At 35.8% G+C, this 144,179-nt stretch overlaps 4 protein-coding genes and 1 long non-coding RNA gene across 16 annotated transcripts; 2 read left to right on the top strand and 3 right to left on the bottom strand.

The window, feature by feature from the left end:
• Nucleotides 1-8,388: 8,388 nt before the first annotated feature.
• On the bottom strand, nt 8,389-17,153 carry LOC125652148 (uncharacterized). Of its 2 annotated transcripts, none has more exons than XM_048881140.2 (5): nt 17,010-17,153; nt 11,501-11,559; nt 9,423-9,642; nt 9,138-9,236; nt 8,389-8,558 (listed from the first exon to the last, which is right to left on the bottom strand). In XM_048881140.2, exons 1-5 carry the CDS (start codon nt 17,065-17,067, stop codon nt 8,458-8,460), a joined length of 537 nt encoding a protein of 178 aa, XP_048737097.1. In that variant the 5' UTR covers nt 17,068-17,153; the 3' UTR covers nt 8,389-8,457. The 2 variants fall into 2 exon arrangements, with proteins under 2 accessions (XP_048737097.1, XP_048737098.1); XM_048881141.2 differs by having other exon boundaries at nt 9,162-9,236.
• Nucleotides 17,154-28,655: 11,502 nt separating this feature from the next.
• Nucleotides 28,656-34,370, bottom strand: LOC125652149 (stress response protein NhaX-like). Of its 2 annotated transcripts, none has more exons than XM_048881143.2 (4): nt 34,159-34,370; nt 32,744-32,827; nt 29,781-29,893; nt 28,656-29,071 (listed from the first exon to the last, which is right to left on the bottom strand). In XM_048881143.2, exons 1-4 carry the CDS (start codon nt 34,232-34,234, stop codon nt 28,880-28,882), a joined length of 465 nt encoding a protein of 154 aa, XP_048737100.1. In that variant the 5' UTR covers nt 34,235-34,370; the 3' UTR covers nt 28,656-28,879. The 2 variants fall into 2 exon arrangements, with proteins under 2 accessions (XP_048737100.1, XP_048737099.1); XM_048881142.2 differs by having other exon boundaries at nt 29,781-29,911; nt 34,159-34,366.
• Nucleotides 34,371-34,673: 303 nt separating this feature from the next.
• LOC125652144 (uncharacterized) lies at nt 34,674-49,353 on the bottom strand. 2 transcript variants are annotated; one of them, XR_007361494.2, is made up of 9 exons: nt 49,164-49,321; nt 48,144-48,208; nt 47,787-48,015; nt 46,981-47,073; nt 45,550-45,617; nt 44,551-44,779; nt 44,036-44,146; nt 35,222-35,323; nt 34,979-35,129 (listed from the first exon to the last, which is right to left on the bottom strand). XR_007361494.2 is itself a non-coding variant. In XM_048881130.2 (8 exons), exons 1-8 carry the CDS (start codon nt 49,240-49,242, stop codon nt 35,026-35,028), a joined length of 978 nt encoding a protein of 325 aa, XP_048737087.2. In that variant the 5' UTR covers nt 49,243-49,353; the 3' UTR covers nt 34,674-35,025. The 2 variants fall into 2 exon arrangements, 1 of the variants encoding a protein (XP_048737087.2); XM_048881130.2 differs by lacking the exon at nt 35,222-35,323 and having other exon boundaries at nt 34,674-35,129; nt 49,164-49,353.
• A 7,048-nt stretch (nt 49,354-56,401) lies between these two features.
• On the top strand, nt 56,402-58,517 carry LOC125652151 (uncharacterized). The gene is made up of 3 exons (XR_007361495.2): nt 56,402-57,015; nt 57,967-58,051; nt 58,186-58,517. It is a non-coding gene; the product is annotated as an uncharacterized LOC125652151 (long non-coding RNA).
• Nucleotides 58,518-65,102: 6,585 nt separating this feature from the next.
• LOC125652147 (hemicentin-1-like) lies at nt 65,103-124,165 on the top strand. 9 transcript variants are annotated; one of them, XM_048881132.2, is made up of 9 exons: nt 65,103-65,374; nt 90,372-90,576; nt 105,448-105,575; nt 110,621-110,840; nt 113,288-113,311; nt 116,076-116,396; nt 117,554-117,586; nt 117,772-117,786; nt 123,276-124,165. In XM_048881132.2, exons 2-9 carry the CDS (start codon nt 90,510-90,512, stop codon nt 123,380-123,382), a joined length of 915 nt encoding a protein of 304 aa, XP_048737089.2. In that variant the 5' UTR covers nt 65,103-65,374; nt 90,372-90,509; the 3' UTR covers nt 123,383-124,165. The 9 variants fall into 9 exon arrangements, with proteins under 9 accessions (XP_048737089.2, XP_055995171.1, XP_048737096.2 ...); XM_056139196.1 differs by having other exon boundaries at nt 65,113-65,374; nt 116,076-116,397; nt 117,546-117,586; XM_056139197.1 differs by lacking the exon at nt 65,103-65,374 and adding an exon at nt 66,872-67,301 and having other exon boundaries at nt 116,076-116,397; nt 117,546-117,586.
• The last annotated feature ends 20,014 nt before the right edge of the window (nt 124,166-144,179 follow it).

Here is a 144,179-nt window from a genome sequence, read left to right as displayed (position 1 = left end):
TCCGAATAAAGTGAAATTTTCTGTGCTTTATGTGTGTGTGTGTGTGTGTGTGTGTGTGATTTAAATATAAATCATTTTAAAACGTTTTGTTAATGTTTTAACAGTTGGAATTTATTGGAAATTATAATTGATGAAAGGTGAAGATAACGAACAGTGATCAATCTCATAACTCCTATTTATAAGCAATACAAAATAGATGGTTAGGCAAACACGGACCCCTGAACACACCAGAGGTTGGATCAGGTGCCTGGGGGGGGGGGGGGGGGTAAGCATCTCCTGTCGACCGGTCACACACCCCGTGAGCCCTATATCCTGATCAGGTAAACGGAGTTGTCCGTAGTCAAAATCAGTGTGCCAAAAACCGCCTAACAATCTGTATGAAATACATCAGACAGCATTTGACCCAATGATAGGTTGTATTGACGAACCAAATCGTTATAACGACCATAGAATTTGCGAAATGCTGACTTCAACCGAGACTGTTGAAACCCCTGTACCATCAACTTGTTTGTCAGTAGCTTGCCTCGATTTAAAAACTGACCATACGCAGAACAAGCTCTTGCATATCGAATCAGTTAAAGATATAAACACCATATGCAGGTGATAATGGAATATTGCTACATAAATATGTGAAGTTGACGATGGAGAAGCTGAAATCATCCCGTTTGTCATAGAGTTGTTGAGGAATGAAAGTTAATACAGTCGTAAACTGTCGGCATGATTTGGAAGGAACATCATCTATGACCCGTGCTGGTTTAAAGAGACTCAACTGGGTTTTAAAGAAATCATAAAGATATTACAACAATAAATCAGGGTGGGAATCTATCATGATGGTTTAAAAATAGGCACGGCTGTAGGCAAGGGGTTTCTATCTCTTCCTATTTGTTTCTATTATACGCAGAGATAATTTATAGCAATAAAATTAAGGGTATAAGAATTGGAAAATCCAATGCATCTTATTTCACAATTTGCAGATAATACTTTTTTTTTTTTTTTTTTTTAGATGATACTAAAGACTCACATGAAACCACTTTAATTAAAATGAACTAAAAGACGTTAAAGAAATATCAGGACTATAGGTAAATTACCCTGAAAGTCAAGTAATATGAATTGGAGGTAGAAGTAATTCAGTATAAAAATTAGTGGATGATACAGAGGTAGTATGGGATGAAACAAAATTTAAAGTTTTAGGAATTGAGATTTACATTGATCTAAGCCAAATGGTGAAGACAAATTACAACAAAAAATTCCATCTATCAAGAATTTTTTAATAATTGATTGATAGTATATTGTTTAACGTCCAATTCAAGAAATTCGAGACATCGATCACCAATGCCGGTGAAGGGCTGCAATATTTAGGCTCATGGTTTTTTGAGCAGAGCTGGATCTTTATCGTGCCACACCTGCTGTGACACGGGCCTCGGTTTTGGCGGTCTCATCCAAAGGATCGCCCCATTTAATCTTGTATATCGTTAATTTTAAAGACAGACAATAGGAACTCCTCAGTTTTGGGAGATAAAATATTGCGCCATGAATTATGGAATTTACATACCTAAACGGTAAGTAATGCAGCATTAATAGTGATACAGAGTTGCTTTAATAGTATGATAACTTATTTGAAGCGAGCGGCAATGTCACCTAGGTGCATATTTAAAATAGCTAGAACCGACCGAAACTGATTGTAAATTTCCAGACATGAAAGGACTGATTGATACGCGCATTAATTGAATTATTGTTTTCCTCAAGTGAATTAAAAATGTCTTCAAATATTTGAGTGTATATCAATTTGGTGCCTCATAGTCATCCCCCTTAATTAGAGGGGTGACTATATCCCCTAACACCAGTTGTGAAACTTCCCCTACAATACACATTCGTGGTTAGTTGAAATTTTATCAATATCTTTAATAATATTAATTGAACATGTAACTTCCTTTATCAGTCATTCAACTACTTTTGATGAGCTTATCAAGGATATTTTTTTTAATATGCTGTATCTTCAAAGGAATTTAAACCGATATAATATGTTATCAAAAATAAAGATTATTCCTTTCCACGATTAATCTGATTAAAATCAGCTCCTCGATCCGCTTCTCCTTTTTAAAATGTCGCTACACAGACTGAGGGGCTGCTGTTAATCAGATTGTATAATTCAACAGCTATCATTGCTTGCCATATTTTAACCGTTGTCGTCATTAACTCAATAATTGTACATTTTACACGTAATTGAATGCATGCTATCTTTAAATCAATTACTGATATCTTAATGTATCAAATCAAGTAACCAAATTATGTTTTTATCTCAAGTTTTCTTTCTGCCTTCTCAAGTAATCATATTTTCAATATTTATTACCATGAAATATATTCTGTTGTCCAGATTTTCCGGTGTATTGGTGTTAATTTGCCTATAAAATGGGAAACATTCAACCATATTTCCTTGGGAGTAGTGCTGCAAGTTGGTCAGGCTACCGGGGGCTGCTTTATAGTCAGGTTTTCGGAGGACTAATGGCCAGGTTTTCCAGTGTGGTGTCCGGATAGGGTCATTTGCAAAAGCGTGACTGCGCGTTAGTCACAACACGCCGTCACGCCAACAAGCAACGCGCCTTCGCGATTTCACGCCAACAAGCAACGTGTCTTCGCGCCGACAAGCAACGCACCTTCGTGCCGTCACGCCAACAAGCAACGTGCTTTCGCGCCGACAAGCAACGCGCCTTCACACTAACACAACTTTACACAAATCGTCTTCGTGCAAGTTGTGTAAAGTTGTGTTAGCGTGACTGTGCGTTGCTTGTCGGCGCGAAGGCGAGTTGTGTAAAGTTGAGTTAGCGTGACGGCGCGTTACTTGTCGGCGCGAAGGCGAGTTGCTTATTGGCGTGACGGCGTGTTGTGACTAACGCGCTGTCAAACAAGTTAGAGTGTCGGTTTTTCGCCGTGAACCTTTAACATGCTGGAGTAATGGCTAGGGAGTAGGGCTGAAACGATACGCCCCTTTACGATACATTACATATTGCAATACTTATGCCACGATTCAATACTTTCAATAGGATACAATTTACAGAAGAAGAATTCAATTACCAAGATTCACAATCATAATTTTAAAAATAAAATGTTTCCAAACTGCCAAACAGTAAGATGTCTGTTGTAGTTTAAACTGAAAAAGTTCATTTTCGTCAGACTCGGGGCAAACAAATGTCTGAACGTTATTCGACGTTATAAATATTAAGTCCCTCATGCAGGTAAAATAAGTAGAGGCTGAGCCTGATATATGTTACTGAACCCGTTTGTAATAATCGTATCGAACCTAAAATCGAGGAAATGAGTCAAACCTTGAATCGAGCGTTTATATTGAACAGTATAGATATTTCAGTGAATCGTTTCAGCCCTACTAGGGAGATGGCCACTCTTGTAGTCTGTACAAGGACACAATGTATGGGCAGATGAGTACGTGTATTCTATTTTTAAGAATTTTCCCATATACATGTATCAGCACCCTTATTGTTGCCCTAACCTACCCCTGGAGACCGTGATTTTAACAAACTTTAATCTACTCTATGTCAGAAAGCTTTCATGTAAAATTCCGCTTTTCTAGCTTAACTTATTAAAAGAAAGTTTTATAAATGAAATACACATGTACAAGTGAGATGGCTTAGTTTTCCTACTCTTGAGTATATACGTTTAAAGGTACATGTATAGTGCATACTAACACTCAAGGGAAAATAGGAAGGAGGAGTCTTTTCTTGCTTTTACACTGAACATAAAAAACTTGTATAATTTAAAGGGACTTTCATACGGTGATAGATGAATAATGAAATGGTAAATAGAGAACAACTTTTGAATTTCAACATAGGACGTAAATAACCCTCTGGGTCCTAAATTATCTTGAATCATCCTAAAGTAATACTAAATGACCAGGCATAATGTAGATTTTTCGGAGGAGGAACCTACTGAAGGAGGTCCACTATGTAACACCAGGGACTTCATCTCCAGCCCCTACCAGGGTTTAGTCATGGACACACTGGATACATAACGGCGGAGTCTTCAGACATATTGCCACGCCCTCTCGTCTCCCACCACCTTGTATCATTCCTGATTGAGTAAAGTGATTTGGTAGTGGCAAAAATCTTTTGTTCGAGGTGTGAAACATGCATTAATAATGAGCTCATTGATATGAGAGTCTATGATACATCTGCAGAGCAAGTACCACCCTTATAATGGCTTACCTAAGGAATAATATTTCCCAATAATTATGTGATTAATTTTCCCACCTGGCTACATGCATAGAAAAGAGGCATAATATGCATATATTTATGCCTATAATCATAAAAAAAACCCACTTTGTTTAGCTGGTCATCAAAAGGCTAAATAAGGTAGCTCATTACACCAAAATCTTACTTAATAGCTCGTTAAAACACCTCTTATGAAGTATGATTTCACCATCGAAAGAGCGATAAAAGCTCCCAATTATTTTATAGGAATAGTTAGTGATTTTTCCCGGAATGATAAAAAAAAAAAATGTTTGCCAATAGGAGATTCTACAGTCCAAATTTCGCTATGATTTGGTGCATGATATGAATATCTAACAAAACATATCTAAAAAACTCAGATAAGTTCTAATTTTCTAGAAAAAAGTATTTATGAAGATTGAAAACGTTATTTGTTCATATTTTTTTTAAAATCTATGTATAAAATCTTCAAAAAACATGTCAGTTAGAAAAGCGATACATCAAAGAAACATATTTTGAAAGGGAATTGAAACGAAATGACAAAATTTCAGATATATATACATGTATATAGTATATCAAAACGAGAGAAAAAAGTACCGATCCCGATCAAAATTGAGACATTGCTATAATAATCATATCGTTGCTAATTGTACGCACTTTTCATCAAGAAATTCGTTTCCTTTATAAATTCATTTGATTTGTAAAACCATTTTACATCAAGGGAATGTAGTTTTCTGATTACAATGTTCTCTATGACTACTTTTTTTATAATTCCGATCGGGTTTTATTGAAATTTGAAAAATCGTAATGTTTCTGAATTTTGAATATTTCATTTCAATTTCTGTTTAGAATATATTTCACTGACATATTTTTTATCTAATTGACATGATTTTTAAAGATTTTATCCGTAGATCTAAAAAATATTAACTAATAACGTTTTGAATTTTCATAATTTTTTTTTTATAATTTTTTTTTTATAAACGACCCCTGGCGCAAACACCCGTGCATACAAAGGACCCCATTGGAAATAAGCTTTCGAGCTTTCACGGGTTATCCTTTGTATTTATGTATATACCGAATACATTTATATATTTATTATTTTTATTTGAAAAATTAGAACGTTTATCTGAGTTGTTCAGGCATGTTTCCTTAAATATTCATATTATTCATCAAATCACAGCGAAATTTGGACTTGAGAGTATGTTATTTGCAAACAAAGCACCTTTTTTTATATATCAAAGATGCAGTGATAATATGTAATAGCAGAGAGATGAAATGGTGTCTGAGTCAGCAAGGAGAAGAAAATATTTGCAGAAATAAATCACAAAAAATTCATGTAAAATACTTGAGAGCTTGTATCACTCTTTCGATAGTGAAATCATACTTTATAAGAGGTGTTTTAACGAGGCATTAAATAAAATTTTAGTCTAATGGGCTACCTTTAAGACAAGTATTAATGGGGGAATCTGGGAGGAGTGTTTTCTTCCTATTTGCAGAAAATTTGATTGATTAAATATTGTTTTACGTCACTCTCAAGAATATTTCACTCATATGGAGACGTCACCATTGCCGGTGAAGGGCTGCAAAATTTAGGATATGAAATTATTTTAGATAGGCGTCCCCCACGAATCCGAATGATTTTGAATTCTGACAAATAAGATGTTTATGATACAGTGTTTGGGGCTTATGTTTTTACATAGACTCTGCAATACATCAGGAGCCTTGCGTGGGTATCGCTGCATGGCTGTATTTATGATAAAAACGGAGATAAATATTTCCTTGCTTGTACTGTATCCATTTTTTCCCCATTCATTAAATAGTTTAATTTTTTAACATAAAGTAATGATGTAAGATGTAAGTTTTCTGACATTGTTGACATACAGAGACATCACGTGACCAAATGGCAATAGTCATGATATGCAAGATACATTTCTCGTGATTACGAGATCTTCTCTCGTGATTTCGAGATGATATCTCTATTACTAGATATTTTCTTGAATTACGAGGTAGTGTAATATTTATTTTGTACGTAGTGATACTAATAGGCTTTTGTACTAGTACGAAGGACTAGACTAGTGACTGAGTGGTTCGTAAGTGTTATTGAAAGTAGAGTAAGCAGTTTTCTCATACAAGGAGGAATCCAGAAGGTGGTAAATGGTGACGATCGACTGCCTGAGAGCAAAATTAACTTCGTACGTGACATCATCTTGCGGTTTTCCCTCTTCCTTTTCTTGATATGTTGTTAACAGTTGGAGTTTTTTGTTGTTGCTTAGATTGGTTATAGTAAGTACAAGTATGGAATTTCTATAAAGAAATTAAGGTTGCTCACTACATTAAAGCTTATACCCTTTATGACACTACATCACAAGATGTCGATTAAAATGTTTTATGAAATTATTTGTTTCGATCGATTTGTTTGTAATCGTAGCTCAGTGGTTAAAGCAGCGGTTCGTACATCCCTTCAAAGTATTCTCCGCGGTTTGTATCTCTGAATCCATCTCTGAAATGCGTCACGGTACGCTGATTTAGGTAGACCTCTGAGGCACTGACTGATGGCTGAGCCAAGGGTTTGTCGGTACTTGTAACGGCGACCAGATAAGAACTTTTCAAATTTTGGAAAAAGGAAAAATTCGCATGGGGCTAGATCTGAAGAGTATGGTGGGTGTGGCAAGACGGTAACCTTCTCCTACTTAAAAAATGGCTTTACATGCTCAGATGTATATGATGGAGCATTATCATAAAGTAGACGAACATGCCTAAATCCTGACACAGGGCGTTGTTTATAATGATATTTCTTGAGCTTTTTTGGTATAACATCTCGGTAATACCGACCTGTAACACTTTTGTCCTTCGGCACCGGAATTTGTACGGCTATACCATCACATGAGAAGAATATATGCAATAAAGAACCTTCTTTGTGCTTATGGTTCTTTTGGCAACTAAAGGCCTTCTACCGTGTTTTGTTGTCCATATTTTGTTTCCAGGTTTTCTCACTGGTTCGAAATAGTGAACTCATGTTTCTTCACCAGTAACAATGTTTGCAAATTGTCTTTGATCGAATTTGGGAAACATTTTGAGCAATTGCTTAGCGGTTTGTACTCGTACCCGTTTTTGGTCATCTGTCAAAATACATGTATGCGGGATCCATTTGGCAAAAATCTTACGTACTTTCAATATACGCTTCAAAATGAAATGCACCCGCGATAGCGATATGCCAACAGCTTTGGCAATATTACGAATCGTGTATCTGTCATCACTTTCAATTATTTTCCTTTTGAGACATTTGCCTTGCCTGTTACAGTCACAGGTCAGTCAGATTTTGCTGCATCTTTGATGGACTCTGTGCCAGTCACAAATTTCTTTCTCCATCTACGAACTGTCTCATAAGATACCTTATAAGACCCATAAACTTTCCCCAATTCAGTAAAAATCTACATTACCGAATGACCGAGTTTTGTGCAAACTTTTATATAAGCTCTAATTTCTTCAATATTTTCAACCCGTTTCCCAACCATTTTTACAACAGTGTTCACGACTGGCTCTATTGAAATGACTATAAGTTTAAAACTATGTGGAGATGAAGGCTCGTGTTTATACCGTTGGAAAAGTATTGAATAGAGCTATTCAAGAGTATCATCATTCACGAAATCGTGCAAAGCGTTATCGCGCTGTGGTACAATACACATTACATATCGAACAGCCCTCGTAGCTAACGAGAGAAGTTTGGAAAACAGTGTCTAAACTGCGATAAGATAGACTTCACTCATAGTGAGCTGTAAAGAGCACCATATACAGAAATCTGGCAACATCTGATTGATTTGTGGTCCCACCTTCCAGTCCATGACTTTTGCCCACAGGAACTTGTTTCTGTAAATAAGTTATGACCTCTGTATACTAATAATAACACATTATGTGAATGGCATTCCACCTCATTCTCCCAGTTAGTATTTCGCGCATGTATAAATTGAGTTAATTGATGGTATTTATGTTTTATCCAATGGTTTTAATTCGCTTTGAGTATGTAAACTATGTAAAGATTTAGAGCAGTACTGTATTTCATCACTGAGTCATACATGCACCTGTACTCAGCTTCATCTTATATTTCTTTTATGTTACTTTACTATAATTTTGAGCATTGTCTTGCACATTAATGAGCTCAAAGAGCATAGAGTTTGGTGATTTTTTTTTTTATTTTTAACTCGATGTGTACCATATCAAAGTCATGATATTTGTCAAATTATACATATAAAAATATAGAAACACAAAACATGTCAAATAAAAAAAGAAACACAAAGTTGACGTAGCTGCACCGCTGTTTGGTTTCTCCATTTATTGGCGCTATAACATAAAAGAGAAAAGATATAAAAACAACTTTACATAAAGAATCAGTATATATATATGTCGAATTGAAGGTCACAGCAAGATATTTTTCTTCTCACGTAGAAGTTTTTGAATAAATTCTGTTTCATATGAATATAGAATCAGGTCAGCTGACAAAGGAGCACAATTCGTGCCCATGGGAATTCCAACAGACTGTTGGAAGACCTGATCACCAAAGACAACGGAAATATTGTCAATGAGGAACTCTACCATGTTTTTTATTTCAACTTCAAAGTACTTATGCATGGAATCAGAGTGGTGTTTAACAAAGTAATTTTTGGATGACTGATTAAATTCTTGTGACCAGAATCCACTTGAAATGGACAGAACTTTATTTCATGGAAAACCCCCAGGCGGCTGATACACTATGAGGTGCCACTTTGAACTGCTGGATGCCTGATAGAAACGTAGTAAGAGCTAAGTAACCTCAAGTAAATGTTCCCTGACATGCTGACTGAGGAGAGTAAATCTTACGATGATTTCATTATAAAACAAACAAACAAAACTGTATAGAAATTGGTGTAAACAAGACATTACCATCCTTTGTAAACAAGACATTACCATCCTTTGTCGTTTTCATATTTGTGGGAGTATAATCCGTTTTTATGTCCGCGCTAGACATAGTACTCGTTAATTCTGAAAACCAAAAATACAACTGGTCACATAAACCTATGTTGCTTGCCGTAGAAAAACATTGAATCATATCAAGATTGACAGCCATTCAAAGTATGTTATGAAGGATTGTTAGCATTATTAGATATTGTAAGCACAATTTAATTCATTTTAATCGTCAAGCTTCAAATAAACGTAATGAAATCTTACCAACAACATTGACGATGTATACCGTTTCGCTTGGTTGTCTACCATTAAAGTAAACAGTGCAGGTATAGTTCCCAGTGTCATGGTTGCTGATTCCTCGGATGACCAATTCTCGGAAATTGCTGTCCGTCTGAGAGGTCGACACATGAGCTCTGGGGTCGTTTATGTTTAGTTTATTACTTCTGCACTCCGCTATAACTGATCCTGGCTTGGTCCAAGCAAACTGCAATTGTGTTTGGAAATTTAAGAAGAAAAATATGCACAGTGCTGATTATTATTCTCAAGAAAATCAGGGAAATCTGTATCACGGTGACGAATCGCGTGACTTTGGCATGATATATTACCCGGGGGGGGGGGGGGGGGGGGGGGAGAGAAGGGCGACGAAAGTCAACACAAGGGAAAATTCAAGAAAATTCAAACGAGTAAGTAACACCTTTAACAATAACAAATTGTCATACATGTATAACTTATATCAACATTTGAAGGATTTTCTCAGGAACAAATCTAAACTAAAATGATAGTTCTACGTGCGACAGAAGCAGAGAACATTGACACAGATTTTTGGCGATCGGGAAGTTTTTGACTAAAAACAGCCTCCTGTTCAATCTTTCTCCAGATGTATCCCATTTTTGTTGGTGTCAGCATCGAGGTCTCAGCGCCACGTGTTTCTTGACCGGCCTCTGTTTCTCCTGCCTTTGGGATTCCAGGTCAGCGTTTGTCTTGTGATGTTTGACGCTAGCTTACGGAGTGTGTGACCAATTCACCTCCAGCGTCGTCTAAGAAGTTGTTTTTTTCGCTGCCAAATAGTCTTTGTTGCTGATGGTTTTCGGCCCGTATAACTGGAATATCCTTTGCAGACAAGAATTTATAAAGGTCTGGACGTTCTTGACTGTTGCCACTGTTGTCCTCCATGTTTCAGCCCCGTAGAGAAGAACTGACTTGACGTTTGAGTTGAACAGCCTGATCTTGGTCTGCAGAGTCAGCTCTATGGAATTCCATGTTCTTCAGTTGTAGAAATGCTGCTCTGGCTTTTCCTATTCTAGCTCTCACATCAGCATCAGTTTCGCCCAGTTTGTCGATGACACTTCCCAAGTATGTGAAAGACTTCACCTCTTCTAGTATCTCATCTTCCAGCTTGATTGGTTCGCTGCTGACGGTTTTAACCTTGAAGATCATGGTCTTCCCCTTGTTGATGTTTAGGCCTACTTGCGCTGAAGTGGATTCTATGTTGTTGGTCTTCTCCTGCGTTTGTTGTTGGGTATGGGACCTTAGTGCCACGTCATCTGCGAAGTCGAAATTGTCAAGTTGCTTGAAAGTTATCCACTGGATTCCTGTTGCTGTTTTGACCGTCAACATATGCATTATCCAGTCAATAGCGAGCAGGAAGAGAAAAGGGGAGAGCGAGCACCCTTGACGAACTCCGTTTTGGTGATGAATAACTGTTGAAATATTATTGAAATGAATTTTTTTTATATATATAAAGCATATGTTCTGAGTGACCTTGACCGTTGCAAAATGACCTTGCGTAACCTTTGTCCAAAAATCATTTGCCTATTACTTGTGTGATATATGATCCAAATATGTTCAAAATCTGTTGAAATAAGGAACTTTTATACCAAAACTGTTGAAATAAGGACCTTTTATATGTTCTGAGAGACCTTGAACTTTCCAAAATGAACTATGAGAGACTTGGTCCAAAATTACGTTACCCAAGGAAAATTTGTGATCACTTATGAAAGGTTTAGGAGATATGAGCTCAGACGGACGGACAAACAGACACGATAGCGACTATATGCTCTCCCGAAAATGTTTGGGGCGCATACACCCCTCCCCCCAAAAGAAAGGAAAGCCCCCCCCTTAAATGAAACCCAGGTAAACATCAAACTAAAGCCTTTCAATACATCCGTCTGCAGTCAGGGGTTTACTTGTGATATTACAGTGAACTTTTATTTTACTGCCCATCACTGTGGAACATGGAAAGAATTAGACTAAGCTTGGTTATAGAAAGAGCGAGGCAATTTAATTTCTTATTGATGTTATTTTACAAGTCAAGACAGATACAAAGTATTCAAATATTTTACCCGAGTAAATGAAGCTGTGACATTGCATGGAAGCTCTAAATCACCTCCAATTTGAAATTCTGAAAATACAAAAGAAAGATTTAAAAAAAAAGTTTTATCTTTATCTATAACGGCGGATGTGACCGGTCGACAGGGGATGCTTACTCCTCCTAGGCACCTGATCCCACCTCTGGTATATCCAGGGGTCCGTGTTTGTCCAACTCTATATTTTGTATTCCTTATAGGAATTGTGAGATTGATCACTATTCGTTATCTTCTATTTCATCTTTATGGTTCAATGTCCCAAGACTACCACGTATTAATGTTTGGGAGTGATAGAGCATTGTGCATTTGATTACTTCCAATAATGGCTAACAAGGGATCATATATTCTTGGGCATATTAAGGTTGCTCTATCCTCATGTGACTTATAAATATTAATGGTTGAAAAACTCAATTTAGCTTATTTTAATTAATAAGCAAAGAAAATATGTATCTTGCCACCTTTTTAAAGATGGCAGACATACAAAAACAGAAGTATAGGTCAACATCAGAAAATCACACTTTCGTAAAACAGAATAACAAAAAATAGATAAAAACTTGTTTAAATTACAAATTTTTAATGTCAATAGTTTAGAAAAACTGCTAATATATAAATATGTATAAATTAATTGTAGATGTTAAGGATATCATGTATAATAGACGTACAGTAGAGGAAATATCAGCATAGGAGTTATTGCCCTGACAACATTTGTTCCATTATAAATAATTGATTATCTATAGAAAATATAAAAAAAAATTCACTTTCAATATTATAATTTACCTTCTTTATTTTTATTTTATCCAGTGAATGAGATTCCTCTGAAAAATTTATTTCTATCATGCGCAAAGTTTAATTTCATTTAAAAAAATTGCAAGAACATATGACATCACACGAGGATCGATCTATCCTTTCTGGTTCTCAGCTACTCGGTGATGATTCAACCGAAGAAGAAAAGCAAACCTCTAGATTCTAAACCCGGGAAGATGAAAATAAGGATCCAAGTGAAAGCAACAAGTAAGATGAATGACTACCCCCGACAAAAATTATTTTCTCTGCAAGTTGGAGGTCCGATTGTATAAAAAAGGTGAAAATGACAAAAGTGATCAATGTAAAACTTATACAGTACCAATTTTGATGCACCAGATGCGCATTTCGACAAATAATGTCTCTTCAGTGATGCTCAACCGAAATGTTTGAAATCCGAAATAACAATGAAGTTTTGGAGCTATTACAGGGAAAAACAGTGTGCCCCAAAAAGTGGAGTCAAATTCGTCTAAGGATAAGAGCTATGCGTGAGGTAGATAATCCTTAATTTTGAAATGAATTTCTAAATTTTATAACAGCAATTAGATATACATTCGTATTTTCAAGCTAGTAACGAAGTACTTAGCTACTGTGCTGTAGAGACCCTCGGGGACTAACAGTCCACCAGCAGAGGCCTCGACCCAGGGGTCATAAAGTAAAACTTATTCGGAACCAATTTTGATGCACCAGATGCACATTTCGACAAATAGTGTATCTTCAGTGATGCTCAACCGAAATATTTGAAATGCGAAATAACAATGAAGTTTTAGAGCTATTACAGGGAAAAACAGTGTGCCAAAAAAGTGGAGTCAAATTCGTCTAAGGATAAGAGCTCAATCTCATAAATCCTAACCCCCTCCCCTCCCTAAAAAAATACAAATTAAGAGCAAGGCAATCATGGACCCTGAAAACACCAGAGATGAGATCAGGTTCCTAGGAGGAATAAGCATCCCCTGTTGACCGGTGACACCCCCGTGAGCTCTCGTAAGTGGAGTAATCTGTAGTCAAGATATAACATTTGGTATGAAACACTTCTGACATCCAACCTGATGACCGGTCGTATTTGCAAATTTGATCATTACTTCCGTAGAATTTGCGAAATTCTGTCTTTAATCGATACTGTTGAACCCAATTTGATATCAACTTATTTATCAGTAGTCTGACTTACTCACCGTGGCCAAACTTCATTTGGATACAACCATTCCTGCGCAGGATACAATCGTGTTTTTAACGCAGAGTACAACCAACCCTTACGGCAATTTATTATAGAGATTGTAGATGTCCGTGAGAAGGGATTACAAAGTGGCTCATAGTTTTCTTTATACAGATAATTTTGAGAATTATATAGCCTATCAGGTGACACAATGAATTCTGGTCGGAATTAAGTCTAGCATTCGGTCAGATTTCCTACCACTTGCCCAAACACTTCAACACAGGAAATTTCGTTTAAATTCTTCTCTGTCGTTCGTTTTCTTCATGTTTAAAAAACAGAAAAACCCACCTAAAATTCAATTACATCCGTGAAAAGACAACATCATTACAAATATAAACCATAAACGTCAGAAAGAAAACTTAACGATTAATTAAGACGTTTATTAATGATAATTAAAATATAACGCTGGATACAACCATTCTATGAAAATATAACGTAGGATACAACCATTCATAATACATTGACAATTTGCAAGGATGCATGCTTTTTAAAATGTCTTTTGTGATGTTATCCGGCGTTTTCGTTATGTTTTTAATATTTGAATATTGAACTTCATTATTTATTACAAGATACTGTAAACGTATTATATTTGGCGTGTACGATATTTGGCGGAAATCGCTTTTTCAACAAGTTGGCGTAGATTTGATTTAGCGCATTCCTGAATTACTTTAAACATCTAGATTTACGGATGGCATTTAGCGATGTACTTGATTTAGCGGAAGCTGCGTTCCGCCAAAGGCGCTAAATAGAATACACAGCCAAATGAATACATTTACAGTATACGACGTAAATTATAACTGTTCCAAAGGGGAGAACATTTTCAAGAGGGTTTAGGACTGCATTCCACGTCACCATTTTCAATAGCATGTAAATCACAGGAAATAAACTCATTGTGTTACCACAAATATGAAGATCATCGGTGGTCTATCTGTGTAAACTTTAATTGTTACTGTACAGCGCCGGACCCTAAGTTTCAAAGAAATAAAATTATCAAATTTCGTTGTTTTACGCTCTTTCAAACATAAATTTAGATAGTTGCGGATGGATTCTATACTAGTATACCATGTTGGAACCCCCCCCCCCCCCCCCCCCCCCCCCCCCCCCCCCCCCATGTGCGTGGGTCTATTTAAAAAGACCTAACAGACTTAACGAGCGGCATGCGTACCCGCTATATTTACTTTTTAGACAATCTTCTCGCTCTTTTCTTTTACATGCAAATGTTTTCAAGCATGAAATTAAGAGTAAGTTAATAACTCTTTAAACATCGGACCATATAGCTTTAGGGGTACCTGCAAAATGCGAAACGAAATCAACCCTAACCAAATGAAAGAAAATTTACCAAAAACGAAATAAACCGAAAGGAAATCAAATCGAAACGGTTGATAGCTAGATCCTCAGTTCGAACATTGATGAACCACCGTCTAAGTGTTGATAACTCTGTTGCCCTTCAGAAAAATTCAAACATGAATAATAGAGGTTAACTTTGCCTACCACAGACCACAAACTGCCATTGCATTCTCTGCTCCAACGTCACAAATCCCCCCCCCCCCCCCCCCCCCATCTCTCTAATTATTGGGGCGATGGCCTTCACCCTCTCGCTCGTGCTCTAACGCCCTTGAACTCTCTTTCTTCTTGCATTCTTGCCCTCGGCAGCACATTACATTGCGTTCGAAAACTCATACAATATACACTGTAGCTGTTCTTGTATCGTCTGCACCGGAAGTATCAAGGGCTATCAACACTTCTAAATCACGTGACTACAGTGTGCAAATTTAGAATAAAACGGTGTTCCGGAGGTAACTCGGAAACTCTCCTGAAGATGTTTTACTTTAGCACAACATAATGACACACGAAGTGAAGACGGGAGACTGGAATCAACAGTGAGCTTGTCTCACTTTCCATGGCCTAATCTGACACTCTGCGTCAAATCAAAAACTCAACTTTGCAACACAAGTAAGTTTATCATGTGGAAGGATGTTTGTCTTGTGTAAAACCAGATGTTCTGTAAAACTGACTCATTACTGAACAAATAAGATTATTTCAAAAGAATGCGGAGTCTCAATTAAGATATCCAATGTAAAATTATCAAATCTAATGTGTGATTTTTGTGAACCCAACTTTGCAACACATCTTTATCTTGTTTGGGAAATGTTGATTTATGTAAAACCAGATATTCGGTAAATCTGACATATTACTGAGAAATAAGATTTCATAAGAATGCGGAGTCTCAATTAATGTATTCAATGTAAAATCATCATATCTAGTAAAATAAATGGATGGTGTGATTTTTGTAGTCATGGTATCATTTTGAAGGGTTTATCAAATAAAAATAATCCAAAATTTGATTACTTTTTGATTTATTTCACATTGAAATTACATTGAAGTCTATCAGATTGATTGAAGATTGTTTTACGTCGTGCTCGTGAATTTTTCACTCATGTGGAGACGTCACCACTGCCGGTGAAGGGCTGCAAAATTTAGGCCTATGCTCGGCCCTTACGGCTTTTGAGCAGGGAGGGATCTTTATTGTGCCTCACCTGCTGTGACACGGGGCCTCTTCCGAAGGATCGCCCCATTTAGTCTCCTCTTACGACAAGCAAGGGACACTGAAGACCTATTCTAATCCGGATCCACACGGGATAAGTCTATAAGAAGTCGATCTATATATAAGGAGGATTGAAATATTTTGAAACAAAAATTCTTTTATTTTCATGCAAGCCTCTTGATAAAATACTACATAAACTTTCTCTTTATAAAAATATGAAATAAAATTAATAATCTACCGCAGATATTTTTCTAAAATTAGATTTTATTTTCATCAAGGGTGGATAACTCTTCCAAAAAGTTTTAAGTGCAAAGACATTTACCAGTCATGTGAATTTGATCTATTTCAATTTCATCATTAGGTATCAATAAACATTTATCTTGATTTTAATCATTCAAAATTGTTAAATTTCCTTTCGTTATACGTTGAATACCCAAGTTCGGGTTTAAATAATGTAATAGGAACGAAAGTTCTTTTTTCTTTTCATTATCTAACAACTACACGTATCAGCGAATTATGAAAATATTTCTACGTCGCTCACAAGTCGTCTGTGGCGTTAAATTTTGGATAAGTATAGAATGGATGTTAGATTCATTTTTGATCGAAAATTGAATTGTTTGGCAAATCGACGAAGTAAAACTTTAACTAGATACTTTAGAACACTCTACAGATAATTATGAAGCATGGCTTCGGCAAATACTGGCACGTTGTACATGTGGCGCCCCCCCCCCCCCCTGCACTTATCACAATGACACTAATGAAATGTCAAATATATATCAAAGAATGAGTAATACAGTTTTCAACACGTATCAACCCCCCCCCCCCCCCCCCCCCTTGCACTTATCACAATGACACTAATGAAATGTCAAATATATATCAAAGAATGAGTAATACAGTTTTCAACACGTATCAAAACAAAACTATACCTTTAGCCTGAACGGTCACCAGAGTCCACACACCGATGAAAACAATCACGAAAGCCATGATCCTTCGCGTAGCTGGAAACTCCGACAAAAACTCTTATGCAATTGCAACTGATTGATGCGTGTTCAGATTTTTTTATAGGTCACGTGTTTCCCAGATAGCAAGGAAGGAAGTATTCTGGCAGTGACTTAGAATTGAAGTGGGGCACTATATCAATGCTACTGTTTTGTATTGTATATAGGCCTATATCGGACTTATCATTGAGACCAGGCTTCACGATCATCTTAAGTAAAAAATTCACATTGATGTACTAGTAATCCTTAATCTATAATTTATATTTTCAACTCGAGAAAATTCATGCTGAGATTAAATTTCAATATGATTCAAAATGTGAGTGTTTTAACAAGCCAAGTGTATATACGAAATTACATTTCTCATGTCGGTATCAATAAGACCGGGGGAAAATGACTGTCTACAAATAAACAGAGTGAGAATTTCAATCCTGTTTCTATACCACGTTTAGATAATTCAAAATATATACCAGGATATACGTGTTCTATTAAAATGTGCAACTTCCAGTTGAATTCAACAGGCTCAATAGTCTACATTAATTATGTAATCTGTATTATGTTATTTATATTGATTATGTAATCTATATTGATTATGTAATTTGTATTATGTTATTTATATTGATTGTGTGATGTATATTGATTATGTGATTTATATCAATTATGTAATCTATATTAATTATGTAATCTGTATTATGTGATTTATATTGATTATGTATTTTGTATTATGTGATTTATATTGATTATGTAATCTGTATTATGTGATTTATATTGATTATGTAATCTATATTGATTACGTAAATTGAAAAACTGCATTTAATGTTTTGTAAAAGATTGCTGAGTGTTAAAAAATCCACTTGTAACTTTTTAGTATATTGTGAATTGGGAAGATTCCCGCTGAGAATTTATAGGTTATTAAGAATTTTTAAATATTGGTTGAAAATCAGAAGAAGGGATAATTGTATTTTTAAGTCATGTTACAAATATATGTTGTCACATAATGATGAATGGGTTGTAAATATCAATTAAGTAGTTTGGGATTAAATCATATGTTTGAAAGTGGTATGCCTGATAAAATTATATATTCTATTATTGAATAAAGACTATTTGATACTACAAAACAACAGATATTTAATGATATTTGTAAAATGTCTTAAGGTTTCTTATATCAACACCTCATTGACAATTTCTATATTATTACCTGTGCAAACCTATCGATAGCAAATATTAGACATATTTAACTAAATTTAGAACTTCATCTCATAATCTAAATATTGAAAAAGGAAGACATTATGGCATTGCAAAAAAACAATAGGTATTGTGAAACATGTAGCTTGTATGTTGTAGAAGACGAATTCCATTTCATTCTTCAATGTCCATTCTATAATGAACTGAGATCAAAATATATAAAAAGATATTATTTTAAAAGGTCAAGTACCTTCAAACTGGTTCAATTAATAATTGTTCAAAATGTCAAAGAATTGATTAATTTAGGTAAATACTTGTATTTAGCATGTTTAAAAAGAGATGTTTAATTTAGCTCTTGTTCTATTTATGTATACTCTCCTGTGTGATGTCTGTATATACCATATTTATGTTATTCTGTTTCTAGTGAGCCGTTTGGCTCAAGGATGATAAAGAACTTGAACTTGTAATGTGATTTATATTGATTATGTGATTTATATTGATTGTGTGATGTATATTGATTATGTGATGTATATTGATTATGTGATTTATATTGATTGTGTGATTTATATTGATTATGTGATGTATATTGATTATGTGATATTATTAGTTACCTAGTCATTTAGTGACCTGGTACGGGATGACACCAGGTCACTAAGTTTTATACCGGGCGAGGCGTAGCCGAGCCCGGTATAAAATTTAGTGACCTGGTGTCATCCCGTACCAGGTCACTAAATGACTAGGTAACGAATTTACCCCACCGATGACCTATTTTGATAATATGCATGAGGCTATTGCATACCACAACTACAGACAACACCATACCATAAATATTCCTTATTCAAAGACGACTGTATTTAAACGAGCTTTTGTGGTCAGACAAAATCATACCATAATTTTTTCCCTGCATTGCACATGTTGCATAGAGAGCTGGGTTTAATTCCAGGCTATTGAGAGGAAATACAATCCTATAACCTAGCCAATTCATTTATGTGCTTCATGTCGCACCCTTTTTGAAGGAAGAATACAAAATTCAAATATAACAATTTAATAAGAACACTAACAGATATAAATATAACATCATTAAACAGATATCACAGTCTATTCAAATTGATATGAACGTGATGAACACAGAACTGGCAAAACATGACACAAATCACTACAATTTTCACAGTTATTATTTTGATATGTTAATGCTGAAGTTGATTGTCCCTATTGTGCATCCGTGGAAAGCTGGCATAATTTGCCTGGTCTGAACACTCGAAAACCTGGTTTCTGTTTGAGATTGTAGAGTATGATCACAGTTAAAGTCACCAAAGAGATCCGAAATGTTGATTCCCTGCAATTCGGCAACCGCTTCATGATCACCATGTTCCTGAGGTAATGTCACCAGGCTAGTGTCTCCAACAGGTTCGGGTGGAGGTAGAGCAAGTGTTGCAATGCTCGGTAAAGCAGCGACAGTTTTAAAACTCTGCGGTGCAAGACTCTGCCCCATTGCCTGTCCCATGGCGATTTTTTCCTCGGTATCGGTTCGATCGTTGGTAGACTGTTAGAGACTGTACTGATTTATGTCCACTCACGGCCATTATTTGTGATGGACTAAACAAACATTTGGTTAAAATTGTAGCACCAGTGGCCCTTATTGAATGGTTGGTATAGATTTGTGACAGATTTGTGTCCTGGCTTAGTTTTGACATGAATGATGCTAGTTTTTTCTCACCCAATCGCACGTTACAGTACCAAGTTTCATCATCATCGTCAAACGAATCCCTTGGTCTTTGTCATAAACTTGAGCAACTGGGATGGAGTTTGCCAATATACTTTTCAAAAGATCTTACCGGACAGAATGGAGATCCCGGGGATTCTGGTATCACACCGGAGGTGGTTTCCCTGTCGTTACCTCTATGGTTTTTAATTAATTCGTCTGTACATTTCGCCACATATTTCAGTCCTGATTTTGGTTCCTGCATGACCTCAAACGTTGATTTTGGCATAATATGCATGTTCTCTACAGATCTCCGGCAAAAGTATAGCCTTACATCAAATTGAACTTTATTCAAAAGTCCGTACGGGGTTTGGGGATTCATTTGCTTCGACTCGTACAGTTTTTGACGGTCACTCTCGTTAATAACAGGATGATGTTGTACACTCCCTTTCCCTATCCGTTTTAGCTCAGCCAGGGCAGCCTTGAATGACACATTTGCATCGCGAAATTCGTCATCTTTTAGAATATCAAATTTTCTATTATATGGGGGGTCCCGCAAGTACCTGTTGATCGCATGTCTCATGTTTTCAAACGTTGTGGCCTTGTAAAATTCACCATCCTGTTTTCGTGCATTCATGTAGAAATGGCAAAGCACTTCGTTCAAGCGAACGGCATCGAATTCTTCGAAATTTTGATTTTGATTGAGTTCTCCTAAGTAGGCCTTTAACAAACGAGCTGCCTTCTGATTGCTTCGAATAGTTTCTTTGGAGTTAATCAGTAATTTCTTTTTTTCGATCTCGTCTGCTGCCAAACTTGCAAACCGTTTGGCCGCCATTGTTGTTGACAAATGCAACAAGAAAAATAACTCGCAAGGACGCCTGGTATAAATTTTGACGGTGACCTGGGATAGAATATCCCACGTCTTCACGTGACCGTAATGAGCCAATCACTATTCAGGATCCCCGCACTAACTCGTCAGAGGTGGGGTAAATATTGATTATGTGATGTATATTGATTGTGTGATGTATATTGATTATGTGATGTATATTAATTATGTGATGTATATTGATTATGTGATGTATATTGATTATGTAATTTATATTGATTATGTGATGTATATTGATTATGTGATTTATATTGATTATGTGATTTATATTGATTGTGTGATGTATATTGATTATGTGATGTATATTGATTATGTGATGTATATTGATTATGTAATTTATATTGATTATGTGATGTAACTTGATTATGTGATGTATATTGATTGTGTGATGTATATTGATTATGTGATTTATATTGATTATGTGATGTATATTGATTATGTGATTTATATTGATTATGTGATTTATATTGATTGTGTGATGTATATTGATTATGTGATGTATATTGATTATGTGATGTATATTGATTATGTAATTTATATTGATTATGTGATGTAAATTGATTATGTGATGTATATTGATTATGTGATGTATATTGATTATGTGATTTATATTGATTATGTATTTTATATTGATTGTGTGATGTATATTGATTGTGTGATTTATATTGATTATGTGATGTATATTGATTATGTGATGTATATTGATTATGTGATTTATATTGATTTTGTGATATATATTGATTATGTGATTTATATTGATTATGTGATTTTTATTGATTGTGTGATATATAATGATTATGTGATATATATTGATTATGTGATTTATATTCGTCCCTGTAAGAATCTTTACTCTAGTGAAATGTCATAAAGATTTTAACTGGGTTGAGTAAAAGAGTCCTTCATCCGAAAAGACCCGTACGTTTGACTTCTAATGCAGAGTGCTTGGGGCGAAGAATATGGTTTTAAAAAACCCCACATGTAATCATTTTTACTGCACATCTCTAGACAGTAAAATAAATCCTTAAAAAATCAGTTTATAGAATTGATAAAAATAACTCGGAAATGTTGTTACATGTATCCAGTGTCAGGAGGAGGGGGGTGGTTTTAATCAGACTGTTATTGGTACAGACTTGAAAACCCAAATGAATTTAAACAACGTAAGTGTGTTAATTGTGTGTTAAATCTGTGTGATAAATCTTTGTAGTTCAATAACAAATTGTTTGTCATGGTACACACTAGTAGAAAAGGTTTTAGAATATGCTAAAATTGGATACCATTTCAGAAATTATAGTCAATATAATTTCATGAAAATTATAAAGAAACTACTCAGTGATAAATACACTGAAATCTGGTACAATAATCGATATAACTTGATGAATAGGAAACTATGCACATATTTTACTTTGGTTTTGAAAATTATCTTAATAAAGTAAAACTAAAATGATATTAAAAGATCTATCTGTAAATATTACGGATATTTGCTCATAAATTATTGACTAAAGTTAGTAGATATTCGGGTATTACTAGGAATGAACGAATCTGTAACAAATGCAACTCCGGTTCATTAGGAGAGGAAATTCATTTGTTGATTAAATGTGAAAAGTTTGTTGATGAAAGAAAATCTATTTGTGATGTTATAGACAAAATGTACAGAGTTTTATGATGAACAAAAATTCATAAACATATCATATTCTGAAAAGCAATCTATTCTAAATTTAATCGGGAAATTTATTTTCAACAATACATGCAATTAACAATATTGACATTGTGTTCAAACTAGGTGTTATGTAATCACTTCTTTTTCTTTGCCGATATATGTATACATTTGTATGTATTTTCATGCTGCCCCTCGAGGGTCCTTGATTGGAAATAAAAATATGTTTTATATAAACAGCCCAAATGCACCTTAAGAATTAGTCCCAGCCAAAGGGGCTAAGCCTGTTTTGACCCGAAACTCATTGTAACCATAAATATATTTATGGTTACAATGAGTTTCGGGTCAAAACGGGCTTAGCCCCTGTGGTCTCAGCTACCATCCCAAACACACTGTGGACCATCGTGACTTAGGTGAAAAGTAACATACGGCTACAGATTCAAAAGAGGATGGAACATACGGGGTGAAAATATTATCATTAAGTACCAAAGTATAAGCCTGTAAGCCTTACACATAGCTACCCCCACGAAATAAAGGCATTGTTTCGGAGAAATGAATTTAATTGCGGAGATTTAGAATACCATCCTTTGAGTAAGTAATGATAATACTGAATTCCATGGTATGTGAGACCTTGTAGCGAGAGGGGGGGGGGGGGGCTAAAGTTCTGGTCATAAATGGAATCTAAACATAGTCTCATTGCTCAAAATGACCCTTTATTTGTTAAATTCCGAAGAGAAAGTCCCGGATCCACCCGGCTTCATGCGATATTTCTCAAGAGGGTGGGGAAGACCTCCAATACGGCATAAAGGCAACACTCAATGGACAACACCATTCAAAAGTGCATAAAAGACGACACTTAAAACAATGGAGACAAATGACCACACGGAGCCGAGTATGGACGGCCGCCTACAAAGTAGACAGTTTAGTTATCCGGATTACAAATGCACTGAACATCCTACAGAATATTACCGTATTCTTATCAGAGAAATGGACAAGCATAGTCTACATCGACTTCTCTTCGCAAATCTTCATGTTTTGATTCTGGAAAACCGTGTAAATGCCGCAACCTGTTACGGTTTACGCTTCGACTCAAATATGCCTGGATTTAAGGGCAGACGATACAAACATTTTTTTTCTTTCGAAGATACTTTATATGATGTCATTCTTTTATAAAAGTGGATAATTCCTTGAATTCTTTTCCCCTTTGACTTGGAGAGTGAAATATTTTCCGTATTTCCAAAAAAGTACAAAACAATAGTTATCATGGTAAATTAGTTTATTCTTCATTTGTTTACCTTTTTTATTCGCTCAAAAATTATTGTCAAGGAGAACAGAGTGTACTGATATTAGATTTACAACATAACATGTAAAATATTAATTCATTACAAATTTTACACTAGGAAAATATTAGTTGTTGCTTCAATAAAATTACATATATGGACATTACACCCTCCGTAAAGCTTTACAAATTAAAATAAACTTCATAATATGTTGACTTAATGTTTAAAGTGTAATATAAACTTAAAAAACATATACCATACGGGGCGAATTTTCTCAGTAGAAGCAAAATTGTAAAAATCACATTCGCTGATTTTCTCAAGACAAAGAAGAGTTATCTCCCATAATATAAGCGTAAAATTTTACAACTTCTGAAAATAATTTACAATGGCATTTATGATTTTACTGTTTTTTTGGGGTTTTTTTTTGTTTTTTTTTTGTTTTTTTTTTGTGTCACTCTTGGTTTTCCTTTGCTATTCATCTCTGAAAATAATAAAGAAATGCCTAATACAGGATCTCTTTGATGTGCCATTGTACGTTAGTTTCTGCAATACGACGTTTCCCAGTAGAAACAGGTGAAAGATGACTGAATGCTTCCTGCTGACATCTTATCTATAGCAATGATCCAAGTCCATAGCGTTTTTCGTCCTCGCAATGTCTTAAATCTAGTGGTCTACCACACGCAGCACAACCTTTTCCCAAATTGTCCACTACAATTCCAAGTTCCACAACTCGTCTCCCACTTCTCCAACAAATCATCTCCTTATGCTCTTCTTCCAATTCCTCACTCTCTGATGCATCAGATGGATATGTGTCTTCATTTCCTAGGCATTCTTGTGAATTATCACCAGACGAACAATTTTTTCTTGATTCATCCAGCTTCTCCTTGATAACCACGTTGTTATTGGCATTAACATTCACTATCTTACGTCCAAGGGATAATGCATAACCTCTCTTAGCATTCTGTAACCTTTGATGACGTTTTTTACTAATAAATCTTCCTGATTTTTTCTTCCTGAATGATTCTGGCGCCATAATTGTTTACAGACCCCTTTTCCTGCTCTTAAAACACAGAAGAGTTCCAAACAAATATAAATGAGAAAACCAAAACAAATCAAAATATTTTTTTTAGCATGGGAACTCTTCAGTGCTAAAGATAGAAAAATTGGTCCGTTACGGGTTCCGGCATTTACATATTTTCCAGAATCACAAAAAAGATTTGCGAAGAGAAGTGGATGTTGTTTATGCCTGTCTACTTCTCTAAAGAAAATAAATAAGCTTATTACCGAAAACCTGGAGGTCTCCAATAACACACAAGGGTGTAGACAACAAACCTTACTGTCAGATGACGACACAAACAAAACGAAGTCACCATGGTACAGGCACAGACTTGTGGAATCAGTAGATATTGTTCATTTTCAAATGTAAACTAACACCCCGCTTTGGTAAGAATTAAGAATTTGAAGTATCGTAGTAAAGGACGAACCCCCCTCCCCTAACGATTTAAGATAAAATGGAGTTTGCGGGGGCGTCCATCGATCCAGGTCACCTTAAGAATATGGGGCCAGGAATCTTATGAATAATATTCAAGTCTGATCATTCGACAGGCCAACTTAGATTTAAGATTCCTGGCCCCATATTCTTATGGTGACCTGGATCGATGGACGGTTACATTGTCGTCTTTGGAGCAAAATGTTTCGCCAAAACTGGCCACAGGTTTTCCTATAAGATACATGTATCCTGGTACTTAGCAGCGTTAATATTTCCTTCCACTGGCGTTATAATTCCCACACCCTCCCAACAAATGCATCCCCATATCATAACTTCGTACTTGGCATGAGGTGTTCACTGTTGAACGAGATCGGACCTCCATCTTTAGTCCTTTTCCCTCCAAATCCTAATTTTTTCGTCATGACCTAATATGATTTTGCTTTCACCCGAGAATATCACAAGTTTCCAGTTGTCTACACCGCTGGTTCCACCACCGCAAACTCCATTTTTCTTTAATCGTTGGGGAGGGGGTATCTTATGTCTAAGTTGGCCTGTCGAATCATCATATTTAAATATCATTGAAAATGTATTGCTGAATATTAAAAGGAAACTTCAAATCCACACAGGTACAATAAAATTTAATCGAGGAAATTTGACGTATATGGATAACTTAACATCACGCCTGCCTACATTCAGAGCTTGTATGACTCCGTCCAAAAATGCATTTACCTAGTTATTAGCCTAAAAGGACACCTCATAAAGTATTCATGTTCGGTTTTATTGAAATATCAGCCAGCGATGCTAACCGAACGGTATGGCAAACCCTTTTAGTATTCATTCGTAAAATAAGATATCTCTTTACACTAGAAAGATGTCTCTGTAAGTTAGAGAGATATCTTTTTACGTCAGGGAGATAGCTCTTTAACCAAAATAGATATCTCTTTAAACAAGAGATATCTCTTTACCTAAAAAGATATCTTTAAACAAAATTGGTATCTCTTTACGCTTAGGAGATATCTCTTTCTCTTTGAGAGATATTTTTTAAAGCTAGAGAGATACCCCTCAAAGAGAAAGAGAGATATATATATCACAAAGAGATATCTCTCTATCAATGTAAAAAGAGATATCTCTTAAAGTTAAAGAGATATCTCTTTAAATTTTCAAAAAGAGATATCTTCAAATTTTAACAACAAACAAAGATAATAAATTGATAAAATATGTGAGCTAGATTTGATCAGCCTCTCGGCAACTTGATGATGTTATCCCAATCACCTCTTCAACATTTCCCGCCATTTTTACACTAGAAGAATTTTGATTGGTTAAAAAATAGGGTTACATCATATTGATGGCAATGCAACAAGGAGAAGTCATTATGATTACCCAAGGAAAATCTGTTTAATTTAAAGATATCTCTTTAAGTTAAAATTTTGAAAATTTAAAGAGATATCTTTCTAACTTAAAGAGATATCTCTTTTTACATTGATACGGAGATATCTCTACCCTAGATATATTTCTTGGGATATTTTTCTCTTTAAGAGATATCTCCCAAGCGTAAATAGATATCACTTTAGTTAAAAGAGATATCTTTTTAGTTTCAGAGATATATCTTTTGTTTAAAGATATAATGATGATTGGTTTTTATATAGGGCCTTTCCAGCGTATGCTGCTCAAAGCGCTTTACAATACATTATTACCCTGGCAGACCTTATATCAATCTAGAACTTTCTCAGCTTCCTGGGAAGCAGACAGTGCAAGCTGCCGTTACAGGCGCTAGAGCACTAACATTCTAACAATATCTTTCACTGTCTATAGCCAGGTACCCCTTTTACACTTGGATGGAGTGAGGAAATTCGTGTAAAGTGCTTTCCCAAGGACACAACGCGACGTCGGCCCTGCCGCAGCCAGGACCCAACCCACGACCTTTCGGTCGAGAGTCTGACAGCCTAACCACTAGGCCACCAACGCCACTCTCTTTTGTTTAAAAATATCTCAATAGCGTAAAACGATATCTCTCTAACTTACAGAGATATCCCTACAGCCAATAGAGATATCTTTCTAATGTAAAGAGATATATATCTTATTTAAAGATATATCTTATTTTACGAATAAATAGTGAAAGAGTTTGCCATAGATACAGCCATTTACATGTAACGTAAATTTAAGGAGATCATACAAGATACACACTGCATTTGAAATATTTTCTAAAGTATAGAGATAGCAGTGAACTTTTAAATGATATTCATGTCCTAAGTGAAAAAATATCTAATATAAAGCACAGAAAAATTCACTAGGATACCTCTCCCTAGGGTCGAACTCAAGATTTCTCCTCTCTCTCTCTAACTCTTAAACGATCCACAAAAAACACAAAAGGAAAAATACATGTTCTTGACTTTACAGTATCTAAAACTTTAAATCAACAGTACCTATGAGCAGATGTTTTTGTTTTTTTTTTTCAAAAAGCATTTCATTCAGCCTCGATTGAAGTCAGCAGTTCGCAAATTCTATGGTCGTGATAACGATCTAGTTCGTCAATACAACCTCGCATTGGGTCAAATACTGTCTGACGTGTTTCATACCGATTGTTAAGCCGTTCTTGGCACACTGATTTTGACTGAGGATAACTCCGTTTACCTGATCAAGATATAGGGCTCACGGCGGGTGTGACCGGTCAACAGGGGATGCTTACTCCTCCTAGGCACCTGATCCCACCTCTGGTGTGTCCAGGGGTCCGTGTTTGCCCAACTATCTATTTTGTATTGCTTATAGGAGTTATGAGATTGATCACTGTTCGTTATCTTCACCTTGCAACTGAAGATCAAGTTGGTCACAGGAAGAATGGACATTTAAACAGGCCCAGTGGTTGTGAATGAAAGTACAAGTAATACTATTTCTGAAGTAATGGGGTTTATCCAATGTGGATAAACCTGGTTATTTTGTGCATTTCATATTCAAAGATGCACAATTCTTACTAATGTAATTTAATTTAGATCGGGTTCAGTATACTAACTTTGACTTCCTTTTGCGCATGTCAGCTAGATATATGTATGACAAGCACGCCAAAACACAATTTTGCTTATTCATTTGTTATGAACTTGTATCTTTGTTTAAGGGTATTTTTGATCAATGTCTTCTGTCGTGGTTTATATTGAAACTGTCACAAAATAATTGAAGATTATCTTTAAAGTTCATCCGCTACGATGAATAGGTTCTAATATTTGGGTGCTGGTAATTAAAGTGGAAGCAGTTCACTCAGATGAGACGATATGTGTTATATATGACACAGTTTCTGTTTTTGAGGTAAAAATATGAAAAGTTGTTTCATGTTTTGTGAAATGTGAAGAAGTCTGGTCTTACATGCACTCCCAAAACAGAGAAATGCAATTCCTGGGTAAAATACTTTAATACAAGTTAAACCAGTACCGGAGTAAAATGTAAACTTTTCTAGACTTACATCAGTGCATTCTCAGTAAAAGATTACATGATTCATAAGAACATTTGTTTCTCATTTCTCGAGTCCTTATATATAGCCCCTCTATAGTCAACTAGCTATCTCTGATCTACAATTCAGACCACGATATCACGCAGGATTGCCGGTAGATGTCGCTTTAGTGACGGCAGACGAACACTGGTACATCGGAATGATGGATGATGTAGTCACTCACACTTCCCATGATAGTCCTGCGGATCGTTCCCAGTCCTCGGCAGCCGGTCACGATTAATTCCGCCCCGGACTCCTTGGCTTTATGCACTATACACTCTCCAGGATCACCTGACATTTTCACAAATTCGGTCTCCATCTGCAAATAAACATTCTGAAAGTACTAGTACATACAAAAGCAATACATGTCCTCTTGTAGTGCCCCCTTTAAAGTAATAGTATTGTTAAAGTAATTGTTTTATTAACATTAAACGATATGACTAATTTGGGCCCAACCTAGAGTCCAAACCCCGCAGTTGCAAAATTCACCATTTTTTCTACATCCTTTTCTGCAATTCCTAAATATGCATTTAGATTTTATACGGTATCAGGGAACTTAAAGAAGTCCTTCAAATCATTGTGATAATTTTGGCACCACCCTGAAACCAAACCCTTAGCCCCTAGGATCATGCATTTTACGATTTGGTAAAGGACTTCATTTTCCTTCTAAATATCCATTTAGTTTCAATTTAGTATCAATAGCATTATTAAAGCAGATATAATTTATATATTTTGCACATATACACTAAACATACCACGTTTGGCCCACCCTGGAGTCAGAACCTCTACCCCGGAGATCCTAAAAGTTACAATTCTGGTAGAGGCCTGCCTGCTCTATATCACTATGCATTTAGTTTTTCTTAAAGGAATACAGGTGTAGAGAAGATTTTTGAAAAGTAGTCAATTTATGATTGCCTAAATAGATTCCTTTTACAAATGCAATATCCTTTTATATATATAATTCCATTTACAACCCTGGCTACGAAGCATTTACAAACAAAGCAACAGATGACTTGTAAAATACTCACCCCTAATCCTTGTGTCAGTGTCTTCACCTTGTCAATGATTTCATTCGCTTTCTTGTCCTCTGCGGCAAAGGCGTGTGTGATCGAGTCTGGATTTCCAGGAGTCATCGTCACAGCTTTTGGTGAAACGTGTACTGTTTTAACATTTCATTTCTACATAAAACACAGCTGCAGATCTATCTGTAGCTCTCTGGGGAAATATTGAGGCAGACTAGAGAGCTACAGATCCAACCCCCAATTTACGGCGCAATATAATCTGCGCACGGTTGATACTTTATATCGCTGTATTCTTGCTTCAAAAGTACCCAACTATCCTTGTGTCCAAATATATTCTTAAACATCTATTAAAACCCCATACGAACCGAAAACTCACAACTTTATGAACGTTTTATGACATAGCCATATTACATATACATGTAGGTATCCAGTCAATTCGAACCCCATTGATTTTTATATCTATTCATAATGCCCAATACGAGGTATGTATTCGATCTTAATTCATCATAAACACGAGTAATTAATATAAAATGAAAAAGTGCGTAATTCCTCAAGACGCAAGAAAAGTAATCGTGAAATGTCAATAGTGAAGTGCAATCTAATTAAAATTAGATGTTAGGTCCGCTCACATATTCGCAACACAAACGAGTATGTGAGTGGATCTAACATCTAATTTTAATTAGATTGCAGTGAGGTGTAAAAATAAATTGTTGAGGATGGGGACCAGACTAATGAAAGCCACGAATTCAGTTAAATATTCAAACAATTATTTTTTAACCGAACTGGTATGGTTTCATCCCAAACATTCAATTAAAAAATATTTGTCGGGATATTATTTCACACTGACAATATTATTCCAAAGAGAGTATAAGTATGGAAATGAACCGTAGTCGAATTCACTGGCTACGTACCATGGCTACGTCAACAAACGAAATTGTTTTTAAAAAGCTGTGGGTTTTCGATTCGCATGAGGCTGTAATGGATGTTTGAAGGTATGTTTAGATACAAGTACATGTATAGTGGGAAAAATACATTAGGTACAGCTAGCGATATAAGACCTCAACTGTGCGCAGATTCCGGACAGTAAATCCAAAGTTTTTATGAGGGGTGGATCTGCAGCTCTCTGGTTTGTTCCAGCATTTTCAAAAAACTACATATCTGCAGCTACATAAAACACAGCAGCGAGCTAAATTGATCAAACAAGTGCAGAACTATAATCTTATTTTTACATGTACCAAGCATAATGTCAGGTCTTCTTGAATACAATGTTATTACATGTTTAAGTTATTACATAATTCGCTATTTCTAGGTGAACCTATTTCATTTCAAGTACAGTAACCTGTGCCAGTAAATAGACATACGATTGAATCTGGTATTAAAGTATGTTATATGCATAATTATATCTACATTCACTGTGTGTTTATTGTTTAATTTCTATTGACGTTCATTCCTTGTCGTTTGCAACAATGAAGCCACATCTTGTTTCAGTCTAGTTAGATCGGTTTTTAGTGTTATCCATCTTCGCAAGCCAAGTGTCCGATTTGCTTATTCTCATCTCCTCCTAGGAGGATTTAGTTGCGACTGAACTGCCATCTAACGGATCGAGCGAGTTATCAGTCTTGATGAAAACAAAATTTAACCAATCAGATAACGCACAATAATTTCTGTTGCATGTGTATGCTTACAAAATGTAGTTGACAGATGAAAACAATAAAATTGGGTTTTTTGTTTTTTAAAAAAAAATTATTTATGTGTGCATACTAGCTGTGCGCCTATATCACCTTAGTGTTTAAGGCGTAAATCATGTATTAAAGCACCCCCCCCCCCCCCCCAGATTTAACGTTTCTACTTCTGTTTTAATATCGTACTCAATTTTGCTGAGTTTGTTCAGTTTATTTCAGCACATACCATCCTTTATCGTCATTTGGGTGATGTACATAATCGATTATCTCTTGAATTTTACCGAAAACCCAAAACTTTCGATGAAAATCGTCCGTCTTTGTTTTTGTTTTTTTTTATAGATAAAATGTCATGGCAAAGGCGACAACTAAGGCGAGACACGGGGGCCGCCATCACTCAAACCAAACCGTATGAATCGCTCGATTTGATTGGATGCTTTGGAAAGTCAAAGAGCGATATTTTGAAAGCTTAGAAATGCGACTAAATCCGCCAAGGGGGAGATGAGAGTAAGCGAATCGAACACTTGGCTTGCGAGGATGAGTGTCATTTGTCATCGTATGAATATATACATTCCACGAACTATCACGGGCTATGCATTTTTCTGCAATGTTAGCAACCTTCATCCTCCGTATAACAAACTAAAGAAAACATTTTATTTAAGAAATAAATTTCATTTTTGAAAATACATGAGAGTATGAACTGTGATGCTTTACGCCAATATACCAACGCGATTCATGAAAGTATGCTGGCGTGAAGCGTTGCTGTTCATACCCTCAAGTGTTTTGATTTTTATTTATTTTTTTGCACTTTACTTTCATTTCTGTCGAAATATTCCCAGCCGTTTAAATAGTTGTACTGTACTATATCTATCAAGATTCATACCACATTGTTCACATTCATGAGGAAATAGCTATAATTTAAATTGGTAAAGATATCGAAGTTAAAAACATTGGAAATGTAAATATCATAAATTAATTTTAGTAACACGTTACATGTTACAATCAATCGATTGTTGTATTACAATGCAAAAAAGTAAATGTTGTTATTGGTAACTAGATATATTTAGATAAGCGTTGCTCTTGGAAACCAGAAATACGGGCACTATCTATGACATCTTGAGCCAGAGTTGTACATATAGTACCACGACTGGAGCTCGATAAAATGTCGCGCATTTAAACTGAAATCAGTGTTACGCATGATGTTCGCTTGAGTTCGGTAACAAGAACGATTTCTCTCTTTTTTTATTACCCAGAAAATATGATATGACTATTCATGTACATGTAACTTACACCCATACTGCATGTGTTTGCGGTGGTCGACCGCCGTCACAAGCAACACATGGTCCCCAGGCTTGTGGACATTATTCTTGTACCCTGTAAATAAAAGTGATTTTTTTTTTCTAAACTAAAACATCTTCGATGCGGTTGAGATCACAGGGACTAGGCCCGTTTTGGGCCCGAACTCTGTGGTATCACAGAGTTCGGGCCCAAAACGGGTTTAGCCCCTGTGATCGAGATATTTTTGTTTACACATGAATAATAACACACATAAAAAAAATGCATCGATATGTGATATGCGTCATGAACAAGAATTTAAAAGTTATAATGCAAAAGTGTCATTCACCGAGAAATATTTTGTCACAAGTTTTGTGTTTTGACTGATCATCAGTATGACAGGAAATCATAAAGAGGTTTGAACATTACCGAGTACGGCTATTATCTTACAGCTTACTGTTCACTATGAATCATACAGCCTTTCTCAACACAAACACTTCGTGACTCTTCAAAAATCTAATTTTACTCATGAAACGAGGACAAGATTGTTCAAATATATAAGGAACCATTGATGCAATAAAATTCACTCCATTTCATATACCTCACGAGGTCGCAGCAAGCGGTATTGTAAGCATACATAATTCATACTATGCAGTTACTTACAGATAAATGTAACACACACCGTCAACAGATCACCTTTCAAGGTTAAAATGCATTTGAACAGGTTTATCTCTTACTCCTTCAATAAACAATGCTTAGTAGGTGATACAGATAAGAAATGGCCCAGACGGTCAGATAAAACCGATACAGCGCAAAAACTCTAACCTAACCCCCTCCCGAAAGTGAACACAACACTACCTACAGAATCAGCCAACCTCACTCTGTAATCACCGGATCTCACTGGAATATACAGAACCGCCCCCACCCTGTAGTCACCCCACCGCTGCATAAAGAGCCACCCTACCCCTAAATTCACCACACCGCTGCATAAAGAGCCAGCCCCCCCCCTCCCCTAAATTCACCACACCGCTCCACAAAGAGCCAGCCTCCCCCTAAATTCACCACACCGCTGCATAAAGAGCCAGCCCCCCCCCCCCCTCTAAATTCCCCATACCGCTCCATAAAGAGCCAGCCTCCCCCTAAATTCACTAAACCGCTGCACCCTCCATCGCCCTAAAATTACCGGACCACACCGAAACATACAGAACGAGCCAGCCCCCCACCCCCCACCCTAAAGTCACCACACCGCTACACACACACACACACACACACACACACACTCTCTCTCTCTCTCTCTCTCTCTCTCCACCTTATGATGGAGACAGAACTACCCTCCCAAACCCTAAGGTAATCACACTTCTACATACTGAGAAATTAACTACCGAGTCTCACAGTACCACCCCCTTAGGTGACCATACCGATTTACTTACACGTCACAGCCTCTGTTGCGTACTTGCTCCCATCTATGGCAATCAAACAGGTTCTCTTGCTGGATGTCTCTGCCATTTTTCAATGAACGTTAATAACTATATCATATAACCCGTCACTTCGTTCAAGGCTACGGGTCTCCACTTCATATACGGGTCAGTATATTAGACGCATCAATGTACGGTAAGTATGGCTGCTCATAAGGACAATAACTCGATCATTTCATTTCATGTATTTTTGTTTTCGGTGTGTGTTTTTTGTTGTTGTTTATTTTACGTTCCTTCAAGAATTTTTCACTCATATTGAGACGACATCAACTGTAGGTGAAGTATCACAAATCTAGACTTGTGCATGACACTCAAAGTCATAGCAGACCAGTGATGGTTCGTCTCCTGCGACACGTGACATCGGTCTAAAAGTTTGGCGAAGGAGCAGTCCCTATGTTTCATACTGTTCTTACAAGAAACAGTTCACCGAAACTTGATTTTGTTTAAATTGACAAATACAACAGAACAGCTTGAGAATGAAATAGGTTATTTATGAAATGTAACAAATGATAAAAATTAGGCTTCACAATCATTAACACTGGTGGAAATCAGCAAATATAAGACATGTTGTCATATCTTTACACAAGATATCCACATACACAGTGCATCTGTCCTTATCCCTCGATCATAGATAATTATCACAAATAACACAAACTCTGAAATATTGTTCAAAAGTGTACAAAACCAAAAAGATAGCAAACAATAAGGTCGAAGATGTAATTGTCTGATCATATCCAGGGTGATATAGAGGAGTCAAAGTAAAGGTTTTGTTGAATTTTTCGTATATGCATCATGATAAGTTATAGTCGGAGTGTCGCCTACTCACAAATTACAAATAATGATGGCGATGACAAGAAGTCCAAATAATTTAGATTTACTAATGACGACTTTAACTGACAGGTTTGTTGTGTTATTCAGCACCATTTCTACAAAAAACAACAACAAAAAATATTAAAAGATGGGGGTTGAAAATGGTAAATCTTATAAAGCTTTCATGACATTATTTTGGGTAAGATACCTCATTTTCTCAAGTAGAGGGATGGGACTGTTTATTCCCAATTTTCAGTTGAACAAATTTATTAACTGTGGGATTGAATACATCACCGCTTTCTTGAAAACACTAAAAATAAATTTTGGATAGATGTATTCAAGTCCTACATTGTATCACATAAGCTCATTGATGAGTCTACTGTTGTTGCTGATTCACCTCTGTTTTACAATCTACAGATTCATGTTGGTGCAAACCCTTTTTTGATAATGTTTGACCGCAACATCAGACTGATCAATGCTATCATTAATAAAGATGGATCAGATTTTAGCTTTGAACATTTTTGTGATATTTATACAAATACTAAGATAAACATTTTAGAATAGAACAGCATGATTATCCATGAAGTAAAAACGTGGATAAAAAAATCTGACTCTGGTAAACAAATCATAAAGCTTACAATTCCATTGATTATGTCAAATACTTACACAATTTTGAAATGTTTTAAATCAAATTTTTTCTATGAAATTCTTAATCAAAATACATGTAACTCAGTCTCAACTGGCAAAACAAAATTGAGTGAGCATATGGATGTAGACGACAGAGAATGGAAAATAATCCACAAAATACCCTTCAGAGTGACAAATGACTATAAACTCCACCGGTGTCAGTACAGAATTATAAACTTAGCTACAAGCTCATTCTTATTCAAAATAAAAAGAATAGAATCTAAATGTTTCAACTTTTCCCACTCTGAATAGGAAACAATTTATGGGAATTTGATTGTTTACCACTATAGCTGCAATAATGTAGCCCTCTACAATTTGGGGGGGGGGGGAGGTTCATGGGTCACTTCCCTCACCTGAACCATATTGGCCCTGCCGTTGTTCAAGGTTAACACTAAAGTATAACAAGAAAATGTCATAAAGAATTTATATTCAAAATATGAAAGACCTACCTTAAATAGTTCAGAAGATATTGAATAGGTCAGGTTTTTCTTAAAGTAGGTCAAACTTTCAGGTCAAGGTCACAAGATCACACAACATTGGATCATATGAAAAGGTCTTGCCGTAAGGAACGTATATACAAAATATGAAAGCCCTAGCTTAAATAGTTCAAGAGATATTTTGAAAGATATGTCCTACATATATCAGCATATAAAACTTTGATCCCCTATTGTGGCCCCAACCTATACATGGGGCCATGATTTTTTCAACTTGAATTTGCACTATGTCAGGAAGCTTTCATATGAATTTCAGCTTTTCTGACCTAGTGGTTCTTGAGAAGAATATTTTTCAAGATTTCCCCTATATATATGTATTCACATGTAAAACTTTGATCCCCTGTTGTGGCCTCATCCTACCCCCGGAGGTCATGATTTGAAAAAATGAATTTACACTATATCAGAAAGCCTTCATACAGATTTCAACTTTTCTGGTCCAGTAGTTCTTGAGAAATTATTTTTTAAATAACCCCACCCTATTTTTGCATTTTCGTGATTATCTCCCCTTTGAAGGGAGCATGGCCCTTCATTTGAAAAAAAAAACTTGAATCCCATTCACTTGGGGCTGCTTTGTCCACAATTTGGTTGAAATTGACCCGTTGGTTCTGGAGTAAAAAGATTTTTAAAATTTCTTAGTGTAGATTTGCTATCTCGCTCTTATCTCCCCTTGGAGAAAGTAATTGCCCTTCGTTTGAACAAACTTAAATCCCCTTTCCCCAAGAATGCTTTTTGAAGTTTGGTTGAAATTTGTCCTGTGGTTCTCGAGAAAAAGTCGAAAATGTAAAAAGTTTACAGACGGACAACCGGTGATCAGAAACGCTCACTTGAGCTTTCAACTCAGGTGAGCTAAAAATGAACAGCAGAGTGTAAAAAATTTTCTGCCAACATATGATTTTCCGTTCTTTGTCGAACTACATTTTCGTGCTGATAGTCAATGTTTAGGTTTTTCAGTAGATCTACCCACGAGATCTCGAGATAACAAGCATGGCGGAGAAGACGAAGAATATTGCTTGTTGTACTTGATATTTAAAGGGGCATGGACACAATTTGGGCTGAAAATTTTCAAATTTTATTTTTCCATTTTTAATGTTTAGAAAGCTTAACTAAAGTATTTCTAATGGTCAACAAAAATTTAAATGTCCGTTGGCAAAGTACATGGTAGGTACTGAGCTCGCATTTCTTTGTTATGTAAACAAGGCTTGTGTCCTGTTTTTGTTTACGTAGGTTAAATACACTAGTAAAAGTTCGTTTAAAGATTTTTCAATTAACGAGTTAATTCTGAATATGATTAAATATATTCCAGTGTTTAGCACGTCTCATTTTGTTTTAAACATGCTATTTTTATTAAGTAATATATATGCAGACAAAGACATGGCACAAACCTTGTTTACATAACAAGGACTTGTGAGTGCTGTATCTCACAAGTCCTCACTTCTGCTTTATACTTAGATATTTTATTGAAAGTAGACATTAACGGCAAACTAACAACTCAACTGTATGACAAACGGGATGATTTCAGCTTCTCCATCGTCAACTTCCCACATTTATGTAGCAATATTCCATTATCACCTGCATATGGTGTTTATATATCTCAACTGATTCGATATGCAAGAGCTTGTTCTGGGTATAGTCAGTTTGTAAATCGAGGTAAGCTACTGACAAACAAGTTGATGGTACAGGGATTTCAACAGTCTCGATTGAAGTCAGCATTTCGCAAATTCTATGGTCGTTATAACGATCTAGTTCGTCAATACAACCTCGCATTGGGTCAAATGCTGTCTGACGTGTTTCATACCGATTGTTAAGCCGTTCTTGGCACACTGATTTTGACTGCGGATAACTCCGTTTACCTGATCAGGATATGGGGCTCACGGCGGGTGTGACCGGTCAACAGGGGATGCTTACTCCTCCTAGGCACCTGATCCCACCTCTGGTGTGTCCAGGGGTCCGTGTTTGCCCAACTATCTATTTTGTATTGCTTGTAGGAGTTATGAGATTGATCACTGTTCGTTATCTTCACCTTGCATGTAACAACTGATACGGTATTAAAATTTTGGTTGGCCTTTAGAAATACTTTAGTTAAACAATGTAAACAATAAAAATGGAAAAATAGAATTTGAAAAAATTCAGCTCAAATCGTGTCCATGCCCCTTTAAAGCAATACAATCTGTAACTGACGGTATTTTTTCCAACTATCCAATTATGCACTAGATAACACCTATCGGTATAACTAATATAATCCCCAAGGTCTGAAGATAAATTCAGCAAAATAAACCAGGGAATGTTGTTTGAGAGCATACCTACAATGAACGTTTTGTATTTACCGCCAATGCGTCGTATACATGGTCATGGGAACGATGATTGGCGAGCATAATCGGTTTGCTGAGGCCAAAGTCTTATACAGAGACGTAAACTGACGTGAGTAACTACATGTGTCGTTTGTTTTAAAATATTACATCTTTTCATGAATGACAAGTATAAGAAAGTAATGATTACGCAAATGTGCAACTCAAGTGAAATTTTGGTAGAGAATTTTCTATATAATTGGTATGTTAAATTATTTACAAATCTGACACGTGCTCAGTGCCTCTCTTTCGCTTTTTTCCGAACTGGTGACCTCCGAGGTCAATGCACATCAGAGATTACGAGCAGGAATCCTGACAATGTTTCATGAATCGACATTTTCTGCTGATTTGACGGGTTTATTGCTTCAGATTCACTCTGATTCTATGAAGTTTTATACATGTATATTCAATTACAAATATGTTAAATATTTGTTCTTTTATTTTTCAATTTATTTGCCCTCAGTTACAGCTTGTGTTTCATTAATGAAAAACATCTTTGTTAGACAAGTCCAAGCACAAAGTCGGAACTCTTTTTGGTGTAAACAACATTGGAGACAAACATACCGAGTTTATTACAGGTTATTCATAAACATATTTTGCACCATTACGAAGATCGTATGGAATTGTAGCCCTATCCTGAAAACGTCGGAATAACAAAAAATCGGAGAGGGCTACATTAGTGCAGCTAACAAGTACCTACCATCTTGCCCTGTTTTCATTAATCCTTACATGAACCTTGACCCCGATATCTAGGCGATGTAATAAGGATGTTTGTTTTCAATCAATATCCAACAATAGAATGTATTTGAAAGCAATATTTCCGACTGGAGACAATCAGTAAGGCGCTTTGTACTTTACAATTAAGAGCATAACAAACACCAGTGCGTTGTATGCAGCCATTGAATGACCACAACATTCTAGGATCGAAAAGCGGATACATGTTTCTGATGCAATATGATTCACCATGAACAAAAGCTGTGAATGTCGGTTGATAAGTCATTTGATTTTTGAAATATGAAGAGGAAGAACTGAGTACATGTACTTGCCGTTACACTATGATATGTTCTATTGTATGAAAGGTGAAGATAACCAACAGTGATCAATCTCATAACTCCTATAAAGGTGAAGATAACGAACAGTGATCAATCTCATAACTCCTATAAAGGTAAAGATAACGAACAGTGATCGATCTCATAACTCCTATAAAGGTGAAGATAAGGAACAGTGATCGATCTCATAACTCCTATAAAGGTGAAGATAACGAACAGTGATCAATCTCATAATTCCTATAAAGGTGAAGATAACGAACAGTGATCAATCTCATAGCTCCTATAAGCAATACAAAATAGATAGTTGGGCAAACACGGACCCCTGGATATATCAGAGGTGGGATCAGGTGTCTTGGAGGAGTAAGTATTCCCTGTCTACCTGTCACACCTGCCGTGAGCCCTATATCCTGATCAGGTAAACGTAGTTATCCGTAGTCAAAATTAGTGTGCCAAGAACGGCCTCACAATCGGTATGGAACAAGTCAGATAACATTTGACCCAATAATAGGTTGTATTGGCAAACTAGATTGTTATAACGATCATACAATTTGCGAAATGTTGACTTTAAAGGGGCATGGACACGAATGAGCTGAAAATTTTATTTTTCCATTTCTATTGTTTACAATGCTTAGCTAAAGTATTTATAATGGTCAACCAAAGTTTCAATATCAATTTTTGAGTTACAAGTGAGATACAGCACTCACAATTCTTTGTGATGTAAACAAGGCTCGTGCCATATCATATTTTTGTTTACATATAGATTGCTTAATAGAAAATAGCATGTGTAAAAAAAATCATTTGTGTTAAACACTAGAAACTGTTTAATTGTGTTCAGAATGAACTTGTAAAATGGAAAATCTGCTTTAAACGAACTTTTACCAGTATATCTAACATATGTAAATAAACACATGGCACGACCCTTGTTTACATAAGGAAGAATTGTGAGCTCTGTATCTCTGATATACCTCGACAACTGACATTCAAATATTTGCTGACCATTAGAAATGCCTTAGTTAAGCATTCTAAGCATTAAAAATGGAAAAATAGAATTTGAAATTTGTCAGTTCAAATCATGTACATGCCCGTTTAAACGAGATTGTTGAAACCCCTGAACCATCAACTTCTTAAAGTTTGTCAGTCCTGCCTCGATGTAAAAACTGATCATACGCAGAACAAGCTCTTATATATAGGCATTTATAAATATGACTTCTTATGTGCTCAAAATATCACAGGATTGATTGATTGTCCGTTTCGTAGTTCGTAAAGTAGATGTAAACGTGAAACTCAGAAAGTAGCACGTACATGCACGGTTGTTTCACTAAATAGTTACAACTACAAAAGTACATGTATTTACCTGACTGAGTTTGTTGACAGTGTGGAAGAAGAAAACAATCATTACTTGCAGTCTGATTAATGTGGAGTCCTAGCCCGAATTTGAAATAAATTAGAGTTATCCTTCTTTGCTACGCAAGCAGTCGACAAAATAAATACAGGCATTGAATTTAGTAAAATTATCGCTTCAATCACTCTTACATTTCCACTTTCATTCATTATTACATGTACTTTTAAAAAGAGGAAGGCGAAGGGGTCAATAAATCAAACTTTGTATGTAATAACGAAAAAAGTTTTGTTATATGTATGTGCCTGTGTCAGCAATAGTGATCATAAACTAGACGTTTTAGACACTGCCTATGTTGTTTAAGTCGTTTATTTTTTTATATCCTATTGTTACCTCTACACAAAAGAGTTCCTTTTTGCGATAGCAATTCAAGATTTTAGACTTAGACTTAAGTTAAGACAATCTTAGTTAAGATTTGCTTAAGTTCGTTTTGTGATCCATTTAAGTCAGCAATCTTAGCTAAGTTCAAATCTTAATTTAAAGTCAAAATTTTGACTTAACTTTAAGACAGTTTCATGATCCTTTAGGTTTTATCTATTAAAAGGACTGATTTTCATTCATATATCGATTCAATATATCCCAGTGAGCATGAAATAAAAAAACATCACAGAGTCTTCCATATCTGCTTCATATTTGGATATTTCATTGAACACAGACAAACTACAATATAACTTTACAACAAACGAGACGAATTCAGCTTCTCCATCGTCAACTTTCCATATTTGTGTAGCAATATTGTATTATCACCTGCATATGGAGTTTATGTTTCCCGACTGATTCGATACTTGAGATCATGTTCTGTATTCGATAAAGTTTTTAATCGAGACAGGCTACTCAGAAATAAGCTTATGTTCCTGGATTTTCAACAGTCTCCTTTAAAGTCAATATTTCGAAAATTTTATGGTCGTTGTATTGATCTAATTTGCAAACACAAACTATCACTGGGTAGAATGCTGTCTGACGTGTTCCAGACTAATTGTTAGATAGTACTAAACATATCGATTGTGACTGCGGATTACTCCGTTTACCTGATCAAGATACAGGGCTCATGGCGGGTGTGACTGGTCGACAGGGGACGCTTACTCCCCTAGGCACCTGATCCCACCTTGTGTGCCCAGGGGACCGTGTCTGCCATTCTCTTGGTTTGTATTCTTTATAGGATTTATGAGACTGGTCACTGTTATCTTCACTTGTTCATTTATATAACACATTGTAGATCTTATACATTTGTAATGAAGCTCCTAATGAAGCCTATAATGATATTGGACATGTTGAATCAACAGTGATTACATAAAGCACAACCAAACCAAAATAAAAACAACAAATAAACGGGTTACGCTGGGAGATTGTGCAAGAACACTTATGATTTTTAACAGTAGATACCTAAAGGAACAGGCGTATTGATAAAAAAAGAAAAAGAGAAAAGAAGCTTAATTTGTGAGGAAATTGCGAACAAGTGAAAATCAGGAAACCGACTTTTTAGTTTCAATCAAATTATGAAGACGCGTAGTAGCATTGTGAAATTGGATTTTAAAATGAGCTGATCACCAGAAAATCTTTTAATTCTCTAGTATGCTTTCTAACTGATATGTTTTAAAGCAATTATTTTAAGTATCATATTATATTGCCCAATGTATCGTCCATCACATTCTGTAAGAAAAGATTGGAAAGTTATTGAGAGATACACATAACTTTATGGATTTTTTTAAATGCTACAAACAGAGAAGATTACGTAACAATAATTCTTTAAATCCAACGAAAGGAAAACATCGACGTTGTAATCATTTCAACCTCTACCAATTCCAAAAATAGCTTATTTTGTGTTTAGATATATACATTTAGATATGTTCATTTCCCAGTGGTATGAAATATATCTGACCATCCCTCTCCCATAATGCCAATATAGACCTAAAAGCAGCGAATATCGCTTATGTTAGTTCTCCAATGTCTCTCACCATTTCTCCTTGTCGCTGACTATATCTTATCAGAATCAAACAAGTTCAATTCTTTAAGTTCTTCAGGTTAAACATTCTTCTTTTTTTTTTGGTAACTTTTTCACGCATGTTTGCTTTTATCTTGTAATATCTGTATTACTATCCTTTTCAATGCTTTACTTTGTATAGCAAGAAAATAAAACATTGACTGGTTGATTGAACAAATGTTTATCAAATAGTTAACTGTCTACATCTGAAGTCAAAATGATTTTTCTCCTCTGTAAAAAACATGAAAGAATGGCTTGCGTGCGGTTTGATTTTCGGGACGACCTGTTTCAACCAATGAATTAAATTAGAATTTTCACATCATACATTTTCTACCATTCACAAAGGAGAGGAAGTGTATTGTCCGTAGACTGCAAAACACTTCAACTATATGATACCGTCTTCCAATAAACAAGTTCTACCAGGTTCAAATCCCAACAAGGTTTTGTGCTCGCAGATTTGAAATGAACCATGTATATCAATCTCTGAGCTGAGAATGACGAAGAGAAAAGACAGACCCAGTTACGTACATAGTTTAAGTTATAGACAGTCAATTCCAATAATGTGTTACTGTAGATTTGTAGACACATCAGTAAAACCTGTGTTGAATGTAGGCTCTAGGAGTTCATTTCATGTGTAATTTTAAGCATTGAATGACACCTTAGAAATGTTCTACCGCCGTCTTTTTCGTATAAAAAACGATTGATCAATGACCCTGTTTCGTGCTCATTCATACTTTTCCCCATTGCGAATAATTGCATCCGATTTTATGGTAGATTCATGGTGTCCGCGTTACGATCCTACATGGTGGCATACTGGACAAACTAAATTCCAATGGTGTGTACCGTCAGACGCCATACATTGGTTAGTAGTGATTTTGCTCAACAATATTGAAAACGTCGAACGAAATTGAATACTAATTTTTGTAGTCTATACAGACAATTAATCCCTAGACCAATATTCAATCGTTTTACTATAAAGGTAAATAGTTCAGTACAGTATTAATTCGCTCTCTTTATTGGGTGGCTTGTATACTTTTAGTAGTTTTAGTCATTACATAGGTAATTACCTGTTGGAGAGGATACTGCTGATGATGAAGTTGTCGATGTTGTTTGCTTAGCACTAAACTCCGTTTCACCTTCTTGCGAAGTTGATAATGTTGCCAAATCGGAAGTTGTCGCTAAGAATAAATAAAACGCATTACATGTATTCATGAAGTTTGTTAATCACAACCATTTTGTTAAAAGTAATATCACACAAGTTCTCGTAATAAGGGGGATACAACCCTAGCATAAATAGACAGACATGAAAACAAATGAATAAAATTAACGAAGAAATATTCTAGAATTCCTTAATTTATTCAGAATCCCTGCACTATCCATGCCCAGTTGGATGTAAAAAAAAAAAAAAAAATAAATAAATAAATAAATAAAAAAAATTAAAAAATTCTTAAGTTCGAGGAATATGCGTTCTATGAACCAAACTGCGACTCCAAGCAGTTGAACCAAAATTACACTCATTGACAACTGGAGAACTACAAGAACTAGTGGTATGAAGAAATGCTGAAACATTCAGAGTGCGTACCAGAATTCTCCTTCGTAACCACTCGGACGTCTGTAGACATTTTGAATGGACTGCCGATCCCTTGTTCCACCACACATAGGTATATTCCACTATCCCCGACAACAGCGTGTTTTATTACTAGTTGTCGCCAACCATAGGTGGCAGCACTGATCGAAATCCTCTCTTCATTAATAAGTACCGTGTCTGGTGGACCATACGCTAGAAGGATTCCGTTCTTTTGCCACCCGAACTAAATCATATACAACAAATATATTCTCTCTGATAAACACCATAATGTCCATCTGTTAAAACCCCTTTCACACATTTACGGAACCTGTCGACGCTGGATGCGAAATTTTAGTCATCCGGATTAATCCGGCGTCTTTGAGTTCTGTGACATCGTAAGGAATGTGTCAACACGGTCTTATCACGATCCAGACACGTTAACACCGGTTTCTCTATGGATAAGCACGATAGCTACCCGTACGTCCCCAGAAAAAGTCTCGGTCGGTGCGATCATGGAGCGTACGGAAGATCACGGTTTCTGCCGGATCTTTCACGGAGACACGCGGGTATCCACGGATTAGCACGGTCTTTCTCCCCTGCGGTTATCGTGACTGTTCGTGTAGTTACCGTGAACAACCCGTTTGCTATCCGTAGACATCCGTGTTCTTTAGCAGAAAAGTTTCGTACATTGATGACCCTGGACTTTACACGAATACTTCGGTGGCTAAACAATAAAAGAGGTATACGGATCAATACGGAGGGTTTTTTTTACGGGGGAAAATTAAACATGATTAAATCCCCCGGATTGGTTTGAACAAGCCGGATGGTCCCGGACGCCGGGTGCATATACGATTTGTAAACGGTGATGACGGATTTTCATGGACCATCACGGATTGACGATCTGGGATGATCCGGCGTCTTATCTGTGAATGTGTGAAAGGGCTTAACTCTTCACTGTACAATAGATGCGTTTCGGTTCTTGTACAATTATACAGAAATAACATGTTATCTTACCTTTACAGAACTACTGTAAACTGGACACGATAGAACTACAGTCTCCCCAACGAAAGCCACTTTTTGGGCTACAAAATCAATGTCTAAAATATTCTAGATATAAACACTATTAGTTTATATTTATATTAACAATAATGATTTTCATTCATATGTCGATTCGATATATCCTTGTGATCTCGAAATAAAAGACACCACAAAGTCGTCCATTTCTGCTTCAAAGTTAGGTATTTTATTGGAAATAGATATTTGAATTAACCCAGTGTACTCAAATTAAAAGACATCCATCGAGTCTTTCACATTTCCTATATGCTTGAATGTTTTACTGAAGACAAACGTTAATGGCAAACTATCAACTCAACTTTTTGACAAACGGGATGATTTTAGCTTCTCCATAGTCAACTTTCCATATTTATGTAGCAATATTCCATTATCACCTGCATATGGTATTTTCATGTACATTTATTTATCTCAACTGATTCGATACGCAAGAGCTTGTTCTGCTTATGGTCAGTTTTTAAATCGAAGCAGGCTACTGACAAACAAGATGATGGCGCAGGGGTTTCAACAGTCTCGTTTAACGTCTGCATTTTGCAAAGTATATGGTCGTTATAACGATCTAATTTGTCAATACATCCTATCATTGGGTAAAATGCTGTCTGGCGTGTTTCATGGAGAATGATGACAATCCAGTGCTAAAAGATCTTCCAAAGTCACTTGAACCCAAAGAGTGGAGTATTTTGGTTTTAGATAGGTAGTAAAAGATTAGAGAACTTGTGAAGTTTGTTTTGATTATTCCTAATGATCTGCTGCAACCTTGGAATGAGTGTTATTGAGTGGTTAAACAACATTGGAATCAAACTAGCATATTATGCTTTCAAGACTTGTACATGTGATATCAAATATCTAAATAGTTGAAGTTTTTCTTTAAGTCTAAGTTATTCAAATAGTTAAAGAAATTTATATTAATCTAATCTAGTCAAAGATGTTTAAAATTTGTACTTTAAGAAAATTAATTGTTGAAATTTCAGTAAAATGTTGCATTCATATTATTTGTAGTGTTAGTGCGTGATTGTGATTGAAAGTAAATGTTGAATAATCAAGTTAATATTCAAATAATCGAAAATAACCGAATCGAATGGCTAAAATCAAAATCGAGTGGAATCGAAAAGTTTGTGAATCTTTGCAGCTCTAATAAACGGCTTTTATTCAAATTATAATGCGATTAAATCGACTTCATATCAAACATAAAAAAACTAGACAAATTACTCCAAGCAAAAGAATTATGATTTAAGCCCTGGATATATTTTCGCCACAAACTATAAATCTTAAATCATTTGGGTGAGGGGTTGGGGGGGGGGTGTTGGGTTAATACTAGTAGTTTTTCTTTAACTTGTATATTGATACTCCTTCACAAATTAATAAGTATCTCACCTATATTTCCCTTTGGTTTTGAAGTAGTGATATCTTCGTCCTGTATCGACGCTTCTGTGGTTTGTTGGTTTATATATGTGTTTCGTGTTGTCTCTTTCGGTGAAAATTAAACAAAATGATAAAACAGACAAAACAGTTTTCTGAAAAGATAATGTTCATTAGAAGTTTCACATTATAAGTCATAAAATTGTATTTTTCAACCAAAAGAAAAGATTTTGAACTACTCCCTTCAGACGTTATGCTGAAATAAAATAGCGTGACACCCCTTTCTTCTGTTTATTTGGTAGTAGCTATCTTACCCAAACTTTGATAGGAATTACTCTCTTTCACTAAACACATAAAAACTAGGACCCAGTTGCACAAAAGTTAGTTAAGTTTGACTATATAAATGTAAGAGTTAATGACAAGGTTTTACAAACATTTGTAACGTCTAGTTTTCACTGAGTTAATGACAAAGTTTTACTAACATTTGTGCAACTGGGTCCACGTATCGTGTTCGGATAAAAAAAACAAACAACAACATTAAACGTTGCATAACCTTATTTGCGCAAATTTAAGTACACGATGCCATATAAAATGATTAATTCCCAGATTGAAAAATGACTTTTCCTCGACATCTATCTATCAAAAACACATAAGTCATATCTTACTTTCATAGAGCTGGGTATCATAATAAAGCTGACCCGCAATTATGAAATGCCCGGATTCAAAAGGGAAAGGGGTTATTTTTGCCGCGGTCTGCACGTCTAGTTACAGACTTTACTGGTGTTTAACCTGTACATAGTGGCGGTGTTTAATTAGTGTACCTATGGTCAGCAGGCTCTTCACTTGCACTGTGGTCAAAAAAGACAGTCTGGTTCCGTTGGTAAGTGTTACAATACATAAGTAGTTTCCCGCATCGTAAGTTCTGACGTCATTTATGGTGAGTTCGCGAATTCCTGCTCTGGGTCTGCTGAGGGATAGCCTGTTCCGTTCCGCCTTCACTTCATCCGGTGGACCAGACGCCATAGTTGTTTGTTCTTTGATCCAGACGAACTAAAAGCGACGGGTAACCGTTTACTGACGTTATATTTCATACATAGAATTAAAGTGATGGCACTACGCAATTTTGCTGAAACACGCAATCCTTTCTTATTTGGTCTTAACGTTATAGCGATTCCTACCTGAATGTGAGAAGTCGTCACGTCACATCTCAAGTATAACGTTCTTCCAACATTTGTGAACAGTTCTGTAATAAGACGGGTATTTCTTATTCTATAACATAACCAAAAACTCTCTTGATGGCTTCACAACTGTAATAGCCATCGTACAAGAATAATATAGATACCGATAGATAGAAATGTATCCCGAGTCAGAAACCTTTCTGTTTTACTTGGAATTCCCATGGACACAAATTATTCAAAATCAAATATGATTTTCTTTCTGTTGCCCTCAACTCGAAATTTAGATACATCGACGACGTTTTATCTATGAAACAATATTCATTTTCATTCATACACATGTATGTGGATTTGAATTAACCCAGTGTACTCAAATTAGAAGACATCCATCGAGTCTTTCACATTTCCTTTATGTTTGAATGTTTTACTAAACACAAACGTTAATGGCAAACTATCAACTCGACTTTATGATAAACGGGATGATTTCAGCTTCTCCATCGTCAACTTCCCCCATATATGTAACAATATTCCATTAATACCTGCATATGGTGTCTATGCACCCCCCAACTGATTCGACACGCGAGTACAAGTTCTGTGTATGATCATTTTTTTAAACCGAGGCCGGCTAAAGACAAATAAGTTGATGTTATCGGGGTTTCAATAGTCTTCTTTATATCAGCATTTCGCAAATTATATGATCGTTATAATGATTTTATTTGCAAATACAATGTCATTAGGTGGAACAATGTCTGGCGTGTGGCCGTTCCTTTCATACTGATTTTGATTACGCATTACTCCTTTTACTCGATTAAGTTAGAGGGTTCATGACGGGTATGAACTGGTCAACAGGAGATGATTACTCCTCTTAGATATCTTATGCCACCTGTTATTTTCAGGGGTCCGTCATTTTCCTGTTCTCAATTTTGTATTTTTATAGGATTTATGATATTAATAATTTTTTGTTATCTTCACAATTTTTTCACTTTTTATACTAAGTGGTTTTAAAAAATATAGCTAACTTACGGACTCCATCACAGAGCAGCTTTCCTGGGTCCAGAATAACCACTAAAAGTGCTATTTTTGTCAAACCATACAAAATCATCCCAGTGGCCGTGTTAGTAAATGACAGATTACATCAGGGTCAGAGATATGTTATTTACAGTGTAGCTTTGTACAAGATCACGATTTTAAGAGAGTTCCGATCTCACTTAAGATTCCAAAAGCCACTTAGGGATACCAGTACACGCGGTACTGTCCTTTCTGTCAAATTGTGTCTGTCGCTAACAACATTATCTTCATATTAGACTAACGCGGTATCATTTTCTACCGAACAGAAAAATTTCTATATCAGATTCACCATCTAACGATTAAAACTAAATCGTCGAAACTTCACACATATACTACTTGCGAATAGAATTTTACTTCAATGTTATGATGTACAACTCAAGCCCAGAAGTCATTTACAAATTATCCTTTTCTTCCTTAAGAACATCTGAGTGCAGTTGAAATGAAATAAGAATTGCATTAATGAATACAGTTTTAAATTCACCTCCTGGTTATTTTCTTGGTTTCTTGTCAAAATTTGTCTTTTATATGCATTGGTTCATGGTTGTATTCTATATAAATGTTGTGACTACGTATAGGTTTTATTTCCCGACTACAGTGCACAAAAAATATCACATGCAAAATAATGATTTAAGAGATGAATCATACACTTTACGATGAATGTAGACACATAATTTAATGTATGTAAACATGTATCATGTTCTAAACTTTGGAATGAATTCAAGTTGGTAACAGGGCGGCTGAATATAAACAAGCACAGCTTATAAAGTCAGTTCACTCCTGTCCTATAAAAACTCAGCGTGGAATCTATGATCTGCCCTCTTTAACGAATTTGTTTTATTTACATACTCTACATATGACATACGCAGAAGTTTTCAAAATTTAGATGATCGCTTTTTCTCTGAAACTGTGCATAAATCTTATTTTCGTTAGGAATTGCAGGCATATGATAACTTTGTTATTCGCAAAACACAGATATTTTAGATATAGTACACTAAACACGCATAACCAATCATATTCAGTTTTTTGTGCTCGTGCTTTCCAAACTGAAAATGCTTCCTTCAGGAGTGATTATGAAAAAGGTGGCAGGCACACCCGCCGTGAGTCCATTATCTCGATCAGGTAAATGGGGCAATCAGCAGTCAAAAACAGTATTAAAAAGGCCAAATAATTTGTATGAAACATTCGACCTCATGACAATTAGCATATTTGATTCCAAAGATCCGGCCTTCCCGGGTTAACCGGCTATGACCGGCGACACACTTGATTGTGAGCCGGAATTACGCACGCATCCCGCCGGGTAAGCCGATTGAGCCGGAAATTTTTGATAGGCGACGGTGGCGTCAAGCTGGCGTCCTTGGAGACGGCTTATTCTAAGACATAATGTTTTAAATTTTTACACTGGTGAAATAAACGTGATTTGTAAATATGTTGTTCATTTCTATGTCGAATAATGTTTATACAATAGAAGGTCAATATTTTCATTACTGTAGCCGGGTCACTTGATTCTTGGCGCGTCACCGGGTATATCCGACTTAGTTCGATTCGGCCGAATTTTATTAGAATCAAGTATGTTATATGTATTGTAAATAAAATTGTTATAACGAAGTTATAATTTGTGAAATGCTGACTTAAAACAAGGCTGTTGAATCCCTGGTAACAATAACTTATTTGCCGGTAGCTTGGCTCGGGATTACAATTTTATCATACGCAGAACATGTTCTCGCATATTCAATCAAGTGAGAGACATAAACACCATATGTAGGTGATAATGGAATATTGCTACATAAATATGGGATGTTGGCGAACAAGCTGTAGTCATCCTGTTTGTCATAAAGTTGAGTTGATAGTACGCCATTAATGCTTGTCTTCAGTAAAATATCCATATATGAAACAGGTGTGGAAGAGTATGATGTCTTTTATTTTGAGTTCACTTGGATATATTGAATCAACAAATGAAATAAATGAACATTGTTAATAGTTAAAACGTCGTCGATGTATTTCGATATCGAGTTTTGAAGGTCACATCAACAGATTTCTTCTCCTCATGTAGAAGCTATTGAATGAATTCTGTATCACGAGAATATAGAAAAGATCAATTAATAAAGAAGCACAATTTATGCCCAGTAAATTCGCTTTTATGGGAAAGTCCAATACCGATTTTGTTTTAAATTCCTGTCAATCATTACAAGACATGATATCAAAGGGCAGTGTTAAGAACAGTTTATTTGCAATTTTATATAGAATATGATTGAGACTGGGTGGGGTTATTTTCGTTAAAAAGTTAAACGTCACTGGTAAAAATTCATTACCGACTCTCGAGTAAAAATAAATTCCAGCGTCAAACGACCCCTCAGAGTGTATTGCTAACTAGGAAATCATAGAATATTGAATTCCCCAGATCATCACATTCTTAGTTTTTCGACTTAATTAAGGCCTAATTCAATATGCACGGGTCAACTTACCCCCAGCGCAACTGAATCTAAGGATGTCTACAGCACAACCGGATGTCGATCATGCGATTTTTCTTTCACAACCTTCGGTTGTGCAGTAAATCGATTGGTGCCCGTGAAAGAGGGTAGGCTGCAACAGAAATGAAATCAAACGTATATCTCTGCTACAAACCTTAAAATTGTTAGAGATTTAAACTAACCCGTGACAAAATGTTAGTACGTACATCATTTTAGATGATGCGCTTCTTCATTTGGAATAAGACTTTAGTGATTTCTCATGTAAAGTTCTTGTGTAAACGTTTTTTGCTGAATAATGTAATTACACTATTTGAAAGAAGTGGAAACTTTTAAATAGTGCGTTTGATTTCAAGATGATCAAGCTTTCCCTTTTTCACAGAATTAATTTTTTATTTCATTTTTTTTTTATTCACACAGATGCCTGTGTTAACGCGCGATCATCAAAAGTTGGAAACGGCATATTCTTGTTTTGTTACTAATGGCGATTATCTCTCTTTGCACTATGTAGAACAGGCTTTCAAGCATGATTGTAGAAAGGGTTTTTAGACGGGGCGTATCATAGTACAGCGATGTCTGTTCGGGGTTTTGAATTTCTGTTTCTACTTACATTTCTCTGTCACATTAAGACTATGTTGCAATTTTGATCCATTTCGATCTCTCTTGCAGGAGTTTCGTCCCTTTATTTGAAATTTAATGTTATATGGAGGATACATAATTTGTCCGCCTAAATCATCCCACAATTTTCAAGCGAGGGCCTTCTTATCTTACAGAGTATTTGTATCGATATTGAAGATGTGCATGTGGTAAGGATTGTGATTTTCTTCCATTTTTGTTTTAAAAATTACACGTTTTCAGGAAATATAAACTCCTCTCACAGTTTACAACTTATGTGCGAATTGCAAGTATTTTAATTCTCAACAATTCTCTAATTTTCTTTGATGTCTGAAATATTCACACATTGCTGAACTTGGTTAATTTTGAGAACCTCTATTCCACACAGAACTCTTGGTTTGTCCGTCTACCTCCTGATCCTGTCACAGTTTTTAAGCTAGGACATTTTATTCACAGTGGCGAGTCGTGTGACTTTGGCATGACCTATTACCCAGACAAATGACGACGAAAGACAACACGAGGGAAAATTCAAACGTGTAAGTAACACCTTTATCAATAACGAATTGTCACATAACTTATATCAATATTTGAAGGAGTTTCTCAGGAACAAGTATGTACTAAAATGGTAGTTCTACGTGCGATAGAAGCAGAGAACATTGACACAGTTTAGTTTTGTTTTCAGCCAAAAACTTTCCGACCACCAAACATTCGTAGTCAATTTTCCGGGTAATGCCATGTAATTCGTCAACGTGTTATTCATACGATGCAAAATAGCGTGTCACAGCTTCATGATGGCTGATGCTACAAATCATCACCCTTTAAGCCAGGGCCTTTATCTTAAATTGTGAGTTTATTACAGATTATTAAACATTCCTATAATAGCGACGTTTGTCCGTCTTTCCATTCAGTTTTCAAGACATGACCTTTTTTATATCAAACATCTGCATCCGTCTTTACACATCAGTCTTACAGAGCACATGCATATTATGGTGCAATAGCTGTCAGTCCGTCAGTCCATTCACAGTTTTCAATCTAGAACTTGTTTGTACTAGTTACATATTGTAGGGATTTTTTTTTTTTTTTTACAGATAATACATGTGTTATCTGTTTGTATCCATTAGAAGTTTCGTTTTTCTGCCACATATGAGCTGGAAGCTTTGTGGGTAGCTTCAATTTGTGTTTATAACTTTTTTCATGATTGAATGACTTTCTAAATTATGCCTGTTCATATTAAGTTAGAGTTGTTTTGAACTTCTAAATCGGTGACTTTTTAATACTTCCTGATAAGCAGATAGGGGAAAACAAGAAAAAACTTCTCACGGGCGTAGTATGTACCGTTTACGGTTCTCTTGCAATCTAATTTAAATTAGATCCTTTGTGTAGCGATAGTAGATGAGCGGATCCAAGGATCTAATTTTGGGTTCTCTTGTCGTGACTCGTGACTTTCATCTCTACATGCATGTACTGAGCGTTTGGTGAACTGAGACAGGACTGTGAAGTCTTAGTTACCAGTCAGTCAGTCACTACCTACAGGTGTTTGAACTCTCTACAGGTGTTTGAACTATCTACAGGTGTTTTAACTACCTATAGGTGTTTTAACTATCTACTGGTGTTTAACTACCTACAGGTGTTTAACTACCTATAGGTGTTTGAACTATCTACAGGTGTTTTAACTACCTACAGATGTTTTAACTACCTACAGATGTTTTAACTACCTACAGATGTTTTAACTACCTACAGGTGTTTTAACTACCTACAGATGTTTTAACTACCTACAGGTGTTTTAACTACCTACAGATGTTTTAACTACCTACAGGTGTTTTAACTACTTACAGGTGTTTTAACTACCTACAGATGTTTTAACTACCTACAGGTGTTTTAACTACCTACAGATGTTTTAACTACTTACAGGTGTTTTAACTACCTACAGGTGTTTTAACTACCTACAGGTGTTTTAACTATCTACAGGTGTTTTAACTACCTACATATGTTTTAGCTACCTACAGATGTTTTAACTACCTACAGGTGTTTTAACTACCTACAGGTGTTTTAACTACCTACAGGTGTTTTAACTACCTACAGATGTTTTAACTATCTACAGGTGTTTTAACTACCTACAGGTGTTTTAACTACCTACAGGTGTTTTAACTACCTACAGATGTTTTAACTATCTACAGGTGTTTTAACTACCTACAGGTGTTTTAGCTACCTACAGATGTTTTAACTATCTACAGGTGTTTTAACTACCTACAAATGTTTTAACTACCTACAAGTGTTTTAACTACCTACAGGTGTTTTAACTACTTACAGGTGTTTTAACTACCTACAGGTGTTTTAACTACCTACAGGTGTTTTAACTACCTACATATGTTTTAACTACCTACATATGTTTTAGCTACCTACAGATGTTTTAACTACCTACAGGTGTTTTAACTACCTACAGGTGTTTTAACTACCTACAGGTGTTTTAACTACCTACAGATGTTTTAACTATCTACAGGTGTTTTAACTACCTACAGATGTTTTAACTACCTACAGGTGTTTTAACTACCTACAGATGTTTTAACTACCTACAGATGTTTTAACTATCTACAGGTGTTTTAACTACCTACAGATGTTTTAACTACCTACAGGTGTTTTAACTACCTACAGATGTTTTAACTACCTACAGGTGTTTTAACTACCTACAGATGTTTTAACTACCTACAGGTGTTTTAACTACCTACAGGTGTTTTAACTACCTACAGGTGTTTTAACTACCTACAGATGTTTTAACTATCTACAGATGTTTTAACTACCTACAGGTGTTTTAACTACCTACAGGTGTTTTAACTACCTACAGATGTTTTAACTATCTACAGGTGTTTTAGCTACCTACAGATGTTTTAACTATCTACAGGTGTTTTAACTACCTACAGATGTTTTAACTACCTACAGGTGTTTTAACTACTCAGGTCTGACATCCTTGTTGTTAGTGACGTTTGTGGAGTACCCGACACCGAGCACTGATTCGGTGATGAATACGATCTTTATAACCGGTGATTTACTTTTTGCTAAAAAGATATACATCATATTTAATTCCTTAGAACCCCGATGAAAACGATGATGAAAGTCCATCAGTAAATAAAAACAAGCACTCCCGTACTGTAATCATACTTTTCGCGAAATTATCTTTCCTGCGAATATTTGTCGCCGCGAACCAGACATGTAGGCTCCGTCACGAATTCAACTCGACACAAAAGCTTTTATCGTCAATAAAAGTAGTCGTGATTAAATGTTGGCTGACATTATTTAGGAACAATTATTTTTATTTTCTAAATCATATGAAAACGTGAAATGTACTTTAAAAATGCATCGCATTGTGAACCGCAGTCAGGGTGGGCCATACTACATGTATAAAGGGCTCGTATATTCAGTAAGAATCAAATTATTTGATAATCCTCTTATAAACATTCAAATCCCAGTGACTTAATTAAAGACGGGGTAGATGTACGCATACAAGCTTTGTGTTTGTAATCCTTTCTACTTGGGTTTATTTGCAAGACTAACAAAGTTTTAGAACTGCATTGTGTTTTATAAGTTATCTTATTTCTAGAGTTTCAACAAAAACTCAATAACTAACAAGTCCAGGTTAGGATCAACATCTAAGTATAATAATCAGCATAACAATGCGTTCTCCTCTTCTTCTGATAATGGCAAACACAATCGTACAATGGTAACGTGCCCAATTTTGGCCAGTTTCAGTAACACTTCTGCATCGCATTTTATGCAGCTGCGGCAGTGAACATTTTTAGTGACAAAGGTGTTAAAATCCTCACCCACACACGAGTGATGCAGGTACTGGGATGTATCATGTGTTTGTATGGCATTGTCGTGAGGTTTACTCATAAAAAGTTAAATAAATAGATAGTAACCTTTATGTAATTGATTCCAATGCATGCATGAATTTATATGCTAATGTACCATTCCCCTTTTGAGCAATTATGACCAATAAACGATAGTATATCCCACGGGCCTGTGTCACTCGCCTTCATGAAGTTTAAGCACATGTTTGATACAATCATCATATTACACTTAGATACATAATATCCGGATAATATCATAACAAAGATGTAATAAGATTCTTAGGGTCATTTGGTGACATGTTTTTCTATCTTTTTGAAAATAGATACTGTGACTGTTTTCAAACAAAACAAAAAACAAAACAAAAAACAAACAAAAAAGAAAGAAACAACAACAAACCCCCAAAACACCTTTTAGATATCGATCTTAAGGTAGAGACCGATAGCAACCACGTGATCAGTAAAAATCGTGTATTTTCACGTGAAATTATTTTTCGGAATTCCGTACATCGCCATAGAGTAGTTGAAAAACAAAAAGGGGTTCCGAAAGTACAAGTTGCTGTGACTGAATCGATGATTGAGAGGGTCGTCTCGACGAAAGATATAGAAATTTGGCCATAGTTTAGATTAGGAATACGTCAATGTAATAATAGTGGACTACATGTTTCGTCCGTGCAGAATGGCACTTTTTACCTCACGAAATTCACCACCATGCATAGCTGCGCTACGTAAACAAAGTTGTTGATGTAGCGTGATCGTGGTGTCCGAGTGCTGCGAGTTTCAATACTGTTTATGTAGTCATTGAGAGTTTAAACAAAGTTTCTTCTGAGAAGAGGAATTCGATGGATGCATTCAACGTGGACAACGAAATCATAATTTCGTTTGGTAAGTGAAAAAAATGGCAAATTGAATTTGTATTCAACCCACTTTTCCTCTGCTATTTCACAACGCGATTTTATAATAACATCTATAAACGCACAATTTGGAGCTGTTTCATTTTTTGTGCATTTATGTATTCCATATGTGCCCAAAATATAACTCCTACATGTGCATGTAATTGTAAATGGATGTCATGTATATGCCAGATTTGAAAAAAAAATAGGGCTCTCACAAGTTTGGGGGGGGGGGGGTGTTGCACTAAAATTCTATTTGGTATAAATGATAGTACTTCTAGTATCTTGAAATTTCATTGACCTAAGAGATATTTCAAATCTGGGGTTTCATGTTTCATGCAAGCATGTAGGTCTACAAAACTTTATTTAAAATATTTGTAAAATCACAAGCCCCCCTCATAGGCAAATAAATGTATTGTATGAAAATAAGATATGGATGTCCTTCTCTTGACCCACACTCCGTAAAGGAGACAGGTCTGATAAATCTAGAGTTGACTTGTTTTGATATTATTAGAATGAACTGGCAGTTTATGAAAACATATCTGTCATCTCATATTGTAATATGATAATTATGATGTTTATTCACCTCATTAAGGACCCGGGGGTGGGAGGGTATGTACAGTTTAAATAGAAGGTAACTATAACAATATGAAATAAATAGCAATCATGCAGATGTACTACTACTGCAAGAGTTCACATTGCTGCACTGCACACATTTAACATACATGTAGTGTTACATATGTAAAACTGATTTCAGACAAGATTTTAAAAATTAACATAATAAAATACATGTTATGTGTGTAATTTTCAATATATCAGCATTTTAAAGTTCACTAAACATGCATTGAGACACACGATTTTAAAATTGACATTGTCTGACACAGTATAATTAATGATTAATACTGACTGTGCAAATATTAATTATGATGATTTTTTTTCTAAGCATCATCCTAAGGACCAGTGCAAGTTGAAATGGGCTTCCAGCCAACAACTTCAACAGCAATTTGCCATGAAAATCAGCAAGAAAGGTACAATATTTTCTATCTTAGTAAGATAGAATTTTTCATTTTAACACCAGACATTTATAAAGACAATTCTTAGTATATTAGATATTCATCTTTTTTTCAATATTTGAATATACAGAATATATTTTTTATAACAGGTACTTCATTTACATTGATGATGTCATATCCCCTGGACCCCACAACTTCACAGATTACAGAGAAAATTCAAGAACTTCTGCAAAATGTGGGACTTGGATAGAATCAATAATGTATTTGTGAGCCCAGAGCAATGGATATATTGTGCAACATACTAAAGTGTGAATTTAATGGAAAACAAGTACATGTACTCATGTATTACATGTCTTTTTTAAAGACAATAATATTGTATAAATATAGAGGAAGTGTCATTGTTGATTATTCTAAGTTTTTGATATATCAAAATCAGTAAACATTTCTAAATGAAAATAAAATACCAATTTTATAACTTTAATCAATGTGTTTGAATTTCTCATTTTCTAACCCCCCCCCCCCCCCCCCCCCCCCCCCCCCCCCCCCCCCCCCCCCCCCCCCCCGTTACACACACTCAGTGCATATATACTGCCAAACGCTCAGCATCAGGTGTGAATGTCACTGGTCCTCGGAGATGACCATCAAAACGGATGCCCAGTGTCACAGTAGATGTGGCACGCTAAAGAACCCTCACTGCTCAATGGCCGTAAGCGCCGAGCAAAGGCCTAAATTTAAAGCCGTTCACCGGTCTTGGTAACGTCTCCATATGAGTAAAAAATTCTCGAGAGAGACGTTAAACAAGATACAATCAATCCATGGGTCGATTGGGTGGAAATCTTTCCATTGATATTAAATATAAAGTTGTTATTTAAACATATTTGGTGCACTATGCTGTATAATCATATCAATTTCTTATAATAGGTAATCGTGTCTGGTTATTATAAAAAAAAATGTATGAAAAATAACTAAATATTAATGCAATCATTGTGAGTGCAAAAAGGTCAATCGCAAGAGCACATACATAAATGCATTGGCGGATATAGTGGGTGGGGTGGGGGGCAACCGGCGCGAGCCCCCCTAAAATTTTCAAGTTTAAAGTAAATCGTGGTCTCTTGTTTAGAGAAATATATACGATAAAAGAATCCATAATTTCCTCCACTCTCAGAGAAATAAATGTCTGACAAAATCTTTTGATTTATTGAATTACTTTTAGTGGGAGAACGGCTACTTTTTCCAAAAACCCTTAAAATTTGCGTTATTTTATTAATTTCACCTTATTAAAAATGACAGAAAATAATAAAAATGACTACATAGGAGACATATTTTAAGCCCTAAAAAATCTGTAAAATCCAGGAGTTTCTGGGGAATCGCCCCCCCCCCCTTTCAAGGCGGCCCCCAGACCCCTGCCTCATACAGTTGCACCCCCCTCCCAACTTCAATTCCTGATCCGCCCCTGAAATAGCTTATAGAAACCTTCTTATTGTCATGTTCAATTTTCAAAGAGGTAATTTGGGAATGCTTAAACATTCTAAGTTATAAAAAGGTCAGTAGTTTATCTCTGCTGGCTGAATCTTTCTTCTCAATGCACCGAGTGCATATTCATGACGTCTATGTTCCTGCTCATTCTTTCTCCTCCATACCATGCAGTATATTAAAGGGGTTGGGATGTAATGGAGACATTTGTTTTAACAAATATAAATTGTATTTCAATTTTTTGTGGGGATTTTTATTTGAGAAAACTCTTAATATTAATCATCAAATATGATGACGTATGATAAATCTATATTCTGAGTGTAAGTGCACAAAGGTCAACAACGAGAACTACAACAAAATATAAGCTAAAATTTGAAATACATACTTTCTGTATTATATTTATTAATTTAAAAAAGGTATTACAAAGAATCTTCGAATTTCAGCAAGCTGTTTTTGATGGATTGTTTACAACATCTTTTAATAACCCTTTTTCTTACGAAAATGTGTAGTTTGTTAAAAGGGGGTGGGGTTAGGAATTTTTTGCTAGTTCCATATTGAACCCCATTATGGTGTATAATTTTTTTCATATATTTTACTTACTAATAGACTGACCACTTAATGAAATAAAATAAGAAATTTGATGGGTAATTTTTTTGCAGCTTAAGCAAAGGTATGACCCTGTGTGCAAATATTGTGCACTGTTTTAAGGTAATTGGCCAATGTAGCTCTGTTGAAGTAATGTTGTTGCATGTTAATAATGATTGCTGAACTTGAAATTGATGTGTAATATACAATTATGTGAAAGGTTGTTTGGAACCATATATGACAAGTTATGATCCTTTTTACAATAAAAATGTTATAGCTCTATTTGTATATTGCTCTCTACTTATTTTTCTTCACTTTTTACGCTTTACAAGGACTAAAGAAGGTGTTGTTAAAATCGCCATATTTCTCAAAAACAAGGTCGATTACCTACATTGATTTTTTATTATGTTTTATATCGAAGCTTCATCATAAACATATATCAAAATAAAAAAAATTCAATGGTTAATTTTTTTAGCATCAACCTATCAATCTCTACCTTAATTATAGTGTTTTATTTTGATAATTTTACAGATGCATGTATAAGATCTTATGTCATTTAATTTCATTTGATTGTGTTTTATTGTTGCATTCCTCTTCTTAGAGTAATTTGTTTTATATAAGACGCTATACAAATTAAATTTTATTATCATTATTATTATTTATCAGCATTGGTCCTAAGAATTTAAATTTGGTCTACGATGCTCCTACAGATCCCGTATCTACTACATGTATTTATTTCCGTGCAGCTTTCGCGCGATCACTGTGATATTTCCGTGTGGAATCACGAGCTCCGCGCGATCACTGTGATATTTCCGTGTGGAATCACGAGCTCCGCGCGATCACTGTGATATTTCAATTAAAGCGATCATTAATTCAATTGTGGATATGTTGAATTGAAGATATCTTTAATTATATAATTGCTCTCTCTCTCTCTCTCTAAAAGAATTATTACTCTCTTCAGATGAATTAAAAATATCATTAATTCAATTGAAGAGAGCAATAATTGAATTAATGTGCGCATTAAATCAATTATTGCTCTCATCAAATGAATTAATGCGCGCATCAATTCAATTATTGCTCTCATCAATTGATTTAATGCTCGCATTATATCTATTATTGCTCTCTTCAATTGAATTGTAGCGCAAATCAGAGTGAGCCTTCCCCCATAACGAGACTTCCCCCTGGAAGCCTGGATCTAGAGTGAGCCTTCCCCCTGGGGGAAGGCGTACTCTAGAGCCAGACTTCCGCCGGGGAAGGCTGGCTCTGGGGGAAGTCTGGCTTTAGAATGAGCCTTCCCCATGGGGGGAAGGCTCACTCTAGAGCCAGACTTCCGGGGGGGAAGTCTCACTATGGAGGGGGGGGGGGGGGAGTCTGGCTATATAACACCGGTACTGAATCACTGCTACTGAACCGAGTCAATACGACACATGGTATCATGGTAGAGAATCAATATTGAATTCAACTGGCAGTCGCCACTTATCATCTGGTGGTCGCCACTTGATTTATAAGACGGCTGCCTAATCAAAAAAAAAAAATCTACGTCGTACTGCTAAGTTACTACTTTTTAAAGATTTTAGATTAGTACGTAGACACATACGATTGTTTTTCAAGGGGCGGAGGGGGGCAGCCGGAGGAGATATTGTCTTCTAAAATTGTTGACAAGCTGGAATGAAACCTAAACGTTTCTCTTCTGTCCAAACTTCATATTCTTAAATTGAAAAGGGAGAGCACCGTTCGTCCTTCAATTTATCAGTTCATTCAAGCTTACATTCCTACCATTCATAACAACATGTACATGTACTGTCACCAAAAGAGTTAGGAGCCATTCCGACAATATATCTTACTTTGAATGTGAATAAAAATTACGGAAAATCTATCGACATTTGATATCATGAATATTCATATAATTTTGTAAATTGATAGCAAGTTCTACAAATGATAATGCTCTTAATTGTAAAACACATAGGTATTACTAATTATTGAAGAGGGGGTTACGGGTGTGGCAATCCTTTCATTTTGGAAAAGAAAAAGAGAGAAATTGAAAAGAAAGACGCCAGTTGACTGGCGGCCGTTTGATAAGTGGTGGACGCCAGATGATAAATGGCGGACACCAGTAGAATTAAGTGGCAGTCGGTAGTTAAACTAAGTGGCGGCCGTCAGATAAATTAAATGCCAGCCGCCAGTTGATTTAAATTGCATATGATAATTCTATGAAGTATTTGTGAAAACAACGAAAGAAATGTCATTTTAAAAACTTCTACTCACGTTTCTACGAAAGCCAACTGAGCTCATTTACGTAGTTGGAATTTTTTTTCGCGATATAACGCGAAACTTTCGCGAATAAATTTGCAACTTTCGCGTTAAAACGCGAAACTTTCAGCGCTTAACTTTTACGTTATAATGTGAAACTTTTAACGCGTAACTTTCGGTTTATAACGCGAAACGTTAGCGAAATAACGAGAAACATTCGTAAATAGATGTATACGCGTATCTTTCACGACTAAACGCGTATTTTTTGCGTTAGTACACTAAATATTCTAATTAGATATAATCATGTAAAATAGGAACCCGTGATCAGAACAATGAACGAAGACTGACGTTTATGCATTTATAAGTAACCTAAAAGTAAAAAACTATATACGCATGCTAACACGCTTACATTTTACATACGCATATTTTAGAATTTTTGACATATATGCTATTAAACTTTAATTGAATGCAAAGTAGAATTCATATTTGTAATTGATAAATACCGGTGTTGCTTAGCTAACAAAGGCATTTAATATGGGGTTATAAAATTTCGTCCATTGAAAATGAAGCCTTAAAATCAATCTCTACCCAGAGTTGTCGTTCCTTGCTCTCACATACACCTCTGTCAACGTCTCGAGGGTATTACAAACTTTTTGTTAAATGGCACGTATGCTTAAATAAAGTATGGTTTCGACTTCAGTTACAAAAACATACGGAAATGAATAAATAATGAGCAGATGTCAAGTCTTTTTGTAGCACAAGACAGTGGCGGATTTAAGCCCCCCACTAACATTTTCAAAATTAAGGTAAATCGTGGTCGCTTGTTTAGAAAAATGTAAACGATAAAAGAAGTAATAATTTCTTCCACTTTCAGAGCAATAAATGACAAAATCTTTTGATTTATTGAATTACTTTCATTGGGAGAACTTACTTTTTTCCCCCAAAAAACCCATAAAATTTGCGTCATTTTGATTCACTCTATCAAAAGTGACAGAAAATAGTAAAAATTACTACATAGGAGACATATTTGAAGCCCTATAAAATCTGTAAAATCCCGGGGCTTTCAAGGGCTTCGCCCCCTGGGTCCCCACCAGGGATTGGGGTGAAACACGGATATTGGGTTGTTCTATTGCACCAGGTCTCTGCATAGCATACAAAGGTAAATGAAGAATGCATAGTAATTGGGGAAAACTACAATTTATATAAATAATTGCAAAGTACAGCTGGACAAGTCTATCGTTATTTCCATTCATTGTACCAGTGTTGTAATGAACAAATTATTTCATGCTACTTTCTTAATATGAGCACATTTAATCCATAAATCCATGTTTATAAGCAACGCTTTGTAACGTAAAATTTTTGCGTTATAACGCGAAAATTACGCATTTATTCGCGAAAGTTACGAGTTTCAATTTGCAAAAGTTACGCAATATAACGTAAAGTACGCGTTAATTCGCGAAAGGTTTGCGTTGTTACTTGAAAGTTTCGCGTTTATTCGCGGAAGTTTTGCGTTATAACGCGAAAAAATATCAGCTACGAAAATGAGCTCTATGGACTTTCGTACGTTTTGGAGTGCAATGGAGAAATAAATCATATCTTTAAATTCAACCCATCTTTAAAACCTATTTCTACAGCGCATAAAAAATACATTCTGTATATTTGAAAATTCTTGTCCAAAAATCTAAGCTCATTTCAAAATTAGATAAGCCTTCCATGTTCAGATTCCGTTTTAATTAAGTTGTTGTTGTCAGCAGGTCGTTGTAGACTGTGGATTGTTATTCGGAGTATCCTGCAGCGTTATCACAAGGGTTGCAATGCACAAAGTATAAGAAATACCGCCCTTTTCTTCTTTTTCGTGCTAATAATGAAGTACAGTTCTAAGTTCTGTATTAAAAAAGTGTTACATTTTTTAAAAGATTGTCATAGTTCTTAGATTTGATTATACATGTAGGTTGGTGGTTCTTTTTAAAACTTATTCCTTCTTCTTTGCTTTGTTTATATTTTCAAAGCTTGCATGTGTAAAAACTGAAAATAGCAACCAAGCTAACTAGGTTATGTAGCAGATTCTTAAAATTAATTTCATTTTCAATGATGGTATAAATTGAGGTACTATACGCCAGCATATACTCGTAAATACTTCATGAAGCGCGTTAACGGTTCATGAAGCGTATTTTGGCGTGAAGAGTTGCTGTTCATACCCTTATTTATTTGCCAATTTACACGTGTATTTACATTTTACTAATTTTCGCCATACGCACGTTGTTCACATTCAGGAAGAAAAGGCCTTTATTTCAATTGGTAAAGGTACATTGGAAGTATGAATATAGAAACTTACTGCGTAAACTATCACATTCTGAAATAGACTTGCCAAAAGAAATGGACATTTTTCATTGTGGGTTACGAGACGACTACATCTCGCAATAAATGTGGCATTTCTTACATAACTCAGAAAGTCCGGAATGTCGCCGCAGTGTTCAAATATTTCAGTAACCCCCATGCTTTGTATTTCTTGACCTGTTGTTCGTTTGAAACTCCCAACCTCGACAAAATTCAATTCTTCATTATTCTTAATGCGCCTAATTAATTTTTTTCAAAGTAAATCCACTTCGTTGCCTGTCGCGGATTTTTCGGGCCGGACCCCATGTGAGGAAGCTCTCGGCGAAACAGTGATTTTAAATTGAGGTGTGTTTGATTGGCACGCTGTAGGTTTCCGTCACAGCATGAAGATGAAAACCACATCACCCTTTCTTACCGAGATTCCGTGGATTCTATTGGATGGTTGCTTACACAGCGCGTGAAATTTGGTCGCGTGCAATCCATCGTCAGCAGTTGAATTGAAATTCATCACCGTTGGATGTAAATGAAGAAAATCTAGTAAAATAAACACGGGAAACTGTCAATATTTAATGACCAGTGACCAAGCAGAAGGATTTGACACGATACAGCACAAATAATTGAGATACGGCAAGAATGATAGACCGGGAGTAGGACTAGGATCGCCATTAGCGGGAATTTAGCGAGAATGAGCAGGTGAGATACTCTATCTAGTTTACTTGTCAATTTTTGCTGCGTGATCATTCTAATAAAACTTAGGCAAAGAATCAGCAGTAGGTCTTGGAAAGATAACAGTGCAATGATAGAGGTGATGCGCTGATTTTCGTTTTGGTCTGAAATTGCCTTCCTAAACATAAAAATTGATGCAACAGAAATTTTAATTGTACGTAAAATTTTTAAGTTGTATTTTCAATTTGGCATGATGATAGCTTCGATAGTTATTGAATAACGCAACCTGGCTTTGAGAACTAACAAAACTTATTATCTGATAATAACGGTATCTGTTTTAAGTAACACTTCATCATGCGATCGGCATCACTAGATTACATAGAAGCTCAGATTATAACGGGTTATTTGAGGAAAATAACGACATTAAACTAGATATTGATCACAAATATCTGTCCAAAAGCCTGCTAACCATTCGACAATCTGACAAAGAGATTATTACGGTGATTGTCTAACGCAGGCCTCAAGTTCGTGCGGACTCAACAGCCGAATGACTCCGAAATATTGGTATCGCGACTGTCTTTGCATATGCGTAAGATTGACGTTACCAAGAATTGAACAAGTATCGCAAATTTTGAGCAGATGTACAAGATATATGAGGTACATTTGTAATTAAGTCGTGAATCCTTATATTAGACTTAATGTTTTCAAACAGGGGAAAAACACCTGACGCAATTAAAATTAAAAAAACCCAACAACACACAATTCGAATGTCAGAAATGATACAAGAAGAACAGGATGGGGATCTGGTTTCCCGTTTTCATATATAAACGTATTACGCTGAATCGCCGTGATTGATTCATTTGTAGACGTTTATATGGCATTAGGCAAACCAGAAGGTCAAGAACTTGCAACAAGAAGTCGAAAAACCAATTACAGGACAGCCCTGCACTAGAAATGAACAGAAAATTTAATTAAGTTCACTATTTTTTTTCCTGATTTACTTCTCCATTTCTGTATGAGGGGATTAGAGAGTGGACATATAGGAGAGTCCGACCCTCTTCATGAGTTTCCATGACGATAGCGGCGGTTATTTGTATGGCAGATATGTATCAACGAAATCGACTCTGGGGTTAAAAAAAAAACTGCCGCTGGTCCTGGTTAATAGAACTAGTATATATTCTCTTTTCTGTGGCCTTATCAGATAAATATTCGTTACAGCACTTGAACATTATCTTGGCAAATGACCATATTTCTAATTAAATGAAGAACTCTTTGTGACTTCAAACAAACAGCATCAATCTTGCCGATATTGTATGTGCATGGCGGTGATTCTTCAACGCCAGCTTCCATCTCATCTTTTCCTTCTCATAACAAAAACTAAACATCTCAAAATTAAAGCTAACTTGCATTAGTTATTCACAATATCGTAGACAACATGCAATGAGTCTGATAATTTAATGAATGTGTGGGTAATTAGATAAGCTGCTAATATTGTGGGGGTATAGTCATTAAGTGCTTTAGAATTTATAAATGAGTTTACGGAGTTACCTACGTGTATTTCAATATACGGAAAGTGAGGCGGTGTAAGTAAACTACAGATCGAACTTGATCGGAACAATAGTAACCGGCAGGATATCGCTCAAAAACAAGACATTTCTATCGACGTTTCACTCCACGCAGTCGTGGATTAATTTTGATACATTGGATTTTTTATTTATAAGTATATGTACTTACAGTTGTACATTACAGAAACCCCTAGATTGAATGAGTGTGTAAAATGCTGGTGATTATGAATTCGTTCTATTCTATTGGAAATCTGTGACTTTGCAATCTGTAGTAGGAAGTCTTTAAAAAGCGATAGTGTACTAGTGATATATAATTATATACCTTACAACGGCTGTACCTTTAGTTCATTTCGACTAAAAATCAACGATAAAGGACAAATGTGTTCTAGGTGAGTATATTTTCTCCATTCATTGACCAACAGAACTTGTTGTTGTCTGCGTGCAGTGTTATCATACCTTTAACTTCGGTTCCTGCTCATCAAAACCTGCATTTGGTCTCCAATAATGATACTTGGCAAAATAACGATTTCCAGACAATTTCACCACTATTATTAATTATATTAAGGTCATGCGCAACGTTTCTCAATCTTGTATTGTTTTTCGTGACACTTCAGGTACAATTCACTTGCATCTTATCTTGTTTCTAAAAGAAAACCCTCGAGGTTATTATCGAGTTAACATATTTTGACAGTTCCTCAGTTTCCTGGTTAATTGTGGCAAGTAAAACTGTAAAATAAAATATCATGTATTACAGAAGATTGTGCATGTATATATATGAACATTATTAAGTTTTTGTAGCATAGATGTAGATAACTTGGAGATCGAGCCCGGTATCCTTGCAACACTAATTAGGTGATTTAACCACTTGGCTACTAATGCTATATAGTAATATCATTAAAATATAAACGTTAAACCCTTTTTAAATGATACAAGAACTTTTTATATCGAGGAGAGGAAAAAATAGATTTACATCGACAGAAAACGGGGAGAATTCCAAAGATGGCCATGGATGTGTCGCACGAAATGGAAGTGGTTTGCGAGGAAAATTGTATTGTATGGTCTCTATGATGTTCAAAACAATTTATTTTCAATAGCAGGCCCATTTCGTAGGTCTCTTGTGCGATTCCCCACGATTGGCTTTCAAAAAGCCCTTACATAATCGTGGGAATTTCTATCACTGTCTTACGATTATTCCATCATTTTGTCTCCGTTTGGTGACAGTCGTCTGCTAATCCTCTCTTGCGGCAGTGCACAGCCGCTGTCTGCATATTAGCTGCAATAATGTAGCCCTCTCTGATTTTTTTTTTTTTTTTTTTAAGGGAGAGGGCTTCAACTCCTTAGGATCTCCGTGATGGTGCAAATGCGGGAGTGATTCACTCCCGCAACATTTGCGCTCATTTTAAACATTTCCTGACTTTCTTTACGTAAATAAAATGACATTCTATGTTTCTTAGTCAATATATAAATTTACAACCTGCAATTTAAAATTTGTGAGGGTCTATTCTACCGTTTTCAACAATTTCGATAAATTCCAATTTCTCGATTCATATTTGTGCGCCATGTTTGATGTAGTGAAGTTTCAACTTCCGATTGTCAAGTCATTTGCATATGCCATATAAGGTAGTATTTACATCAATGGAGAAGTATGGAGGCGAAAGCTATTTCGTCGGTATTGAAAAGGTTTGAATTTAATATCAAGTTAAAAACCGAACAGCAGAGTGTAAATTCTTTCTGCAACAATATGATTTTCCTTTCTTTGTCGAAGTGGCTCGAGTAACTACATTTTCGCGCTGATTGTCAATTTGGGTTTTTCATTAGATCCACCTACGAGATCTCGCGATAACAATCATGGCGGAGCAGACGAAGAATTTTGCATGCTGTACATTATATTTAATGAAAAACACCTTTATTAGAGATGCCCGAGCACAAAGTTGGTACTCCTTTTGGTGTAAACAACATTTGGGACTAATACACAGAGTTTATTATCGGTTATTCATAAAATTATTTTGCACCATTACGGAGATCCTATGGAATTGTAGCCCTATCCCGAAAACGTCAGAATTAAAAAAAATTGGATAGGGCTACATTATTGCAGCTATCTGCATATATACTTCCGCATCGTAGAACTGTCGCATATGTTGAGCATTCATTAGTCATAACGTCGCGCGATGACTGAGAAGAACATTGACTATCGTAGTCGTGCTAGAATCCACCAAACGTGGAAAATAAAATAAAATAATGAAATCATAGGATGAATGTGACGCATGTTATAATCTCTTCCGTTGTGTGTGTTTCCCCAGCACTATTTTCTCCCGCTCAATGATTTCCGTAATGGCGATGACTAATTTTGTTATTGTAAACCCCTTCATGGTGTGACGGGTGTAATTGGTATAATATGTCCATTGCGTATTTCAGATTTAAAGAAAATTGACATAATCAGTGAAATATAATTGCATTAATGTATGAAGGTTCTGAAAAAGTAAAATGGGCTAAATGTATGACTGCATCAATTTTTTTTTGGTGTAAAGCCTTTGAAAGAGATTTCAAGCCATCGAATGTATACACTCACACTTAATGTTTGAATGAAAGTAACGATAGAGATTCCAGACAGGGACCAGAAGCTTACTATTGACAGTACGTCCGTCACTTTCGCTCAAGTCTTATCTTTCCGCTCTCAGATTCCTTCATTGATATGCATCGTGGCAAAGAGAGCCCGAAAAAACATGTCAACAGCATCTTCAGACACGCACCAAGAGAAAATTCTTTGGATTTCGATTGAGGATGAAAAGATTAACAGTATTTGTAACTTCATTTGATGGAAAATCCATTATTTCTTTTGCAATCTGATTTGATGTGTCCCGTTTAGGTTTTAGTACCACGTATATCCCTCTGTGACAGTGGGAATTTTAATTATTCAGACTGTGTTTGGTTACTGTCAATTGTCGAATGGAAGCGTTGACAATGCTGCCTTGAGCCCAATTATACGATACTCATAAATTTTGTGAAAACATTACGTAATTGGTTTGTCATCACGTGGATGATCCAAACTTGATTAGTCGAAATTGAACCAAATTGTAATCCGTTTTACTGTGTCCAATATCGTCATGTCACACGTCATCAAAGCTACCGGAGACCCTCTCCGTCGCGAGTCATCAAACCTATCGAGCTCCCTCAGGAGTAAAGAAGTAAAATTGAAGATCATCTTACCACCGATCGAAGCACACATTTAGAATTTCGTTAAATTGTGAAAAGCAAAATGCATTTAGACATCTGTTTGCTTCATCAATTTTACATATTGTTTAAAATGTATTTAACTGAGCGTTTCTGACCAAAGTTTGTCCGTCGTTTATTTGTTAACTTTTTAGCTCACCTGAACCGAAGGTTCAGGTGAGCTAAAAACGAAAATAAAAATAAAAATAAAAAAAACCTATGACCCCCTATTGTGGCCCCATCCGATCCCCGGGGGCCATGATTTTAACAATTTAGAATCTGTACTATATCAGGAAGCTTTCATATAAATCTCAGCTTTTCTGGCTCAGTGGTTCTTGGGAAGAAGATTTTTAAAGATTTTTCCTATATATTTGTATGTAAAATTTTGAACCCCTATTGTGGCCCCATCCGACCCCCAGGGGCCATGATTTTAAAAATTTAGAATCTGTACTATATCAGAAAGCTTTCATATAAATCTCAGCTTTTCTGGCTCAGTGGTTCTTGGGAAGAAGATTTTTAAAGATTTTTCATATATATTTGTATGTAAAACTTTGACCCCCTATTGTGGCCCCATCCGACCCCCGGGGGCCATGATTTTAACAATTTATAATCTGCACTATATCAGGAAGCTTTCATATAAATCTCATGATCACATTTTGTCCTGCGTCCGTCTGTCTGTCTGTTCGTCTGTCCGTAAACTTTTCACATTTTCGACTTCTTCTCCAGAACCACTGGGCCAATTTCAACCTAACTTGGCCAAAAGCATCCTTGGGTGAAGGGCTTTCAAGTTTGTTCAAATGAAGGGCCATGTCCCTTTCAAAGGGGAGATAATCACAAAAATAGGGTGGGGTCATTTAAAAATCTTCTTCTCAAGAACCACTAAGCCAGAAAAGCTGAGATTTACATGAAAGCTTCCTGACATAATGTAGATTTAAGTTTGTTCAAATCATGGGCCCCTGGGGTTGGATGGGGCCACAATAGGGGATCAAAGTTTTACATACAAATATATAGGAAAAATCTTTAAAAATCTTCTTCTCAAGAACCACTAAGCCAGAAAAACTGATTTTTACATGAAAACTTTCTGACATTGTGCAGATTCAAGTTTGTTCAAATCATGGCCCCCGGGGATAAGATGGGGCCCCAAGGGGTGGATCAAAGTTTTACACACAAATATATAGGGAATAACTTTAAAAATCTTCTTCTCAAGAACCACTAAGCCAGAAAAGCTGAGATTTATATGAAAGCTTCCTGACATAGTGCAGATTCAAGTTTGTTCAAATCATGGCCCCCGGGGATAAGATGGGGCCCCAAGGGGTGGATCAAAGTTTTACACACAAATATATAGGGAAAAACTTTAAAAATCTTCTTCTCAAGAACCACTAAGCCAGAAAAGCTGATTTTTACATGAAAACTTTCTGACATAGTGCAGATTCAAGTTTGTTCAAATCATGGCCCCCGGGGATAAGATGGGCCCCAAGGGGGGATCAAAGTTTTACACACAAAAATATAGGGAAAAACTTTAAAAATCTTCTTCTCAAGAACCACTAAGCCAGAAAAGCTGAGATTTATATGAAAGCTTCCTGACATAGTGCAGATTCAAGTTTGTTAGGTCACCTGAATTCATTCAGGTGACCTATTGCTATCTGTTTTTGTCCGTCGTCGTGCGTCGTGCGTTAACATTTGAACATTTTCAGCTTCTTCTCTGAAACCCCTGAACCAATTTCAACCAATTTTGGCATATAGCATCTGTGGATGAAGGGGAACAAAAATTGTGAAATTCGTGGTCCCTGCCCCCCTGGGGCCTGAGGGGTGGGGCAAAAACCATCAAAATGAGTAATTTTAAAAAATCTTCTTCTTTACTCCTGGACATCAAGAAGCCAAACTGTGGGCATAATTATAATGAGCATTGAGCCCTCTACCAAAATTGTGAAATTCATGGCCCCTGGGGCAGGGGTTCTTGTGTTAGGGTGGGGCTCTATTGGTCATATAGTGAAAATGGCAAAAACCATCAAAATGAGTGTAATTTTAAAAAATCTTCTTCTTTACTCCTGGACATCAAGAAGCCAAACTGTGGGCATAATTATAATGAGCATTGAGCCCTCTACCAAAATTGTGAAATTCATGGCCCCTAGGGCAGGGGTTCTTGTGTTAGGGTGGGGCTCTATTGGTCATATAGTGAAAATGTAGAAATTCTTTGAAAATCTTCTCTGTCTCTGGGTATTAAGTAGACAAACTAATAGCATGGTAATGATGAGCAAGGATGCCTCTTTATACCCCCCGCAACAAGTTGTAGGGGGGTATACTGGAATCGAGTTGTCCGTCTGTCCGTCCGTCTGTAGATGCAATGGTTTCTGGGCTCTAAAGCATTATCCTTTCCACCTACCGTCACCATATCATATATATGGACTACCCATGGGATGAAGATGTTCCCTATCGATTTTGAGGTCAAAGGTCAAGCACACTGGACATCGAAGTAGCAATATGGTTTCCGGGCTCTAAAGTGTTATCCTTTCCACCTACAGTCACCATATCATACATATGGACTACCCATAGGATGAAGATGTTCCCTATCGATTTTAGGGTCAAAAGGTCAAAGGTCAAGTGCACTGGACATTGAAGTAGTAATATGGTTTCCGGGCTCTAAAGCGTTATCCTTTCCACCTACAGTCACCATATCAAACATATGGACTACCCATGGGATGAAGATGTTCCCTATCGATTTTAGGGTCAAAAGGTCAAAGGTCAAGTGCACTGGACATTGAAGTAGTAATATGGTTTCCGGGCTCTAAAGCGTTATCCTTTCCACCTACAGTCACCATATCAAACATATGGACTACCCATGGGATGAAGATGTTCCCTATCGACTTTGGGGTCAAAAGGTCAAAGGTCATGCGCACTGGACATCGAAGTAGCAACACTCAGAAAAGAGGTAGTTTATACCTATTACCAACACCCTTTGGGAGATTGGGGTAAGCGGGGGGTATTCTTAGTGAGCATTGCTCACAGTACCTCTTGTTAAAAATTGTGAAATTCATGGCCCCTGGATCAGGGGTTCTGGTGCTAGGGTGGGACTCTATAAGTCATATAGTGAAAATGCATTATTTCTTTGAAAATCTTCTTCTCTGTCCTTGGGTATTAAGTAGACAAACCAATAGCATGATTATGATGAGCAAGGATGCCTCTTTCAAAATTGTGAAATTTATGGCCCCTGGGTCAGGGGTTCTGGTATTAGGGTGGGGCCCTATTGATCATATAGTGAAAATGCATTTTATTTCTTTGAAAATCTTCTCTGCTGCTGGGTATTAAGTAGACAAACTAATAGTATGATAATGATGATCAAGGATGCTTCTTTCAAAACTGAAATTTATGGCCCCTGGGTCAGGGGTTCTGGTGCAAAGGCGGGGCTGACCACATAGCTATTCAATGTTTCTTCCATCCAAAAGTAAAATTCTTATATTTAAACACAAACCTAATTCAAACATTGGAAGGTTGTTACATGATACTCAGGTGACCTATAAGGCCCCTGGGCCTCTTGTTCAAATCATGGCCCCCGGGGATAAGATGGGGCCCCAAGGGGTGGATCAAAGTTTTACACACAAATATATAGGGAAAAACTTTAAAAATCTTCTTCTCAAGAACCACTAATCCAGAAAAGCTGATTTTTACATGAAAACTTTCTGACATAGTGCAGATTCAAGTTTGTTCAAATCATGGCCCCCGGGGATAAGATGGGCCCCAAGGGGGGATCAAAGTTTTACACACAAAAATATAGGGAAAAACTTTAAAAATCTTCTTCTCAAGAACCACTAAGCCAGAAAAGCTGAGATTTACATCAGATTCAAGTTTGTTCAAATCATGGCCCCCGGGGATAAGATGGGGCCCCAAGGGGTGGATCAAAGTTTTACATACAAATATATAGGGAAAAACTTTAAAAATCTTCTTCTCAAGAACCACTAAGCCAGAAAAGCTGATTTTTACATGAAAACTTTCTGACATAGTGCAGATTCAAGTTTGTTCAAATCATGGGCTCCGGGGGTTGGATGGGGCCACAATAGGGGATCAAAGTTTTACATACAAATATATAGGAAAAATCTTCTTCTCAAGAACCACGGAGTCAGAGAAGCTGATATTTACAAGAAAACTTTCTGACATAGTGCAGATTCAAGTTTGTTCAAATCATGGTCCCCGGGGGGGTAGGATGGGGCCACAAGTGGGGGGGGGGATCAAAGTTTTACATACAAATATAGAAAAAAGCTTTGAAAGAACCATTGGGCCAAAGAAGTTGACATTTACATGAAAGCTTTCTGACATAGTGTAGATTCAAGTTTGCAAAGGGTAGTTTGGGCCATAATAGGGACCAAGGTTTTACATGCAAATATATATGGAAAGTCTTCCGATATGGGCCAAGGTGACTCAGGTGAGCGATGTGGCCCATGGGCCTCTTGTTTGTTTTTTTTGTTGTTGTTGATATAGTGCAGATTCATGTTTGTTAAAATCATGAACCACGGGGATTGGATGGGGCCTCAAGGGGGGCATCAAAGTTTTACATACAAATTTATAGGAAAAATCTTTTAAAATCTTCTTCTCAAGAACCACTGAACCAGAAAAGCTGAGATTTATATGAAAGCTTCCTGATATAGTGCAGATTATAAATTGTTAAGATCATGGCCCCCGGGGGTCGGATGGGGCCACAATAGGGGGTCAAAGTTTTACATACAAATATGTAGGAAAAATCTTTTAAAATCTTCTTCCCAGAACCACTAAGCCAGAAAAGCTGAGATTTATATGAAAGCTTTCTGATATAGTGCAGATTCAGGTTTGTTAAAATCATGGCCCCCTGGGGTAGGATGGGGCCACAATAGGGGATCAAAGTTTTACATACAAATATATAGGAAAAATCTTTAAAAATCTTCTTCTCAAGAACCATTGGGCCAAAGAAGTTCACATTTACATGAAAGCTTTCTGACATAGTGTAGATTCAAGTTTGCAAAAACCATGGCCTCCAGGGGTAGGTTTGGGGCCATAATAGGGACTACGGTTTTACATGCAAATAGATATGGAAAATCTTCTGATATGGACCAAGGTGACTCAGGTGAGCGATGTGGCCCATGGGCCTCTTGTTTACATTTTCTATTTATCGTGAACCACTGGGTTATTTTAACCAAAGTTGCTACAAAACATTGGGTAAAAGGAGTTATTCAAGCCAATTCTGTAAATTCAAAGGAAACGGTGTGTCCCTTTCAAGAGCAGATGAAAATAGGGTTAGTGAAATCTGCTAACTAACCACAGAACCAGAAGAGCCCAAACTTATATGAACGCTCCCTTATGTACTAGAGATCGATTTTGTTCAAATCATGACCCCAGGGCAAATGAGGGGCTCAAATCATGCAAGAAAATTCTGTCAAAATATTCTTTTCTTGAACCACAAAGGTACAATACAATGATTAATTGTATATTGTTTAACGTCCCTCTCGAGAATATTTCGCTCATATGGATGTATTCGCTCATTGCTGGTGAAGGGCTACAAAATTTAGGCCTATGCTCGGCGCGTATGGCCTTTGAGCAGGGAGGAATCTTTATCGTGCCACACCTGCTGTGACACGGGACCTCGGTTTTTGCGGTCTCATCCGAAGGACTTTCCCATTAAGTCGCCTCTTACGACAAGCAAGGGATACTAAGGACCTTATTCTAATCCGGATCTCCACGGTAATCAACTTAATATGCAAGGACCCTCGTGTATTGTAGAATCGTGGTCACACCATGAAGTAAGCAAAAATATCTTGATAATCACACGGAAAAATTGCGTCATTATCAATATGCCATTGTTATCTTCTAGTTTAGATCCAATATTACTAGTTTAGATCCAATATTACTGTGCACTCGTCTATAGTTCTATAATCCATACATGAACATGTAGAAATTTTTTCCTAGGTGAATGATGTGGCCCACGGGCCGATTGTTTGTGCAAAAATGTTCTGTCCTAATAAATAAACATGCAGGCATCCACCTGAAAGTTAGGTGCTATAAAAAGAGGTGTTAAATTAAAATTCATTTTCCGAAGGCCAGAGGGTAGACGCTCACATACTCACAATAAAGAACACGTATGTATATATCATTATGTCAGTGGCAGATCCAAAGACAACTGCGTAGAATATATACTACTCAACATTTGACAAGGATCATAGATATTTTTTTGTTTAAAAAATTAATAACTGCATAACTTGCAATATTGTGTCCAAGTGAAATAAAAAACGACTTCAACAAACTTGCACGTGCATTTCATGCCTTGGGAAATGCGTTTCTCATCACAGTTTATGCTTTTGCTACTATTGCACGATTGGTGTCTGATTCTTTCTAAAATTTCAAACTCACTTGAGTGTTTACACTACGTTTATCAACACAATGCCCCCTCAACGTGTAAGGCGTCGCCTGACGACAGAACAACTGGGCAGATGTATTGGAATGCTTGACACTGGCTATTCACAACGTGACGTTGCAAATGCACTAAACGTCAGCCAAAGCATTGTAAACAGGGCCTGGAACCGACAGCAAACTTTTGGTACAGTAGCACACCGACATGGGGGTGGTCGTCAGAGGTCGACAACCCAACGCCAAGACCATTTTGTGGCTCTTCAGACACGACGCCATCCCTTCTGGACAGCAATCAGCCTACGTAACGACCTCCTGAACGCCTCGGGGGTGAATATGTCCACTCAGACGATACGGAATCGGCTTCACAATGCAGGTCTCAACTCGAGAAGGGGATGTGTTAAGAGTCCCTCTGAATGTTCGACACCGGCGGGAGCGATTGGACTGGGCTGAAGTTCATGTCACTTTTGGACACAGAACGATTGGTTTCAAGTTCTGTTCACCGATGAGACAGACAGGAGACACCGAGTGTGGCGACGACAACGTGAACGTTTCCATGATGCCAACATCAGTGAACATGACCGTTATGGTGGTGGTTCCATCATGGTCTGGGGTGGAATCAGCATGGAAGAACAGATCTTCATGTCCTGGAGAGAGGAACAATGATGGGGGTGCGGTACCGGGATGAGATCCTCGATGTTTACGTCAGACCCTACGCTGGTGCTGTTGGCCCTGAGTTCATCCTGATGGATGATAACGCCCGTCCTCATCGCGCCAGGGTGGTGGAGCAGTACCTTCAGCAGGAGACAATTGTCCGTATGGACTGGCCAGCGCGCTCGCCGGGCTTGAACCCGATTGAGCATGTATGGAACATGCTGCAGGTTGCCCTTTCACGCCGTAGAGCACAACCCACGACTTTGGCAGAGCTCGGAAACGCCCTCGTGGAAGAGTGGAACAACCTTCCCATTGGAAACATCCGGGTGCTTATTGACAGCATGGCTCGACGTTGTCAAGCCGTCATTGATGTAAGGGGAGGCCATACCCGGTATTGACACTTCATCGACTAAGTGTAATGATGGACTATCCCCAAAAACTATGTAATTCTTTCTCTGGTTTGCTGTTAACTTTTTGTAATGAAATGCCTTTTGGTGTATTTATCAGATTTCAAGCATTCCGTATTGATAAAAGTTCATGCCGCTCATGAATTTTCATTCATAGCCTGAGTAAACACGTTTCTGAGTCAAATTTATGTCTTTTGTTATGTTAGTGGTAAATTACACACATATAACCTAGTGATCCTTATCAAATTTTGAGTAGTATATAGTTTAGAGTGGTTACAAAAGGAATACTTTAATTCTAAAATCCGTTATATGTTTAGCTCACCTGAGCTATAAGCTCAAATGAGCTTTTTTACACATGTGATCCGTCTGCCAGTATACTTTGCACATTTTTTATTTCTTCTCTAGAACCACAGGGCCAATTTTAACCAAACTTGCCATAAAGCACTCTTGGCTAATGGGGTATTCAAACTTCTTCTACAAAGGGTCACCCCTTTTTCGAAAGAAATAGTGAAATCATAGGGTATTTTTCAAAACTCTTCTCAAGATCCACTGGACCAGAAAAGACAAGCCTTATGTGAAAGCTTCCTTAAGAATGCAGATTCAAAAATTTTCAATTCATGACCTCCGGGGTTAGCATGGGGCCACAATGGTGGATAAGTTTTACTTGGGATTATGTAGGGAAAATCTTTTAGAATCTTTTTTCTAAATCTTATGAGGAACAGCAGTACCAGGTTGACCCAGGTGAGCGTTGTGACCCATGGGCCTCATTTAGATAACTCAAATAATGTTGAAAGGTACTGGTAGGTTTTTAATAACGCATCAATTCTTGAAAAATACTGTGGGTAGGGTAATTATATAAACTTTATTGCAGAATACGCCCATATGGGTGAAGCAAACAAATGAACAGATCAGGAATAATGAACACTCACATAATTATATAGATACACATACATATATACTATTACTCGCATATCATATGCATGGAAACTACACGTATTTGTGCTACAGATATTCTATGGGAAACTTTGAGCGCAGAGAGTACACGTATTTGACCTGTCTAGCGACATCGAATGCTCTTACCTTTAGAAATGTACATTGCTGTAAATTACCATTACCGTAGGAATAAAACTTGCACCGTGTATGATTTTGAGCAGGAAAGATCGCTCTTTCATTTGCAGATGCACTTAGCACGTGCAACAATATAAATTCTCTCTCTCTCTCTCTCTCTCTCTCTCTCTCTCCGAATTATGATTGCTTTTATCATTACCACTTGACACGTCAGTACAGTATAACCAGCTTAACTCTGTTAATCACACGATACGTCTGGGAGTCTGAGATATTTATTATCCACAGCGGTGTTAACGGTGCATTTTACGTGCCAAATAAATGACTGAAATATCGACCCATTAACGCTTGTAATTAGAAATCATTACAACTGTTGGAAGAAATCTACGGCGCACGATTCTAAAGCCAGCTCCGTGTTCGTAGATTTTTTGTATTATAATAAAAGTATTATCATGGATGAGGAAGTTTGCTGTGAAACACACAGTACTTGTTAGATTACGTGTGTCTTCAGTAGTTATTACCTAAATGGTTTAGATGATGCCGCTCTGTATCAAATGATGTGGAAATTCATTCAAGATGGGAGGGTATACGAAATCGCGTAAACGATTCCACATTTAGATGTTAAAAAGTTTGAAAAATTATTACTTTAACCAGCCTTCCTTTACTCTGATATAACTTAAGTCTGCGTACGGATTTTCCTTGGTGAATTCCTTTAATGACATTATGATCTCAACCATGCATGTCGATATGTAGAACCAAGCAACTCACGAATTTTGCCAAGTTAGGATAATCCTGTAAATGTATCTGAATATTCATATTAATTATAGTTATTAAGGATATTTCTAAACAAGTTAGGATAATCCTGTAAATATATCTGAATATTCATATTAATTATAGTTATTAAGGATATTTCTAAACAAGTTAGGATAATCCTGTAAATATATCTGAATATTCATATTAATTATAGTTATTAAGGATATTAATTATAGTTATTAAGGATATTAATTATAGTTATTAAGGATATTAATTATAGATATTAAGGATATTAATTATAGTTATTAAGGATATTAATTGTAGTTATTAAGGATATTAATTATAGTTATTAAGGATATTAATTGTAGTTATTAAGGATATTAATTGTAGTTATTAAGGATATTAATTATAGTTATTAAAGATATTAATTATAGTTATTAAGGATATTAATTTTAATTATAGTTATTAAGGATATTAATTATAGTTATTAAGGATATTAATTATAGTTATTAAGGATATTAATTGTAGTTATTAAGGATATTAATTATAGTTATTAAAGATATTAATTATAGTTATTAAGGATATTAATTGTAGTTATTAAGGATATTAATTATAGTTATTAAGGATATTAATTGTAGTTATTAAGGATATTAATTATAGTTATTAAGGATATTAATTGTAGTTATTAAGGATATTTCTAAACATTGTTTTAGTGCTCAGTATCACGATACATACAAATCAAAGTAATCGCGACGATACTTAAATAAATACCTAGGACTATGGTACTATACTAGTAAATACCTAGGACTATGGTACTATACTAGGTTTTATGATCGTTTTGTTTTGTATATTTATTACATCACATTCGAGGATTTATATGAAGTACCACAAAATTTCGACCTATGCTCAGCGCTTATAGGGTTGTAGCATTGCTACAAATGCCAACGCCTACCCTGACACGAGATCTCTAATTTCAAAGGTTAAATTCATAAGACCCGTGATTTTCACTTAATTTCGAGTACTTGGCGAAGGTACAGCCACTACTTATGATATAAATCTTCGCTTTGCCGCGGCGTCAGGAAGGACCTACCAGTTGCAAAGCGAGAGTCCTAACCATCGTATAGATCTTGTGTAAACTCTGTGTAAGTATAAGATGGGGGGGGGGGGGGGGGGGGGCATCTTATACTTAAACCCAATGAAAAAAATAACATTTCCAAAATATGTGATTTCCCTGCCGATCACTTTCATGAAAGTTGAAGATAACGAACAGTGATCAATCTCATTAGTCGTTCTGTATTGTGAGTTTCTACTTTGTGTAAGCTTTGATACATAGACATTTATACCAGTATTTCAAAAGTGATCATTTCAAAATCTTACACAAAGATCTGTACACGCTCCCCACACTTCCGGTGCCCGTGCTAACCATAAGGGTACCGCTACTAGATGTTGTATATTATAGTAAATAATTTGGAAGAATAATGTACTGTGATGTCTTTACATATTAGTGGAGTCTGGTGTTTCTATAAAAATTAAAAAGAAAACATACGATTTAACCTCTCAGTTCCCATTCAGGGCCACTTTTGAAAATAGATGTGGTTTCCCACTCCAAACTCCGTAAGAAAAGTTTGGGTAGGTAGGCAGGCAGATATTTTTTAATTGAAGATGTTGAAATTTACAATGGGTTGTTTCTCCAAATGGACTCTAAATACATAATGTAAGGACACCTGTAATGACGGGAACGACGCCACAATATTTTCGGAAATAAACGGAGGGGGGTATCATGGTATAATGAAAAACTTTGAGTCGGAGAGGCGTATTTCAGTTCGGAGGGCAAAGAAACAGGTGTTTTAATCTTAGCCTTTTTATTAGAAATATAATATTCACAGAACATAGACACCATTGTCTTGTCGCTGAATTCGAAACACGCCATCATTGGCTACCCAGTTATCTCCAGAACGTGCATGCATCATATATGGTTACACTGTACCTAAGCTTTAACTTTAATTCAACATAACTCTATTGATCAAAATACTACAGCATAGTTCAACAAGTCTGGCTCTGTTTAATACAACTATCACGGGACCTGATATCCTTGCATACGATTTTGAAATATTCATGAACGATAGTTTGCATTTCATTGCAATTTGCATGTTTGAATTAGCCATCCATAAAAAGTTGATTGGAGCAGGAAATTAACCATTAGAAATATCGCTAAATTTATTTGAGCAACGAAATCAAATTAGAATTCACGGAGCAGTCACTGAATCAAGATATCAGTCTAGCCAGCATACTTGTCCGGAGTTGTAAATCGTATTTAGGTAGGTGCTAGAATTAATTTGAATTGTGTTAGGGTACAGCAGTCTTAAATTTTCAGTCCTTTCCGGAAAACTCGGAAAAAGTGTGGTGGTGACGAGTTAATACGCGAATTTTTAACACTTGGTCGACTGACTCATAATGGTGATGTGCTTTCATCTGACTCGCATTAGCTCCCAAGGGAGCAGTTATTATCCCGAAGTTTAATGAATTGGCAAAATAGAAAATATCCGGGGATCATTATCTTATATTTACTTTCCGTATGAAGAATCTGAAACGAATAATTATTACCTTTTTGTACATCAGTTAGATCCAGTATCAACACAAAAATCTGTATACACTATTTTATTATTAGTTATCGGATAATACTAATTAATTTGCAATATTCCGTTCATGGTCATGGTTTCAAACCATGTAATGATTTTGTGTCTCGCTTCGTAATTGATAATTATTTGAAGAAGTTGATATAATTCCTGATGGATATCTCCGGTTCGAAAGAGCGGAAGAACTTATAATGTTTGGCAAGTTGTGTGATAGAATTAATAGAGGGTTAGAGTCAAAAGTAAACATCATTACAGAGTGCAAACCATTCTAATTCTGATCAATAGGCAAACCTAAGTCATCTTATGGATTAATTAAACCGGCGTGGTTTTTCCCCTTCTCTCCTTCATGTCGATATCAAACTTTCCAACTGGACGAACCGAAGACGAATTGGCAACCCCACATCATCAATTCAAGAAAGGCGCATGATCAGGCAATGCTGTTTTGATTTTTTGATTTATTTCTGACTATCGCCTAAACACTACTGTATCAAGATGACAAATAAATACTGATAAGACATGAACTATTTGTTGGATATTCTTTTCGTAGACACTTTCTTTGTAAGTACAATAAAAGACCACATCGCGTCTGAAGGAACCGCAGCAGCACATGAATAAGCCATTAAATCTCCACAGGAAAATCGCCATGCTTCATTAAAGCTTCAGCTTCAATATGTGTTTATTTTCCTCACCGAGGAGCCACGATTTCGCTTTGTTCTTCATACTTTGGCTAAGATAATATACAGAATTCGCTTTGTGAGGTATGTGTTCAACTTTTCCTGTTGACATTATTGCTTTCAAGAATGCAATATTTCCTCAGATTAGATAAGAATTTCGTAATATACATTAAAAACCCTCTATATTTCAAAAGTTACATTGTCATTTACGTTGCACATTTTATGGGGATTTTCCAATAACGTGCATTTTATGAAGCACTCTATATATAAATGTGAGAGTTTATCGGCGGGTAAATTTAACGAAATTTTGAATAAGTTGTAACCATTCCTTCGATAAATACTCGACATCCGTAGCATTGAAAGTCACCTGTGTTTTGGGTGACACTTTACAATTAAGGATGTTTACCACAACGTCATAATGGCTGACTTACTTATTTAAAAAAAAATGTTTTTAAAAACATGAATCGCCTAGTTCAGTCGGTTGACGTGTCAACTGCTAATCTGTAGATCGTGGGTTCGCATCCAGCAGAGGTTTTAATAAAAAAAAAATCGATTACTTCTAAAACTGCATTTTAGGACTAAATAAACTTTTTATAAAGTAAATTTGAAAGTTTTCAATTTCAAAATACATGTATTGTTGCACATATCCTCCACTTTTCACCCATATCAAATTTCTCTATTGTGTTATTCCTCCTTAGGCGATCACGCCTGTCTTTTAGAAGACACTTTTATACTAAAATCATAGCGGTCATTGCTGTTGGGTGGCTTTCACAACAAGATGGCTGACTATTACGGAAAATTCTTGAAACATGATGTTATAAAAACGCTTTCAAAAGATTACTTGTAAATGGAATATGAATATAAGCTCTGAATTATTATTCTATGAAGAATGCCAAGGTTGCTGGTTTTATATGCAGTCAGGAATTTTATTTTAATAAGATTTGGCGGGGGTCACGTTTTTCGTATGGAGTAGAATTTAATATGCGCTATAAATATCACCGAAGATAAGAACAGAATGGGGAGGGTAGGTTTTTGAGTTTCCTGGCCCCAAGGGCCTATAATTCGGACAGAATTGCGAAACGTGTGAATGTGTTAGAGAAAAAATAAACCAAAGAAGCCAAAAGTAGGCGGACTACGAATGATTAGCATTTTAGGTATTAATTACAAGATATATGTACTTTAAAGGGGGAAAATAATGCGGATTCCCAGTCCGTATATCGGTCTACGTTTATCGTCTGATGCCCGTAATGAGGCTGTCTGTTTGGCATCGCACGTTTACACCTTCCAGTTGTCGGTCCCCACTAAATGACAGAGCCGACAATATTGGATCCAAAAATCGAGTTATATAAGATGTGTAGCTATATAGGATTCCCAGCATCACTTTTTTTCAGTTTTAGACCCGTTTTGATTTATCAGGTTGGCGATAAACGCTGTTCAATCAGACAAAGCTGTGCTTTTTTAGCTTCGTCTCGAAATGATATTAATTCTCTTCCCTGAAAACATGCAGGAGATAATACAACGTCTTTTGAAGTAAAAATTAATATCATTATCTGATTGATACAAAGAGGAGGCATATATCACTCGCTCAAATTTTTTTGTTGAAGAACACACAGAATTATCATATCTCTAAAGCCTCATTGGATTACAATAAAAATAAACTGCGGATTTCTGGTGAAAAAATACATGATTTAATATCTTATGGGGGTTATGTGGAACTGATATATCTATAATTCTTTTCATCCTAAACAAACTGATGTTGACACAGAAATTACAAGTATGCAGGCCCCCGGGAGGCCTCGGGGTTTTACACGACTTGTCTGTCGGAAGATCGATGTTTGGTTCCTGTTGTGCACGAAATACTTGTAGTTCCCCCTCCAATCAGGTACATTCATCAGTAGCATCAACCACCAGGGAAAGTCCACATCAAAAACAAAACGTGTAGATCTCTAGTATTACAAATAATCCAAGAACAATCATAATTAACTGTGAGGTGTTCGCTGGAGTGGAATTTATCGAAGTTTGAGCCCTCAGTTAGGACGGGTGAGTACATCTTAGGTCTACTTATTCTCGCGGTACTATCAATATCATTAATGAATGGTGTTGTCAGTAGTTACCCAATAGGCTATTATATTCTAAAAATTTGATACTATATGTCATAATTTCAAATTAACTAATTTTATACAAATAGGTTCGTTGTTTCTAAATGAAATCATTAAATAATAATTCGGGCGGAGAGTTTCCGCGTTAACTTTGATTGCATGACAATTTCAAAAAACATTATTTGTTCTATGTCATTTTAAAAATCGAATTTTGATTCTTAAAATAAATGTTTAAAAGCTCTCATATATTGCAATAAAAGCTTCTACCTTATTGCATGCCAACACATGATTAGGACATTGACAGAATGATTTGGTTCATGGTGACACGAACCCTCGGGTACCCACTGTGCCTTGGAAAACATTCTGCATGGATGCAGCACCGAGTTCTAAGTGTCCTCTGAATCGATTACAGTTTGCCGGGACGATCACTGTCGGTGGGGTCTGTCGTGCTACTGAGGTTTAATTAGGGTAGGGATGGGTAGACAGGCTCTCGTTCGTTTCTGTCGTGAGACTGAGGTTTAATTAGGGTAGGGATGGGTAGACAGGCTCTCGTTCGTTTCGTGTTTGCAAAGGTGCGTTTCGACAGTGGTGAACATCATTTCATCAACTCGACAGGTCGTTATAGGCACTTAAGCTAATTACATGTATACTGCAGCTTAAATTCTCGTGTCATAGGAAATTCTAAGTTAGAAAACATATTATATTCTCCTTAATAGTTTAAGGAATGAATTCGTTGAACATTTAAAGTTAGATTTTCATTTCTTTAATCTGAAGACTCTGCACTGATTAACAAGATTTGCCCGAAAACTTGTACTTTAAATTAAACAAATACTGGTAATGAGTAGTTAAATACACAAATAACTGAATCTGGCTTCATGGCCATAAACTGATGATATACTTAAAAATAAAATTTTCAAATTGATCTAATTCATGAAATATTGATATTTATAAATCAATGAAATTCATTTTGAGGTTACATTTTGAATTCGACTCAAAACATCTATAAAATATTTGTATTAATTTAACCATGAATTAATATTTAATTAAGCCTGTTATGTTGATGGTCATGGAACCAGAATGATTAGAATTATATTTTGCTCAGTTAGAAACCTTGAAAATATGCGCACGTGAAATGGGTTAAATGTGGATATTTTAGCGAACTTCAAACGTTCATTTATATGTATTTTGCCAATTTATCGAAAGTCTTTAATTTGTTTGTCATTATGGTGAGCAAAATGGTTCATAACAGATATTGACTCTCAATCTATGCATAGTAATGCGTGCATATCATTAAATATTCATTAATTTAATCTAAGGTTTCGCTCTTTCTCTACTCGAAATACAACTTGATGGTGTTATTAATTAAGAAAAGCAAACAGTAATTGCTCTTTTGAAGAAACTGAATCAGAAGTCTCGCATCCAGGGATGATTGTTGACCTCGGTTACCCTCGATATTTTTCCTATAATGAAAAAGTGGTAAACTTACAGATTTTGCTTCGTGCGTGCCTTCTTCTTAACCTTGTAAATTTTCAATTAGACATATGGTCTTCAATACGACTTAGTGTGATAGGTTTACGTCGCGCAAGTGCCAATTCGTTCATTCAGAGCGAATATAGTTATGAAAAATGTATGAACGTATTAAAAAATGCATTTAGAGAGGTTATACATAGGCTATGGAAGATACCTTGAAAATTACCTTCAAGTATTCTCAGTAAAATGTTTCAGGACAATGTGTCGGTCCATCGCAATTCGTGTTTAGCAGCGTTATAAACAAGAAAATATATTTAAAGAAATTAATTATCTCGTTCAGAAATCTTTATTGAGAGTTTTATGATTAGGTATTTAAGATGATGTTTCCACTAAGCTAGCATGGATATTATATGTAAGAAATGAAATGCCATGTTTCTGTGCAATAAAATTTGTTGGCTATAAATAAAATATCTACATCACTGTATAGAGGGTCGTTAACCCAGAAAGAAATGAAGGTTTCTCTTCAGATTAATTTTTCATCAGTTTTACTGTCAAGCAAAGTTTTGCAATTTTGTTTTTACTCTATATCAATAATTAAATACTGATATCCGTTTTACACTCTAATGTTGCTGCTAAAAGCTGACTATTCTCTACAAGTCTTTTGATGAATGGCTTTGACATGATCAACAGGACAAAGGGAACATTGCACAAATCCGTTTTATTAACGGATTCAGTTCAATATAGGATTTAAAGAGTGTAAGATAGAGCACTTGCTTCCTAGCGCGGAAAGTGGATAAGCGTAGATTTATCGGTATTCTAATTGATTTAATATCATTGTTTCTAATTTATATAGGTTTATGATAAAGTGTGATATGTAATCTCATAAATCAAGATATTAACACGGCTGTTTTCCAAGTCTATCAAGTTCGACCAATTAATGAACGTTTTGGCAATAATTTTGGCGATTTGAAAGGCAAGAAACATGTCTCAAGAACTAAGGAGATTCAGTAGCCCTCATTCGACTGGCTTAAAAATGCTTTGAGATCGATGTATTAATTCAAAAATATATTTCGGGTTGCATGAAAATTCCAATACACCCATGCTTAAACTCTATGCAGAACTCTCGAGAAAGGAAATATTACTTGATATTGGCAATTTTTAGTTAAATGCGAATTATGAATGTACCAAAATCTTACAAGTGTAGTTCTAAAGGTCCTTGTATGATACCTGATATGGTCGTGGAAAGGGAAAACAAAATACAGCAACACACAGTCTGTTTATAGAAGCCATTATAACACTACTAAGCATTAAGAAGTCGCCCAATCGAAGACTTGCATTTCCACACATGGGATGCAACACATTGCACAGCTGCGCACATCTACCTGACTTTTAGGACGTGGTACATGTATATGTTTCGCACACAGGCAAATTAAATTTGGTTAGAGGTAAGGGAACTTTAGCTAGATTATCCACCTCCCCATGGTGAGCAGGGGGAAACGGGATTAAACATGTTTTATTTTATTTTTCATCTTGTAAACTATGATATAATGAGATGTTTTAAAGGATTTAGATCAAATCTGGTCCTTAAACAAACTTCTACTCAATTTTGTGCTTGTTGGTAACGGTGCAAATGAAAATGTCAGAATCATTGGCAAAGGTGAGATTACCCTACCGATCACAGTTGAGTCTTTTGACTTTGTGTGCGTACATTTGACTTTGTGTGCGTACATTTGACTTTGAGTGCGTACATTTGACTTTGAGTGCGTACATTTGACTTTGTGTGCGTACATTTGACTTTGAGTGCGTACATTTGACTTTGTGTGCGTACATTTGACTTTGAGTGCGTATATTTGACTTTGTGTGCGTACATTTGACTTTGAGTGCGTACACTACACGGTCTACTTTTATGACTGTGTTGAAGTGTGTTCACTGTTATTTATTGGATTATTTGTCTCTTAAAGTTTTTATTTGATGTGTGTATTTGTTTTTTTTGGGGGGGGCGGGGTTTTTTTTTGGGGGGGGGGATCTACATAGCACCTTTCCTATCAATACTTCTATAAGCACAACCAAATAATGTGTGAAATACGGAAGTGGGACAGGGGAGGGAGAGGAAACCGGTGGTCATTTCCGGTTCACCGGTAGGTGGACAAAAAGGATTGGAAAAGTAGAGCTTGTTAAGATTACACGACGTCAGTTTAACATATTACTGTTAAAAATCTGAGGGATTGTTGAAACAGGTATTTTTACAGCCTTTAAATCAAATAACCAAAGCCATGCTTCAAGGTTATACATGTCCCTAAAGGATAAAGGTCAGTTTGGGCATCTGAAATAGCTGGCAGAGAATTGGTTTCTCTGAAGAACATCTGCTTCATTAAAATGATAATTCATATGAATTAAACTTTATGATATTGTTAAAAAGTTACTAATCTAGTTACTGTATAAAGTGTTTTAAAAGTAGCAAAAACGCTTGATTAATGGATAACTATTTTCCTTCTGACTTTTCAATTTTAAAAAATCCTCTCTTTTTTCATACCGCATATGTTCAAATTTTGAAAAGGACAGACTGTTTTCTATTAATAAATCTTTCTTGATATCTAGATTGATTCATCATCAGAATAATAATATACAGGCATTTCCACAAAAGGAGGGGCCATTGAAACAGAAAAAAGGAACGCGTTTCAAATTTATTTTTATTTTGAATGATTCAACTTGATACTTCATTAGATAATGGAAGTGCGCCCAATCAAAATATTTGCTAAAGATCTAATTTTCTTGAAATTATATGAGTGTGACATCATTGCGGGAAATCACAGAGATGGGAGGGTTAACCAGCGCGAAGAGTCATCTCTCGCGGGCCGTCTTGCGGAGGGACCGCTCGGTTTGATCACCGTTAGGGTCACCAGAGGTCGCTGGTTGTTTGCGGTTTAGTATTGCGCTGAATACATTACCAAAGGTACAAAGAGATGCTATGCAAATTAAATACTCATTTATGTTACAATATCTCTTTACGTGAAAATTTATAAGACTTGTGTCAATTAGAAATCCAAGTTTGATTTTAAAGAGTATGAATAGCTAAATTAAGCACCTTGAAATCGTTGTTTTTAGGATATGGTTAATGTTCTCGTTCGAAAGTTGTGTCTAGAATTTGTTTTTTCAATGGACGACTGTCAGATCAACCGAATTTAAATACTTTGTTCCTTAAGAAATTGTAGATAAATCAGGCATAATACATGAAAATTAAGATCAGGACAGGGGATATAATTTCCATAATAGACACGGCAAATGAGGTGTAAATTGCATGCCGAACAGTTATTTTCATCGTAAAAAAGCAAAGAAATAAATTTTATAATACTGTTTGGCAACGTCAGACCTATGTTACATGTGTAACGTTGCCGTTTCTTGCTATCGCGCGGTATCTGTGGTATCGGCGCTGTGTGCAGTTATCGTTACCCCCCGCGGAAGATGATAATGTGCTCCGTTCGATTTCGCCTGCACGAGGAACTTTTTATCCCCCTAAATATGTAGGTTTACGATTGTGTTTATGATTGGATTGCGTCATTATAACAAAGAGAATATTTGTGAGCTGTGTGTAAGGAGAGGAAGGAAATGGATTGGGAGTAGAAATGTTCACGTCCAATATTTCATAAACGCGCGTGACATCATAACATAACGTCAACGTCTCTCCCGGAGAGAGGATTTTTTTCTGGTGCGTGTGATGCATTAGCCATTGGACACACTACGGGGTGACAGTGCAAGCGATTGTGGATCGATTTCTGTGTGTTTGGAGACTTAAAAGTTTTTGTTTGATGCTTTTCTATTATGGGATTGTGAATAGGTATATAATACCGTCATTCAGAATATATTTCTCTGTGGTTAAGTGCGCTATTTCTAGCATAAGTAAAAAACACTTCAAGTAGATAATTTCAACAGAAAAAATTAACAGGTAAAATCCGCGTCTGTCAAAACACAAATCAGAAGAGGGCTCATTCAAGCGCGCTCATTCAGTCTGTGGCATTGGTCTTCCTCCAGTGGCACAATTTTTTCCGGTCCCTGCGGAAAGGACATTCCAAAGGGTGCATTAGTTGCACTTAAATTAAAGTGTTGATGTTTTCTCTTTTTCAGTTTCCTCGTTTTCGGATTTGTGCCGAATTCTGTGGCTGCGAATCTTGGAAGCCGATGATTGTTAAGCGACAATATGTCTACATATGAGTACAGGAACTCTCATCGAGAATATGTAACCAAACTTCGGATTACATAACCATGGCAAATTGCTATTTTGTATTCAAAAGGGAATTAATTCACGTGCTTTTCTTGGTTGTTGTGTCAGGTAAGATATTTGAAATACTTGCATTAGAGTAAACACGTGGTATTATTTAAACAGTTAAAGAGGAATTTATAGTAACACACACACACAAACAGATGTGTGTGTATATATATATATATATATATATATATATATATATATATATATATGTATATATATGTATATATATATATATATATATGTATATATATATATATATGTGTGTGTGTGTATCCAAATCTTCTATCTCATGATCTGAGTTGTTTGCACTTATAAGATTGGTTATCCGGTATTGATTTTACGGGTTTATGCCTTTTTTGACAGCTAAATTTATTTGCAACAAGGGATTTCGATCAGTCGGGAGGAATAAGTTTTGCAATCAATGCGATCTTGGCCAGTAAATAAACGGACCTTATGGTCTAAGATGTACACTAATGTGATTAATACTATTGAATTCATAAACACATTTAAACGTTTTATATATATAGAAATTGCTTTCATTCTCTGGAGGAGAAAACGCGAGGAAGTGATCGATCGTTAGACTAAAGACTTTTTATCAGTCTCGTTTAAATAATAATTAATATAAACGACATTACGGTGTACTGACATATTCAGATACATTTAATTGTGGTCTAATCTATATTTAGGTTTCAGTTGAGATCCAAACAAACATATCGAGATGAGTTTTTAATTAATATGACTACACCCATAGAATTTCAAAGAGTGTTTAAGTTTTATTTCATTTTGTTTATAAACACTTCGACTTTATTTACGATAGCGTAGAGTGTATATATAAACTCAAAACTTTCCTTAATCACAATATAAGTAAATATTAAGACAGTATTTCGTCAGGCGTGTTTTCCGTGTGTGAACCATAATTGATTTCGCTTGTACCTTTAACTATGTCAATAATCTCCTTACTATAGGTAACAAATAAAAAGATCTGAAGATATCTTATATTGCAACAACAATACCAGCGACATATTGAATTATTCCCGCCTCAGTGTGTGTTTATTTGTTAGATGAAATGAATTTTGTTGTAAGCACAGATGTTGATACTTATGGTGTATGTACAAACACGTAATATCTGGTATTCATTGTATATACAAAATACGAACATCGGTCGCGGGTTTCTCTCCCGTATCAATCCCAATTGTTGGTTTGTCTATCCGTAATAATAAACACAATTACCCTGCATTACTCTACAGCTGATTTTTTTTAAATAATTATTTGTTCAAGATGAAACTATTTTAACACTATTGCAAATATTTCCCAAAGCCGCTATATTGTCTTAGTCCTTGTTGACTACTTCTTGCTTTCTAAAGCACGGAGCCGCGGAAAAAAGGTACTTCTCTCGGGGGAATTTAAGTCAATATTAATTTGACGGATTGTTAAAACGTTTACAAAAATGACTTGTCTCGTTTAAGCAATCAAATATAACGTTATGATTTACATGGGTCGTTTTGGACGTTTGACACACTCGTAAATTAAAATAAAAATATCTTTCATGCTTCATAGATCGTGAAATGAGTTTAATTCCCCATAGACTGTCCTTCAAGGTACTGTCTAAACACTAAGTAAAATATTTCATTTCGTTGTTCAAATGCATCTTCTGAATTTTACGCAGCAAATAAATCGCACAGGCGTGAGAGGATCAGCTTTTAATGGCGTTCACTATTATTGGAACACAGAAAACCCAATAAAGCTGATGCTGAAATATTTTATGACTTGGAAATAAAAGTGCATATCCGTTTAATGACGCCTTTTCTCAATAAAATTCTCTAATCATCGTCATTTTTATTTAATTTCATTTGTTATTTCTTGACAGATGAAAACTTCATAAAGCTCCCGGTCCTGCTTGTTGGATCAGGATTGTTCTACTGTTGTGTAAAGTCACATGTTGGCTTCAGAGGCAGCGTGTCTCTATATAGATATATCGGAGTACATTGTTCTGTTGTCTATCTTGCTCTTCAGGATTTTTTATTTTTTTTATTAACATATATACGTACATTTGATTATTAAGTAAAAAAGTAAATCTTGCACAGGAAAGATTGTGCATTCCAAATTTAATCGCTTGTTAATCAAGAGTTCATTGGTCCTCATCGCTCACCTGAATCGCTCTTCATTCTGGAAAACCCCCACCACTAATTGTGGTTAAATTGATAGATTTCAAGACCTGTCATCGGACACCGGTATACGCCAAGTACGTCAAAGTTCCCGGCATGCTTGTATTCTAAAAATTAGCTTCCACAAAAAAATCTTTAAATTTGTCGCTATTGAAAAGATTTTTAAAAAAAACAACAACAATTAAATTTAATTTGCTCGAGATTTCTACGGTTCGCCTATTCTGTCTGTAGTTAGGAACTTTAGTAGTAGTCCCACCTCGGTGTCGTGATTTCATTTATAAGTCAATTTAAAAATAATTCGACATATTTCGGAGTGATGTCGACACAAATCCTTAGTCAAAAAATCCCAAACCGAATAAGTTCATAACATAGATTCGGAAATCTCTATTTCTAGGTCACCGCGACGTCAATGTGTACGGCGAGTGATTAGTGTCATATCTAAAATTGCCAGGCCGTGTCAGATGCATATATAAGAATATAACCATTTTAAAAAATCCGCCGGGTTATGAAGTGGGATGGTACGTGATCAAATCGATTGACAAACTTCGGGCGCCACATGATTTGATCACATGACAGCACCCCATATCCCAGTAAATAAATTCTAATCGACTATTCTTATCCCAAATAAAAATGTCATTCATCTTGACCTCGTTATACATGTATGCCTAAGTTCCTTCGGGGGGTAGGTTTTATTTTTACATTGGCCCTCCGTATGACATTGACCTCACATTTGTGGATTTTTAAAATTGTCTAGATCGTTTCCGACGAAGCTAAGAATGGTTAGCAAATATAATGCACACGTAACAATGGTAAAGTGTTATATTGACATATGACCTTAACATCGCATTCCAGAATTCTGGATTTAGCCCATTTCTAACGTTTGTTATGTCTAATGAATTTATAACACAGCTCACCTTGTTACGTATATCAATCTCATATTGACCATTCTATTGATGATGCCGTACCAAACTCTAAACACGAATGTATTTTTATCAGGACAAAACAATATATACCTTGGCCCTTCATATATAACATTGGTCTCAACTTTAGAGATTACTATCTAGCTATAATCGTTTTGAGTCCAAGACCTTCTATATAACCTTGACCTCCCACAGCTGAAGCTTTATATAGCTTATTCGCGACTAAACAGTTCAGGGTGTCTTTCTTACTATTTTCTTTGTCCTCATTGTGTCAAGCTGGGTTCAAATTTCAAACGATAACAAATTTTGATCAGGAAAAAATAACACACGTCTACGCCTCGGGTGAGCTAAAAACATTGAATATTACCTGCTTAGAAAGGCTATGTTTTGTTTGGTTGTTCATTAGCAGGATTCCAGAAATGTTATGACTTTTTACGAAGATTTTGCATGGATGGAATTTAAACTGACAGCATTCTAGAGAGTTCGGGAAACCGGGAGGGGGGACTAGGTCATTTGGGAAAGGTCACGACCTTAAATTAGTCACATTGGTCAAGATATAGCACTAAGTAAAAAAAAATCTTAACTGACGATTACATTTTTAAAGGCTTAGTTCAATCATTCCGAAGACTCATTTCAAAACTGAAATTAACTGAAGAATTAAGAACGAAAATGACCCTCAATCTTTTTTAAGACTTGTTTGAAGACGATTCTATACAACTTCTTTTTATTCCCAATAGCCACTGATTCACAAAATGACAACAAGCACTCATGCAAAAATCGCATGCATTTAAGAATGGGCGAAACGTGTTCTGCATTCGTGTTGTCAAAATCACAGATTGTTTTCTCATTTGTTAGGAGATTTTGTAAATGGTTTTCATGATTTTTTCTCGTTTCTTGCCAAATACATAATTTTGCCAATAAAGTTTTTCTCCCTGTCTGAAAAGAATGCGAAGTTTGTATTAGTGAACCTAATTTATCATTTAAGAACGAGGTACTTCTCATTGTGTGCTTTGTATGAAACAAACAGAGGGTTTGTTTTTCATTACAGACAATGTTTCACCAAATGAAAAATGTTTACTTTTAAAACTTAAATCATCTGATGTTGACAGCTGCGAGTATGAATGAGACGGAATTGTATATCATATCTTCTCAAAATATTTGAGCTTTAAGATATCTGTATCCATAACCTCCACGTGCGATCGAGAAGGGCAAATTTGGTTGTTGTTTTGTTTGTTGTATTGTTTTTACAGAATTTAGGTTTTAAATACTGTTTAAACTGTGAAGATGAATTCGAAAATATAATGAAAACTGGAAATCACGAGGTAAACAAAGCGTCCTCACCTCTGTTTCCCCGATCTCTTTGTTGTTATAGGCAGATTTGTGTTGTATTGGTAATTTTAGGCTATCAAAACGAGAAAGCAAAAAGTTTGTACGAGTAGTTCATTCATCATGGTCGGAAAGAAAGTGATATTTAATCTTTTTGTTTTATATTAGTAAACATGAACTTTTAAAATGATGCACTATAAATTTAAAACTGAACCGTAGAGAATGCATGTATTTTGAAATGCAGATGTTGAGCTTTGACGCAATCTTGAAAATCATTGTACGTCATGCAGTCAATTCCAATAAATTTGAAATTCTACATGAAAATTCTTTCCTTTGATATTCTAAACTTCAAAGCCAGCAAAATAAGTTTTAGCCAACATGCATTTATCCTGGCGAGATGACGTATACTATTTACAGTAAAATTGCACTGGGCTTCTTCATTTAATTTTTTGAAACAAGTTTTTGCATGAGGTTTATGTATATTGTACACATTTTCGTTTGAAGTTTGCCTGAAACCCCCCCCCCCCCTCCCAATATCATATTAATGTATATAGAATTAGAATAGAAAAGTAAATTAATAGCCTACTTTGATGTTAATTGTGAAAGAAAAACTCGGATGGTTTTCTCGCAATATCGGTATTACATGAAAATTAATTTTGTAGGGCATGGAGTTTAATTTAAGCATTGGTATACAGCATTTTGTAGATTTAATTACATGAAGTGATGTGTATTCTACAACAAGGATAACTATAATGATTATTCATGTTCTGCAACTTTAAAGATTTATATGATTTGGGGGGTGCAAAATACAAAAATTAAATCATAAGAGTGTGAATGCAGTAAAATGTTGGTGACGCAAGATGACCTTTTTCGGGGTCAACTTACCGCAGTCGCATGTGGGAAATAAAATTTAAAAAAGGAAACGTGTCATTTTGGATATAACGTGTAACCACTTTGACAAACCAACAAGTCCTCGCTTCAGTGTTGCTACACGTAAACTACTTTAATTCCCCTCGCTTCAGCTTACTTTCATCATTTAGGTATTGTACGAGATACGGTCAGAGAATCCCGATGCCGAAACAAACGATGCTCACTGTCAGATGGGCGAATCATTCAGACTGTGTGTTATTCCGCTGGGGTGTAAAAAGCCAAATTCGATTAAAGGGAACCTGCTCCCGCGATAAGTTTGCAACATAACATCGTAATCACTTGCAGAAGCATGTCGCTGGAGTTGTTAGTTGAAATTGACTGTGACAAGCCGCAGTTTCGTAATTATTTTCCCGCTATATACATCCGGTGGATGATCCTCCACAACGAGACAGCAACGCTCTGTCACGTGTCACAACCCAACACAACAAGGGGGCCACACGAAATTTACACTGACGTACATACAGATACTCCACAACCTTCACTTCAATTTTCTCATCACAAGGTGATACATGGTTCTGTGATCTACTGAGCTGTGTGTATATGTTGATTCTTGTAATTGCTAGACTTTCTGTCCCTTTGATTTTTCTCTCCTCAATTTAGCCTCCCTTTTCTGGGGTCAACTGTTACATAACTTGCTTCTACAAGTATCATCTTATTATAAAGGTGTAGCAGAATTTATACATAGAGAGAAACGGGCAGACATGGAGTATACTCAGAAAGGGGTCTTGTATAGAGAGATTTCTGCATTTCTATAGGGAGGAGGGTAAAGTGCTGATTAATGATTTAGAAAATGAAAGTGCAAATACATATTAGTTTAAACTTTATTTCATTTGAATAAGTCAACATATATATACTTGTTTACCTGGAGGTAATTGGACTCTTGGTGTATGTGGTAGTGTGTCTTACAGGTAAACAAAGGTAGCCTTTCATGTGATAAATAATAGTTTTTTGTGTATTTATGAATAGTATGACTTGACAATTCAATCTAACTATTGTAAACTTTATTGAATAAAATTGTATTATGTATTGCACTACAAATTCATTGATATATAACATATATTTGAATATGTAGAACATTGAAATAATGTTGATGAATGATTTATATATTTGTTGATATTGAATTAAATAAAAGATTAAAAAAAAACAAAAAACATATATATATATATATATATATATATATATATATATATATATATATATATATATATATATATACACAATAAGTAATATGCACACAGGATTCGGAAAGAAGTTGTAGCAACTTATATTAATCCGTTTCCTTGAATTAACTTTGAATGATAAATACATTTGCCATTGTTGCGTACGCATAATGAAATTTCATTTCTTAAAGATATTTTTAACATTTATTTTCTATATTCATGTTTTTGATATAGGTTTTATTTATGTCAAGTTAGTGCTTTTATCAAGAAAAAAAATACTATTTTGGCCGCTTTTGGGTGAATTCTTTGCAATGTGAATATACATGTATACATTTTCTTGTTTTAGTTTCATGTCAAGGTCAGATGAAGGTCGCGATCATTTCAGGGATTGGGGATTCTGGGATAACGGGAAATAGTAGTTGTATCTTATATTTATGTCCTGCAGTATATAAGGCAGAACCGACTCACACAGGAAGATTCAATAAATCGGATTTCCTGATAGTTTTAATATTTTGCTCATCATTTGTCATTTCTTCCATACCTCAAGCACTTGAAAATTCCAACAAAGGTAGATATTGACATTTAAAAGGGTTAGGTGTATGGGTTCAAATTAGAAAGGGAGAAAGTTAATTTCTTTCATTTTTTTCAATAAATGGAATAAAGTTAATATTTACTATGCCGTTGTTTCCTCCAAAATATAGTCCCCTATAAAATAAAGTATTCCGGGTGATTTTAATTTTTTTTATTCTATTAGTGGTAATCAAGAAAGAATAGTGTGCCCTTTGAGGCCATGACATACATTTTAAAAGTGAAGAAATTACCTGCACAATTTGCTGAATACATTATGATTTGGAGTTTGCTTCGCAATCGGAAGGTCAGTCACGGGTTCGATTCTCTACTCCGGCGCGGCCTCAGACCTGACGCTGTAGTGACGGTTTCTTGGAATTTGAGAACGTATTTTATTGGGAAAGTTAAAAAATGGAGGTCTTGTGTCACGGTATTGAAAAAACCTTCACAATTACTGGCCTTGAACCATACAAAACAACAATGTTAATTAAACACAAAAGTGAACATTAGACGATATTAGGCTGTATAGATTATGAGAGCTAGAGTATCTAAGAAAGCGGTTGGATTAGACATTGTGCCTGCTGCCCAATCCTACTTGCTGCAACTCCCACTTTTTCATTAGCACGGGAATTGGTAAATCTATCGTTCATTTTCCAAACCCTTTAGAATTATCGAGGAGATCCATTTCGGATTCTTGTTAGAATTCAGACCAATTGTTTGAATTCATTTAATCATTTTAGTATCGCTGTACAATGCATTTAGAAATTTGTCATTTGAGTACTATAGATTACATAGCACTGCGTAATCAGTGGCAAAACATCAATTGAAAAGAACATTACTACATTATAAATATTATTTCATGCAAGATGTGAGGTGTTATGGGTTCCAATATTTATCGGCAGACAACAAGATCCGGTAACGATACATACATACTTTTCGCATTTTTAACAAATTAGAAGAGTTATATATAGACAACAACATGCACACAGTCGTTGATCGTGTCCCAATCCCTGCCACAACCCCAAAATGGTGGGATTGCGAACTTGCACTTTCACAACATTCTATAACATATAAACCGATATTTGCTTATTGTATTTTGTCTTCAACATAAAGAATGTATTTTCTTTCACTAGCTACATTCCCCCAGGGACCGTAAGAGTCTGAGATACCTGTTGTGTTCTTCGTCTTTTCTATCGATAAACTGCCCTGTAAACTCGAGAGCACTGTATGCAGACCAGCAAGCTGAAGAAACTGTGCAAGTTTATAAGTACCGTGACTAGTAACTACAGAGAAACGCCTGCAGTTCTGCCTCAATCCTATTTTTGTCCTAAAGGTCGCGACTTTATCCTGGCCCCACCTTGATTACTGTGTTAACGACCGAATTACACAACCTTGCTTAATAATTTGCAAAGATTGAATCGTCTCTGGTTTAAAACAATATTCAATTATTCCTTTTATTCTTTTCCACAAATATTACACAATACAATTGCAAGTCCATGACGATCGGAAAATGATTGCACGCATTAAAATTGAATATTTATGATGTTGCAAAATGATCTTCAAGTCATTGTAAAAAAAATTATGTAATTTAGAAATTTATCATAGTGTCACGTGTTATACAATTATAAGCAGTGATGTAGTACAACAAGGATATATATATATATATATATATATATATATATATATATATATATATATTATACACATCAAGCAAATTACACCCGGCCCAAAATGACTTATCAATGTAAAGCAATGTTCAACTGGGTGGAAGTAATAAGGGAATGAAATATGAGTAGGGCACTAATGCAACATACAGTAATAAGTGATGTGGTAATACTACTCTATGTTAATTAATGGGTTAAAACTTCATTAAATCAGAGCCTTACATGCTTATTTATTTATATTTCAGCTATATTTGTAAACACCATTTATACATATATATTATTTTTGGAAAACAATCTTATTAGAAGACCTTATTTTTCAGGGAAAATCTGGATAGCGTGGCTATTATTGCATTTTCGTAGTGCATGGATTTTCATTGATAATGCATTTATTTAATTATTAAAGTAACATATTTTTCGTTAATGTGCTGTAAAAAGTCTTTGTTGTAATTCAATGGAAATCAATTTACGAGAAGGTGGAGAAATACGCGAGACATCTGAGAGATTGTTATAAACCACTCCAACATGACTGTACAAAACGATCAGGATCGGATTGCCTGGTGAACATCTGATGGGATATCTGTGATATGAAACTGCATAAACTGCCAATATTCAGCTGCTATTCTATTTTATGGGGGAAATTGTCCATTTTTGTCGTTAATTTTTTTCTATCGAGCTAGTTTGATTGGTTGTCATGATATAATGTCTAACGTTCGCGATCTTTACCTGTATATTGAATTATATGGTTACAATGCCAGTAAGGATTGTTAATCCCCATCTGTCCACAGCGTGTTTAGTATGGTGTATAGTAAGATCATCGACTCTTGATACCAATCCTCCCGGGGAAACAGGTTACAGCACTAACACTACGTCGAAAATTGATGTAAAAATATGAAAGAATTATAGTATGTCTTCCATTTATTTCTGTCAAATATGCATAGGAAGCGTAAACAGGTAACAAGCAATTTAGTGAATTTATTTCACCCGCTCATAGTGATATCATTCTATTCGCGCTTTCGAAAGAGGAAGTATTTTGAAATCACGTTATTCGAGATCTCTTTCCGAGACCACGTGTTACCTTATGCATGTGGGTTGCTGGTCTTTTGATAACAAACGCTGTAGGGGTCATTCGTATGTGATAGAGACTCTTCAAGGGAAAGTGCAAAGCTAAATCTCAAATAATTGATGAAAACAGTAGGGTCAACTTTTAGCCACAGAAATTATTTTTGTTAAATGTTATAGCTAAAGCTGAAAGTTTCATCCGCAAATCAAGATGTTACAAGCAGACGGATAATCAGACAAACCCAATTCAATGCTCCCCCGCTTTCATTGAGGGAAGATCAAATGATACCAACATGTCATTTACTGAATATTTGTAGATGGGGTGATGATTTATGATGAATTTCTGTACAACAGAATTTAGTACATACACACATGTATAACAGAGCATAATCTGATAATAAAGACTGTGCAACAGAGTGTAAACCTAACAACAGAATGTACAAACGAACAGAGTGTAAACTTAACAATAGAATGTACAAACGAACAGAGTGTAAACCTAACAACAGAGTGTACAAACGAACAGAGTGTAAACCTAATAGCAGAATGTACAAACGAACAGAGTGTAAACCTAACAGCAGAATGTGCAAACGAACAGAGTGTAAACCTAACAACAGAGTGTAAACCTAACAACAGAGTGTAAACTTAACAACAGAATGTACAAACGAACAGAGTGTAAACCTAACAACAGAGTGTAAACCTAACAACATAATGTACAAACGAACAGAGTGTAAACCTAACAGCAGAATGTACAAACGAACAGAGTGTAAACCTAACAACAGAGTGTAAACCTAACAGCAGAATGTACAAACGAACAAAGTGTAAACCTAACAGCAGAATGTACAAACGAACAGAGTGTAAACCTAACAGAATGTACAAACGAACATAGTGTAAACCTAACAGAATGTACAAAACGAGTAGAGTGTAACCAGTACTATAAAATATTCAACTGTACCTCCAGATAACAAAGACATCATCCCTACAATATAATGTAACCCTACAATATAATGTAACCCTGCAATAGGGTATATATCTTCAGAGTATACAGTTCAAATCAGAATATGCCATCCATACTATTTCTACAACAGTGTGATCAATAAACGCAGGGTATAGTCTTATAGCAGAATATAGTCCAACAAAAGTATAGTCCTATAACAGAGTATAGTCCTATAATAGAGTATAGTCCTACAACAGAGTATAGTCCTACAACAGAGTATAGTCCTACAACAGAGTATAGTCCTATAATAGAGTATAGTCCTACAACAGAGTATAGTCCTACAACAGAGTATAGTCCTATAATAGAGTATAGTCCTACAACAGAGTATAGTCCTACAACAGAGTATAGTCCTATAATAGAGTATAGTCCTACAACAGAGTATAGTCCTATAATAGAGTATAGTCCTACAACAGAGTATAGTCCTACAACAGAGTATACTCCTACAACAGAGTATAGTCCTATAATAGAGTATAGTCCTACAACAGAGTATAGTCCTACAACAGAGTATAGTCCTATAATAGAGTATAGTCCTACAACAGAGTATAGTCCTATAATAGAGTATAGTCCTACAACAGAGTATAGTCCTACAACAGAGTATAGTCCTACAACAGAGTATAGTCCTATAACAGAGTATAGTCCTATAACCGAGTATAGTCCTACAACAGAGTATAGTCCTACAACAGAGTATAGTCCTACAACAGAGTATACTCCTACAACAGAGTATAGTCCTATAATAGAGTATAGTCCTACAACAGAGTATAGTCCTACAACAGAGTATAGTCCTACAACAGAGTATAGTCCTACAACAGAGTATAGTCCTACAACAGAGTATAGTCCTACAATAGAGTATAGTCCTACAACAGAGTATAGTCCTACAACAGAGTATAGTCCTATAATAGAGTATAGTCCTACAACAGAGTATAGTCCTACAACAGAGTATAGTCCTATAACAGAGTATAGTCCTACAACAGAGTATAGTCCTACAGCAGAGTATAGTCCTATGATATAGTATAGTCCTACAATAGAGCATACACACAGTGCAGTTCCACAATAGTGTATATTTTTTTTACAGCAGTACCAACTTAAACAGAATACGGTCATACAGTGTACTACCATGTGGTCCTGTCAACAGAGTATATTTCTACAAAAGAGATTGATTGAATATTGTTTAACGTCCCTCTTGAGAATATTTCACTCATATCGTGACGTCACCACTGCCGGTGAAGGGTTGCAAAATTTAGGCCTATGCACGGCGCTTATGGCCTTTGAGCAGGGAGCGATCTTTATCGTGCCACACCTGCTGTGACACGGGACTTCGGTTTTTACGGTCTCAGCCGAAGGACCACCTCATTTAGTCGCCTCTTACGACAAACTAGGGGTACTGAGGACCTATTCTAACCCGGATCCCCACAGGAGTGTTCAAAAGAGGATTCCTACAAAAGAATATTGTAATTTGATAAAGTATATATTGTAGTGTATTGTACATATGTTGTTGTGACTGTACTCTGCTGTTGTAGAGATTGTAGACCATACAACAGATTACAACCTGTACAACAGCATACTTTCCCTACAACATATTACAACCTGTACAACATCATACACTCCCTACAACAGATTACAGCCTATACAACATCATACACTCCCTACAACAGATTACAGCCTATACAACATCATACACTCCCTACAACAGATTACAGCCTATACAACATCATACACTCCCTACAACAGATTACAGCCTGTACAACAGCATACACTCCCTACAACAGATTACAGCCTATACAACATCATACACTCCCTACAACAGATTACAGCCTATACAACACCACACTCCCTACAACAGATTACAGCCTATACAACACCACACTCCCTACAACAGATTACAGCCTATACAACACCACACTCCCTACAACAGATTACAGCCTGAACAACAGCATACACTCCCTACAACATATTACAGCCTATACAATAGAATACACTCTCTACAACAGATTACAGCCTGAACAACATCATACACTCCCTACAACAGATTACAGCCTGAACAACATCATACACTCCCTACAACAGATTACAACCTATACAACATCATACACTCCCTACAACAGATTACAGCCTATACAACAACATACACTCCCTACAACAGATTACAGCCTGAACAACATCATACACTCCCTACAACAGATTACAGCCTGTACAACAACATACACTCCCTACAACAGATTACAGCCTATACAATAGAATACACTCCCTACAACAGATTACAGCCTGAACAACATCATACACTCCCTACAACAGATTACAGCCTATACAACAGCATACACTCCCTACAACAGATTACAGCCTATACAATAGAATACACTCCCTACAACAGATTACAGCCTATACAACACCACACTCCCTACAACAGATTACAGCCTAAACAACATCATACACTCCCTACAACAGATTACAGCCTATACAACATCATACACTCCCTACAACAGATTACAGCCTATACAACAGCATACACTCCCTACAACAGATTACAGCCTATACAACATCATACACTCCCTACAACAGATTACAACCTGAACAACATCATACACTCCCTACAACAGATTACAGCCTGAACAACATCATACACTCCCTACAACAGATTACAGCCTGTACAACAGCATACACTCCCTACAACAGATTACAGCCTATACAACATCATACACTCCCTACAACAGATTACAGCCTATACAACAGCATACACTCCCTACAACAGATTACAGCCTATACAACATCATACACTTCCTACAACAGATTACAGCCTATACAATAGAATACACTCCCTACAACAGATTACAGCCTATACAACACCACACTCCCTACAACAGATTACAGCCTAAACAACAACATATACTCCCTACAATAGATCATATAACAGATTACAGTCCCTACAACAAAGCACAACAACAAAACACTATCCCGGCAACAAACTATGCACAGTCCTTACAAGAGTAGAAAAATAAACTGCTTCATTCATTCAACATAGATTCTCCACATTTGTCACCCAAAGAACAGAATGAAAAAATCATCAGATGGTTTAATAACAGCTGTAGTTAATGTGTTGTACAATGCGTGCTTTGGAATTTTGCCCTAGATTTCTTCTGATATCTTGAGTGTTTCATAGTAAAGAGATGCATCAAAGTAGGACACAAAGGTACGAGCAGCTTAAATGACACATGGGTGCACTGATTATACCGCAGATTATTGAAGCTTCAGTCAACGTATTAATTCTAATGGTCTACAGCGAACGTATGGCTAACATATAGAAATAAAGGGGTGGGGTGGACAGCCGATACATTTCTCATCTTGTAGTTTTACAGAGGAGTAGTGAAACACATCCCAAAACTAAATGGATGTTAACTAACACTTTAATTCTAGGTATTATATTGTAAACTGTGGAAAAAAAATCAAGCACTCGAATATTAACTGCGATCTAGATAAGGAAGTTGACAATTTCGGTGTCCGGAAATGAATCAATTATTTCACAAGCCGGCTGATTTTTCCAGTTCTACATTGCATGTCTACTTTTCTGAAGTGATGTTACTGCATGTGTGTGTATGCGCGAGCGCAAGCCCTCGGATTCTTGCGTATGTACGTAAGATTCTTCAAAACGATGAGATTGACATTGTGCTTTTCAAAGAATATATCGGGTTCTGCGACGCCCACGTATACTTGTCTAGATTTCAGCAATTATAATGGCAATGCTGTTCTGATTGATCTATCTCCATAATGATGTAAACACAAATATCACACTTTTCGTCAAGTTCAAATATTGAGCGACTCTATGGGTCCTCTCTACGTGAGTGAAAAATTCTCGAATAGGACTTGGAAAACTACAAAGAAGCATAAATTTTACCGGTTCCTAAAAACGCGATAAAATTGGGAGTCGCCGAATGATACTTCTCTATGATGCTCCGAAAAATAACTACGGACGATTTTATGAAATTTCTTGGCAATCATCAAAGTAAATTCTGTCAGAAAAGTATACATGTATACAGCGCTTCGATACTTTCTTCTCAGATATCATGAAAAATTATGTTAATTCTAAGGTCATCTTGCAATGTTTTGTTGGGTACTATTCGTGTATACATTAAAGTTTACATGTTTAATTTTTTTCAGTGGCCGCCTTTTCCTACAAACGGCAAGTACCCCCCTCCTTTCTGGACACTGGTCGCCGCAACATCACCGTGCCTAGGGGAGGACTAGCGGAGCTCAGATGTAGAATTAGAAACCTGGGGCCAAAAGAGGTATTGTAAACAAATGCTGAGTGTTGGGCAATACATGTACCTCGTGTGTTTTCTCTGTAAACCTATGCTATAGTGATATTAAATGGTCTAAATATGGAAACTGGTCATTTTAGCAATACCTAGCTGCAGAACTGTAACTCTCTGAAAAAATATTGGGACAGATCAAAGAGCTACAGATCCACCCCTATTAAAACCTTCGATTTACGGCGCACAAAACAAATGCGCATGGTTGAGGTTTCATATCGTTGTATTCGTGTATTGTAGTTTCATAAATTTAATATAGAAAAGTCCTAACATATTTTCCTACTATACTTGTGTCCAAACATACCTTCAAATATTTATTAAAGCCCCATACGACCCGAAAACTCGCAGCTTCATATGATTTCGTTTGTTGAGGTAGCCTGTCAGTTTGAACCCTATTGCTATTGTTACCTATTCATAATATTCGTTATAAGTTATGTATTTTATCTTCATTTAGTATTCGCACGAATAATTAATAAAAATTAAAAAATATATATATAGTTTATCTAAAGGTAAAATAAGCTCTTGATTACTGAAAATGCAACAAAAGTCGAGTTTGGTCCCTTACGCTCGTGTGGCAGGGATGGAGACCGCGCCAGACTAACGAAAGCCTCATAGCCCTGAGTTTACATATTTGAATAATTATAATTTAACAGAACTGGGATGATTTATTATCTAAAATATTTAACTAAAATATTTGTGGCGATATTAGTTCACATCTAGACGTTATTGTGAAAATGAATCGCGATTTGAATAGACTGGCTACGTCAACGAACGAAATCTTTAAAAACTGAGTTTTCGGGTCGTATGGGGTTTTAATGAATATTTGAAGGTATGTTCGGACACAAGTATAGTAGGAAAATATGCTGGGAATCTTTTTATATTAAATATATGAGACAGCGTTGCATGAATATAGCGATATAAGCCCTCAACAGTGCGCTTTTTTTGCGCGCCGTAAATTGAAGGTTTTGATATGGGGTGGATCTGTAGCTTTCTGATTTTGTCAGAGAGCTACAGTTCTGCAGCTAAGCAATACCAGCTACAAGTGTGTGGGGGGATCCGTAACCAGTGCGAGTTAGTAACCTTTTTTCAAACTCAAGTTTCGTTAGATTTTAAATTAAAAAAAATGTAAGGAACGAGAGTTTAAGAAACCCGGTTACTAACAAGCAAATGTTATGGAACCAGTTTCTCCCATCACACACTTAAACTCTATTGAAATATAAAATGTACGTTAACATGCCATATCGACTCGAGTGCTCTCGGTTATCTACAGAAATGAAAGGTACAATGAATCGCCCCAGTTGTTTCAACATATCTTAGTGAAAATTTTAAAAATCTTCACTGAAAACAAAGTTGATATTTGGAGAAACGCAGGACACTGACTTCATGCTGCAGCAAAGTACTGAACATCTCTATAGGGTTTTAAAAGCTGATATAAACGATTGGATGTCTGCACATATCGATACTAGCCTTTTCTCTCCACAAGTAAACAAAGAAAAGGTTAAGAAATTAAGGAAACGTTCTACAATCTGGAATCAAGGATCTCTCTATTTCTGAATTTTTACAAACTACAAGCCCTGGAGTTCTGAGTCTCCGTCAGATTTGCTTGTTGATTTGATGAGTGTAATTTTTGAGTAATTTATAGTATGCCTTTGATATTACTATACAAACGTTATCAGCATGATTTTATTGTTCACAATGTGCAGCTACAAGGAATACAAAATTATTTTCAAATGGAAGCATGTTTAGGGCATGTTGTTAATCATTCACATGTATGTCACTCACAGAAATGGTGTAACGCGACTGTGAACTATGTCGCCCATTGGGCACCTGCTTTGAGTCATACAAATGTGTGCAAGGTAACCGCGAAAAAACCTACACTAAACCACGTGTTCGATGTGAAGAAAGTTTTGCGGTTAACGAGGGTGTTTTTATTGAAAGAACATAGTTCTACTAAACATGTCAGGTGAAAATTTTATCAGATCTTTTGATAATAACTTTTACGCGAGATTAATGCACTATGGTTTACCTCTGAAAACGTGGTGTAAATTTTTGAGAGCGTTTATTGATAATAATGTTCTTGGGAAGTTCACTTTATAGAATTATATATGAATTATTCGGTTTCCTTTGTGGAGCTATTAAGTAGAATTAATTAACATTTTTGTCTATGTTAGCTGTCATTTCGCCGGATTTACCGAGAAGTGATCCATCTGACTGTCCCGTTAAATTGATTTTTATGAGTTAGTTAAATTGATTTTTATGAGTTAGTCTCGGAGACAATCAAAGAAAAATGGACAGTTTCTGATTTATGGCCAAAAGATCGGATTGTACCGCCTCATTGTTAGCGCCGATCATCCACAATAGACTTTGATACATCCATGTCTCTAGCCTAGAAATTTGGATATTGTACATGTATGTTACAAATGACATGGTCATGATTATTGCAAGGTCCAAGGCCTGGTGATTTGCTCAGATTCCCCTCTCGAACTCAAAGATAGCGAAAATTCAATGAAAATCCTTCGAGAATAAAATTGAAGACGGTATCCAGTGGGTCTGTCATCAGAATTCTGGTGTTTAGTTAACTGTAGCAATCATAGAGAAAACAAAGAGGTCTTTTTTAAGATTGCAGTCTTCTTCAAGCTACTCTTAGCACAGGACCGCCCAAATAGAATTTCGTGTCATCAGCGAGTGTTTAGTTTCGATAGAATTTAAATTTCGTGTCATCTAGTGTTCAGTTTCGAAATATATGGATGACGATACAGGATTTCTTCATTTATCTTTACTTTTATCTTGGAAATTCAAAACAATTTGAATCCATATCATCTTCATATCATTAATTATGCACATCACGTTAGTATTGAAACAAACAGACATGAAGTGTCAATATTAGGTTTTATCACGTGACTAGGTAATGAAGTTTCAAAACATTCTAAAACATTTTATTTACTACACTTGGTCAATCTAACTAAAATGGCGCTTACGGGATTTCCGGAAGTGCGGATTGTGTTCCTTTCACCTGACGTCCTATGAAAAACGCAAACTCCGTCAGAATTCCTTTGCACAAACCAAACGTTTTCCTCATTTTAACCCACGAACTACAATAGACCTAACGAATTATTGTTTGATCGAGAGTAAGGGGAAAATAATACTTTTCCATAAAACCAGTTGTGAGAAGGCATGAAATATCTCGTCTTTCCAAAATACTTCTATGTCATCATATTGTTCTTGCTTCATATCAAATTTAATTCCTTTTAAATTTTCGCTTTCATGAGTAGTTCGTCCATGCCTAAAACTGCAGATCTCTCTAGGAAAATATTGGGACAGACCATTATCTTACCATAGACCTACAGATCTTCAGCTAACAGGTCTATTCCTAGTGAAGTGAAAGCTTGCATTGATAGCAGAGTTTCTCTATTTTCTTTTTTAATTGTTTTATATTTCAAAACTATATTCATACTAATATAAATGTTCTAATGTGAAAATTTTCAATTTTAAGTCCGTACTACTTTTTCAGTGTTATTTGCACGCGTAAGAATCACGAAGTTACAATATACAAATCTGTTTATGTGATGTGGCATCTGGGCAACGTCTCTTACGATGAGGTGGCAGGGGACAGGTTTTTTTCTTTCTGAAACATCAGGGCAGGTGTTATACATCAAAGTCAGATTATGAAAGACTTCTGAAAAATCATATTTCCCTTTTATGTCAATACCTGTATTTCAAATTGGTGTAGCTAATAAATTATGACCCTAGATTACATGTAATCTATAGATACTGGTGTTGGTACACAAAACATGCTCTGAGCAGGTACCCCTTTCTTGCTTTGATTTTCCCTCATTTGGGCTAATTCGCACACACACACACACACACACACACACACACACACACACACTCACCCACCTCCACCAGCACAGTACCAAGCGAGGAGATTTAGCCAGTGTAAAATCAAAATCCCTGTCTGCCCTTCTTAAAAATCTACTTTTCATATGGGGCCATTCACCTTCCCTCTCAGCTACAGACCTTTCCCTGAACATACATGTTTTCACCGGAATTTCTTCAGCAACTGACCAACTGTGCATAGTTTCATATTTGCATCATCTATATGCTAGGAATTTTGGTGACGCCTAGATGTTGCATATCAACATTTTCATTAAGCACTCAGCTACATTTTACATGTATCCTAAAATTATTGTATACATTTTTAAACATGTAATATTACTTCATGCATGAGGTATTTCCATTTTGAAAGGAAGTTGATGGGTCTATAGTGCAAAACTGTCCCTTGCTACCAGAGGCATTGATTGGGGAGTTTGTGAAAAACCTAGTATTGTTCGGTGATCGATTGGACTGGAACAGTTTGGCCTGCTGTATGGTTACAATACCTGAAATTACACCTTGATCAGCAAACTTATAATGTAAATGATGTTTAATGGAAAAGAGGATTCAATTGAGTTTGAACAAAATACAACTGTGTAGTTTGTTTTAAATTTTCTTAATTGTAGAACCTTATTGCATCACGTTTTTATAACAGGTCGCGCAAGAGTGTCGTCTGTTCTGATACTGCGTTTTTGCGGATTAATGTTTTCATTTCTGCGGGATAATGTGAATGTATTTCTCTAGAAATAATATTTTCAAATTTGATGTAATACGTACTTACTTGGAGATTGAAGTTATTGTTGATATTAGTCTTTTCATTGTATAATCTCTGAAATTAAATCGAGTGTATTACCATAAAAAATGTAATAAACATTATAATTGTCAATTTCTAGTTGCGTTTGTTTCGGGTTCAATTTATTTCATCTATTTATTAATTCATGAAATACAAAAAAGGGTTTGCAGCGTTGTGTGGATTTGATACTATTTTTGCGGATTCACACAGCTAGCAATATATTCAAGTTGTCTAGAAGTGATAATGGTACATGTATCTAACATGCATACACATAAGTTATTTGATTTTTGTTCATAAGATATTTGTTGATCTCAAGGAGAAAATGTTGTAACTAGTAGACCCTTCTGTGACTTAGGTAGCGTGGCGGAAGCTCTCCATGGACTACCCCTTGACCGTGGGCACGTTTGTTTTTGAGAAGGATGACCACATCAGCGTGGATCACCAGGATATTTCTGATGACATAGCGGAATGGAATCTCATCATCAAGAGGGTGGAGCCCCGCCACTCTGGAACGTACGAGTGCCAGATCAGCTCCACCAGAGTCCTTACCTACCATGTGCATCTACACATACTTGGTAATTAAGTCATTTAAGTGTGTCTTATTTTTCTGTCATTCCTTCATGATCAAGTTATTCTGTCGTCACTATCCGAGCTTGTGAACTCATTTGATGAAGGTCACACTCTTGACTGGCTTTACTTCATATTTCAAAATTGTTGGGAGATCTTTGGCAGAAAGGTCAAGTTTGAAGTGGGTTATTTTTACTTTTGTTTTGGACAGATATGTAATGTATAATAGATCATATTTAAGAAATTAATTTCATTTTTGAAAATACATGAGAGTACGCCGGTCTAAAGCTCGGATAGTGACGACAGAATAACTTGATCATGAAGGAATGACAGAATAATAAGACACACTTAAATTCATTTCTTATACTTACTACTTTCATTTTTGCCGGAATTCCCAGCCGTTAAAATAGACATGCTATATTTATGAAGTAGCTCTGTATTCATACGCGCACTATTTACAACTGCAGTGCGGTCATGAGGAAAAGCCTATCATTCTAATTTGTGAAGATTCAAAAGCAGATATAAAGGCATGGCTTCTACTACCTCTGTTGAAGATTAACTCAAACCAAACAATACTCTGAAAATTAAACAAGTCGGATTTTGGGGGTGTTTTTTCTGGGTTTTTTGTTTTTGTTTTTGGTGTTGTTTTTTGGGGTTTTTTTTGAAAGTTTGGAATGACACCTCTAGGTCTTTTCGGATTCAGACCAGGTAAAAAAAAACAACCCCAAAACAATTTGGTTGTTTTGAAAAAGTATTTCTATATTCTTTTAAACTCAAAATATCGCCGAGTTTCCCCTGATATATGTTGTATATACCTTCTGATTTAAAGCAAGTTTCCGGTTCAAAACATAATTGAAAACAGTCATTCCGTTTACAGATATCTATTGAAGAAAAAAAAATTGAGCACACTTTTTAGTGTGATAATTTTTTCATTTTTATTTCAAAATGAGGGTGATAATCCCTGACAATTGGGTAAGAATTGTACTTTTGAGAATATATTAAAAGGTCACAATCTCACGTTATTGTATTTTTATCGACAAATAAAATACCATGACACCGCAAAGGTTCATTCCTGATAAAACATTGGTAAATATTAATTCTTAAAGAACACAATGCAGCAGCGATTGTTTTCCCCGGCGAGGGCATCTCCTTTACGGGCTACTGCTTCTCCACACCTCGATTTCTGACCTATACGAACTGATTTTAATCACAATCTGGTGCAGAGTAACCTAAAATCAATTTGTCACTTGATTGCATACTGGTGTACATGTTCCTCGAATTAAATCATTTTCTGTTGTAAAAGTCATACTCAGATTAACGGTAAAATGATATCAAGGGTATAAACCCATTACCAGGTGATTAGGATTGCGAATGTCACTGACGGCTGTTGATGCAATATAATGACGTTTCTGAAGTGGTTCGAAAATCAAGATCTGGTTTAATGGAGATTATTGATTTTATCTTGATTCACTGCATATCTACGTCAACTTAACACAAAACCTGCAAAATTGATATACCAATTAAATTAGATGCACGCAGTTGTGATTAATAAATGAATTTGAAAAGCCAAATCGCAAATGATGTAATCAAAATTGTCGCCGGCACTATTGTGACTTGGGAATTTGCAAATCGAAATTAAAATACAAACATGCAATGTAGGTAGACAAAGAGCAATATTTTTCTATGAACACGTTTTTAGTTCAGAGTTTTTTAATCTACAATACAGATTACGTTGAGATATATTTCTCGAAGCTCACTTCCACTTCTGTTTGAGTTGCATGAAGTATTTGCCTACTAAAAGTGTATTGGCAATATTAGCATGCTCCCTGTCCGGTGAACAGTATCGATTCTTTAGCGTTTAATAAAAAGGCTGTAATCAAGCGTTCTAATTAAATGTCAAAGAGAGATTCGGTTATTTGTCAAATGTTCGGAATCAAACCCCCAAGATCAGGATCGGCCATTGATTTGGATTTGTATTCACTATGCCTGCCTAATCCGTATTCACACAGACATTAACAATGATATTTGAACTGGAAACTAATTTGGCACACTTCTCAGACCTAGTTAGACTGCGCTTGAAATAAATCTACCAAAGTCCAGCCCATAAAATCTTTTTTAAATTCAAGTTATGAATTTCATTTTTGAAAATTCATGAAGGTATGAACTGTGACGTGTGAGCATTTCATGAAAAGTACGCCGTTGTGAAGCATGGCAGTTCATACCCTAGACGTACTATATTCACCAAGATTCATGCGCGCATTGTTCACAATTGTAATGCATTCATGAAGAAATGGCTATTATTACAATTTGTGAAGATACCAAAATCAAAAACATTTGAAATGTAAATATTACATTTTAGTTTCAAATTTAAAAGCGTGGCGCGGATCAAACCAGCGAAAAAACAATACAAATGAATATTATACACCTTCTTATTTCGTTCATTATATTTTTCCAGATACTTCTGTAGAAGATGAATCAGGTGAGTAATACCGTATTTAAAGTTTCTTTTTTATTTTTTTATTTATTTATTTTTAGCTCACCTGAGCTAAAAGCTCAAGTGAGCTTTTCTGATCACCCGTATTCCGGCGTCCGTCCCTCTGTAAACTTTTAATATTTTTGACTTCTTCTCAAAAACCACTGGGCCAATTTCAACCAAAGTTGGTACAAAGCATCCTTAGGTAAAGGGAATTCTAAATTGTTAAAATAAAGGGCCAGGCCACCTTCCAAGGGGAGATAATCAAGAAAAGGTAAAAATACAGTAGGGTCATTAAAAAAATCTTCTTCTCAAGAACCACTAGACCAGAAAAGATGAAATTTATAGATAAGCTTTATTAGGTAGGTCAGATTCTAAATTGTTAAAATCCTGGGCCCCAGGGGTCGGATGGGGCCACAATAGGGGATCAAAGTTTTACATACAAATATATAGGAAAATTTTGTTGAAATCTTGTTCTCAAGAACCACTGAGCCAGAAAAGCTGAGATTTATATGAAAGCTTTCTGAGATAGTGCAGATTCCAAATTGTTAAAATCATGGCCCCGGGGGTCGGATGGGGCCACAATAGGGGATCAAAGTTTTACATATAAATATATAGGAAAAATCTTTAAAAATCTTCTTCTCAAGAAACACTGAGCCAGAAAAGCTGATATTTACATGAAAGCTTTCTGACATAGTACAGATTCAAGTTTGTTAAAACCGTGGCCCCCGGGGGGTCGGATGCGGCCACAATAGGGGATCAAAGTTTTACATACAAATATATAGGAATTTTTTTTTTAAATCTTCTTAAGAACCACTGAGCCAGAAAAGCTGAGATCTATATGAAAGCTTCCTTAGATAGTGCAGATTCTAAATTGTTAAAATCATGGCCCCAGGGGTCGGATGGGGCCACAATAGGGGATCAAAGTTTTACATATAAATATATAGGAAAAATCTTCTTCTCAAGAACCACTGAGCCAGAAAAGCTGAGATTTACATGAAAGCTTTCTGACATAATGCAAATTCAAGTTTGTTACAATGATGGCACCGAGGGGTAGGATGGGACCACAATAGGCGTTCAAAGTTTTACATACAAATATATAGAGAAAATCTTTAAAAATCTTCTTCTCAAGAACCACTGAGCCAGAAAAGCTGAGATTTGTATGAAAGCTTTCTGAGATAGTGCAAATTCTAAATTGTTAAAAGCCTGGCCCCCGGGGGTCGGATGGGGCCACAATAGGGGATCAAAGTTTTACATACAAATATATAGGGAAAGTCTTTAAAAAGCTTCTTCTCAAGAACCACCGAGTCAGAAAAGCTGACATTTACATGAAAGCTTTCTGACATAGTACAGATTCAAGTTTGTTCAAATCATGGCCCCTGGGGGTCGAATGGGGCCACAAGGGGGGGATCAAAGTTTTATATACAAATATATAGGAAAAATCTTCTTCTCAAGAACCATTGGGCCAAAGAAGTTCACATTTACATGAAAGCTTTCTGACATAGTGTAGATTCAAGTTTGCAAAAATTATGGCCTCCAGGGGTAGGTTGGGACCATAATAGGGACTACGGTTTTACATGCAAATATATATGGAAAGTCTTCTGATATGGACCAAGGTGACTCAGGTGAGCGATGTGGCCCATGGGCCTCTTGTTTTTTGTTGTCGGTTTTTTTTTGTTTTTTATTTTTTTTTAATTTTATTGATGATTTTTTTGCTTTGAGCGCTTACTTTAAATTGCAGACTTCATTAAGACTCCTTAGGAAATGTGGAATAAGATAGGATTCTGAAATATCGGTATCAAATCTGAAAAGTCCGTTTCTGAAAAGCTTGTAGTTATAATGCAAATAGACGCACTTGTGTTGTGGAAGAATTCCTTCAGTTTTCATTGCATTCAAGATGATCCAAATCAAATCAAAGATTGTCATTGTACTCAGAATGACGATTTTTCTATAAAATGAAAATGAATTATCCTTTTTTATACGATTAAGAAAATGTTTAGATTTGATTGCTTTGAAAACGAATGTATTCAATGACAAAGGGCATTAGATGACGTCATAGTCATTGTGACATAACAACAGATTATAATTAGTGTAACAGCGATACGTTTTGTAAACGAGATAATCAATACTGTAGATAAAGAGATAAAAAGAATAGTATTATTTGTTCAGATAAATTACGCTTTTCAATACTGTATCACGCTGTCCTAGACTTTCAATATAAAAAGAAAGTAAGAATGATTGAATATTGTTTAATGTCCCGCTCGAGAATGACAGATTTTCAATATATTCAAGAGCAAAAATTACAACACGTACCAAATTTAATTAAGATCGTTAAGTGTTCCCATGCTTTCAGGAAACCGATAATATCATAGGAGTGTTCGTTCAGTATTTCTTTTCCCACAAGGAGTACTAATTTCAAGTCGTTAAATTTTAGTACTCTTCATATTCCTTTATTGAAATATTATTTCCTTTTTCCCCACAGAATGCAGGAGAATTGATATCCCTTGTTTAAATCGTTGAGCGAAATTGATTACATAATCATATTATGTCAGAGAAATGTTTTGTGAAATCTCTAATTTCCTTTGTCATTGTTCTAGATTTTAGGTTCTTTGTAAGTCAAACTGGTTTGATTTTATGCATGTTCTTGCCGAGTTTCCAACCATCTGCAATATGTCAGTATCATATGTTGTATATGAAAACTAGCGGCTTTAACTTAAAGCTAGTGTGTGGAGGTTTTTTTTTTCTATGTGACAATGGTATATTCTTTCAGCTATTGATTTGGACGGTACAAAGTATGTAAACTTAAATGACCCTATAACTCTGACATGTAATGCCACATTTGGAAAGGATGCCCTGTCTAGCGTACAGGTGGACTGGTTCTTTAATGGTGAGATCATCAAATCGGGCGACCCCCGGTGGTTAAACAGACTTCGAATCGCTCAGTACATCACATCTGACGGTCGGACCATCGTTAGTCAGCTCCATATATCCCATAGCCTGAAGAGAGACGATGGTCAATATGTGTGCCGGACGATAAACTACATGAACGGCCGACAAGAGACGGACAGCATGGACGTCATTGTCCTCAATAGTGAGTATTCACAGTTACTGGGCGTCACTGCTTCACAACGATTCACCGAATCATTTGGATATTGAATTAATTTTACACAATACCCTTATGCCATGGTTAGTTCAAGATCTAGGAATAGAGTTTAGAAAGCTAATTTCGGTGACTTTGGAATAATTCTCGGAATAGTCCCACGTATTCAGTCTTAGAAATCCTCAATGAACTCTGACCCTTGTTGTGGTTTAATATGATCTGTATCCGTGTATCTCATCTCATCAACTTTACAGCATGGTGATCCTTCTAATTTTCACCTTTATAAAGGATATATCCCACAATAATACCAGCGCTAGCGGGGTTGTTAATGAAACTAAAACTAGGGATGATCGTAATTGTCTGTTTCGTTCAGTAATTTTCCTTACTATAGTTGTTATGTCTTTCAGTGTGTTAGCCATCTCTTATGTAACTTTTATGCATGCTCATTTTGTCAAAAGATTCTTTGTATGGATGTGTTGATGACTGCATACGGCTTGTCGACCATTTCAATTTTATTAACAAGGGTATTAAAGAGGACTGTCAGAGTTCAGCAAGAATTTCTACAACTGAATGAAAAGGGGCTGTCCCTAGATAGCATTATTCCAGGTTACAAATATCGCCGGGTCACAGAAAAGCCGCCCCGACAGTATGGAAATTATTTTTTATGACATTTTTCTAAAAGGGAAGTTGAAAAGACCTTATATGACATAAATTGAATGATTCAGCACTTTTAAGAGAGGATATAAAATGCATGTGTCATTCTATAGTCACTAGATCTTGACAGCAAGGACCTTTTTGTCTTCAAAACACAGGTTCTAACTTTGCTTTCAATTTTGCCTAAACATTTATTGATTTCATGTGATCATCTTTGCACATGTTTTAACACTGCTACCAGTGTGACAAGCAGTAACTTTGAATACCGTCTGAGGACAATAGAATACCACACATCACTTGTTGGTTGTTGCTTCTTCTTTTTTTTTGCGATGTGTAATTCTTTCGAATAATAGTTGAAAAAAGCATGGCATAATGTTTTTGACCTAACACTGGTGAATATATAGCAGGAACAATGAGACATGATTAGATGTGTAAATGGGATATTGTTATGTTCAAGATTCATAAAATACATTTTTCTTTTATATGATCCACAGCGAATAAAGACATCTCAAAAAGAACTTATAAAGGTAAGTTACTTTAAGTACGCATGCATGACTTTCTTGAATTCTAGTATCATTCATTGAATGAACTTTCATGTGGTTGTTTTCAATGAATTACATAGTCATTTTTCAATGCACATAAATTTTGCAAGATTTAAGCAACATTGATTTGTAACACCTGAAAATAAATTGTGTGGTACTTTTATTTTCAGTTGGGGTTCAGGAAGGTGAGTATTTTACAAGATAGATTGGCATGATAGAAAAATTTGAGTGTTCAAGGAAAATTTTTGGAAAATAAACCACGCATGTATTGAAGGTATGCAGACGCACCTTTAAAAGCGCATTTTGAACTTTTTAGGCAATCAACGTTGCATATTTCTGACTTATTTATAACAATTTTAATTACTTGAGGGCAACAACATTATGTATTTGATTTGCTCAGAATTGACATGTTTTTTGTCAGGTGTCTTGTACTCCTGTATTATCACTGGCTTTCCCCTAATTACAATGCCCTCAAATTCATTGATTGACTTGGATTTTAATTCAAAACCGCTGTACTATTTTTGGCTTAAATATTTGCATTCTATTAATGTAAGGACAAGTAGTTCTACTCACAAAAATGTTCCTAACTGGAATTGTTTTACAGCTGCTGCCAAAAATTCGTCATTCTCTGAACATCATGTTTATAAACTTTTTTTATGAATGTAGATGGATAATTAAGAAATATTGCAAAACTAAGGCAACCATGCATAAAGCTTTGTTTAACGAAAGACACGTGTAGTAGATCATAGAAGATTCTCTTGGAATGCTGATGATTTACTCAACGCCTCTCCAGGATTGTCCAATCAAATGTAAAAGAGTGTTTTACTGCGGATCTGTGACACTGTGTTCGTAACTAAACTGGTATCCTTCTTGACAAAGCTCTCTCCATGGAGTTCTTTGTTGATTGGTTCCCACTGCGGAGTTCCTTTGTTGATTGTGTAGAGGTTTACATCGGTAGGACATCGGATGTCGACTCCTGGTGTAATTCGTGCACTGGTTTACTGCTTCTTTTTTTCTCCCCATTTTTTGGCGGTCCTTGCAGACAATATTCTTCTTATTACAAACCGTTTGGCATTCTTTTAGAAATTGAATATACAAGAAAATGATAATGATGATGAGTTATTGTAAAACTTGTGTTCTGCAATGACAGTGTTTACAGATTTAGGTCTGAGTAGACTGGATACCTCTTGTTGATCATTCGTAGTTTCACATTACGCATCCTTCACAACACACCATAAAGTTTGCATTATTCTCCCCTTTGTAAATGAATAGTGCAAATTGCACACAAAATTTGATTGCATTCAAAACATTGCAAGTTTTGGCTTCTTTAGTAAATGGTATCTTCTCCGGATTCGTTTTCCCCCAGACACATTTATCATTGGTTACATATGCCATAGTCGAGAAAGAAAGGAGCTCACTTCATCACATAAATCCAGGCCCTACTGTAAGTCATAATTACCCCGTCAAAAACATCCTCTCTGAATTTGACAGCAATACATGCTCAAGGAGCAAAAAATATACAAGCAGTAACGGAAAGCGAGCACAGGTGCTGCTATACTTTTTATACTGCAAGGAAGAATTTTTGCACATAGATAATTTAAGGTGAAAAAGAATGCAAAATGGAAATAATTATTGATTCAAAGATAATAGCTGATTGATTAATTCAAAATTATTTGAGTTGGAGAATTCCATCTTTATCGAGCAGGTGCGTGGACGCCCACAAAGGAAAAATGCTGTTTTCAAAGTAAATCTCCGCACTTATGTTTCTGTCCATAATATACATTCCATATCAAAATCAATAGGTTTATAATTCGAGGAAATGCATTCTTATCGTTGTTTTACATGTTTTTGTGGAATTGACGGATTTAATGAGATCAAAACAACCTACGTAAATACTCTGTGATGTTTACGCCAGCTATCAACACCCATTCAGAAAGTCAAGGAAATGTACCGATTAATTGCGTCAAGGTTCTGAGTATCTAAAAGTATGCCACATTATAGACGCATATATCGCAGCATTGACAGTTCTATTTGTTACTTCCTAGCAGGTACTAATCATGCAATTACACTTGTTTGTTGCCATTTCGTCGTAGTTATTTATCTTGATCGCGATACTTTATGCAACGGTCATTCTCGATATGTACACTATTAAAATCCAACTAAACAATGATCTGAAATACTTTTTGGACAACCAAAAATACTAATGATATCATGCCCTTTACAGTTGTGCATAAAGAAGCCACCCATAATATTTTTATCACAAGGTAAAAAGTCTTATTTACCAACTTAACCCCCCCCCCCCTATCAAGTCCGAAAAGTGTGTTAGAATCACGTGACTAGAGGAGAGCATCTTATTTACTTATTTTGCATTAAAAGAAGCCATTAAATTAGTAAATAGCTCGATAGCAAACAATAAAAAATAATCTTATAGTACCATCGCTAGTATCGTTCTATCAGCACAAACAAGAGGTCCTACAGAAGTAATTACGCGGACACTCTTGAACCTACGCTACACGATGATCTGATGAATTACATTTTGACGGTTCTTGAGAAGGTCATTTGATATAAGAGCGGCCCTAACCTTTGTTTCACAAAGACCTCAGAAGCCATTGTTTTACTAAATTGAATTTTCACTACATGAGGCTACATGCCCCCCCCCCCCCCCCCCTTCAAAGAAGAGGGGCATATTGCTTTGCACCTGTCGGTCGGTCGGTAGACCACATGTTGTCCGCTCAATATCATGAGAACCATTTACTTGATCGTAATGATATTTCATATGTGGGTTGGTTATGAGTAGAGAAGGACCCCTGTTATTTTTCAGGTTAAAAGGTCAAAGGTCAATCTACTATGGACATAGGAAGACACTGTCTGCTCAATATCTTGAGAACCCTTTGCTTAACAGACATCAAACTTGGCACGCTGGTACATCTTCAGGAGAAGATAGCCCCTATAGATTTTAAAGTCACTTGGTCAAGGGTCAAACTGGACATAGGAATATACTGACCACTCAATATCTAGAGAATCCTTTGCTTGACAGACATCAAACTTGGTACACTGTTACATCCCAATGAGTAGATGACCTCTATTGATTTTGATGTCACATGGCCATAGGAATATGCTGTCCACTCAATATCTTGATAACCCTTTTTTTGACAACACCAAACTTGGTACATCTTCAGGAGTAGATGACCCCTATTGATTTTGAGGTCACATGGTCAATGGTTAAACTGGACATAATAATATAATGTCTCCTATATTTTAAGAATATTGTGCTTTAGTGACACCAAACTTGGTACACTGAGTAGATGCCCTATTGCTTTTAGCTCACATGGTCAATCCATTCCTGACATGGGTAAATATTGTCTGCTAAATATTTTGAATTGGAGATACTACTATCAATCAAATGATGCAAGTGTATAGCCCTTTTCAATTTTGCACCATGGAGGGCATATGTGTTTTACAAAAATCTCATGTTTCATATTTGCATCCTTTGCACCATGGAGGGCATATGTGTTTTACAAATATCTCATGTTTCATATTTGCATCCCCATGGTTCTTGAGAAGACAGAAGAGTTTTCGTTTTATATTACTATGTACAAGTTTTGAGACTTGTATAGTATTCTGAGTAAGGAGTGGTGATATGATCTCTTCACTACAACATCTATGTATGTTGTACTATTCGGATTCGTGTCACAGAATGAAACTTCTGGGTGACTGAATAGTCGCTAAATGGAACAATGACACAATCTGTTATTCAGTGTTTTTTCATTGACCATTCAGGAAACTGAAAGGAGAGATTTATCCTCTGTGAGATTGAGTCCCTCTTAATACAGGGATGTTTTTAACATGTTTGTTTGAAGTTGGCACAGTGGTTCTTGAGAAAAATCGAAAAAAGTGAAAAGCATACAGACGGCAGACAGACAAACAACTTTTACTGAAACCCAAATGAGCTATAAGTACTGGAAGCATATCTTTCTTTCTTTTGTGAAATTGATTCCGCGCCCTCCGGTAGTTTTCGAATCGACAATAATAGATGTCTTTTAGTAAACCTTGATATGCGGTAAAGCACAATTAATTCTTGATTAGGTCATAATGAAAACGCACACTCAATGGAACTCTTCAGTGCGCAGTATATAAATGTTCCTAAAACCAGTCAACAGTACAGTCAAAAGGCGCCACATTATTCCTGCATTATTACATGTAACTAGTTTAAGGTCGATTCATTTTCAAGGAAAGCCTGATAAACTAAATGAAATGCAATAGAAGAATTCATTATATTTGGCAAGAGATCAAATTTCGGATATGGTCATGGAGCAACTCCAACAACACAAATGTGGACACGTGACTTTGCAGTACATGATTGCTATGTTGTATCTCCCAGGGAACACTACAACCAAACAATATCCTTATTTACAGATATTCATCTCAGTCTTAACATTAAATTCATGAAACCATCGTGTTCTCTGGCAGGTACTAGTACCTATTTTTGATGGACAGGGTTGGATTAATGGTCGCTTCAAATAATTATTAGCGAATAGGACAAGGAAAAATACGTATTCATTATTTCGTCTGATAATTGAAATACTGTTTTTATTGTTCTATTTTTTAATGAAAAAAGTTGTTTCAAACCATGTTTTATTTGCAATCATCGAAACATTATATTTGCATTGTGTTTCAAGATAAAAAAAAAAAAAAAAAAGATTCGGAAACAAATTATTTCAAGGACTAATAATCCGTCTCCCTGTACAATTACCTCGATATGAAAGTAATCATCAACCTATTGTTGAGTACGAAAAAATTATTAATGATAAACAAACTTGACAAAAGTCAAAGAAAAGTTACTCAAGCATAGAGCATAGGGATAAATAAAACAAACCACTAGCTACATACAAAATGCGCATTATGTATACCCTAACAAAATGTATTAGTTGTTACATTCTACAAAAAAGTTTTTGTCATGTTTTTTATGTTTTATTTTGCCAAGTAATTTTCAACACTTTACATGTACAAAGACTAGATATGTTTAGGTCTGAATTGATCCATATCATGATTTACACACAAAAAATTAAGTTCAGATTATTTTCACAGAGGATGTATATACAACTTTATCATATAAGCTATTTTATAAAATTACAGCGAGTCGTAAGATATTACATCTAAATAATAGAACCCCTCCCTATTTTTTTTTTTTACTTTGATGAACCTCTCTGCAAATTGAAGCGACTTTATGAACAAGATTCATGTCGCTACTAGATTTATATCTTTTAATGATGCGTCATTGATAGAAATTATATTCTTGTTTATAAAGTCGCTGTATGTTTTTGAAATTTGAAAAAATTAGATGACGTCTCCTTGTCCTCCAAAAAAATATAAAAAAAAAATATCGGAATGTTTTATTTCCGACGTCATATTAGGATAAAATGGCCCGTGATCGATTGTGAATATACATTCATAATTTAGACGCTTAAGAATTTTAAAATGTTTGAAAAATAGATATACATGTACTAGTAAACTTCACTTCACATTTTTGAGAGGCCAATTAAGGTCCAAATCATGTATAGTCCTTTGATTTGTAAACTGTTATAAAAGCTTGCCTATATAAAGAGGATTAAGATTTCTTGAAACCGGGATCCTATGGGTCATGCTTTTAATCACTGTAGCCTCTCTCTTTCAGCAAAGGGAAAGGAAGTGGCCGGGCGGTCTAAGGGAAATACTTCTGATCACGTGAGGGCTTCATTTGTCATGAACATAGTGCTGTTCTTGATTGTGGTTTTAAGGTGATAGCATGGACACCTAAACACTAATTCACGTCATGCGCACCATGCACGGAGAGACCAGCATTTTCGTGGAGCGAGGACAAACCGTGTCCATGGTGACGGGTATCAATGTTGTGAGTATCACTCAAGGCTGCTTTCACAGAGAACCTGATGAGAACATCGTGTCACACCCCCAGACCGCCAAGGTGTGTAAATCTGTTGAGACGGATTTGGTAGATTTCACATATCGTTCATTGACGTGAAAACTTCGTCCGTCCATCCTGTAAATGTGTTTACTATGAAAATGAGAGCATGCGCACGATAGAAAGAGAGAGAGAGAGAGAGATTATTTTTCTAAAATATGTGAATATATGCATGAGTAAATGTTTTCAATCTCTTTTGACATCACTTGTTTATAATATGGTTTTGTGAAAGCCTTGAGAATTTCCAAAGACATGGTGATATTTCTATCTGAAATAAAAATCACAAAAGATAATTGTACACAGGAAGTGTATGTAGAACTGGAAGTGTTTACGAATTTTCACTGATTAAGTCTTTAAGTTACAAACAGAACTATTTTAATCTATGTTCAGTTGGTAGCCGACTTTTTTGACCAAGACAATTTTCGTTTTTAAGGCATTGTGTGTTCAATTCGTGCTATGGTTGTTTAAAATTAGATGTAGATCTATTCACCAAACAGTGAATAAATAATTATTTGTTGTTCATCTCAATTAGGCGATGTATTTCACATCATGAGTATTATACTATTTTGTGAATGTTAAAAATGAGTAAATTAACTTTATATTTACGTTGTCTCTATTTTGTTTCCACCAGTACAAGCAATTATGGATGCTATGTACACGAGGGTTTTCTTATGTTCATTTCATATTTTATTTCCTGTGTTTCACACTCTGTCCGATAAAGCGGTTGATTACAATGTGAAACAGGTCCTAACCGCTGTTGTTTTTGTACAGTGGTCGGGGGAATCGATCTGGTTATGCGTGTGACTTTGTATTTCTTGTGTACCAATGTTCACAGATGCGCAGAGACAAGTATTTATTTCATAAATTTCCCACTGGAGCACCCCGTTTACCGTTTTGAATTAAACAACTTCGGATCGAATAATCGCCAATAATGTTTAACTTTATCATAGTTTGCTGTGTAACCGAAAATACATATAGACGCCGTTGGAATCGGAAACTTAATAAGTAACCCAACTTTCTTATGACAAGAGGTCTGTAAATTCATCTGTAGAGAACGCAAAGATTGCTTCTTCAGCATTCTGGTCTTTTTTGGCCACAATGCTTTTGAGAAAGGTCAAGCATTACTGTCATAGAGAACGTAACATGAACACAATAGGGAGAATGCCATGAACATTTTCTGTTAAGCTGACAATTTTGTGCGGCTTTTTGTCGGTGACTGCTAATTGTTTCCCGGAATCAATAAGCTTACAGTTGATTCCTTAGTAAACATTTCAATATGCAGATTGACAACTGGAAGGAACCTGGGATCTCGACAAATAAAGACACTGTACTACGACTTCACACATGTCTATTTCAATGCCTGTGATATACTACAGACTAACAGTTGATTTCAAAGATATTCTTAAGATCTCTTGAATATTCGTTTGATGAATTGAATTTCATCATTGTACAATAATTTTACTGATCAGTTTATTGATCAAAATTCGTTTGCGAAAGAATGTTAACATATACATGTAGATATCCATGAGTTTGTCAGGATTATATTTTTAAGGATATTAAAATATTTGATAATTTTTGTTTTAAACAAAAATGCAGTTGTGTAGATCCTATAGACAGGTTTTTCACTATATAGAAGTAACTACGCTGAGTAGTGTATTGGACACGATCACAGTGCGTGCTGTCAGATGATGAAGAGAAAGAAAACAAGGAGGTATCTTAATTCCGTGATAAATTAGCATTGTCTTGTCATTAAGTAAAACATTGCGAACATTTTCACTATTTAAAGAGGGCAAAATGATATCCGCCAATCTCATCTCTCATAAAGCAAGTCATGATTCTACAGCGTTACCAGACAGTTACGCATTCTTAGTCAGTGCCTCCACAGGAAACAAAACATAAAGCAGAGAGGCAGAGAGAAAAATCTTCCTAATATACAGACCTACTAATCACTCTAATGCACATGAACCTTCGTACATTTTTTGATTATCATTTTGTCAGGGTTTTTCCTCTTATGCCCCCTGCGTGAGAGTTTTAACCTTGCTTCGTTAAGAAGACTCCTAAATTATACATCAAGCGGTGTTACCGAAGCGGACCTTTCCTGTCATGCAATGTAAACATACTCCATTTCTACATACTAAGGCATATGTCGCTTACGTTTAGATATGAATATATTCAGGTAAATATGGAATACCTCCAGTTCAAAAGGGAAAAAACAACATTGAATTCTAGATTACAAAACCAATATGTAAATTGCTATCTCGTGAGTGCACTTGTCGATGGAAGAGGTCCCTGGTTAAATTAGCTGATTGAAATCAACATCTGCCATTCTTGCCATCAAGAGGTGCTGCATAAGATAGTCCATGTATAATTCAAAAGGCAATCATAATTGATTGCTTTATAAATTGCATTAACTGAATTTTTCCCCCCAATATTATGTGTTGGTTATCCTATCATCAGTATAAATCGTAAAAACTCCAGGTTGAAATAGCATTTTAAATTCAAACACATGAAACATAGCCATACATTGGCTTTCAAGCTTTCATTAGATTTCAAGCAGAAGTCAGTCAGAATTACCAAAATGGAGGGGTTTTTTTTCCAACCGGAACTGGTATCATGATGTCATAATTAACACTGAAAAATCCAAAGAATCTTACTTGAGGAATCGTGGTTCTATTGCAAACCAGAAAGCCTAATTGGACTCGTACCTTTATGTAGCTCTGAATGGCGGTTTCCTGTACACAATATTGTAAGGGTTAGTTGTTGGAGAAGCTAAGTTAAAGGCATTATAAAGAGGAAATGAGTTTGGTGTGCATGTAAGGGCATACCATTCAATTCATCCTCAGTTTTGGATCAAAACCCAACAAGGATCCCATAAATCTCTTATAGAGAACGTTCTGTTTATTTCTGTGCCCGGGAGAGTCATCCGACAATCTATCAATCATCACCTTCGTTATTTTTTATGATATAAATCCTCCCCGTACTAGTCTGCGACATCCGACACAAAGTCTGGTCGAACTAATGAATGCTCTACACTCGTGGCTCCTTTAGTGTTCCCCAATTTTTGCATTGTGGGATTTCATTAACACAACACATAAAATGTTGAGTTTGGAATTCTCTGACCAACAGAAAACTGTAGAGTAAAGCAAAACAAAAAACAAAAACCTATCGTCATTCGGTTTATGCTACAAATAGACACGGTATAAATCTTGACCAACTTGACAATGCTGAGAATCCTAATAACCTGTTTAAACATGACCAAGGAGGACAAAGTAATCGCGTGAATTATTTTAAAATCTGCATAAGATACGAACAATTTGGCAAAACCTAGTGATCTGCATAGAATTGGACCATGTTGGCGGATAGCAGTGGATTGTACTATAGTAAATTAGTTATAGTGGTAGCAGTGAATTGTACTAGTAATTAGTTATATTGGTAGCAGTGAATTGTACTAGTAATTAGTTATATTGATAGCAGTGAATTGTACTAGTAATTACCGGTAGTTATATTGGTAGCAGTGAATTGTACTAGTAATTAGTTATATTGGTAGCAGTGGCTTCTAATAAACTGCTGGAACCTTAACGTTTTGGCCGAAGACGGCGAAGTTTAATGATTAATATGCATGTACAACCTGAATATGTTCAAAGACGACAAAAAATTGAACTTGTATTCTGGCAAAGTACGGTAGAAGCAGTGTTTTCATATACGCACGATACTCTGTTATGGTCTTGTAGAGCATTATTTCTCCTCTTACCCCCCCCCCCTCCTCCCCCTCATAAGACTGTACCCTAGAGTTGGGATTTCTTCCGAAGACTGACCCTCGAGTAGATTTTCCGAAGGTGGATCCTACTTAAGGGATCCATTTTTAATGTTTAGAATGCTTAACTATGGCATTTTAATTATCAGCAAAATTTTGAATGTCAGTTGTCGAGGAATATGGGAGATACAGAGCTTACAATTCTTTGTTATGTAGGCAGGGACGGATCCAGGAATTGTGGTTACGGGGGGCGCCACTTTATGAGGCAGTGGGTCCAGGGTGAAGCCTTGGTGGGGGTCCAGGGGGGCGAAGCCCCCGGAAGCTCCTGGATTTTACAGATTTTATGGGGCTTGAAATATTTCTCCTATTAAGTCATTTGTACTATTTTCTATCATTTTAATAAGGTGGAATTAATAAAATGACCCAAATTTTAAGGGCTTTTTGGGAAAAAATAAGTTCTCCCAATAAAGTAATTCAAGAAAATCAAAGAATGTTGTCATTTATTTTTCCGGGAGTGGAAGAAATTATTGCTTCTTTTATCGTTTAGTACATTTTCCGAAACAAGATACCACTATTTATCTTAAATTTGAAAATTTTAGGGGGGGGGGGGTGCCGGCTGCGCCCCCCTCTAAATCAGCCACTGGTAAGCAAGGCTCGTGCCTTGTTTTTGTTTACATGTGTTAGATATACAGGTAAATGTTCGTTTAAAGCATATTTTTCAATTTACAAGTTTATTCTGAACACAATTAAACAGTTTCTAGTGTTTAGCACAAATGATTTTGTTGTACACATGCTATTTTCTATTGAGCAATCCATATGTAAACAAAAACATGCACGAGCCTTTTTTACATAACAAAGAATTATGAATGCTGTATCTCACTTGTAACTCAAAAATTGATATCAAAATTTTGGTTGACCATTAGAAATAAGCATTGTAAACAATATATAAGAATGGGGAAAAAAATTTCAGCTCAATCGTGTCCATGCCCCTTTAAGAAATGATTGATTGATTGGTTTTATATTGTTTAACGTCCCTCTCGAGAATTTTCACTCATATGGAGACGTCATCATTGCCGGTGAAGGGCTGTATTTAGGCCTATACTCGGCGCTCTTGGCCTTTGAACAGGGAGGGATCTTTATCCTGCTGTGACACGGGGCCTCGGTTTTTGCGGTCTCATTCCCATTTAGTCGCCTCTTACGACAAGCAAGGGGTACTGAGGACTTATTCTAACCCGGATTCCCACAGGATTTAAGAAAAGAAATTGAAACAATATATACAACAAATATAAATTAACAATACATATTTTTTTCTCTTCATTTTACTAGGAGCTTGCATTTGTTATGTTGATATACTGAGCACGCCTCCCAATCTGTCAATGTGTTTCTTTAAAACTTATTTACATTATGAAGGGAGGGGGTCCAATTCCTGTATTTGAAAAGCGGGGAAGGTTATCTCTAGAGTATGATCCCCCCTTCCACTGTTGAGTAGGATTTCTCTCCAGTGGGACTTATATTTTAAAGTAGATTTTCCGTAGAGAAAATAACGATAGATGCCATGTTTTCACAAACGCACCGTACCCTGTACCAGTAGCTGCTGAATATCTTCTCGAATACGCACGGTACCAAATTGGTAGAAGAATGCTATGGTTTTAGAACAAAAGAATTGAAGGTTGAAATAATGTACATTTGTAACAGTATCTCGGATTTCACTCGAAGTTATGTTTTTATTATTTTGGTTTGTTCGGGAGAGGACCAAATTAGGTCCTCGCCATAATTATTTCATTATATACAATACCCAAATTTTGTTCAGGAAAGGGCCAAATATATGATGTTTCATTATAAACAATACACATGTCTCTCGCGGCTCAAGAATGATAGATAACGAAGTGTCAACACTAGCCAGTAGTAAATGTCATTTAGAATCATAAGATTTCAATTTGAAAATTTTCTTTTTCTTTTAAATAGCACTTACTGCAAAACTTTCCGATCAGACCAACATCTGACGTATCTAACCAGCTTGGCGAACTCTAAAACTTTATTCAGACTGACAGAAGATATAAGGTGATGATATATGGAGATCGGAATTCCCTTGGATATTTTCGCAGACTTCTATATCTTAATTTAATGAACCAAAAAAGTATAAAACTCCATTGTTCTGTTCCTGAGGGAGATTGTCAAAGAGGCAATTAAAATGTTTCTGTACGTGAAGATTACCTAGTAGTGTGGAAAGACACGAGCCCGGTCCCCTTAAATTGAAAATGACATTATCTACTGCGTCACGTAAACGTGCTAAATGAAGTACAAATATACTTCAAAACTGTCCTGTAACACGCAACAGTAAAAACTCTACAATCCCTACAATATTTCAGCGTTATGCCGATTAATATCGTCGATATCATACGTCATTTCACGAGATCTCGTGCTTCACAAATTTATTAAACACCTAAAAGTTTACAGTACATGTAATTTCTGTGGAAACGAGGGGGTTATTTATATTCGGTCCTTCCTGTCCTCTCGAACGATGGGGATAGGAAAGACCGCGAATATAAATAGCCCCCTCGTTCCTGCAGTATTTATGTTCATGGTTAGAAACCTTATTGTGGGGGTGGGGGTTCGTTTAGAAGAATACAAGTTCTGCTAGCGTCAACAGTTACCGCATATTTCTAATCTTTTGTTGGACTTCATTCCCGAAAAATGTGAATACTCGTGGGAAGTTTATTGAATCTTTACTAGGAAAAACTTATACGAAACATTCCTCGGTATTGAAGAACAGATTAATTCAGACTTCGCCGTCTAAGCCGAGTAGAAGTATTTACTTTCGATTGCCGTCAATTCTGAGGGTAACAATCCAAATTATCTTTGATTTATTATTCACGATTGAACATACACGGTGAACAACAACGGCTCGCATGAACCCAGCTGACATCGGAAATTACCACGTACTTAACTCGTTTTTTACAATCTCCTTCTGGAATAGCGGTCAGTTGCAGTGACATTTTCATCTTCCATCTCTTCCGGGATAGACGACAGACGGAGTGCAATGACATTTAATTAATCTCGATAAACTGACGATGAGATGTAGGTCCTCGTCCTGGATAATCGGACTTTCGTTTTAAAGGGGCATGGACACGATTTGAGGTGAAATTTTTCAAATTTTATTTTTCCATTTTTATTGTTTACAATGCTTATTTCTAATGGTCAACCAAAATTTGAATATCAGTTGTTGAGTTACTAGTAAGATACAGCACTCACAATTTGTGATGTAAACAAGGCTCGAGCCATGTTTTTGTTTACATATAGATGGCTTAATAGAAAAATAGCATGTGAAAACAAAATGAGATGTGTTAAACACTATAAACTGTATATCTGTATTAAGAAATTAACTTGTAAGTTGAAAAAAAATCTGCTTTAAACGAAACGTGTATTAGTATGTAAACAAAGAATTTTAAGCTCTGTATCTCCCATGTACCTCGACAACTGACAATCAAATGTTTGCTGACCATTAGAAATACCTTAGTTTAGTATTCTAAACATTAAAAATGAAAAAATAAAATTTGAAAATTTTCAGCTCAAAATAGTGTCCATGCCCCTTTAAGGACATATCCGACATTTTCCCCCTAAAATTCTATTCTATTCTCTATATCATGATGAGTTCTTAATGTACGATGATGGTTTGAATTTTATATTGCAGTAATATTATCATAATTCGTATATCGGCCTGGTTAGCTCAAAGATTAGAAGAATCCTGGGTTCAGCTACAATAACTACCTAATCTCCATATAAACAACCTTTAGCAATACATTAGAGCTGACTTTACATTTTCACTTACCACAACCAGGAACTATTCTGAAACAAACCTGAATAGTAGGGTGCAAGTGAAGTGTCACGAAAAACTATATGTTATTGAGAGACGTCGAGTGTATTCAATTAACAAGTATATTCAATGAGGTCTATACCACACAACTGCTGAAATTGTCATGGATGGAATCTAAAGGACCTGTGTAATAATGTTGTGATGCTAAAATTGTTCAAAAATAATTTGCGGTATGTATATAGCTTTCACAGTTTTTGTAAAATCGTAATTTGATAATTAAAAATCCCTTCGATATCCGATATCATGATCTACATAGTACGAGCCGAACACCGAAATCCACCGAGTTTACAAGACGGGTGAATTTTGAGATAGCAAATAATATATTTTTTATTTTACTCTTGTATTTATAGTATGCTTCTATTTGGAAAAAACTTGCGATAATGATGTTATCCCTCCTATTAAAAAGGGCAACCAAAACATTACACCCAGTGTGGCAAGATGTCCGCAAAATATTCCACTGGTATGCTTTTGAAGTGAAAATAGTAACAAACATGTAGCTCTTGTGAATTAAGATACATGAAGCATTTGATGAGTATAAGCCGGATTTTCTTGCAGATACGCATATTGTCTGTTGCTAATGTGTAAACCTCGGTGTGCGGGGAGGTGAGTGGATGAGCTGTCAGGAGTCTCATACTGACCGTCCTGTAACCTTATAATCTGTGGCGGAAGGAGACAGTTTTCACTGATGGTGCTGACAATGTTGTGGGAACACATCACCTCACAGTTATTATAAAGCCTCATTGATCACACAATTCAAAACAAGACGCGAACATAAAAGCAACTTTACGACGGATCGGACCCTTGGAATGCGGACAATACCCTTGTTACGATTAATCGGCTGATATGCTCATTAGTCCAGCTTTGAAGAGAGCTAATCAACAGTAAAACGAGCATTACAATGCAGCATAATCCACGGAATTGTTCACTAGTCTTAAGCCCCGACCCCCGTCTGGGCCGAGGTAATCGTCAGCACTACATGGCGCCACCTGACCTTGCATTGCCTAATAGAGATCTCTTTAATAAGTATTTTATCAATTACTTTGAATATAAACATCCTGGTGCTGATGGTATGTTATTTAATATTGACAGTTTTAGCTCAATGCGATGCTTTAGCTACCTGAGAAATACGATATTCACCAAGTTACGAAACGATACCTTGTCAGCCATCTTTGTCCACACCTAGTCGAAAGTGAGTTTTGATTGGACGACGAAATATGATAACCAATTGCATCAATTTGGGAAATTCCAATTTATTTTTGGAATGATGTTGGGAAAATTAAATGTTATATTCACCTTCGAAGGCACGTTGAGGTTAATATTATAACGTTCTAATGATTTTTCTGATTTGTCGGATCTCAGCTAGTTTGAAAGTTAGGAATTATTCAATCTTATGTGTGTCACAGTAAAACATATGGCCTTGTCTTCTCGCAAACCTCTGACAAAATCATATATAATATCTCATTGTCTCTTGGTAAACTTCCAAAAATGTGGAAGACAGATAATATTTACAAAAATAAAGTACATACCGGGTAAGATGTCAACAACTATAGGCCAATTAATATCAGCTACATCAGCTCTTTGTAAATTACTGGGGAGAAAAAAAAACATGTTTAACATAACTTTTCAGCTATGTTTTGGACAATAACGTGTGTGCGGGGGTGGGGAGGGGATGCGTGCGTGGATTTGAACTGGGTGACTCCTTTTAGTCTTGACAAAGGTAGAGATGCAAGCTTTATTTTGTCATATATCTAAAGCTTTGATCAAGACTGACACAAAGGTATTCTATATAAACTACGATGCTATGGTATTTCTTAGAAAAGCACTAAAGTGGTTTAAAAATATTTGTCTAAAAGATCACAAAAAGTGATCTTAGTTAGATTTACTTCTAGAACTATGAATTATGGAATTCCTCAAGGGTCTCTTTTAGGTCCATTCTTCTTGTAAATACATATTAATGACATTTCTGATGATCTAACAAATTATGTATCTGATGATACGTCGTTGTTTTTTACTTGTTGATGATGACAAAAATACAGCAAATCCATTCTCTTGAGAAAATAAAACAATGATCTATAAAATAAGTTGTGGATTTCAACCCCCCCCCCCCAAAAAAAAACCAATCAGCTTAGATGATACCAGAAAACAGTTCTCATCCTAGCATATAATTTTGTTGTAATGGTTCAGCTTTTATCATTACAAAGTAATATTATACAAATATAGCCCTTTCAATCGGTTGATCCATCGTGCTCGGTCGATATGCTTTTCTGTGAAGTCGATATATCTATATATGGATCGACCGATTAAAAGGGCTAAATTTGTTATATTATTTTTTAAAGAAAACTTGACGAAATTATTTTTTATGACCTTTCTACATATGCAAGCTTCGCTTCCATATTGTTTGTAAGTAGGTAATGACGTGAACCGGAAAGAGAATTTGATTGGTTGGAATGATATAAGTCAGCGAATCACATTCATTGTTGCACGTAGCAAAATTTCCCTAATCTATTATTAGAAAGTACAAGTCAATCCGAGGTTTTTTTATGTTTATGATTAGAAAGACCCAGTCAATCCGCATTTCTTTGACTCGTGATATCAAACGAACCAAATGGTGAAGTTCATTACAATACATAAAAATAATATAACCACTGAGGAATAAATGTCAGCGCGACACAGTTGTAAATCACACATACTAGATATTCATTAGTAGATCACGCACACTAGATATTCATTAGCAGGCATCTATAGTTAGTTTAAATGTATGCTTTAACATGCTCTAAACTGTGAATCTTTAATAAAACATAATTTTTCTTTCATTTGTTCTGTTTTTTAATATTATGATACAGAGTGGGAGAAATGTACTGAGAGAAAATCCAGTATATTGGAGAATGCTCAAGTTTTTGCAGCAAGAATAATCACTGGTATGAGAATAAATTCCTTCAGATCAGTTAGGCTGGGATACCTTATCAACCAAAAGAAAAGCTCATAGACTTTTTTCCGCATACCTTGTATCCCTCCTCAGAAGTCCTATCGACTATAAAACTATGATGGTCTTATATTCTTTCTCTACTTTCGACAATCAAACTTTGGAATGACCTACCTTATCCATATCAGAAATCTTCCTACATGTAACTGACATTAAATACATGTACCACAAACGACCAAATAAACTCTTCAGTCGTGGTTAAGCAAAGAAAATATTTGGCATTGTAAATAAAGAAATACTGCTAGTATTTTTTTCTTACCTAGATGGTCATTTTAATTCAATTAATAAGAGCAATAATTAATTTGATGCGCTATTAATTCAATCAACGAGAGCAATAATTAAATTTGATGCGGGCATCTATTGAATTATTGCTCTCATCGATGTGCATGGTCGACTTATTGCTCATAAAATCTAATTCAGAGCTCAGTATAAAGGATTTAATTATCTCTTTAATTCAACTGAAGATATTTTTAATTATTCACAACGCTTTCGTATAAGGAATTGATGCGCTCATCAATTCTTTTAAAGAGGGTAGCAATTCAATTAAAGAGCTCTCTCTCTCTACAGGAAGTAATGCGCGCATCAATAACATCAATGATATCATTAATTCAAATGAAGAGAGCAATAATTCAATTATTACACGCATTAATTGAATTATTGCTCTCTTTCTTTTAATTGTAGCGCGCATTCATTCAATTGTTGATATCATTAATTTATTTGAAGAGAGCAGCAATTCAATTATAGCGCTCATCAATTCGCTCATCAATTCAGCAGAATAATTATATAGATATAAATACAGATGTATTTAAAACATTGAGTGCCTATGTGTCTGTAATAGGTTCATCCTTCATGCTGGCTGCATTATAAATGGCCACCTCTCCATCATATATCCCCACCCGTTAACAAATAACAGAATCAGAATTTAATGACTGTAATAACATGTCACTGCAGGGAGCAGAATGAGCAGCGAAACTTACAACCAGGAGGTCGGGGTAGGCTTTAGAGAATTATATGGCTGAGACACCCTTTTTACAATTTAAGCATACACTCTCTCAGGGTACTACAATGCAATAAAGAAACAGTGGGAGTCCTGTGTAATGGACAATTCTCAACTATTTCAATTCTGACTCTTTTCCCCTAAGAATTCAGTGTCGGACAGAGGATCAACTTTGTAACTTGCGAGTCAAAAAGTTTCAAAAGAAGGGCATTACATAAAGAGTTTTGGCTACAAAAAAGGAATAAGTATATTGTTTTAGGAGGATCCAATCGTTATCCTTACAGTTATTGGGGCTTTAAGAGGGGTCGAGGATGTACACCTCCTATATGGCTTATCGGATAGCCTTGAAATTTTGTACAATTCTTCATTATAATTTAATGATGTTTACATTGTTCAGACCAAGGATCTAATGTTTTCCTACAATTTACAAAGAGGAGTGTTAAAGAACTTCTCTTTCTTCATGTACAAAGGCTGGTACAGCATACACAATGTAACAGTCATTCTTTTTGTATCATATATATTGGTCCACATCGATGGTCAATTTTTTCTACATTTTTCCTTCATGCACAAAGTGCAATTAATGTCTATGTTCCTGTTCATGCTTTCTCATCCATGGGGTTGTGATTTGGAGCACTTTCAATTTGGGGAGCTGGGGAGACATTTGCTTTTACAAAAAACAAATTATATTTATTTACTCACTTTATACGATATTATTGACAAAGTAAATCGGAACAGTTTACACATCGCGGTTTTATAATGCATAAACTGCTCAACTTACTGTACATTGTAAAAGATGAGTAGAAATTACTTCTATTCCATTACAATATAAAGATTTACTACACAATGTATGTAAATTATAGACCTACATCGATATGTAGAATACAAATACTGTAGAGTTAGAGATTAAACAACAGAAATAAAAAACCGTAAGTTAATGTATATACAATACAAAGTGTATTTACAATACAAAAGGAAAAATCAATATATGCACCCAGGGGTGCATGAGCCGAGTTGCATGGGATACATTGTAAAGTCAGGAATGATGTGGCATAGTTATAATTGTGAATATTCGGATTTAAACTTTTAGAGTTATCATACAGATCCAGATATTTCTAAAATTTTCAATCTGTTTAGGACTGTGACCTTGACCTTTCTTCTCCAAAATCAATAGGGGTTCTTCCTAACCTGCTATCCAACAATATAACCAAGTTTCATTTGATTCAGTTTTAAACTTTTCGAGTTACTGTCCAGAATCCATATTTGTCTAAAGTTTTCAATCTATTTTCGGTCACTGTGACCTTGACCTTTGACCATTTTTATCCAAACTTAATAGGGGTCTTCCTTACCTGGTACCCAACAATATATCAAAGTTTCATTTGATTAGATTGTAAACTTTTCGAGTTATCATCCGGAAACCAATTGTTGACGCCCACCCGCCCGTCAAACCAATAGCTGAGTTCAACTTCGTTGCAACTCGGCTAAAAATGGAAATGCAATAAAGCACCACTGTCACGCAGTACGAGTAGTGACTAAAGCCCGGTCTCGGTCTCGGTCATCTGGATTTGTCGTACTGGCAGCGCGTGATGTCTGGCAGCAGCGCAAGAGGGACAACTCGAATTTTCTGTTCTTATTTAAATTTTTATAGACCATGGGCTAGTAAAGATAATGGGGGACCGGGGGTATGGATATTTGCAAACAAGTAATTTTTTAAAGTACATAGTCCCTTGATCATAAATCAGGTTGTTTGACATTTCTACGTGGGAGCGATTACGAGTTTTGGGACAAAAAATCTAAAATTTGTAAAAAAAAAAAAAAAAAAAAAAAAAAAAAAAAAAAAAAAAAAATAATAGCTGAAAACTGGATAGAGTCTTCAGATCCGATATAGATATCATTGACATTTGCAAACAAGTATTTTGAGAACGTATGTAACCCTTCGATTATATATCAAGTTGTTTGGCATATATATGTTGGTGCATTTACGCGGTTTGCTTAAAAATCGCCGAAAAATGGAAAACTTTTTTAGACCTTTGAAAACAATTATATTTTAAAAGTTACCCCTTTAATTATAAATTAGATAGTTTGCATGAAGACCTTTTCGAGTTTTGGGGCAAAATCTTAAAATTTGTAAAAATTAGCCGAAAACTGGGAAAAAAAACCCTCTTTAGATCCGATATACATGTAGATGTCTTTGAAATGCAAACAAGTATTATTTGAACGTATGTAACCTTTTGATTGACTAGATGTTTCACATAAATATGTGGCGACATTTACGACTTCTGGGGCTAAAGCATGATATATATATATATTTTTTAAATCGTCGAAAAATGGAAAACTTCTTCAGATCATATATAAATGATATGGACCTTTGAAAACAATTGTTTTCTGAAAGTGTGTAACCTTTAACTGTAAATCAAATGGTTTGACATTCAATTAATGTATGGGACAAAACATGTCACATTCTGCTACAACCTGTTTATTTCCATAGAATCACATTAGGGGTGATTAGTCATATCATTAAACCTGGTTTTATATGATTAATACTTATTCTTATTAATGAAAAAATTAGATAACATTACCGTAGAGTTTAGTAGCATACACATGTAATTTACCTGTAGTTTTTTCGGTTGAAATAATTTCTGTCACCACCAGGAGCTGTTGTTAACCGAACACGTTTTCCATCCAAGGAACCAATAACGCCTCGCAAACCAGAATGGGGTTGAAATTCCCTTGATATAGATTGTTGTGTATAAGGATCTGGCCAGTTAATCACCTAAAACATATTTACACACATTCATGGATACAAACTTATTTCACCATTTTATATTTGGATTGAAATCTTAAGAATAATCTCTATCACGAATTTAACTTACATTAACCATGTTTTCGTTGATCACTTTCGATACCGTGATCAGTTGTAATGTCTACTGCAAAGGATTCGACCCACAAAGCACCAGATATGGCCTAGTCTTAAAATGATTGATTTTGATATGAAATATTACCCAGGATTTGTGCTATTTGTAATTAACTTCTCTTAACGTTTCCTGATTCGCCATGTACCAAAGAAATACCAGCAGTTTTTTATTGGGCGGTATTGGTTCAGAACCACCGGGCCATGGGTTATCATCTGTGATCGAATCTACAACTGAATTCAGGATTATTTCTGGGCTCACTCGGAAATGTCTTCGAAATTGTTTGCTGTCAAATTGTGGCACTAGATTTTCCGAAAAGCCTCCAAGTCTTGGAATATAACGCCGTTCTAGATTTAAAAGGATTTGAATGATCCAGGTCTGCTTTATCGCGAGCAAAAACAAAATGTCCGTTTCATCTCCATTTTGGAGAGTTTCTAGAATTCGCGACTAACTCTGCGTGCGCATGAAGAGTTTCATATCCAGAGGATTTTCATCTTGGGAAAATTGTGCAGGCATTGAAATAGAGTAACTCGGTTTTTTTAATCAAACATTTATGAAAGATAACGAACAGTGATCAATCTCATAAGTCCTTTAAGGAATACAAAATAGAGAGTTGGGAAAACACGGACCCATGGAAATACCAGAGGTGGGATTAGGTGCCTAGAACAAGCAAGCATTCCCTATCGACCGGTCACACCCGCCGTGAACCCTTTACCTTGATCAGGTACATGTAAATGGAGTAATCCGTAGTCAAATCAGTGTGCCAAGAACGGCCTAACAATTGCTATGATACACTTCAGACAGCCTTTGACCCAATGATAGGTTGTATTGACAAACCTAAATTATTATAGCAAGCATATAATTTGCGAAATACTTATTTTAAACGAGACTGTGGAAACCCTGTAACATCAACTTGTTTGTCAGTAGCCTGCCTCGATTTAAAACTGATCATACACAGAACACACTCTTGCGTATCGAATCAACACCATATGCAGATGATAATGGAATATTACTACATCAATATGGGAAGCTGACGATGGAGAAGCTGAAATCATTCCGTTTGTCATAAAGTTGAGGTGTTAGTATGGCAGTATGCCCTTTACATTTATTTTCAATAAGATATCTAAATATACGAAGCAGATGTGAAGGACTCTATGGTGTCCTTTATTTCGAGTTCAAAGGGATATATCGAATCGACATATGAATGAAAACGATTATTGTTAATAGATAAAACCTCGTTATTATATCTAAATGTCGAGTTGAAGGCCACAGCAAGAGATTTTTTTTAACTCGTGTAGAAGCTTTTAAATAAATTCTGCTTCATAAGAATATAAATACAGGTCAGCTAACAAAGGAGCACAATTTGTGCCATGGGATTTCCAACGGACTATTGGAAGACCTAATCACCAAAGACTACGAAGATATTGTCAATGAGGAACTCTATTTTTTATTTCAACTCCAGAGAACGTGTGCGTGGAATCAGAGTGGTGTTTAAGAAAGTAATTTTTGGGATGACTAGATACGAATATTTCCTTTTTCCATTTTTTGTTGAAGAAGCAACTGCCTATGATGTCAAAAAGTCTAGTCTTTAATTTATCGTGAGGAATGGTCGTGTAAAGTGTTCAAAAGTCGTATGTTCTGATGTTGTTAATTTGAGAAATGTTTTGCGATTTCAAAATTACTAAAAGTTTTTTTTAGAATCCACATTTGATTTACACCATTTCTGGCATATGTTGTGGCACAGTTCATTTGAAGTTTCTTCTTCGATCACAACTGTTAATATTTTCTTGAGGAGCAACGATAGGGGCTTGGTAGAACATTTACTGGATCCAGCAATGTATCTTTGTTTGTAGGGGTTTTTATGAAGTTTAGGAATCCAGTATAGGTACGGCAATTCATATCCATCCATCCCATTTATAATTACTGGGATATGAAATGTGTCTAAAACTGAAGCATGGTTTTGAAGAATGTCATCTTTTGAAAGGGCACTTAGAGCATAAGTACGATTACCTAAAGTGGAATTAATGCCAAGTTCGTTTAAAATAATGTTGTAACAATTAGCCTTACAAAGATGAACTTGGCATTAATTCCACATTTGGAATATACCACTTACCATTTATCCTTCTAGCTGTGTTTAGTAAAATAAAGGTGGTGAATGACCATTAGATAACTTACATGAGGAATGTTTTTGGTTTTTTTTTCAGCTGACCAAGCTTGTAAAAACAAAACATATTCCTTATTTCAACTATCTAATAGTCTTTCACCACCTTTATTTTACTAAACACAGCTAGAAGGATAAGTGCTATTGGTGCATACTTTTGTTTTGATGTGTCTAATTACGGGATTTTAATATTCCACTTATAAATACTTTTAATCCATTCTGACAATGTATCAAGTTCTTCCTTTTCATATTTAGCCCATCGTCTGGCATAATTTTCGACAGAATTCATAATAGAGATGAAATTCTGTCGCCAATTGAAAGACTGTGGTTCTCTGAATATTTAGGACCTTTTAAATAAGTTATTTCATTATATAAGTGTGCTCTTTTTCAACTATATCAACATCACGTGTGTTGAAATGTCCATTCTGATCGATTTTTATGGCTGGCTTAATCGAAGAAGCCAATCTTTAATAGGTGTACATGATTTTTTTTTCTGTACCGACGTTGACATTAGCCGTACATGTTGTTTACATGAAGAGAGATACACATTTTATCTAAGTAAAACTTTTAACTTTAAAAATTCACAATTCCTGTGTATATGCTTGATTAAAAAACAACAACAACAACAAAGATTGTTTTCAATGAATTTCTTCATTCTAAAACATATCAAAATAGATCTTGTGAAATGATATTTAACATTACCTGTGTTGAAATGTAGAATATAAACAAATATAAAATTTGTTTATTGTTTCCATTAAAGGGCGATAACTCTAAAAGCTTGCTGGTGGTGAATCAAAGCCCGGAGTTTTTTCTTTTAATTTATCAAACGTTTTAATTGATTTCTGAAATATCACTGTGTGCTATGGGTAAAATCAATATCAAAAATATATTCTTACAATTAATCAATGTTGTCAATATACTCCGAAACGCTTGTCCCAGAGTTACTACTTGTACCTTTGATATTGTTTCATTTAAAAGGTGAAGTTCATAAGCTATGATATAATAGAATCTTACTTGATTAGTAAATATCGTGAAATTTATTTAAAACCTACTTTCGTTTTCGATAATCTACCCTGAAATAGTAAAATGGGAGTAAAGTGGTGGACATGCATTGGCGGATCTAAACCAGTTTTCCTTTTTAAATGGCAATCTGGAAAATGGAAAACAACCCAAGAAGTTGCGATTGGTTTACAACATAATCACCATAAAATTGTTTATGTGTTCAGTGTTAGTTATACTTATAATAGTTTTGTCTAGGCCCATAATTATCATTTTATGAAGATTTATAATTATATTACTTATATACATCTCATTCAACGGACACTGCCACTCCCGAGACCAACGATCTGAGGGACCGGTTCAATATTTATTGGGGAGTTTGGACCGGTGCAAAATGCGATAAGACACACACTTTTTGTTGTTGCTTACTTTGGCTTTTAATTTTGATATTTTGCTTACCAACCACAGGCCATTATATATCGGTTGAGTTTGAATTTAGTACTAAAGAGTACTCTTTGATAGTACATGTAAATTCGAACTCAAGCGATATAATTGCCTGCATGGGTTACAAACTGATAGAACTCCATCTTTTTTTTTATTTTCAACATCAATAGGACAGCAATGTTTGGTTTTTTTTTTATTGTAAATGTATCAATAAAAAATATTCATAAAAAGTATTTCAAACTTTTAATTCAGCCTTAAAACCCTCAAACTTCTCTATCTTACAAACAATAATATCGAATACAAAAATATGCAAACTGCTGCACTTTAAACAACAATTTAACAAAAAGGGAAGTTGAAAATAATGAGATTTGTACCTTCACAAGACAAATTACTGAACAAAATGACGAAGTAAACAAAAGTTTTTTAGGATTTTAAATACCTTAGCTGATATGCATACATGTAAAAATAGAGAGACAAATTTTAAGTGATATTTATGAAGAACTGCAGAGATATTCAAAGGACATAAGGTTGTTTTTTTTTCAATGGTACATGTAATATGAAAGGCCCCTCCCAATAGATAATGACCGGTCCCTGGCACATTGATAACTTTTTAAATACGATATTCATCTGATATTTTCGATGTTCTTAATTTTTTCCGTGATTGTAGAAGTCACTGTTGGGACTTTTTGTTGTGATTTATTAAAAGTTACTGATATATACAAACATATGGCTAAACACAAGGAAGGTTTTAAATTTTGGTTGAACATGTTTTGTGATGAAACAGAACTTGAAAGTAAGTAAAGTCAAAAAGTGTCCAATATGACAGATATCGAATGGTCCCCGGGGCTGTTCTGGGAAGTTTGTCAGATATCGAATGGTCCGGGACTGTTCTGGGAAGTTTGTCAAATATCGAATGGTCCGGGACTGTTCTGGGAAGTTTGCGTCTTACAAATTTAAAGTTAAAACATTTTACCGAAATGAGGTTGTATGCTACTTGGCAATGTCCAAGAAATCAGGCCACTGTTTGCAATATCGCAGTTTTCCCTGTTTGTCATTCATATAATATATAATTACGTTTTCGATTATTGCGTCTGGTGAGTAGAAACGACATGTTTTTATAATTTTGCCCTTAATTAGACCTAAATTGCCGCACTGGACAAACACTACCATTATAAACACATTCGCAATACTGAGTTTTAATTTTTGAAATTATGAACGACCGTTCATTTTGTCTTTGGTCAACTATCGGCATGACGGATTACAATTGCATTCGTAAAATCATTATCTAATTTTGAATACGAAGAGAGATCATTTATGTTACAAAAAGGAACATTTAATTTGGAGCTCCTAGTGACTTCCTAATAATCAAATGTTATTTACCGGCAGGGTCAGGATTTTCAGGTGACCTTGACCTAGAGCCACATGGAACGGGTGTGCTTGAGAAGACGTCTCTCTATGACCCGTATTTCTTCAAGACATTAATTGTCTGAAAATATTTAGAATCTTCTAAAAAGGAGAAATGTGTGTGTGTGTGTGTGTGTGTGTGTGTGTGTGTGTGTGGTGTGTGTGTGTGTGTGTGTGTGTGTGTGTGTGTGTGTGTGTGTGAGAGAGAGAGAGAGAGAGAGAGAGAGAGAGAGAGAGAGAGAGAGAGAGAGAGAGAGAAAGCATGTGTGCGTGGTGTGTGTGAGAGAGGATGTCTGCGTGGGTTATGTGAGAGAGAGAAAGGATGTCTGCATGGTGTGTTTGAGAGAGAGAGAGAGAGGGAGAGAGAGAGAGAGAGAGAGAGAGAGAGAGAGAGAGAGAGAGAGAGCATGTGTGCGTGGTGTGTGTGAGAGAGGATGTCTGCGTGGTTTATGTGAGAGAGAGAAAGGATGTCTGCGCGGTTTATGTGTGTGAGAGAGAGAGGATGTATGTGAGGTGGGTGTGAGGATGTGCGAGAGGTGTGTATGAGAGAGAGAGTGTTTGTGCATGAGAGAGAGAGTGTGTGTGTATGAGAGAGAGTGTGTGTTTGTGCATGTGAGAGAGAGTGTTTGTGTATGAGAGAGAGAGTGTTTGTGCATGTGAGAGAGAGTGTGTGTGTATGAGAGAGAGAGTGTTTGTGCATGTGAGAGAGAGTGTTTGTGCATGTGAGAGAGAGAGTGTGTGTGTGTATGAGAGAGAGTGTGTGTGTATGTGAGAGAGAGTCTTTGTGCATGTGAGAGAGAGTGTGTGTGTATGAGAGAGAGAGAGAGTGTTTGCACATGTGAGAGAGAGCGTTTGTGCATGTGAGAGAGAGTGTTTGTGTATGAGAGAGAGAGAGTGTGTGTATGTAAGAGAGTGTGTGTGTGCATGCGAGAGAGTTTTTGTGCATGTGAGAGAGAGTGTTTGTGCATGTGAGAGAGAGTGTGTGTGTGCATGTGAGAGAGAGAGTGTGTGTGTGCATGTGAGAGAGAGAGTGTGTGTGTGTATGTGAGAGAGAGAGAGAGTGTGTGTTTGTGCATGTGAGAGAGAGTGTTTGT

Source organism: Ostrea edulis, chromosome 5 (genome assembly GCF_947568905.1).
Source record: "Ostrea edulis chromosome 5, xbOstEdul1.1, whole genome shotgun sequence".
In the NCBI taxonomy this organism is placed as follows: Eukaryota; Metazoa; Mollusca; class Bivalvia; order Ostreida; family Ostreidae; genus Ostrea; species Ostrea edulis.
Note: the sequence above shows the minus strand (reverse complement) of the source record. Positions and strands in the feature narration are given on the sequence as shown.

What these genes read in the sequence shown, in the direction of transcription:
- LOC125652149 (XM_048881142.2), bottom strand. Translation starts at nt 34,234, where the DNA reads ATGGCAGAGACATCCAGCAAGAGAACCTGTTTGATTGCCATAGATGGG. An exon ending in CGCAACAGAGGCTGTGACGT is followed by an intron (nt 32,828 to 34,158) that starts GTAAGTAAATCG and finishes TTTTATTTACAG; the next exon opens with GGTACAAGAATAATGTCCAC. An exon ending in CAAACACATGCAGTATGGGT is followed by an intron (nt 29,912 to 32,743) that starts GTAAGTTACATG and finishes ATGTTAAAACAG; the next exon opens with TACACGTTTCACCAAAAGCT.
- LOC125652147 (XM_056139196.1), top strand. Translation starts at nt 90,510, where the DNA reads ATGGCAAATTGCTATTTTGTATTCAAAAGGGAATTAATTCACGTGCTT. An exon ending in TGTGCATCTACACATACTTG is followed by an intron (nt 110,841 to 113,287) that starts GTAATTAAGTCA and finishes ATATTTTTCCAG; the next exon opens with ATACTTCTGTAGAAGATGAA. An exon ending in TTCTGTAGAAGATGAATCAG is followed by an intron (nt 113,312 to 116,075) that starts GTGAGTAATACC and finishes ATATTCTTTCAG; the next exon opens with CTATTGATTTGGACGGTACA.
- LOC125652144 (XM_048881130.2), bottom strand. Translation starts at nt 49,242, where the DNA reads ATGATTTTGTATGGTTTGACAAAAATAGCACTTTTAGTGGTTATTCTG. An exon ending in GAAGAGCCTGCTGACCATAG is followed by an intron (nt 47,074 to 47,786) that starts GTACACTAATTA and finishes TTTCACCGAAAG; the next exon opens with AGACAACACGAAACACATAT. An exon ending in TTTACAGTAGTTCTGTAAAG is followed by an intron (nt 44,780 to 45,549) that starts GTAAGATAACAT and finishes TATATGATTTAG; the next exon opens with TTCGGGTGGCAAAAGAACGG.
- LOC125652148 (XM_048881140.2), bottom strand. Translation starts at nt 17,067, where the DNA reads ATGGCTTTCGTGATTGTTTTCATCGGTGTGTGGACTCTGGTGACCGTT. An exon ending in GGTGACCGTTCAGGCTAAAG is followed by an intron (nt 11,560 to 17,009) that starts GTATAGTTTTGT and finishes TTGTATTTTCAG; the next exon opens with AATTTCAAATTGGAGGTGAT. An exon ending in ATACATCGTCAATGTTGTTG is followed by an intron (nt 9,237 to 9,422) that starts GTAAGATTTCAT and finishes TTTGGTTTTCAG; the next exon opens with AATTAACGAGTACTATGTCT.